The sequence below is a fragment of the Pezoporus occidentalis genome, unplaced genomic scaffold (assembly GCF_034315485.1).
Source record: "Pezoporus occidentalis ecotype Australia unplaced genomic scaffold, CSIRO_AGI_Poc_V1 ctg429, whole genome shotgun sequence".
In the NCBI taxonomy this organism is placed as follows: domain Eukaryota; kingdom Metazoa; phylum Chordata; class Aves; order Psittaciformes; family Psittacidae; genus Pezoporus; species Pezoporus occidentalis.
The window spans coordinates 1-111,125 of NW_026915757.1; the positions used below are offsets into that span (position 1 = coordinate 1).

At 53.0% G+C, this 111,125-nt stretch overlaps 2 protein-coding genes and 1 long non-coding RNA gene across 14 annotated transcripts; 1 reads left to right on the plus strand and 2 right to left on the minus strand.

The window, feature by feature from the left end:
• Positions 1-3,398: 3,398 nt before the first annotated feature.
• On the minus strand, positions 3,399-43,849 carry KIF21B (kinesin family member 21B). Of its 5 annotated transcripts, XR_009967760.1 has the most exons (36): positions 43,752-43,849; positions 29,608-29,830; positions 29,066-29,248; positions 25,772-25,921; positions 25,455-25,589; positions 24,937-25,104; positions 24,333-24,448; positions 23,102-23,297; positions 22,532-22,721; positions 22,358-22,421; positions 21,679-21,903; positions 21,312-21,393; positions 20,684-20,801; positions 20,201-20,392; positions 19,381-19,580; positions 19,130-19,237; positions 18,780-18,848; positions 17,840-18,069; positions 17,288-17,435; positions 16,582-16,767; positions 15,718-15,819; positions 15,433-15,598; positions 14,837-14,897; positions 14,469-14,526; positions 13,838-14,043; positions 13,304-13,378; positions 13,043-13,156; positions 12,320-12,358; positions 10,428-10,564; positions 9,603-9,783; positions 9,181-9,345; positions 8,550-8,667; positions 7,814-7,984; positions 7,132-7,331; positions 6,438-6,708; positions 3,399-5,904 (listed from the first exon to the last, which is right to left on the minus strand). XR_009967760.1 is itself a non-coding variant. In XM_062634494.1 (35 exons), exons 1-35 carry the CDS (start codon positions 43,787-43,789, stop codon positions 5,850-5,852), a joined length of 4,869 nt encoding a protein of 1,622 aa, XP_062490478.1. In that variant the 5' UTR covers positions 43,790-43,849; the 3' UTR covers positions 3,399-5,849. The 5 variants fall into 5 exon arrangements, 2 of the variants coding, with proteins under 2 accessions (XP_062490478.1, XP_062490479.1); XR_009967762.1 differs by lacking the exon at positions 25,455-25,589; XR_009967761.1 differs by lacking the exon at positions 12,320-12,358.
• A 3,121-nt stretch (positions 43,850-46,970) lies between these two features.
• CACNA1S (calcium voltage-gated channel subunit alpha1 S) lies at positions 46,971-88,524 on the minus strand. 8 transcript variants are annotated; one of them, XM_062634498.1, is made up of 44 exons: positions 88,166-88,521; positions 83,856-83,961; positions 78,946-79,085; positions 78,271-78,404; positions 77,571-77,723; positions 77,119-77,324; positions 76,443-76,546; positions 74,751-74,899; positions 73,826-74,003; positions 73,088-73,248; positions 72,258-72,483; positions 71,533-71,740; positions 71,131-71,251; positions 70,540-70,654; positions 70,338-70,431; positions 69,519-69,588; positions 69,156-69,288; positions 68,753-68,882; positions 67,982-68,041; positions 67,328-67,434; positions 66,829-66,916; positions 66,483-66,590; positions 65,659-65,711; positions 65,262-65,408; positions 64,799-65,000; positions 63,355-63,513; positions 62,923-63,033; positions 62,368-62,451; positions 59,688-59,744; positions 57,761-57,889; positions 57,075-57,140; positions 56,492-56,583; positions 55,566-55,725; positions 54,766-54,893; positions 54,250-54,346; positions 52,818-52,920; positions 51,686-51,787; positions 51,446-51,570; positions 50,358-50,486; positions 49,489-49,688; positions 48,745-48,809; positions 48,199-48,311; positions 47,661-47,774; positions 46,971-47,450 (listed from the first exon to the last, which is right to left on the minus strand). In XM_062634498.1, exons 1-44 carry the CDS (start codon positions 88,324-88,326, stop codon positions 47,190-47,192), a joined length of 5,649 nt encoding a protein of 1,882 aa, XP_062490482.1. In that variant the 5' UTR covers positions 88,327-88,521; the 3' UTR covers positions 46,971-47,189. The 8 variants fall into 8 exon arrangements, with proteins under 8 accessions (XP_062490482.1, XP_062490481.1, XP_062490484.1 ...); XM_062634497.1 differs by having other exon boundaries at positions 47,661-47,777; positions 88,166-88,520; XM_062634500.1 differs by lacking the exon at positions 73,826-74,003 and adding an exon at positions 73,716-73,797 and having other exon boundaries at positions 47,661-47,777; positions 88,166-88,517.
• Positions 88,525-108,713: 20,189 nt separating this feature from the next.
• On the plus strand, positions 108,714-110,083 carry LOC134171891 (uncharacterized). Its single transcript, XR_009967759.1, has 2 exons — positions 108,714-108,845; positions 109,388-110,083. It is a non-coding gene; the product is annotated as an uncharacterized LOC134171891 (long non-coding RNA).
• The last annotated feature ends 1,042 nt before the right edge of the window (positions 110,084-111,125 follow it).

The window sequence follows — 111,125 nt, forward strand, 5'->3', positions numbered from 1 at the left end:
TCCCGCACTCACCAGCTCGCCCCACGAGGAGATGCGGTCCCGAGCCACGTGTTTGATCGCCACCTGCAAGCCAAGGGCAGCGTTGGGCTGAGCTGGGGCCTGCCACGCCGCCTCCCCCCGCCCCACCACCGGCCCCGCCACTTACCAGGGCGCTGTCGGACAGGCGGACCCCCGAGTACACGGACCCGAAGCCGCCGCTCCCCAGCAGCGGTCCCACGCGGTAAAGCTGCTCCAGGGGCTCCTTCTCCTTCCCTGCGCGCCAGACGTGGCCTTATGGCCTTCGGCATAGCACCCCCACAGCCGAGCCATGGCGGTGGGATCAACTCCTCCACAGGGAGCTTATTCCTCGCTTTATCCCCTTTTCCTGCAGCCTTGCCACTTCCTGATGGTGCTCAGCGCGCAGAAACCCATGTTGGTGGGGCTGTTCTGGTGTTCACCACATGTAGCTGATGCCCAGCACCAGCTTTCTGTTCTGACACCTTGGTGAAGGAACAGTGGCTGGATGCAGTCACTTTTGGAGCTGGAATATGGAGAGCCTTAGAGAGGTCCCCAGACTGGCATTATGCAGAAGGAGCATTAAGCGGCTGAACAAATGCAGACCCCATGTTGATGTGGCTGTTTGAGCGTTCACCGTGTGTAGGTGACACTAAGCGACAGCTTTCTGTCCTAGCACTTTTGGTATGGGAAGAGGGGCTTAATGTTTTCACTTTTGGAGCTGCACACTGGGGAGCCTGAGAGAGAGCTCCTCAGGCAGTACACACATAGAGCTTTAGGTGGGTTAATCAAACACAAGTCTCCGTGTTGGTAGGGCTGTTCCAAGGGTGCTTGCCAACACAAGGTGATGGCCAGTAAACAGCTTTCTGTGGAGGCTGTTTGGGCTGTGGGTACAGCTCACTGCCCCCCTTCCTGCCCTGCAGTGCCTGGGGCTGGTTGGTTGACCAGTGTCTTGGGTGGGGGTGGGCACATGCTGCCCAGGAGAGCGCCTGACTGGGTCTGTGCTTCCTCCACCTCCGCTCCTTAAGTTCCCCCCAGTGCAATCACATCTACCCTGACTGACTGAGGACTGGGCCTGTAAGGATGCAGATTACCTTCTCCCAACACACAAAGGGCTGTAGCTACATCAGTTCAGCCAGCCTTTCCACCCCTTTGCCAGAACGTTTCTGGCTGTGCTCTTCCCCTCTTCAAAGCCATCTCTTCTCTGGTGCTTCATCTCAGCACATTATATTTGTGAGGACAAAAAGGCAAGGACCAACCACAACCAGTGTAAAAACATGTACATCATGAGACCGAAATAACTTACACTATTTACAGGAACACATCGAGGTATAAAATATATGTACATGCCTTGTCCTCTGACATACCCAGACTGCTGGGCTGGGCTGCATGACCCAGCAGAGACAAAAAACACACCTTCACAAGAGTTGGCCTCTAGAAAACAGCTCTGAGCAAGAGAAGGCACCTGCTATTTGCAATGCTTCTGCAGCAGGAAGGGGTGAATGAGCAGGTGACGTGAAGCTGACGCTGCCTGAGCCCTCCCCAGGACTGGACTGAAGGGTGCTGGGTGATCCCAGGGCACAGGGCATGTGGAAGAGCTGGCAGGTACCAGGCAGAGCTGTTAAGGATGAAGGCAAAAGCCCCCCTGGGCAGGAGGAAGATACAGGGCTGTGCTTTTCTATGGGTGAGCCCCAGGAAGCCAGACCAGGGCCTGGGGGATTGGGGCTGTGCTGGGCTCCCTCCCACTTCCAGCTGGAACACCAGGAGGGCTAGGAGTTCCCTTCCCTCTGCAGGAAGCAGGGGGCTCAGGGAGGGTGTTGCAGCCTCTAGGCTGTGAGCTTGCTGAAAAGCAAATGGGAGTTCTATGCTCTGCAGAGATTGTACCTGCACCCTGTCCCATATGGGACAAGGGAAGAAGGTCAGGGACAGGGGCACTGGGAGAGCACCCTGGGGAGCAGGCACTGGTTCTGCAGCACCAAGGCAGAAGGCAGACTCTGAGACCTTAAAGCAGCTGTGCTTAGAGGGAAGAACAGGGAAGGGGACAGGACCGCAGAGCCCAGCTCCTCACAGCTGGCCAGGCTGGGAGATGCAGCACCCACGTGTCCTTCTGTGCCACAAGGGCTGTGAGTGCCAGGGATGGGGCAGTGCCCAGGCTTCCTGGGCGGCTCAGAGTGGTTTGGGGACCCTTGTGTGCAAAGCTCAGCTCTGGGCCAGCTCTGTGCCCGCAGCAGAGGCAGGAGCTGGCCCCTGTGTGCTGGAGTGGGGAAACCCAGGGGGCAAGAGTCAGGCCCCGGGTACAAAAGCAGCACCCAGTGATTTGAGGAAGGGAAGGACTTCTCTGGACTGCAGGTATCAAACCAATGCACCCAAGGGCAAAGCAAAATGAGGTGCATGGTGCAAAGGCAGCTTGAAACTGTCCCTGCAATGGCAGAGGGATTCAGAAGCCACAAGAAAATACTTAAGCTGTGCAAGTCTGAGCCCCAGAGGAGCTCCCCAGCACAGTGCAAAGGATGACACAGCTCACCTGCTTCCTCCAGCACACAAAGAGCCCTCACCTGAGCCCATCTCCACCTTGGCTGTCTAAGCCCATGGCTCTGAAGGACCAGAGTCCCAGGCGCCACCCTTGCTGGACCACCTTCATGTTGGGACATTGTGCTTTAGTGTTTGGGGGAACCTGCCCCACCTAAACTGGCTCAGAGTGTAGCTCAGAGCTGTGAGCCGCTTTCCAAACCCCATTGTGCCAGGAAAGCAGAACACAACTCTGTGTCAGCTTCCCAACCCCAGGCAGTGGGGAATCTGGGGCTCCAGGTTTACCCTGGTTTACGTTCAGTGTCTGGGACTGGATCTAGATTCAACTATGGTTTGGGAATAAAATAATCAAACATCATACATGAGAATGATGTTCTTTCACAGACCTGGACAGAGGCTTTTACAGGACCAGTTCCCTGCTGCTCCAGGCTGCAGGCTCTGGAAAATGGGGAACAGTTCATTCCAGTGATGTGCCTTGCATGGACATTCTGAACACAAGAAGGGCTTCACTGCACCCTCTTAGAACAGAGGCAGGAATCCAGATTGAGCTGAGCCTTTCATAGGTCCCTTTCCATCCTGCAAGGGGACAAGAGGGACCACTTCCGCACTGCAGATCAACACAGTAATAGCAACAAAGCTGAGGTCAGCCCGATCACCCCACCAGCCACAGGAGCAAAACCTCAGTGCTGTGACTGAGCTGGGGGGAATCCTGCTGCATGAGGGGCAGTTCAGACATACAGTGAGGTGGGGGTGAGGCCATGTGTCCCCAGCATGAATTCAAGTGTGAAAAACCATAACAATAATTGAGAGAAGAGAAAAACCTAACAGCACACACACTCCCCACCCCATTCCCAACACAAACCCAGTGACAACAGCACCCACACTCCCCACCCCATTCCCAACACAAACCCAGTGACAACAGCACCCAGCTTGCACCGTGAGGTAGCTAAACCAGATCAACACCCGAGAAATGCTCTTGTGCATGAGAAATACCAGCCCACACAGATACTAAAACACACACACACACAGCTATAGGATCACAGTTATCCCTCTCCTCAGAGACCCCCTATCCAGTCACTTGCTGCTGTGCTGCAGCACCTGCAGGCTGCAAAAGCCTTGAGGCCCCCTCAACGTGCTCCTGGATGCAGCAGCGAGGTGGATGCTCAGCATCAGGCAGGATTGAGCACTCAGCCTTGGGAAATAAAGCAGGCACTTGCAGCCTACACACAAGAAGACACTGGTTGTGAAAGGAAAGGTCTGACTCCAAGAGTCCCCCAAGAGCAGGTTCCTTCATCGACTTCAGCAGGGAGCAGTGAGAGGTTCCACATCAGGCACTGGCAGATCTTGGTGCAGACATTGATGCAGACATTGATGCATATGGTACACCCAATTACAGACACTCAAACACACATCTCTGCCCAAATACACACATCCACACCACCCATTCCAGCCAAGCAAAACTTCCGCCAGCTCAGGAATGAGCAGGAAAACCCTTTCCAAGGAGGGTGACACCTCCTGAAGCCCCCATGTCTGTGCCTTACACTCACTTCTCCATCAGCCATGGCAGGAGGGCTCCTCACCTCAATGCAGGGCTCAGACATGATCACCAGGGACTGCTCATTGAACTGGGCATGGTCATACACAACACACACACACGCATCACACCCGCCACAAAGGCAAGCCAGTAGGATGGGGTTTTCCCCCAAAACGAGCTGGGGGTGGTCCAAGAGTCACCATGGTTGGAAAAAGCAGAGGGAAAATGGTCTGTGGGGCAGGTCCTGAACCTCCTGTGGCCTCTGAGATCCCAGTTCATTGCTGGTGGGGTCTCATGAAGAAATCCTTAAATTTGAGTTCAAATGCTGCTTCTTCTGTGACAGAGAACACCAGGTTCTCCTTGCCCATGGCAGGAGAAGCCCTGCTTGGCCCAGGGCTGGACAGAGCAGGAGACGATACAACAGGACTGATGGAGAAAAACTCCAGTGTGAGACCAAGGCCTTGCATGCCCTGGAGCCAGAGGAGGAGGGAGCCTGCAGAAGCTACATCCCTGGGGAAAGAGTCCTGAACAGAGTCCCCAGCTTTTCATGGAGATTGGACTGTGCAAGATCATCCACTGCAGGATTGTCCTTCAAGCAAGGGGTGAATCAGGGGACTTGTGTGAGATGAGTGTGTGCTGCCCCTTCCTCACCCTGCTTCTGGCACAGCTGAGGCCAACCTGGCCCATCCTCCGGCTGCTCCATGCCTTGGCTTGGCCTTCTCTGGCTTCCAGATCCATGGGGCCAATGGGCCAAACCTGAGCTAGTCCTTCCCAGGCAGAGGACTAAGAGCAGAGCCTGGAGGAAGGATTTACAGCTTCCAGAATAAGATGAATCACAGGGATGATGGTGATGAATCCAGCCTTGGCTTCTTTGCCCTGTAACCTCTGTTCTTGCTTTGTTTCTCTATCTCAAGGGGGTCAGCATGCTGCAGGAACCTACCACAGAAGCCCTGCTGAGGGCCAGGTTGTCAAGAGCAGGGTTAAGCAGCCTTTCCCCACTGCAGAGCACTAGGGCAAGAGCCCATGAGCCATGGGTCAGCTGAGTTTATGACTGGAATTATGACTGGAGTTTAGAGAACGTCAAAGGGAACTGCAGCAGGTTTGTAAGTTGACTGATGGAGATGTTCCCAGGCTTGCTGTACATCCACAGCTGGGACACGGCAAAGGAATTCAGAGGTGCCCACCTCCAACTGCTGGGAACAGGTAGATGGAGAATGTGGAATGATGGGATTACCTGGAAATCCTTCTCCAGACTGCCCACAGCAGAGAGGCTGTCCCACAAGTAATGGCTCCAAAGACAGCCCCTCTATGCTGTGGTCCTGTCCAGCAGACACCAAATGTCCTTGTGGCTGTGGAGTGCAGAAAGACTCCTGCAGGAACCAGCCCCATGGCCAACAGGGACAGAAGCAGCACATCATGGTGGAAGCCACATAAGCCCATGGAGGCAAGGGGGTGTCTCAGAAGAAGCCAAGGAGCTCTGATGCCTGCAATTTCCATCAGGCATTACAGCAGAGTGGGTGAGAAAAGAGCTGAAATACTTCATGGTCACTGGAAAACCATGAAGAAACCTCAACGGGAGGGAAGGTGGAGCTGATGATGCCCTGCGGAGCTGCCTTCTCACAGGAGCTAGTAGTGGTCAAAGTACCAGACGGGGCATCGTCCGCCCCACCGGATCATGCACAAACAAATCCCTATCCCTGGACTGAGCTCCCAGAGATGACCAGGTCTTGATCGTGAGGGAGAGGTACCTTGACCTTCACCCTCCTGTTATGTCCTCCAGTCTTTGCAGCTTCTAGTTGGACCCTGTGGGTAACCTCCTCCCGCTCCAGAGCTTCACTGTCAAGTCACTGAGAAACAAAGGTGAGAAGGATGGTGTGACCCCAGGAGTCCTGCAGAGAGGAGCAACACTGCCCACCCCAGCCCATGGCAGCATGCACCCCACAAGACCCTTTTCTCATGGCAAGAGTTTGCCCAGTCTGTTCTGGGGAGCAGAGAGGCCCAATAGGGCTCAGCCTCCAGCTCACCCCACTGGCAACAGTTGGGGACAATGAAAAATGTTGACCCCCAGGGCTGACCCTGACCACAGGACTCCTGCCCCCCTCGAGTGACTCTAGGTCAAAGCAGTGACACCACAAGGAGCTGCTGTGCTTCATCTCCCCAGGGCATGGGCTGCTTTGGGGGTGACTGCTGACTCCCACCCCACCATCCATGCAAAGGAGTGGGCAAGGCCACAGTGTCCTCTGAGCTACCACAGTGGATGTAGGCACTCAGCAAGGAGAAAAACCAAAGCAAGGAAACCAAACTAGCGCAGGGGTGTGACTGGGACAAGGGGACAAGTCTCTTCTAGCAAAGTGGGGAAAAACGCAAAATAGTTTCATACCGTGAAGAAGCAGCTCAGATCAGAGAGAAGGGAAGAAAAAGAGAGAGGGGAAGGGAGAGAGGAGTGAAAGCAAGCGACAGAAAGACAGAGGGAGAAAAAGATGGAGAGAAAGAGAAAAGGGAAGAAAAGACAGGAGAAGACTGCATGAGCAAGAGAGAAAGAGCAGAAGGGTCAAGGCAGACTAGTAGCACGGCCCTTTATGGCAAGGACGCGTCGTGGAAGGCAAGGGGTGAGCCCAGGCACGTAATTCCATAACTTTACCCGGCAGTCACTGTGGCACAGATGGGAGGTGGGGAGGAGGAGAGACAGAGAGAGACAGAGAAAAAGGAAGGGAGAAAAGGGACATGGTGGAAAAGAGGATATCAGAGTCTTGCTGCCAAAGAGCTCCCCAAGAGCAGCAGAGGATGTCCAGCCCCGGGGAGAGGGAAAACCCAGGGCATCACCAGAGCATGGGAAGGGGATGGTCAGGGAATAGCTCTTGGCACTTCAGTGGGCAGGCCATGACATGGGGCAGGCTAAAGGTGGGCAAGATGAGATGGAATGGAGGGACTAGAAAGCTGTGAGACTCCCCCTTTCCCTCCCTCCCTGCTTCCTGTCCACCCAGCACAAACCCACCCAGGCCTGGGGGTAATGCTTCAGCCCAGGGCTCTCCCACCTCCCGGGGGCTCTGGGAAACAGAAAGCCTGAGGCTCACCTGGAGGCAGTGAAGATGTGCTTTGAGTTGGTGCAGATGGCGTTGATGGGGCTGTCGTGTCCCTTGATCTCCCCAATGGGGGTGAAGGTGTCCACATTCCACACTTTGATCATGCCTCCTCGGCAAGCGCTCAGCACCATGGGGCGCCCGGGAATGAAAGCCAGGGCACACACCCAGTCTTTGTGGGCATTGGGGATTTGCTGCAGGCAGAGAGCAGAGATCATGAGCAACCTCATCTGCAGCACCACCATCGGCCTCATGCATCCAGCATGGGTCAGATCCTTACTGTTGTACCCTGGGGCTGATCTGGATTGTAGGACTAATGAAGCAAAGTTAGGAGGCCAAGAGGATCGATTCAGAAGTCAGGGTTTGTTTTTTCTCCCCTGCTCCATGGGCAGGAGGTAACATCTGATCTTCAGAGAGGAACACCCCACCCAGCAGTGCAATTCATGCTGCAGCCTGTATGCCAGGGGGAGCTGGCGATCCTGAGTGCCCTACAGCACAGAGCCACCCCACTCATGCACTGCCACATTCCCAGGAATGGGAATATCCTTCCTGGTGAGCTCAGTGCAGAACACTGGCATAAGGTCCCTGGACAAGGGTCCTGCCAGCAGCAATACTCCTCTGCCGCACATTACCCCGAGTCACCCTGAGGACCTGTATGATATGCTCCCCTTCAGACCTGGATAAGTTCCTGCTGCTCCAGATCCCACTTCTTTATGCCATTGTCCCTGGAGCCGCTGAAGAGGATGTCTCCCTGGATGGCCAGGCACTCGATGCCATCGTAGTGAGGGGGCTCAAAGTTGTGAGTGGGGCCAATATTGCCCACCATGCCCTCAGCAATCTCAAATACCTGGGGAGAAGAAGAATGGGGAAAGACCTCAGATGGCACTCGAAACAGAGCTGACCCTCTCTTGAAGAATGTGGCCATCACTCCCTCTGTTTTCCAGGCTTAGGGCACCCAGACTGAGGCTGGAAAGGGAGTGGGAATTGGCATCCGTACTGGGGAGGAGGACTGAGCAGAACAGGGTGAGCTGCAAATCTGGGTTGGCCATAACATGCAAGTACCAGCCACAGGAGGTACTTGCCTGAGGGAGAGGAGAGCCTAAGGGAGGACAGAAATGCAAATCCATCTCCAAAGGTGCATTTCTGTTATGGACCAAGCAAAAAGCAAGACTTGGGGAGATACACAAAAATCTCCCATGCAGAGGTGAAACCAGAATCTGGGCTCCGATTTCAGCAGAGAGAGTTTGGGGGTTGGAACTAGATGAACTATTCGATGATTCTATGATTCTGTGATCATAAGGTTTTTTCCAATCCAAATCATTCCATGATTCTATGAGAAGAGACCTTAGGGGTTACCAACATTTGGGCTTCCCTGTGTGACACAGGGTTCTGCTCTCGGGGGAGGTGAGTACCTTGATATAGTGATCTTTGGAGCCTGTGACCACCAGGTCGTGGTTGCTCGCCGTCTGGTTTACTGTGAGACACATCACAGGCCCGATGTGGCCACTCAGCTTCCCGATGGGCTGCAACCTGAGTTCAACAACATGGGTCAGCTAGCCCCTTCCTGGGTGCTGGAGCTCGTCCAAAGGGCTCTCCCAGGAAAGGATTCCCATAGGGGTTGTTCATTTTGGGAGACAGTGAGCAGGGACATCCCTCTTCCTGCTGATGCCAGGAGGAAGGAGACCTCAGGGCATGCCCAGATCTGGCTCCAGAGCCTAGGCTGCAGCAAGGAGTCAGTGCAAACCTGGCAGGGAAGGGGGCAAGGGCAAAACCAGGATGTACTGCTGCTCATCCCACATTTCCTTTCCTAAGCTCTGCCCAGCTCACGGACAAACCCTCACCCCAAGTAGCTCCACTGATGCTCATCACCCTGTGGGTCTCATAGGAAAGGGTCCTGAAAGTCCTTATTCCAGGCAAGTTCTATTCCTCAAAAGGCTTTCCATTTCCCTGGGGAGTTATTTTAGGTGCCTCTGAGCAGACAGTGTCCACTATGGATAGACAGTGTCCACTCCATAAGCTGTCCTGCCCACCCCAGCACCTCACCTGCTCAGCTCCCAGATGCGGACGGAGTTCCCAGTGGCAGCATAGAGCATGGTGCCACTGGGGTTCAGAGCAATCTGGTTGATCTGGTGCTCCCCCTGCACACTGGTGACCATGCGGGTGCTGGTCCCAGCACAGGCATCCCCAGAGATCACCTGTCCAGAAGATCTAAGGGAGACAGAGGTCAAGCAGGGAGGATGAGTGGAGACCAGAGACACTGAGGCCCCACTGAGGAACCACATGGGTCCCCTCACCACAAGCTTTCTCCCAGCCTCCCGGTTCCTTAAGGATGCAGCACTGGCACTGAAGCAGCTGGTATTTGGCCCTGTCCCCAGCCTCAGTAGCTCCTGGCACTGGCTTCTGCAAAGCCAGAGATGTCCAGAGAAGGCCATGGTCCCCCCCAGCTTCTCCCATCTGCCACGTACGTGAGGGTGCGGATGCAGCGGGCTGAGTCCCGGATGTCCCACACTTTGATGTATGATGTAGACACAGTGAACACCAGCCCCGTGTGGCTGCAGTACTTGATGGAAACCACATTGTTTGGGTGACCCTTGAGGGAAGCAATTTCTTGGCCTGTTACCAGGTTCCACATTTTGCAGCTTCGGTCTGTGGGAGGAAGAACATGCCCAGGAGCATCAAGATGGTGGAAGTCTCCCTCCAAAGCCATGGTGACTTGAGGGCAATAGCTTCTCTGATCATCACCTCTCTACACCCTCAGAATCAGAGGAAAGGAGCCAGCCACAGTGCTGGGGCAGGGTATGGCATGGCTCAATGCTGAGAACAGACAAGAAGCCCAGGAGGAATCATCCCCATGGTGTCCAGCACTTCACATAGAATCCTAGAATCAGCCAAGTTGGAAAAGACCCTGAAGCTCATCAAGTCCAACCGTTCCCCAGTATTGCTAAGGCCACCCCTAACCCATGGCACTGAGGCCTCGTCTCCACGCTGTGTGAACACTTGCAGGGACGGTGATTGCAGCCCTGCCCTGGGCAGCCTGTTCCAATGCCTGAGCACCCTCTGGGGAAGGGATTGCTCCTCAGCTCCATCTAAATCCGCCCTGGTGCAGCTTGAGGCCATTTCCTCTTGTCCTGTCCCTTGCTCCTTGGGAGCACTGGACAAGAGACCATTCCCCTCCTGGCTCCATCCTTCTGTCGGGTAGTTGAAGAGAGTGATCATCCCCCATGCTGACCTGCTGCTCCCACAATATCTGCAGGCCAGCAACCCCCATGTCCTCACTGTCCACCACGCACCTTTGGACCCAGTGAATAGCAGCTCATCAGTGGCATCCAGGCAGAGCACAGGTTTTGTGTGTCCTTCTGCCATGGAGACGCATTGCAGCGGGGCTGTCCGGGCATTCTTGGTGCCACCCACTGGGTTAATGACACCCCTTGCATGGAAAGAAAGAAAGAATAAGCATGATGGGGTGTGTGTGGAAGGCACCACACTACATACACAGTCCTGAGGGCATGGGAGAACAAGAGCTGCCTCATACCAAGCATCTTCCACCACGTGGCAGTGCCACAGGGCCTCTCCATCTGAACCCAGGACATCTGAGCAATGACCTTCATGGATACCCCAGGAATCTCCCCAGGAGCAGACCCCGCCCCATCAATACACACCGGGAAAGCAGGGGGCTGCCCAGTGGCCTCTGCTCTCCTGATGAACCTCTCATGCCGGGCCAGCACAGACCCAAGGAGCCAGGAGACCCAGTCTGTCCTTGGGACAAACTGCACCTTCTTTAGCCTGAAGCTCTGCTGCAATAAATGCTTCAGGGTACCAAACCCCAGCACCCAGGTGCTTGGAGGCTGTCAGCCTGGGGCTGGTGACATTTGGAGACAGGGCCACTGTTCCTTATATAAGGATACAAAGGACAGCTCAGGTATTTACATCCTGCATCCCTGTTGCTGTGAAAACCCTGCAGCCCACTGGCTCTGGGCTGGAGAGGACCTATCCCTGCCAGACCTTCCTCCGAGGGACACTTGCTGCCTATCCCTCTCAACACAGTATCACCTCCACTTTGACAGCCCTCAGGATACTGAGAACCAACAGCCCTACCCTTCAGACTCTTCCAGACCCTAGTGTGCATGGCCACCATCAGCTCTTCCCAGCTGGTGATCCGAAGCAGCCTGCATTGTGCTTGTCTCTTCTTATAGGTGGGGAAACTGAGGCACAGGGGTGGAGAAGGCCAGACCCAAGGCCACAAAAGATTTACATTAGTCATTAGGACAAACAGGCTCATTCATTTGGGTTTAGAAATCAGATGTATGTCACCTCAGCAGCTGCACTTCCAAGCTCAAATGAAACAGCCCTGTCCTGACTTCTAGTGTTTCCTCCAGTCGAGGTGACACTGAATGCAAATGGGAACCTGGCTCCCATGGCGAGACGTTATCGATGGGACCTAGTGATGCTGCCTGACTGCAAACCACCCCAGGTGACATAGCACAGACTCATCTGGTGGCAACTGCCCAGGGCACCCAGGGCATGGGCAATGTGAGAGGACACCTGGGTGCTGGAGGGCTGATGTTCCTAAAAGTTGCAGGAAAGGTGGCTGGGAAACCTCCATAGCCAGGAGGGTGCACTGGGATCAGGAGCATCTGAATGCCCAGGCTGGCCACTGCACTACAATTTGACCTGGTTTCTGTGGGAAGGAGATCTACCTACCCACAACCCAGCATGAGGGAAGCACAACCAGGTTCAGGGAACACCTGGAATTATCTGCCTGGAAGATGACTGAAAAAAAGACACACTAGGAGCTCCCAGCATTGCTTCCCCTTTCCCCAGCATCACACCATCCTGCTGGAGATCTGGGGAACAGGACGGGATGTTGTGGCATCATGCTGACAAGAACCCATCAGAGATAGAGAACAATATGCTGCCACCCCAAACCATCCAGTGCCTGTAGGTGAGACTAACATCACATTTCCAAGGGCTTATCAGAGCAGGAATGATTCAAACTCACCACCGAGGGATGGCATCAAGACACTAGAGGTGGTATGCCAAGAGGGGCCAGCACACACAGGACGGGAGGTGAGGGAGAGCAGCAAGGTGTAGGTGAAGCATGCAGGGATGAGGGAGAGCAGGCTCGTGAGACAGAGAGAAGGAGAAGAGAAGGAAGGGATAATAAATAGAAAGTTGTCTATACCTCAGCACCTCCGAGACAGAGGAATCGCTGTCATCAGACCTAGGGGCAGAAAATTAGCAGGATTATGGGAGAGAAAACCCAGACGAGAAGAGGTAGCAGAGGAGTAAGAGGTGGAGGATTGTTATTGCATCCAAGCCAATGCAGGACAGAAAGGAGGGGGAGGGAAAAGAGGGAAGAGAAGCACATGTGGAGAACCAGGGGAGAGAGCAGAGGAGCTGGGGGGCATATGAGGATCAGACAGCAGGTCTCCATCAAGTATTATCAGCAGTTCTAGAAAAGCCCCAAGTCAAGGGCAGGTCCCCAGTCTGCTGCAGGGGAAAGCTGGAGCAGCATTTTTTGAGTTGGTGGCAGTCCATCAGCTTCCTGCAAGCCTCCATCCCACCTCACACCATCCTGCTCCATAGCCTTTCCCAGTGGTCCAAGTGTGGCACTGCCCTGTCTCCATGTAGGGTACAGGCAGAAGCTGTGGCTGCAAGCTCCTGCAAGCAGACAGCTCGGCAGGGACACATAGCAGGCAGGAGAGGGCAGTGGTCCAGCGTGGCCCTTGCAGAGCATCAGCTCTCTCATGGACAGGAGCAGGGCATGAAAATGGTGCCAGAAGAATGGGGTGGAGCTGACAGAGGTCCTGTGCTCCTATACCCCACTGAAGGACCCAACACATGCTCTTTGCTGTTGTAGAATGGATCCCCCTCACTCAGATGCTCCCACCCCACCAGGACTTACTTGTCCAGGGCAGACCCTTGGCTCTGGTTGCTCGTGAGACGAGAGAAGACATTGCGGTCATTGCGTGGACGGGTAGGTGGGGATGAGGGAGGCGTGAAGCCAACGTCTGGAGGCCTGAGCCAGGAAGGATCAGAGGGACATGTCACTTGGGAGCTGCTTACTGGCACAGCAAGGGCTGGTCCAGCCAGCATCTTTCCTCACTTGTCTGGGCCATCCAGCCTCTCCATGCCCATGCTGCTCTTTCCCAGCTCCCAAGCTCACCTGGCAGGCTGGCCACGGTCGTAGGATTTCCTCCTGGTCAGAGGTGAAGTGTCCGAGCCACGAGACTGCCTGGGACTAAAGTGAGTGAAAGAGAGTAGAGTGGGTGCCTGCTGCTCCTGCTCCGATCCCTCCATGCTGAACACCAGTGGCCTTTCCCAGCAGAGCAGATGGAGAAGTTGGGCTGCTTTACAGTCACAAGATCAGAGATGCCTCAAGTCACCCCATGAGCACAGAGGCTTTTGGTGATCCAAGAAGCCTTTAAGAAGGATGATAACCCAGAACAGTGAGTTGGGGACCTTCCCCCTTCTTTCCCTCCTCCTGGAGTACTCTCCTCTCCATCTGCAGAGGATATCAGCATACTCCTAGATACTTTCCAAGTCCTGCTGGACAAATGCCCGACTGCTTGCTGCACACAAGCCTGGATAGATGCAGGATTGGGCTCACCCTCACCTCTCTGCAACTCCACAGCCAGGACAAAGCTTCCCACCCTGCATGAGCTTCCCACTGCCCAGCGACCCACCACCCCATGCTCACAAGGTGCTTCCTCGTGTGGGCAGGCTGATGGTGCGTGACACTTTCTCCTTGTAATAGGGGTCTCTGACAGAGAAGCTGATCCCATCCTCTTTGATCTCCATGAGGGATGCCAGGGACTTGGTGATGTTCTTGGTGGAGACATCCAGCGTGGGTCCTAGACACTCAGCTGACACTGCCTTCATCTGCCCCGAGAGCTTGGGCTCTCCCTAGAGCAGACAGAGAGCTCAGTCACAGGCAGCATGGGGAGGGACGGCAGGAACAGGAAGAGAGTTGTAGGGTGGAAGAGCTCATTCTCTCTGGCCACAGGAGATGGAGTTCCTCCTGTGTCGTGCTGGCTTTACATACTCTAAGCCTGTGCAGAACAATGGGTGCTCTCTTCCACCTTTGCCTACACGAATGCAGCACTACACAAGGACTTCCTTGGTGGCTGTTGTGGTGGATGCTTCCCAAGCCTCTGGTGCTTCAGAGGACCATGGCACCCTCTTCTCTAGAGCTGCCCCCACCCAGAGACCAGCCAGACTACCTTGTGCCAAGAGTCAGACTACAGAGCAGAGGCCTAGATTATCACTGAACAACATGCCCCTCCATCCCTCCTCCCATTCCCTGTGATGGGGCACACAGAAAGACCAACCTTGAACTTGAAGTCATCCTGGCTTGCTGAACCCTTCATGGTGAAAGACTGGGAGACGCTGTACCAAGAGAAGGGAACAAAGGTGGATCTTCAGTGCCAAACTCCTTCCAGAGAGCTGGTTGCCACTGGCACACCAGACTCCTTGGGTCACCTGCTGCTCCCCAGCACCCTTTCTCCAAGGAATGACCTAGTTTTTGCTCTCTGCAGGTGTCTAAGAGACATCTCTGCTCCCCTTCCCAAGGGCTGGGCACCATAGGTGGGGCTTTGTTCATCCATGTCCCCCTGCGAGGTCCCATGGGTGGCACCACACATCCTACCCCACTCCTGGCCTCCTCCACCTCGGCTGGAGGGCCCGGCTGGGTGCTCACCTCCCATCTGAAGCCAGGCTGAACTCTGAGACCTCCTCATCCGTGCTGGTGTAGCCGTTCTCTGTGCAGGAAGGAGACAGTGCATCAGCAGTGCAGCGGGGACCCCATTGTGTTCAGCACCGTCTGAGATGTGCAGTGAAGGGGGCAGCCCGAGCAGTTGTGGGGGGGGGCATAGGGACCTGGTCATCATCCCTGTTGTGTGGTGACCAGCACACACATCCCTGCCCAGCATCACCCTCAGGGCAGCCCTGGGCATGCTGGTCACAGCCATGGCACCTCCAAGTGCTTCTTGGAGGACCATCATGGTTGGGCAACTCTCCCCACAGGCAGCATGCCTGGCCCCAGGATCCCAGAGTCCTTGGGGTTGGAAGGGCCCTCTGGAGATCATGCGGGGCAAGGCCACCCAGAGCAGGGCACCCAGGAACGTGTCCATGGTGGGTTTGAACGTCTCCAGGGAGGGAGGCTCCACATCCCCCCTGCAGCCTGTCCCAGTGCTCTGCGCCCTCAGTGGGGAGGAGTTCTTCCTCCTGTCGAGGTAAAACCTCTGGTGCTTTAGCTCATGGGCATGAACTGGATGCACCAGCCCCAGGTCCCACCTTGCTGGACGTTGTGGATCAGGGCCTGCAGCTCGGGGTGCGACTCGGCCTTCTCCCGCAGCGCATCCAGGATGGCGTGGTTCTGCGAGGAGCCGGCCATGTCTGTCTGCCGCAGCCGCCCCTCCAGCAGGCGGATCTGGGCCTCCTTCTGTGCTACCTGCAGCCCCTGGGCAACGATGGCAATGGAGGGCCTCAGGTGGGCGCTTGGGTCCCACCAGCAGATCCCCCCCACGGCAACCTGCCCCCGTTCCATGAGCAATCCCATCACACCCCTTGGTACCGCACCTTGTCGATGGAGGCCTTCAGGAAGTTGTCCAGCAGGAGCCGGGCTTCGGCAAGGGAGCAGGAGCTGATCACCACCGAGGTGTCTGTGGAGTCCAGCTCCTCCTGAAACAGGAGGAATGGGCACGGGATGCAGCATGGGAGCTTTGCCGCTGGATGTGGCACAGGCAGAACAGGCTCCATGGCCAGCACAGCACTTCCACAGCACTGCCCAGTCCCAACCTCCTCATTCTGCCCAAGTGGCTACTGGCCTATCTGGCCAATGTAGCCTGAAGGGCTTCTGTGCTACTACAGAAATCCTGGTGCAGACACTTCATTAATCTGCAGACACAAGCAGATAAGGTCACCAACCCAAAGGCCAGTGTGAATTAACAACATGCCCTTCTGCCCTGTCAATCCAGGTGAGTCAGGGACAAGCCAGGGCCAGCACACAGCCTCCTCTCCTGGCTGCAAGCACTAGAGGGGAGCCAGGAGCTGCACAGCATCCCTGAGGCATGCCCAGTGTCTAGACTGGATGTGGTACCTGCAGGGTTTCTACTGGGAAACAAGACAGTCTTCCCTGGGATGTTTCCGAGGAGAACATCCACGGGGACAAGTGACTGCCAGCCCCTCAGAGGCAGGACAGGGGTTGCAGCTTCCCTAGAATCCTTGGGGCACTTGCAGCCTGTCCATGGACATGGAAGGAACTGGCAGTGCTCCCCTCCACAATTAACCACCTAATGAGAAGAGACTGTGAAGATGCAGCCCCACCAAGTGTGTGACATAGCACTGGAGAACACCCAGCCTAGCCCTTCCCAGTGACACCCTTCACTTCCCAATGTTGCTCCTGCTCTCTCTGTTCCTGTCTAGCCCAGTCCAACCACCCACCTTTGTCTCCTCGATCTGCATGATGGTGGCCTGGCAGTCAGAAATGCTGTCGTTTATGTAGTCAATGTTGGCCCCCAGCACCTCGATCTCCTCGTTCAGCTCCTGCAGCCCCTTGGGATTCTCTGCCTGCAGTTTTGACCTCTTGCCTAGCAACGCTTCCTGCAGCAGGGTCAGCTCCTCGCGTTTCTGAGGAAAAAGGGAATAGGATCAGCACTGTAAGCATGGCAGTGCCCCTGCCCTGCACCCACCACCCAGCCTTCTCTGTCCACAGCACCATGGTGCAGGGCCTGGAGCACATGTCTGATGAGGAATGTCTGAGGGACCTGGGGGCTTTAATCTGGAGAAGAGAAGGCTCAGGGGGGATCTGATTGCTCCCTACAACTGCCTGACAGGAGGATGGAGCCAGGAGGGGCTGGGCTCTGCTCCCAAGGAACAAGGGATGGGACAAGAGGGAATGGCCTCAAGCTGCCCCAGGGCAGGTTTAGATGGAGCTGAGGAACAATTCCTGCCCCAGAGGGTGCTCAGGCATTGGAACAGGCTGCCCAGGGCAGGGCTGCAGTCACTGTCCCTGCGAGTGTTCACACAGCGTGGAGACGAGGCCTCAGTGCCATGGGTTAGGGGTGGCCTTGACAGTGCTGGGAATGGTTGGACTGGATGAGATGAAAGGGCTTTCCCAGCCTGGTTGATTCTATGGTTCTATGGTCACCTTGATGAGCCGCTCCATGTCAGCCTCCAGGTTAACGATGGTCATTCTCTGCATGACGATGTCAAAGATTCGCCGCTCCAGCGACTGCCACTTGAGGCGGGCGGCTTTGCTGAAGGTCTGACTCGTCCCCTTCTTGGGGAACTTCTTCCTACAGCCAAAGGGGAGAAGAGACACATGGGCCACTGGCTGCACCATTCCTGGAAAGCCATGCTTGCCCCAAAAGAATGCCCCAGTTGGACTCTGGCTGGCCAGGAGCAGAGGAAGCATCTGCATTGTTTCTAGACTGCCCAACTTTTCAATTGCCCCTTAGCAAAGAAAGGGACAAGAGCTGAGCCCAGCTGGGCTTGTGTCATGGCATTTAACACTTATGGAAGGACAGCTCTGGGCTTAAGCCCATGGGACAGTCAGTCACATGCTGCCAGTACAGCCTGTCACTGGGTCAATGGTTTAACACCAGTAAGAAGCTGGCCTTCAACCTCCAGCACCAGCCAAAAGCCAGGCATGGGAGTCCTGGGATGCACCATCACCTACTCCCACAGCCCCTGCCCTGACCTGGGGGGCCGAGCCCCGTTCACAGGGGATGAGGGGTCTCCCAGGAAGTTGTTGATCTTCCTGTTCCACTGGCGCACAATGCTGGAGACGGAGCGAGCGCCAGACTCAGGCTCAGAGGATGTGGTGCTAGCCGAGACCTCAGCGCCTGAGTCCAGCATGGCTGGCTTCTGGCTCGTCCTGCCTGCCACCCGATCAGACATGGGCTTGGCGAGGCGGCGCAGCGCGGAGACCTGCCCAGGGTGGAGGAGAAGTTGTCAGATGGGCATCCCCACCCCAAGGCTCTTCTATCACCCCCAGGTTCCCATAGACAAAGAGCAGCAGCTCTCCAGACCTAAAGCACTGGGGGTGTTTGTGCCTCATGGATGTCTCCCTTCTGCCTCATACACCATCCCCTGCTGCCTGCAACCATCTCCCACCTGGTTACATTGAATCCCGGAATCCTTAGGGTTGGAAGGGCCCTCTGGAGATCATCCAGCGCAACCCCTGCCAAGACAGGGCCACCCAGAGCAGGGCACACAGGAACGTGTCCAGGCGGGTTTGGAATGTCTCCAGAGAGGAAGACTCCAAAACCCCCCTGGGCAGCCTGTCCAGTGCTCTGCTTCCCTCAACAGGAAGTTCTTCCTCATGTTCAGGTGAAACCTCTTGTGGTTTAGTTTATGGCCATTGCTCCTCATCCTGTCACTGGGCACCACTGAAAACAGTTTGGCACCATCCTCCCAGCACCCACCTTTGAGATATTGATCGGCATTGATGGGATCCCCTCTCAGTCTGCTCTAGAAGGCCTCACTTCTCCCCCAGGAGCCATAAAAATCCTCCTACCCTTTTGGGAGTCCTGCTCCCAGAGCTGGCACTCACGGAAGGACAGGGTGTCTCTAAGCCAAGCACTGGGGTCAGGACCCTCATGGGGGCTATATGGAGGCAGACCCATCCTTCTCCTCACCTCCTGAGTTTTCCTCCGCAGCACTATTTCCTGCTGCCGCTTCTGAGACTCCAGAGCCCGGATCTGAAACTGCATGAGAGAGACACACACCCCTGGGGTCCTGCCCAGACACCCCAGTGATGGCCATAGCCCTGGGACTACTAACACCAAAATTTGGGGCAGTTATTTTGGCACAAACAGCCTCACTCTTGATTTTAAAGTGAGCAGGTTTCCAGCCTCAAGGCTGGCACTAATGGCACATCACCCCACAGCGTCTCCCACAAGCACACAGAGAGCGTGCGAAGCTCTCGGGAGCCGTTCAGCCAGGTTCCACCACACTGGGCAACCACCTGCGGGCGATGGGCTCTCACCTCCTGCCGCCGCTGCTCCTTCTTGAGCTGTGCTATCTCCCGATTCCTCTTTGTCTCTGCCAGACGTCTGCGCTGCTGCTCCTCCCGCATCTGCTTCATCAGTGCCACCTGCGATGGGATTGTGGTACCATGTGTTGGATCAGGCACCCGATTGTCCCAAGGCATCCATCCAACCAGACAGATGTCCTGCACTTGCCACCAGGACAGGAGTGGAAAACATCGCTTGTGAGCAGGGAGACTTGACCAGGTACCTTTGCCTTCTTCATCTCGGTCACCTCTGCCTGCAGCTTCCTCAGCTCCCGCTCGTAGCGGGACTGGTTCTTGAGCAGGCGAGCATGCTCCTTCTGGGCTGCCTGGAGCTTCTGCAGGTCCCGGTTCATCTCCTTCAGCCGCTTCTCATAGTCTGCTTTGATCTTGTTGGCTTTCTCCTCTGTGTAGCACTCCATAGTACCTAGAGGAACAAGGAGAGAGCTTGTGATAGCCATCCACCCCGGGCTCCTCCTGCACTGGAGGCACAGGGCACTGCTCCCTCCACATCCCTCTGCTCTGGCCCCATCACAGGCTGGGCTCTATCTGGGGGCATCCACTGGAAGAGCTGGGTTGGGTTCAGCACAGGTTGGAGACAGTGGGTTTCAGCACAACCACTGGGCTGAGAGGAGCTGCAGACCTCAACATGGGTGATCCTGCCCTGCTGAGCCTAGAGATTAGCTACACCACCTGGTCTTTGGGGTCTTCATGTGTCCCTCAGCAGACCCTCAAGCTTTCCCAAGTGTTCCCACGTGTCATGAAGTGGTGTTCAAGGCTAGAAGCGGCTTTGCTTTGCCATCCTTTCCAGCCACCTCTCCACCACCAGTGGGGTCAGGAGTTCTCCAGCTCACCAGTCCCCCTCCCCTGGCAAGACCAGCAGGGTCTTGGAGATCCCACGGGCTCAAGCAGAGGCAAAGAGATAGCAAAGCTGTACCAAAGCCAGCACTGCATGCAGGGGGTGGACGCTTTGGCTCTGAGTCAGCTGGGAAGGAGCAAGGACTGGGCCCAACACTACAGGGAGGGGATTTCACAGGCATTTCTCACTGAGGTTCTGCAGGACCCGGTCCCGCTCCAGCTGCGTGTCCCGAATCTTGTTCTGCAGCAGGATCAGCTTCTCCTCGTACTGGTGCTTGAGGGTCTGCAGGCGCCGCTGGCTGTTCTCTAGCTCATCGATCAGCTTCTGCTTGATCTCTATCTCACAAGTCAGATCTGCCAGGTCAGCCTGGAAGTTCACGGCTGCAGGCCGGAGGGGAACAGTCAGGCTGGGAGGGATGGGGCAGCATCACTCCCATAGCCCCAGTGAGCCACAGCACATGGAGAGGGCAGAGGGAGCTCATGGGAACCCACACTGCTAGGGAGCAGCAGTACCGCAAAGAGTATTGGAGACTCCTTGCAACAACCCTGGTGCTTTCTAAGCCCCTTAGAGAGGTGGCTGACTCTCCCTTCCCAGGACCAGAGCTCAGTGCTAGGAGACACAAGCAAATGCACCCCCATACCCTGGGCTGCATGCGTGGCTCTGCACTTTACCCTTCTCCTCTGCATCTGAGTCCGAGTCCACCAGGCTCTCTTCACTGCCCGAATCCTCGTCTTCATCCTCACGTCCATCCTCCTCCTCACAGCCACTCTCATCCTGCTCCTCTTCCTCCTGAAGGATGAGTGCTTAACCTCAGCTTGCAGAACAGCTTTGCCCTTCTCTCTGCAGCTCTTCCCTCCTCCAAACCTGAGCTCACCCCTCACTGATGTGCTGCAGCCCACACAGCAGGACTCAGCCTCCCACATGGGATGACCAAAGGCTGCAGCACCATTTCTGGACATCCAGCATCCACACTTGAAGGAAGCAGCCCTGTGCCCCATTCATTCCTGCATCCATCTCCTCCTAGCAGAGTAACTGCATCACCCAGCCCCAATTTGCCTAAGCATACTGAAACCAAGCCCCAGAAGATCATAGAATCATAGAAGAAGAGAACTTCTTGCTCCACAGCAGGGCTGGCTGGGGAGCAAACAGTTCCCCCCTGCTCCAGCACTAAGTCCTCATCTCCACAACCCCTCTAGCCTGCTTGCAGGATGAGGCTGAGCTTGGTCTCTCTTCCACATGGGGCAATGACAATGCTCCTCAACCAAATGTCCCCTCACTATGAGCATGAAGCACACTCACCTCTTCCACCTCGTTCTCATCAGTCTCCTCCTCATTGTCCTGCTGCAGTTTCTGCCTCTTCTTAAATGCTTCCTTCTCTGGGCTGGAGGAAAGCAGAGGGGTGCTGGTGAAGGCCAGTGTCAGGGAGCCTGGTGACAGGTCCTGCTGGGGCCCCCCTTGTCTCCTGGTTTTGGACCTTTTGGGCAAAACAGCCTCCAGGATAGCATGGAGGGTGACAAGGAGATCAAGGCAGTGCTGAAAGGGGAACCTGGGCTCTGTCTCAGTGCTCTGGCTTCCACACAGATGAGGGCAGCAGTATCCCTGACTCGATACTGCTGGACTGACATGGACATCCCCCTTCCCAACACCCCACAGCAGATGCCTTCACCTCTTCCTCCGCTGCCTCCTTTCTTTCTTCTTGAGGCGCTCCAGGTCCTGCTTGGCCCGCCGAAGGACATCGGAGGCCTCCGTGTCCACCGGTGCAGCAGGGCTACACAGCCCAGTCAGGCTGGAGCCTGGGGACGCGCCCATGGAATAAGGAGCCCGAGCAGAGACGCGTGAGAGGCTGCGACGCAGGGACTCATTCATGGACTCACTCTCCAGGAGCTTTGTCCTAGGGAATGAAGACAGCATGTAGTCAAAGAAGAGACATCCCGCTGTCTCCAGAGGATTGGATCTTGCCTGGTTGTAGGATAGTGTGAGCCAGGGACAGTCATTCCCATTTATATTGGGTCAGAATGCTGCAAGACCCAGGATCAAACAAGAGACTGGGATGGACTCAGCTTTAGGGGGCCAGTGGTTCCTGGGAAACACCAGGCATTTCTATAGCAGGATCTCCCCCTCTATCAATGGCCAAACAAAGGATGACAACAGCCAAAGCAGTGCCTGGGACTCCTACAGCCCCAGTGTAGCAGCAGTGCAGTCAGTTGCTAGTCCAGCAAGGCTTTTCACTCACCCTAGTGATGCTGCAGGCATGCAGCTCTGAGCCACATCAGGGCTCAGACCCCACCACAGCTCCTGCAGAGCCCAGGGACCCTGGGGACCCACGGCACCCATGCCCAGCTCACCTCAGCTCTTCAATCTCCCGGATGTAGTTCTGGATGAGGGTGCCAATAGCTTCATTACCATCTCCTGGAGGAGCAGAGATGCAGGTGGATCAAGGCAAGACACAGGCTGTACCTGTGCACCCATCCCAGCTACAGTGCCTGACCCACCACACCTCACACTTAGCCCAGCCTCACCTGCCCTAGCCAGCATGAGATTGGCCTCCTGGCTCATGAGGTGGGTGACCCTGCTGTTGATGGCATCAATGGCCTCTTGCATGGCCTTCACCCGCATGCGCAGGGTGCTGTTCTCCTTCTGCAGCATGGCGTTCTCACGGAACAGGTCGCTGTAGCCTTCTGAGCCATCCTCCCCAATGACCCGCTTACCCTGTGGGGACAGGAGGAGACAGTCCTGAGTGCAGGGTGAGCTGGGGTGTGGGGCCCACCACTGCATCCCTGAGGGCCGCCCCAGCCACCAAAGCAGGGGCAGGCACAAATCCAAGGGCCAGGAAGAGGCAGAAGGTGAGAAATGCTTCAAGGCTTCTCCCTGCCTTTGCATCCCCAAGTGACTTGCCCAAGGTTCTGCTGTGGCCAGGCAGGAGCTGAGCCCCCACTTCTTAAACCTTCTGACCTCTCGCAGCAGTTACTCTTATCACTAGGGGCAGAGCATGGTTGGCAGGAGGGTCTCTCCTGCTAAACCTGCCACAATGAAACATGAAGAATAGCTTCCTTCTCCTGCCTCCATCCCATCTCTGCAGGCTCACTCACTGCCTTGTACTCCATCAGCTCCATCTGCAGGCGGGCGATCTCGGCCCTCAGGGCACTGATCTGCTGACTTGTCTTGTCCTGGTTCACCACCACCTTGTTCTTGATGTTGCGGGCCCGGTTGGCATACTTGAGCGTGTTCAGGGTCTCCATGAAGTCCCGGTCAGAGGGGCTCACACACGCGATCATGATGGTTTGGCTTGGGGAGGTAAAGATCAGGGTGAAAGGACAGCTGCACCTACCCTGCACCAACTTGTACCTCGAAACCTGGAACTCAGCACAGCCCACACGCCCCTGGACACCCATCCTAGGCCCTTCTGTGTTTTATACCCAAGGTATAACCTGGATTCAGTGCCTCCCAGACCCAGAACCCCACAAACAACACATCACACAGCACTGAACAAAGCCAACCTCCACTAGCCAGCTAAGACACACTAGGATTGCTGGGGAATAATGGGCTCTTCGGAGAAGTAGAGCCATAGTAGTATACCCAAAGCAGACAGGGAATTCAGTCCACCCCATGCTGGGCAACACCACATGCCAAGTCCTGGATCACAAGGGATATGAAGTGCTTTGCACCAGCTAATTCTGCCAAAGCTGGCTAATTGCACCAGGGACTCATGAGGAACCAAGGTCTTTATATCTGCAAAGTCATACACTGCCTGCCAGGAGGCATCTCCTCCCTACCAGGCAACACATGAGGCCCAGAGGAGGTCCCAAGGATGATCAGGGGCTGGAGAACCTCCACAGAGACAGGCTGAGAAAGCTGGGGCTGTTCAGCCTGGAGAAGCTGTGTGGAGACCTCAGAGCAGCTTCCAGTGTCTGAAGGAGGCTACAAGGATGCTGGACAGGGTCTCTTCATCAGGGACTGCAGTGATAGGACAAGGGGTGATGGGTTCAGACTGAAACAGGGGAAGTTCAGGTTGGATCTGAAGCACAGAGAGAAGTTCTCTCCTGTGAGGGTGCTGAGGCACTGGCACAGGTTGCTGAGAAAAGTTGTGAATGCTCTGTCCCTGGCAGTGTTCAAGGCCAGGCTGGACAGAACCTTGGGCAGCACGGTCTAGTGTGAGGCATCCCTGCCCATGGCAGGGGGTTGGAAGCGAATGATCTTAAGGTCCTTTCCAACCCAAACCATTCTATGATTCCATGATCTGAATCCTGAAATAGATCCTACATGGCTCCATAGACCCTCAGCCCTCTCCCAGGGCTCAGCCCCAGCCTGGGACCCCCTTACCTGTTGCCCCCAAGGGAATCCTGCAGCAGGCGGGTGAGCTTGGAGTCACGGTAGGGCACGTGCACAACCTTCTTGCTCTGGTCTCCGAGGGCACTAATGACATTCCCCAGGGCCAGCTACCAAAACAAAGGAAAGACCCTCCCAAATTCCACCCCTGCTAAGAACACTGCTGCTTCTGATGTGTGTAGCCAGGACATCAGGGCTGGGACATGTGCTGTGGCAGAGGTTTGGCATGCGAGAGGTGGAGGAATGGGGCTTCCCTTGCCAGTATCAGCATTCACCCCCTTTCCCATGGCTGTGCCTCTCTCCTGCATTCCCTGAGGAGCAGCATTGACCCCTGGAGGGTTTTTCTAGCATAAATTAGGAGACCTCAACCTTTTGGGGACTTAAACCCTTGTACCCAGCTGTACCCCTCCCCATAGTCCTGCCCTAGCTGCGCCTTCACCACTGGCATTTTGGATTGTGCATCTTCATGCCTACACAATCAGGTAGCATAAACCCCGGCAGAGACAACAGCAACCCCAAAAGCCCAGAGCAGCCCCAAGCAGGACCCAAAGGTGTCACAGGCTTCCCCTCCCCTTGCGTGCTGTGCCCAGGGTCGTACCAGTCCACAGTTGATGGAGATGCCTTCCTTGGCCCTCTCACCGGTAGCACCTGTTCGCTTCAGCCTCTCTGAGCCAGCCAGGTCCACAAAGTGAAACTTGGCAGTGAGGGTCTCATACTCTGTGGTGGGCTGGGATCCATCCAGGAGGCTGGTCACCTCCCTATTCACCTGCAGCCACATGGAGAGGGTCATCACTCTGGATTCTTGGCTGCATTCAGGTGTCAGCAAAAGCCACAGCATTCGCCCTCCACACCTAGTCCCTCAAGGATGGGGGAGAGGATGCCAACAGCAGCTTGCTCTGGGCCACCCCTTGGGCCAGACCGTGCCTGCTCTGGATGGGACTGCAGGCCTCAGCTCCCATTAAATGGTAACACAGGCTATGACTGGAAAGAAAAAGACAAACCCCTGCCTCTCTTTGCAAGACTTCAAACCCTCTCCCCTTTCCAAAGGACCTCACAAATATTGCCCTGGTATTAGATGCAGGAAGAGCCCAGCCGTGAGGCAGGAGCCCATCTCACCAGCTCCGGGCGGGCGCACACTCTCATCTGGCAGAGGTGAATGGTGAAGATGGCGTGGGACCGGGAGCTCTGCACATTCATCTGGGTGCTGGCCGTGGTGCGGGAAAGAGCTCCCTGCTTTAGGCACTGGATCAACTACAACAACATGGAGCAGGGAAGAAGGAAACCTTAAAAGTATCCTTTAGGGAGTCAGGACAGCCCAGTGAGCACACCGACCTGCCTCTGCCTCACTCCAGGGCTGCTCTGTTCCCTCCTGGGTGAGATCACCCCACATCCCTGGTCAGTGAGCACCCATATCTGCCCTATCCCACACCCACCTCATCCTGTGAGTTGATGAGGCGTGATGTAACCCCTGTAGTGTAAATGCTTCCACTGGCATCCTCATGGATTTTGATGTTTGATTTGCGATGGCGTACATCAGGGTCACGGGCGCTGTCAAACAGGTCCAGGATCTCTTCATTGTAGAGCTGAGTGGGGTAGAAGTGGGTGCAGAGTGAATAGTAGTAAGCAGGAGGCTGCTAAAGCACAGCACAGCAGGACTGACAGGAGCTGAGAGCCAGGAGGACAGGCTGCACACTAAGGGTGCGCATGTGTTCACACACAGAATCACAGAATGGTTTGGAAGGGACCTTAAAGCTCCTCCAGCTCCAACCCCTGCCACAGGCAGGGACCCCTTCCATAGAGCAGCTTGCTCCAAGCCCCTGTGTCCAACCTGGCCTTGAACACTGCCAGGGATGGGGCAGCCACAGCTTCTCTGGGCACCCTGTGCCAGCGCCTCAGCACCCTCACAGGGAAGAGCTTCTGCCTAAGATCCAACCTGAACTTGCCCTGTTTCAGTTTGAACCCATCACCCCTTGTCCTGTCACTACAGTCCCTAACGAAGAGTCCCTCTCTTGCATTCAAATACATACACGTGTATATGCTTAGGCGAGGCTGACCAGGAGAGCTGATGTGTGTGCAGATGTAGGAAAGGACACACGGGATGTGTCTGCAGACAGGAGAAGATGCTCAGGCAAGCTCTAACCTTCCTGTATACGTATTCAGCCAGGTTAGGATGCCCAGATGAAATGGCATGTGTGCACACGCAGGTGTACATACATGTGCCATGTTTGCCTCCAAAGCTCTGAGCTGCAGTCTGGGTTGGTTTGAGCTCCCCAACCCTGTCACGTCCCTGTCCCACACCAGAAACCATGTCCCCACACATGTGGACACCCAGGAGCTCTGCGTCCTCCCAGCCTTCCCTGCTCACTTGAGGAGCTCCCGGCCACACAAGCCAGCAGAGCCCCTCTCCCGCCATGCTTCCCTAAGGTAACCTTGGGTGGAAAGGAAACCAAGAGCTACAGGAAGGGCTGGACGAGCAGAGAAACCCTGAGGACCCAGAGCTGACAGATGTCCCCATTTGTATCTTGACCCTGCAGCATCCTGTCTCATGCTGGGGCAGAGGGACACCCCTGCTTTTCTGTCCTCCTGCCACCACCACTCAATGCCACACGTCACCCTCTCACACTTATGCCCCTGTGTGGAGAACAGGGTCGCACAAGGACCGCAAAGGTCCTGGCCACCTCAGCGGATCAGGCTAATTTGTCCCTGGCTGCCCCAGGGGCAAACAGGCTCTCTGAGGGTTCAAACCCTGCTCTCACAGCCTGCTCCTGGGAGGAGAGTCACAGGACAGGGATCAGCGGGGCCAAATCCTGTTCCACTGCCAGCACAACATAGCTGGTAACCAGCACCTGATGCAGCCACGTGCCCACGCAGGCACAGGAGAGCCATTATCACTTCAAAACCCTCCCTGAGTTGCCTGGTTTGATGTCCATGCTGCAGAGCGGACCAGAAGGCAAGGCTTTCAGCAGGCTTCAATGGTCTTTGCCACTGGGCCATCAGGTTTCTACTGTCCCCACATGTAACAGGGGCGGACAACGTCCCCCTGGGCACTGCCGGCCTGGGGAGTGTAACCATGAGCAGCTTTGAAGCACAGCAGAGGAAGCCGTTCCCATCCTCCACTGCAGTCACAGAACAAATATCTCTGAGGCTATTTTGAGAACCCAAAGCACCAGAGGTCAGAGGTGGTGAAGAGTGAGAAAGGCTACAGGAAATACCCACGGCAGCTGCTGTGACCCCAAGCAGGGCCACTGCTTTTTCACTCCCAGGGGTCACTGGGGTTGTGCTGGACCTCTTGGTTTGAAGAAATGCTTCCGAGGATGGCCTGGAACAGAGGCAGCACAGACATCCCATTTCCAGTATTCATCTTTCACGTGTCCAAACCCCAGCTAACAGATCACCCAGCATCCTGGGGCACTGTTGGGGCATCCCAAACTAGAGGGAGAAATTGAGGCAAGGGAAACTATAGCTGGACAGCAAAGAATCTTCTAGACAGCAGATACAGGACACTGAGAGGTAAAGGAAAGTGTGTTACATAGGGTAAGGGGACACACATTGGGCTTAAGGCCAGTATTTGGTTCTACAGCTCAGGAAGGCAGGACCATGCCATGACTCCAACAGGGTTAGGGCACTCTGCAGCAGGGATAAAGCCCAACCAAGGTTCACCTCCCAGAAGGACTTCAGTACAGGCAGGAAATTGTACCTATTTCCATCCCAGCCCTCAGGTTCCCCAGAGTGGAGGCCCATGAGAATACGTGGGAAGGCAGCCAGGAACTTGGACAGGCTGAGTGGTGGGGAGGGAAGGATGTGGCAAGACACACAGCACCATGGGAGTGAGCAAGGGTTCTGCAGATGGAAAGCTGGTTGGAAAGGATTTCTTCAGTGAGGAGATAAGCCCCTGAGACTAGGAGGTGCCTTTGGGCACCACTTACGCTCTCCAGGCCATGGACATCTGGAGGAACCCAGATGTGATGGACGCCAAAGCCACATGGAGGCAAAATCCCAGCACAGGGCCTCTTCTCTGCCTGCCTGTTTCCTCTGGGCTCTACCCCACATCAGGAGAACAACCAGGTGAAGTTTGTTTAGGAGCCCAGCTTTGCTCAATACCACCCAATGTTTCCTCACCAGGGCCTTAAACCAGTTCCCGTCTTGAGCTTCTTTCCACTTTTACACCACAACCAGTCCACAGGGAGACTGCTGCAGCCACACAAGGTCCAGAGGCTTTCGGGGACAAACTTCTCCAGGAAAATAAGTAGTTAATAGAAGAGGCTTTTGAAATCAAGAGGCCAAGGCAGAGGCAGGAAAGGATGCAATGAAGCATTCTCAAGGTCAAAGATGCAGCAAAGGACATGGGAAATAATGCATCCCTTCCTCCAGTCCCCACAAGAATGGCACTTCTTCCACTTGTTTCACTGGGAATGCTGGTACAGACCCAGGGAAACAGATATGCCACTATCCTCAGTCTCAAACAGGAGTAAGCAAGCCTAGAGCCCCCTGAATGTCCAAGGGACCAAGGGACCATGGGAAGGGTATCCCTTCAGCCAAGAAAATGCCACCCCAGTTTGTGGCCATCAAGAGGTCACCAACATTCAGCTCCTTTGAGTCTCCTCTGCTCCGGCTACACCCCTGGCAGCACACCTGCTGTAGGATGCAGCTCAGCCATGGAGCAGCCAGGACATGAATGCTGAGCAAAGGAGAGGGTGACAGTGTCACCCAGACGTGCTATCACCCACCTCCAGGAACTGGGCACTGACTTTGAACTCCGGAGCCGCCCTGCCCTGACTCTGCGCTGCGCGCTTGCGCTCCTCAATGCCGCTGAAGAGGTGGCTGATGGCCCGTGGGATGATGCCCTGCTCTTCCTCAGAGATGTTCACGTCAAAGCCAGTGCCCATGGTGTATGTCTTCCCAGCACCAGTCTGCAAAAAGGCAATGAGGGGGCAGCTGGCTGGGCTCTCCCAGTCTAAGCTCTGCCCAAGGCACCTTTCACCTCCCCATCACCACCCCAAGCACCCCAAACGTCTCTGCTAAACTCCTCTGATCCCCACTCTCACACCAGCTCCCACACCCCCACCCCAGCCCCCCAGCCCTGCCTTCCTTTCCTCCGATCCAAGGCCACCCCCAGCCCCCTCTCTTGCCCAGCCCAGGGACAACTCTGTCCCCTCCACTCCCCACCATCTGTAACCTCTGCAGATGCCATCTCAGCAGCCCCAGCACCCAGTGCTGCAGAGGAGCCCAATGCCCATGCCAGAACCCAAGGAGCAGGCAGAGCACGTACCTGTCCATACGCCAGCACGGTGGCATTGTAGCCCTCAAAGCAGCCTTCAATGAGCTTGCCAACACACGTTGTATAGATCTGCTCCTGCCACGTGTCCAGGTCAAAGACAAAGTCATAGGTGAAGGCCTTGTCCTTCCCCAGTAGCACTTGGGGCTCTCCGGGTGTCACTGAGGTGCAGATGTGACATCCCTCTATTTTCTCTTTGGACAGTTGGGGACGGATCCTGCAAGAAGGGAAGGGGGCTGAGGGAAGCCTCAGGGCTCACTCACATGAGCCTGGTCCTGAGGATGTGAGCAATGTCCCACACTGGAACTGTGGCTGCTGCAGGTGGGGGACCGAGAGCACCTTTGCCTGCAGTGTGGAGCAGAGAGCACTGAATGCTTCCGCTCCTGCACCCAGCGAGAACCTTGATCTGTTTGTGGCCAAGAAAAGCGGCTGGTGCATTCCAGTGATGCCACCATCCACCTCTGCAGCCGAGGAGGTGACAGGCAGGACTGGGGACCACAGCACAGGCAGGTAATCACCTGCAGCCCACACTTAAACTACCCTTGCCTCAATAGCTGAGCATGGCCCATACAGGGGCATACAGGGCCATGGCCATGCTGGCTCATGCACTGCAATGCCCCTGTCAAGGCAGCAAGTGCTGGCTGTTCGCAGACACCCATCGAAACACAGAAGCAGCACCCATTTCAGAGGCAACATGATCAAACTGCACTTCCAAAGGCTTGAAATGCAAAGTGCAAAACCATGCCAAGACAGTCCCAGAGCCAAAACAACCGCCCCAACCCAACCACCGCCCAGCCCAGCAGCTGTCCCCAGCCATGGGCTTGGTGGATGGGAAGGGGACAGGTGAGGCTGTGCTCAGCTCCTGCTGCTGGTGGCATGCACAACTGACCTACTGCATTCCCACCCATCACACTGAACCCCTTCCCAACAGTACAGAGCAGCCAGACACACACTCGCACTCCAGCACAGGCACAGCCTGCAGCAGCTCCGGGTTTGGGTGCATGTGTCAGCTGTGGGAAGCTGGCTGATCCCAGGGGACTCATGGAGAATGAGGGAGCACAGAGACAAGCACCACAGCAAACAGCTCTCATTAGAGCTAATGACTGCACATCTCCCCTCCCTGGGTGCTTCAGAGACACAGCTATTAATTCCTTGGAAGCCACATCCCTGGCAGCACCGCATCCCTGCCAGCGACCGCAGCAGACGCTTTGTGGATTGGGGCTCCTCAAGAGCCTCCTTGTCAGCCTGGCCAGTGGCAAGCAGAGCTCAGAAGAGACAAATGAGTCTATGAACCCCCACCGAGTTTGGAGGCCAGGGTGTCCCTGTGGGGCAGGAGGCAGCACGAGCACCCGGCTCTCCAGCGTGTGGGAACAGCTCTGGGTGTCTGTGGGTAAATTTAGCTCAGCAGCCACAATAGAAAGCAGCTTCTGATGTGCACAGCCCCAGACTCGCTCCTGTCGCCTTCCCAGGGTCCCACCCTCCTCTAGGAACATTAAACCCCAGCTTTAATTAATTTTTGAACAACTTTAGGAGCTTCCCCTTCTCCCTCACCCCAGCCATGCTCAGCAACAGTGTCCTCGGGGAATGGGCAGAAGAACAAACTGGAACCACGGTAATTTGGGAAAGTTCTTCTGAAGAAAAAAGGAGAACAGGGTTTTCAGCAAAACGTTTTCATCCCCTCCCCGGTGGTTAAATGTGGGTTTGGAAGAGAGGGTGAGCAGCAGCGCTGCAGGGGCGTACACACATGGATTTCCATAGAGCATGGGCTAGAGACTGGCCATGCTGGGCTGTCCTTGAGGCCAGGAGCCAATGCTGTCCACATGCCAACATCTATGGCTCTCCCATTCCTTAAACATCACTGCCCAGCCAGCTCCAAGCACTTGAGGGACCCCATCACCTGCCAGGGGACCTGCAGGGAGCCATGTACCAGCCAGCCCTCAACATGCATCCCATCTCCCCAAGGGGACCAGAGACATGGGAACCTCCCCAGAGAGTCCTGCTCTCCAGGGAATTAGCTGAGCATCACTGATGGATGTCCTTGGAAGCTGCTGTCAGCCAGTGTGGGAATACTATGGATCCCCACTACAAGAGCAGGACAAGCAGAGCAGGAGGGCAGAGATGAGTGCCAGTGGCCCCAGCCTCATGTGAAATGGTGCAGAGATCCCCTGCAGCATCACAGGAGATGTATGTGACCACCAAGACATGTTGCTGAGGGTTTCTCTAGGCCAGTGCAGCTCCTCCTGCTCCCTGGCACCCAGCTGTCCCAGCTCTCTCAAACCCTGCCCTCCCAGGAGAAACGTCACCATGCTGGGCACATGAGACCCTCGTTGGGCCAGGTAGGTGTTCACATACAGATCAAGCCATGCTCAGGCACTAGGATACCTCCTACAAACATAGAATTATAGAATTGTTTAGGTTGGAAAATACTTTTAAGATCATCAAGTCCAACTTTTAACCCAGCACTGCCAAAGCCACCACTAACCCACGTCACTGAGCACCACATCTACATGTCTTTTAAATACGTTAAGGAACGGTGACTCCACCACTGCTCTGGGCAGCCTGTTAAAGTGCTTGACAGCTCTCTGAGAGAATTAAGCTCTCCTAATCTTCAACCTAAACCAGCCCTGGTGCAGCTTGAGGCCGTTTCCTCTTGTCCCATCCCTTGTTCCTTGGGAGCAGAGCCCAGCCCCTCCTGGCTCCATCCTCCTCTCAGGCACTTGTAGGCAGCCATCAGGTCCCCCCTGAGCCTTCTCTTCTCCACACTGAACCCCCCAGGTCCCTCAGCCCTTCCCCATCACACTTGTGCTCCAGGCCCTGCACCAGCTCCGCTGCCCTTCTCTGGCCCCGCTCCAGCACCTCAATGTCTCTCCTGCAGTGAGGGGCCCAGAGCTGAACACAGGATTCGAGGTGCGGCCTCACCAGTGCCCAGCACAGGGGCACAATCCCTGCCCTGGCCCTGCTGCCGCACTGGTGCTGGTACAGGCCAGGATGCTGGGGGCTTCCTGGCTGCCTGGGCACAAGCTGCTCCTATTCAAGCAGTTATCAACCAATACCCTCAAGTTCTTTTCCACTGGGCAGCTTTCCAGCCAAACGTGATATAAACATCTGCAGAGCCAGCAAGGGCTGTCTTGGTGTCCCTGTCCTCAATCCCACCAGGTGACACTGGGGGACCTGGCAGTGCCTGCCATTCTCTGCCTCAGTTTCTCTCCTCTGCTACAAAGATCAGCAACTTTAGAAGTCATAAAGTCACCATCTGAGTCCTAAAGGGCTGAGACACCCATAGAGAGTCTGGCTGATCCCCTGGAACCCATGACACAGGCAGCCTGTGCCTGGCCATCCCCAGGGTGGCACAATGGGAAGGACACAGGTTGTCCTTGGGCCAGCAAGATGAGCAGTGCCAGTCCCATCTCCCTCCTGCCTGTGCTGATAAACCAACATCAGAACAGACAACACACCCAGGGAGGAGAGAGCTGGCAAGACCACAGTGGCACCATGAGCCTGGCCACCACCTCCACCCCCTGCATGCTCAGCTCACAGTCACCGTGAAGGGACAGTGACAAGGGACCGATACCCAGGACAGAGCAGCATAGTCCTGGTCGGAGTGCTCCAGGCAAGCAAATGTGGCTGCTTCCCACACAGATACACAGGACTGGGTGGCAGAAGGACACACAGAGAGAGACAGAGGTACAGGTAGCGGTGGACACTGCTCCTTCCCGAACTGACAGCTCTCACTGAGTGATGCCGGGTGGCACAGCAGGAGCCTGCTCCTGCATCAGCATCCAAACCCAGCAGCATGAGCAGCAATGTGTGTGCCAGGGAGAGCCCACAACTGCATGGGGACACAAAGGGAGCCTCAACTGGAGCCCCTCCATTGCTCCTTCCCGTCCCTGGCAGGCTGTGAAAGCAGCGTCTCCATGGTGGGGCTGCCAGGGCGCCAGAGCATCTGGGAGGAAGGGGAGAGCGGATCCTGCACCCTAAGGGGCAGGGAGCTGCTGCGGGCACACGGGTGAGCACAAAGGCTGAGTTGTTCAGTGCTGCTGCCTTATGCCAGCGTTTGGCCAGGGAAGAGGGAGAAGCCAAGCAAGGCCGGGAGCCAAGCGCTGGATGGGCACTGCGGGGCAGCCAGCTCCCACAGGCAGCCCTCACAGCGTCAGCTCAGGGAGAGACCTGCGCATTCCAGCATCTTAAGCCCCGCAGGCAATGGAGGGGGTGAGGTTCAGCATGCTGGGCACAGCCAGTATCCCCTTGTGAAGGCTGCATCCACCAAGACACCACCCAGCCCTCCCTGTGCAGTTATGGGAGACTTTCCTTGCGCAGGATGGCACAATTCAGCTGATGTGGGCTGCTGGGTTCATGTCCTGTCCCCTTGACTGATTCAGTTTCCCCACTCCCAGCCCACTGCTATGGCAACCCTAGGGGGCTCCAGGGCATCCTTTGCCCTCCAGCACGTTGCCAGTGCTGTGGCAGCACACTCCCATAGCCCTTCTGCCATGGTGCCAGTCACACTATCACCACCACCCCAGCAACCTGCCTGCATCCACAGCCAGCCTCTCCTGAGGCTGTATCAGCCTGCTGAGACACAGCCACAGCTGGGACAGGGCAGGATCCCATCCCTCCAAGACCACTGTGGGAGGGAAGGTGGCTGCCTGTGTTCCGCAAGGAGCCATTCATCTCCCCTCCCGAGACCAGAGCCATGGAAAACTAGCCAGACAGGGCTAGATTCCCATGGAGCCAAGCCAGAGAGCCAGGGATAGGCAAGCAGGAGAGCTCTATGGTGTTTTTCCTTTCTGTGCCAGATCCCAGAGGGTGGAAGCCACTTGCTCTCATCTACCCTGTCTCCCGAGAGGCAAGGTGAGGGGCTTGGTGAGGGGCTGGGACACTGCCCAGCTGCAGGGACCTCTCCTGGGGCAGGCTGTCAGAGGTCGGAGCTGGCAGAGCCCATCAGCCATGCCTGGCTGCTGGGGATGTGGCTGCCAGGACAGTAGCGCTGGGCAAGCCTAGGCAGTACCTTGCCATGCTCCCCACATTGCCCGCATTCATTCCGCTGCCATTCCCAGTCCCTGCAGTCACCCTGCTCCTGTTCCTGCATTACCCACGTTCACCCCATTTCTCTTCCCCACATGACTTTGCATTCATAGAATCATGGAATGGTTTGGGTGGGAAAAGACCTTAAGATCAACCACAGGCAGGGACAGCTTCCACTAGAGCCAGTTGCTCCAAGCCCCTGTGTCCAACCTGGCCTTGAACACTGCCAGGGATGGGGCAGCCACAGCTTCTCTGGGCACCCTGTGCCAGCACCTCAGCACCCTCACAGGGAAGAGCTTCTGCTTTAGATCCCACCTGAACTTCCCCTGTTTCAGTCTGAACCGATGAAGAGTCGCTCTCCAGCATCCTTGTAGCCCCCTTCAGGTACTGGAAGCTTCTCTGAGGTCTCTGCTCCCATCCCTATATCACCCGTGTTTGAGCCACATTACCTGCATTCACCCTGCTCCCATCCCTGCTCCCCCTATTGCCCCATCCCCACTCCCTGTGTCACCCAACCTGCCCAGCATAAGAGCTGCAGGAGCATCCACAAGGCACCCCAGGCTCACATGGAGCCCCTCTGCCAGCCTCACTGCGCTCTCTGCTCCCCCCATGCTTTGCTCTCCTATGCCCAAACTGGCACTCCAGGCTTTGCTGCTGCCCAATAGCGCAGGGCAGCCAGGAGGAGAGCAGCTCTAACATCATCATGTGCTCCACTAGGACATCCTATTGCTCAAGGACAACCCAGGCACTGCAGACCCAACAGGCAAGCCAGTGTGTGACACATGCAGTGCAGTACGGTGGTGTGTGGGGCACTCAACCTGGCCAAGCAGCTCTGTGTGTGCTGCCAGCATCATCGGGAAGATCAGAGCCAAGTGCTCCAGGTTTTCCCCATGTATCCAGGCCAGCATAGCAAGCCTGGGGTAGTCTGTCCTCACCAGCAGACAAGCTCAGTGTGGCTTGATTGTGGGTGGGATCAGCCCCCTTGCTCAAGAGGGGATGCCCGCAGCCCCATTCCCTGCCCAAGCATGGGGTCCCAGGAGAGGGAGCTGGTGCCTGTTTGCATGCAGGTTGCTTTGTCCCGGAGTCAAGCCAAAGTTAAGCATTTAATTACCACAGCAGGGAAGCGGCTCAGCAATCAGGGAAAATTGAATAAGGCTCCCTGGGGACTGCCAGGTCTGGTCAGTAAATGCTCCGATTAAGATATAGCAAACCACATCCAAGCAGGAATGAGCACAACACCGGAAGGCACCAGGCTCAGCCTGCCTGTGGACCCACACATGCCATGGGATCACTGCCTGTGCTTCAGCCAAAACCCACCGGAGCAGAGGGTGCTATGGCCAGCACTGCCTGACCAGCACCAGGGGCAAGATGGAGCTCCTTGGCAGTCCAGAGATAGGCAGGTACTCACAGAGCTGGGATGTACACCCCATCCCAGGCTGGTTTGTGTTGGAAGGGACCTTAAAGCTCCTCCAGCTCCAACCCCTGCCACGGGCAGGGACCCCTTCCACTAGAGCAGCTTGCTCCAAGCCCCTGTGTCCAACCTGGCCTTGAACACTGCCAGGGATGGGGCAGCCACAGCTTCTCTGGGCACCCTGTGCCAGCGCCTCAGCACCCTCACAGGGAAGAGCTTCTGCCTTAGATCCAACCTGTATGACCCCAATATGGATCCTCTGCATAGATGTGCTGAATGTGTCCAGCTCCTGGCTGCCCAATCTGCTTCCTTGCAGGCAAATCCCCTCCCCCCACCCCTAATTCTCCAGCTCCAGCTTTCCTAGGCTTAGGGAAACCTTTAAGTCAGGGCATGGCAGCCACCATGTGCTGCTCATTAGTTCTGGCAGGAGCACACTGGCATCGAGGAGCACCATCTGGTCTGCACCGAGAATGACCACAGGTCAGGGACAGGGGACATGCCACCAGCACCGGGATGAGCACCTGGGGACACCCAGCCCAAAGCAGCAGATAGATACCGGCAGGGCCTGGGGGAAGCATGGAATCATGCTTTACCCTGTCTAGAGGGGCACATGAGTGGATGGACTTAGTTTGGGATCTTCCTGGACAGCTCCTTCCCCCCCATAAATGACTGGTGATGCCACCAGCTCCATGCTGGACCTGCCCAAGAGAAGAGGCTGGGAAATGCCATGAAGATGCTTGAAAATCACAGAGTAAGGACAGTCACCAACAAGGGGGTACAGAGCCCCAAACCACAGGCAAGGTGGGTGGTGGAAGGAAACACATGTATGGCAGCATCTGCAACTCAATGCACACCCCAGCAGATGAAAACAGACACAAAACCACCAGCTCAGCAGCAGTACCAGCAGCTACAGGAAACCATCATTCAGCAGGAGATACTGGCCATCAGTACCTTGCAGGGGCACAAAGAAGCCATGAGTCCAACAGAGATAGTCATACTCCCCCTCCCAGTTCTGCACCCCAGTACTGAAGCTCCCACTGCCTCCCAAGCCAGTGAATCACACCCACAGGGTCTCTCCCCTTCCTAAATACCCCTGTGAGGTCCGTATGTCCCAGTTCCACCCCAGTACTGGTGCACCCATGCTGGAGATAAGGCTTTCCCAGCTTCCAAAACCAGGCACCCCAGTGCACTCCAATTGCCGCTGGGAGGACAACGTGATCTTGGCAGAAGATGCTGCAACCATAGAGCCCATGGGGGACATCTGGAGAAACCTGCCTGCAAGACAGGATTGAGGGTGGCACAGATATTCAGGTATTTCTCCACCCCATACCCCCCCCCCCCCCCAGTAAATAAATAAAACCCCAAGTCTTTGGCCGGCAGGATGGGCATGGAGCACCCAGAAGCTAACCTGGTCCCACAGCTGGGAAGGGAACAAATGTGTTTTCTGTTAACATCCTCCTTAGGCAGGCTCAGTATGAGATAACAGATGAGCAGAGCAACATGGCCCGAGAGCTGCCCCCTCCTAACACAGGAAAGGGCAAAGTTGTGCCTCCCAACCCTGCAACACTGGACTGAGAAAGTGCCCATGCCCAATACTTGGAGAGAAGAGGGGAATCCGAGGACCAGTAGCCCAGCAATAGCAGTGCTCATCTCCTCCCACAGCCGTGCAGGAATGGAGGCATCCCACTCCTGCCACCAAGCAGCACACTCACAGGGCTCTGCCAACAGGTTATTTGGGAAGCTCAGAAACAACTAATGCAGCTCACAGAACCCGTGGAACTTGTGATGAACAGACCTGGCACACCCCACCCTGCCCCACCAAGGCTTCTGCCCCAGCACCCCCATCCCTCTCCCCCAAGCCCATTTCTTGGCTCCAGCACTCAGGTGGGCTCCAGGCTGTGGCAGAGGAGGAAGGAAGAGCCTGAGGAAGAGGTCAGGAGCAGTTCTGTGCCTCGTGCTAAAGCTCAGGCTGTGCTGCTCTCCAGGGAGGAGGCTGCAAGCCTGCAGGGATCCGGCTGCAGCAGGGGCAGGGGAACAGAAGGATCCTGGGGCAGGAATGCCCCTTGCGCTGCCCCAGGTCTCCAGAGCTTTTCCCTTGATGCTACCCCAGGTGTGGGGCTGGTGACAGTGGGAGAACAGACCCAGAGCCTGGAGGGGGGCTGCTGAGCCACCCCCAGGACACCACAGAGGCAAACACCAGCAACCGGGCACAGGCGATGGGGGGGGGGGGGGGGGTGATCACAGCCCCATGGGGGCACCGCGGGACAGGGGAGCTTGAGGCCAGGCTCAGCTACAGCAAACTGTGACAAGAAACTTCCCCGCTATGTCCTGGCCCCGGGGAGCTGCAGAGAAGAGAAGGGATTTCACTGGGATCCCTGGGGCTCAGCCCCAAACCCTCACTGAGAAATGGGGCTGGCAACTGTTCACATCTGCATGGAGGGGGAGGTGCCACGTGAGATGAAGCTGCCAGACGTCCCTGGCCTCATAGCAGGGACACTGGGGCACACCAGGGCACCACTGAACCAGTTCCTGGTCCGCCCAGAGGGAAGGGGTGGCAGAAGGCCGGTGACCTTCCCTTCCATCAGCGTCCTACCAAGGCAAGGAATCACCCAACAGCATCTGCTGCAGCAGAGACCCGTGGCAGCTGCCCTCACAATCCACCACATCCCAACCCTGCTGCGTGTTTAACAAACACTGGGACTGTTTTGACAGCCTCTGGCAGGAAACAGACCCCTGGGACCCCTAGGGCCAGCCCCCCTTTCCCAGCAGGAACAGCACAACAAGACTCAGCAGAGGATCACCTTCCCTCTCGGGGGACCAGGAGACATGTTCCCAACAGCTTTGTTTGGGGCTTCATCTCCTGCAGTTTTCCTCCTGCCCCAATTTCACTGCTGGTGCAGGAAAGCTTCAGCTGGCTCCTTCCTCGGGCTTAGAGACAGCCCCAGCATCCCAAGTTCCTGAGACTTCATGGCATCACATATTTAAATCCCTTGATGATGGGTGATGTCTAAAGCTGCCTTGCTCCGAGTGGTGTCTCAGGCAACAGCAGATCTGCCTGGGACTGCAGGGTGCAGCCCTACTCCTCCCTTGGAGGATGGAGACCAGGATGAAGGTGGTCTCCAACCCCTTTCTAACATTCCCACTGTAAAAGCCAGTGAGCTCACGACTGATTGAAGCCAGGCACAGAAAAACCCTTTGTGCCCACAAACCTGGGCTCAGCACTTCCCTCAGAGACCCTGAGGCGTCCTACCCACCACAGCCCTCCACATCTCCCTCCAGATCAGGGAGCCCAGTTTAACCATTCCCACTGGGAGCCAAGACTAACTCTTGGTTCCCAATCTCTCGGGCTGAGAAGCCCCAAAGTAAACCAAAGAGCAGCCACAGGACATGGGAGACCCCCACTGCTAGGGCTGAGCTGCCCTGGGGGGAGGCAGAGGACTCTGCTCTTGTGAGACCCCACTTGCAGCACCCCAGAACACATGGAGCTGTTGGAGCAAGTCCAGAGGAGGCCACGAGGATGCTCAGGGGCTGGAGCACCTCCTGTATGGAGCCAGGCTGAGAACACTGGGGCTGTTCAGCCTGGAGAAGAGAAGCTGCATGGAGACCTCAGAGCAGCTTCCGGTGTCTGAAGGGGGCTACAAGGATGCTGGAGAGGGACTCTTCATCAGGGACTGCAGTGATAGGACAAGGGGTGATGGGTTCAAACTGAAACAGGGGAAGTTCAGGTTAGATATAAGGATATAGGCCCCGGCTATGTGACAGCAAAGATGCCAGAATGCTGTTTCCAGCACATGGCCTTTGCCAGCATGTTCCCACTGAGCCAAGACCCACTAGGGCACGTGGCAATGGGCATGCGAGTATGTCCCATCCTAAAGTGGCACATCGCATCCTTCTTTCCAAGAAGGAGGTGGGAGAAACTCCACAGGACAGCAGCGGGGCTGCCCATGTGGAAGAGCATCGTGGCAGGAGTGTTTATGAGAGCAGCAGAGCACTGGGGGATGCAGGGTTTAAATAAACTTGAAATCCGACTCAACTTCCTTCCCCAATTTCACAAGCTCTGTTTCCTGAGTCTCCGCAGCCAGGCAGACGTGCTGGGTGCTGCAGACAGCTTCGGGGGTGCCTCTTTCTCTATGGTTTGAAAGTGTCCTCAGGTATCAGCTCTGCAGCCAGTCCGGCTCCTCAGACCTCCCCTGGTGATGGAGTTTAATGGCCTCTGGGTCAATACCATCAGCCTTCCTGACACAGCAAAACCACCCACTCACAATGGGGCTGAGCTCCACCTCCTGCAATGAGCACAGGGAGCACGGCTCCCCCCAGCTCGCTGCGGCTGTGAGCAGACAGCACCCAACTGCTAGCCTGGGTGCTGCAGGGAGGGGTGCTCTGAGCTAGGTGCTGCAGGGAGGGGTGCTTTGAGCCTGGGTGCTGCAGGGAGGGGTGCTGCTGAGGCCCAACGGGAAGCACAAGCCTCCAATAGATGCCGTGCTCCTGGAAGCAGGGCATGAGAGCAGAACTGCCAAACTCCTTCACCCATTTGAAGGTCACCTACAGAAGGACACAGCACTCATTGCCTTCCCCAGTCCATGAAGGAACCTTCCCCCCCAAAGCTGCAAGGAGTGAGGGTTCCTGGGCCACCCCACTCAGCTCCCAGCCTGGGACCATTACAGGGTGCAGGGCGCTCAACCCAAGCGCTGCTGACAGCTTGGCCCCATCGCTTCCGCTCCCTGGCTGCATCAGCCAGAGATGGCAGGCTCAGGCACTCTCCTGTTAGTGCTGATGGGCAAGTGAAGGCAGGACTTGCCTGCAGGGAGGGTGGGAGCTGGGGCAGGAGCCAGCCCTGCCCCTGCAGAAGGTGCAGGCTGAGCTGAAGGTACAAGGTGCAGATACCAGCCCCTGGGCCTGCATTTCCCTCTGCAGGGCTGGTACTGGCCGTTTCACTCCTGGCATGCAGGAAGCCTAAATAACATCCCCATGCCCCAGTCACTGGCTCAGCACTCAGAGCCACAGGGGGGCAGCTGGGGGTCTTCCCAAGGAGAAGATGGGAACCTGGAAGCTGACAGTGAAATGCCACAGCATCTCTCCTGTCAGGTGAAGAGAACCAGCAAGAACAACAAGAACCCAGAAGGACAACACAGTCCCACCACTCTGCTCCTCTGTCCCGGCTCCTCCCATCCTGTCAGCGCTTGTGAGGACCCGAGACAGGTCCCAGTGTCTTGACATCAGCTGGGCCGTCCCTATCACCCAGCTGCTTAACTCCAGCAGCACACCTCCCTCGAAAGCCCCCAGTGCTTCCAAGTGTCCCCAGCCCTTTCCCAGGTTCCACCAGCAGCATGGACACAGAGACCATGAAAAATGGCACAAGCTGGCACGTTCATGTTATTATAAAGAAACAAAAGGGGAGCTTCGATCCGTGTCGTGCCTCACCTTGGAGGCATTCAACCTCCTTCATGCTCTGATGGCGGAAGGAGGTGGAATCTGTGGACAGGTTTGCTGGGAGGGGGGGGGTGTGTGTCTTGGAGACTTCCACAACACCACCAGTGGTATGTCACAAGCTCTCACAAAGGAAAACCTCTCTCTGCTCCTAGTCCAGGGCAGGAGGGGACCCATCACCAGCCCTTTGGGTGGGGTGACCCGCAGGGAGAGCAGCTTGGTCCTTGCACACTCAGCCCAGCATCCGATGCCACCTTCCCACGTGATGCTGCGACCTGCCTGCTTTGTCTGCAGCCTCCCTGTTCCCAGCCCTCCTCCTTTGTCCTGCTGGTTCACCTTTGCCAATGCATCGCCCCAGTACTCGGCACACACCGGCTGCAGGATACCAGCTCATTCATTCAAGGAATGGGTGGGAGAGAGTGGGGTGTGCCCCCCGTTACATATCCTCGCTATGGGCACCCCAGCCCCACTGCAATGCTGCATACTGAAGTCACCTCCTGGTCATGATCCGCTCCCGGTGTACTGGGCAGTCCTTGACCTCATTGCTGGCAGAGGCCAAAGGGATCAGGAGGCAAGAGTCTCCACGGCCACCATGCCCAGCAGCACCCACCCCATCTCCCAGGCAAAAGGAACCCCGGCCTTGAGCCAGGCCTTTGTTAAAAGGCTTCATCCTGACAGAAATGCAGGATGGAAGATAGGAAGAGTCTGGCCAGCAGGAAATCTCCACCTCCTGCCATTGGCATCACTCAGTTCCTAGGTCAGTGTCCTGGCATGGACACCCTTGCCTTGGCACAGCCCAGCCCTCCCCTTGCAAAGGCACCCCAGCAGCAGCCACACAATGGGGACACTGCCACCTCCCCTGCAGCTCTCCCATCCTTCAAACCCACAGCCTGGCCCTGATTCTCAGCCTCTTGAATGGAGCAAGGAAGAAAATAACCACCACCTGCTTCCAAGACAAGGAAGACTGGACAGGCAGGCAGCCCTGGGATGCATCCTGGTGCACACACACGTGTGCACAGGCAAACAGACATGCAAACATGCATGCACACACAGAGACATGCACACGCACACACCCATCTCTCCCTGCCTCCATCACTGATGCTGCACCCAGCATCTTTTGTGCTCTCGCTCTACCCATGTAGGCAGGTCCAAGAATCTGCAAATCCTCCTCTGAGGACTAAGGCAGCCCCCTGCAGCCTGCCAGCAGCACCCCAATCTGCCTCATGCCATCAGGGGTGTGGGTGAGGGGACAGGGTCCTGCCCAGGTCACCCCCAGCCCCAAGGTGCGGGACAAGGCAGGCACAGCCCGGCGGGAGGGGGGGGGAGGTCGGTGTAACGGTGTGGAGCTGGTCCTACCGAGCCGAGACCCCGCTCTGACGCGGTCCTGCCCCCGGCCAGCCCCACGCCGACACCGTGCTCTGGGTCCTGGGTGCCGAGGCCGGGCTGGGCTCGGCTCACGCTTGTCCGGAAGAAGCGGCTGAACCAGGACCAGGCGCGGTGAGAGCAGGGGAAGCTGCACGGTCCCTTCCTCAAGAAGGCCGTGACGGGGCCCCCTCTCCCATGGGTTCGCCCACCCCTCCTTCTCCCCGGGGGCTCCTACCCCTTGGGGCAGAGAGGAGCAAAACGCCGCCGGTCTGCGGGACCCCAGCGGCTGTGCGCACAATACACCGAGCCTGGCACGGCGCTAACAAAGAGTCCCCCCGGTCTCCCGCACAGCCCGTGGGGCTCTGCAGGCGATGCGTGAGCTGCCTCCCCCGCCCCCCAAGCTGCCCTCCGAGCCCACGCGTGAAGGAGGTGCTGCCGGCATGTCCTTCATCGAGGTGCACGATACGGAAGGCGCATTGTTCCCAGCCCAAAGTCAGCACAAAGGACACAGAGATGCCGCATCGTTCCCTAACACCTCGGGGAGGGGAGGAAGGAACCCCCCCACATCTCCCTTATCTCTCCTGACACCAGAGGGGACCAAATTCACCCACTACAGAGCCCAGGGCTGCCGAGCTGCAAACGCTGACAGCAGCTCTGCAGGTGAAGGGGTCGGGGACTCCTGGGTCGCCCCCCCTCCCCCGGCCTCAGGAAAGGGGCTGAGAGGGCACGGCCAGCGGGGTGGCAAGCAGCAGCCCCAAAGCGATGTGGAGCGGGGAGGATAACGGTGGGACCGGGGAGGCAAAACCCGACTCCGATGGGGGACACTCAGTGCCCGGGGGCTGGGCAGCACCGAGTCGGGCATCCGCAACCCCCCCGCGCCGAGCACACGCAGCTGCAGCCCCGCACTCACCTCACGGCCACCTTCACGCAGCTGTCCGGAGCCGCCATGGCCCCGCGAGCCGGGCACCGCGGCCGCCGCTGCCCGACAGCATCCGCGGCGCTGGGGACTGGGGGGCGGGGGGGGAGCGGCCCCAGGTGCGGGGCGGGGCGGGGCGGGGGGACACGCCCCCCCCCCCCCCCCCCGTCCTTCCCCCGCCGGAACGCGGACGCGCGGGGAAACGGTGCGAGCGCGCGCACACACGCGCACGCTCTCACGCTCTCGCTCCCGTTGTGCCTCATTCACCGCTCTCACCCGCCGGGCCCTGCTCCCCCTGCCGGCTCCGGCCTGCTCGGGTGGACCGCGGCTGTGCAGGGCTGGACCGGCGCCGTGCAGGGCTCTTCGGGCTGTACAGCGCTGCGGCGGGCTGTGCCGGGCCGTACCGGGGCTGTGCCAACGTGTTCCGGGCAGTACCGGGGCTGTGCCAGGGCATTCCAGGCTGTGCAGAGCTGTACTGGGCTGTTTCAGGGATGTCCTGGGCACTACAGGACTGTTCAGGGCTGTACCGAGCAGTACTGGGGGTGTGCTGGGCTATGGGGCTGTGTCAGGGCTGTACCAGACTGTACAGGGGTGTGCCGGGGTGTTCTGGGCTGTACAAGGCAGTACTGTGCCATACTGTGTGTGTGCCAGGATGTTTCAGACCATCCTGGGGTTGTTCCAGGGTGTTCCAGCCTGTACTGAGCTGTATAGGGCTGTACCAGACTGTTCTGGCCCATACTGGGGCTGTACCAGGGCTGTGCCAGGGCTCTATAAGGCTGTACCGAAGAGCAGCTCAGGATCCTTCCCCATCAAGGCTCCAGGCAGAGAGAGCCGCTTATCATGGCATGGTGTTTCTGGCCTTATCTTCCTACTCCCACCCTTGTGCCAGCTGTGTCACAAAACATATCTGTCCCACACTTCAGCTAGGAATTAATTCAAGAAACACCCTCCAGATCCCAGTCTGGGGCAAATCAGCCGCAGTGCAGCTCCAAGCCCCAGTAGAGGGTGCAGAGAAACTGCCCCGTCACTGCTGTGTGTCCCCACCATAGTGTCACACCCTGTGTTTGGAATCCTTGGAGAGCAACCGCCTGCCTTGGAAAGACAATCTCACCCCTTCCATCATTTCAGCTGTGGAAAAACTGTCCCAGGAGTTCAAACAATTGAGAGATGATCTGTCCGATCTATCCAGCTCCCCACATGTACCAACCCCCATCTCAGCTATTAGCAGAAAGCACCCTATTGCCCAAAAGAAAAGATACAGGAGGTACATGCCACAGGCCACCCTATGGCTTTTCCCTGCAGGATCGTGGAGAAGGCATGAGAAAGTCGGATGGAAAACCTACCTCAGCTTTGGAGGAATGGGTGTGTGAATTGAAGAGGAGAACAAAGGTCGAGGATGATCATCCTATGAAAGCTGCTGCTCCATTCTTCAGTGAGCAGCTTCCCAGACGGAGTGGAAGAGCTGCTTTTACTCCAGCTCCTGTGATAAGGAATTCTAATCCCTTTCTACAAGACATAAGTGGAGAATCTTATGATGACTATTAGAGGGGCCCTGCCTCCAGCCAGGTGGAGGAGAGGGACAATCGGATTTACTGGACTGTGTGGATCAGATGGCCTGGCACATCAGTACCACAGAAGTACAAGGTTCTGGTAGATACCAGTACACAGTGTAACCTGATGCCATCAAGCTGTCAAGGGGTGGAACCCATTTGTATGTCTGGAGTGACAGGAGGATCCCAACAGTTAACTGTACCGGAGGCTGAAATCAGCCTGACTGGGAGGAAATGGCAAAAGCACCCCACTGTGGCTGGTCCAGATGCTCCATGCATCCTTGGCATAGACTACCTCAGGAGAGGGTACTTCAAAGACCCAAAAGGGTACCGATAGGCCTTTGGTATTGCTGCTTTGGAGACTGAGGAAATTGAGCAGCTGTCCACCTTGCCTGGTCTCTCAGAGGATCCTTCTGTTGTGGGGCTGCTGAAGGTCAAAGAACAACAAGTACCAATCGCGACCACAACAGTGCACCGGCGGCAATATCGCACCAACCGGGACTCCCTGATTCCCATCCATCAGCTGATCTGCAGACTGGAGAGTCAGGAGTGATCAGCAGGACCCTCTCACCCTTTAATAGCCCCATATGGGCTACTTCTACCCTATCCCTGCTGATTGCCTGGATCCCCTCAGGGGAAAGCTCTCAGCCTTGCCATGTTCCCTGCACAAGATGGGCTCTCCGGCGCTCAGGCTGCAGCTGGAGCTCAGCAACAGCCATTTCCCTTTTATTAAGTTAACAAATAAATGCCCTGCTGGAAAGCAGGCAGGCTCCATTTATTCACACCTCCCCCAGGACTCATCGCTTTGCTGCATTTTAATATATATTAGGCAAGAAAGAGACATGCATTTCCCAGTTTGGCTGGGATGGGGAACCTCTAGAGCAAGATCCCAGCAAAGAGATGGCCTGGGGAGATGGGGCTGCCCCAGTGCTCAGTGCCTGGGCCACTGAGGTCTGTAAAGCAAAACCCCATGGCAGACTTATTCCCGGAGAGAAATAACCTCAGTTGCTACTTGCTAACAGACATAATGGACAGTGTGTAGGCAGTGCTGGACAAGTGCTGTGCTCCTCTTGGCACCTCTGGCCTGTCCCTTGCAAAGCAGTGGAGTTGTCCGGAAGATGAGTGAGACCCTCCTGTGGGCTGGGCTCATCAGTGGGTGCCCAAGCCCAAGAGTGGTGTTCAGAGATCTCTGGTGACACAAATCACACTGCAGTGGCCAACTCTCCCCTTGGTTAGACCCAGGGCTGCTGCACTGACCTGGACATGCTCTTATGCCTCTGCCCAGCTGGGGGACTGTCAAGAAGCCCCCTGGGCTTCCTGCCTGGAAGATGCTTCCAGCATCTGCCCAAGTCCTCCTTGGCTGCAAGGAGGAGAAACAGGCTCCAGCAGGGACATAAGGATGCTGGGTCCCGCTGCTGAGATACCATGAGACTCTTCCAGAGCTTGCTACTGCTCTCAAAATGCCTTGTTGACAGTCATGACATGAGCACTTTGGAGTAGGGACAGACCTCCCTGCACATGGGGACTGGAGGCTGCCCCATGAATTGCTGCCAGCTCTGGTTCTCACATTTGGAGCTCCCCTTCCCAGTCAGGGCTAGGCACAGGCTAGGCACAGGCTGTACAGGCAAGGTGGCTGAAGAAGGAGGGGACAAGGGGGATCCACGGAGTCACGCAGCAGGAACACTTTAATGACCTGTCCAGCTCTTGCAAGACCCTGCTGGTACAGTATTGTCCTGTCCTGCACCAGCAACCTGGACACCCGGCCCCAAAATCCTCCTGCAGCTGGACAGAGCCCACCGGGACCCCAGGCAGAGGGGGAGCAGTGTGGCATTGCTCCAATAACCCCCTGCAAGCTTCCAAAGGGACCATGTGTGCTTGTGGATCACAGGTGAGTGGCAGCAATGGTCTTTTGGGAAGGGGCTGCTTTGAGCCCTGGGGAGCTGGCTGCTGATGTGACTGAGGTGCCCTGAGGGGCAGAGCTAGCTTTTGTACCCTGAAGTGTTTCTCTTCCCTTTAGGAGTTCCACAGCTGCTTTCTCCACTTCATCCACCTCCAGTTGGCTGCTGGCTGCCATCTCGGCCCTCGTCACTGCTACAAAGGTTGGGTCATGGGCCAGAGCTGTGAGGCCCCCGGAGATCAGAGCCTGCAGCAGAGGATAGGATCAGAGCCTGATGTGTTCTCAGTCTGTAGAGGTGCCCTGGCTGCACACAACCCACCCTCACCTCATGTGCTTGCTGCCCTCTGTGCTCACCCTCATAGCTAAGCTTTGCTCCTGCAACCTCCCAGCTTGGTATGAGCATGGCACCCCTGCCAGTCCCTTTCATCCCTGCCTTTCCCACTGCCCCTGCCTTACCTCCTGGATGAGGAAGGTGATGGCGGGGGTGGAGGATGCACTCAGGTCACTGCTTTCACCCCACTGGTGCTCTGAGCTGGATGCCGCTCCCGTCACTGTGCCATCCTCTCCGGGCTGCTGGGTGAGAAGAGCAAACAGCTGCAGCCTGGGCTTGGACAATGCCCATGGAAGATCTCTCTCATGTTCATGGGGGGGGCTGTAGATATTGTTCCCAGCCCGAACACACACTCCCACACCAGCCAAGGGCAGTTAGGGCAGCGTGGGAGCAAACCTGATGCACCCCCTTTTTCTCCCTGGCTCTGGAGCAGCCAAGAGATGCTGCTTTAAGCTGTCTCTGCTTGGATGAGCACCCTGTGGTGGGGGCCCAGCTCCTTCCCAATGCTAGTGAGAAAGGAAAGCTCCAGCAAAGCTGGTTCCATGGTGGGGAGCCCTAGAGAGCAGCTCCTCCCCAGCACATCTGTGACAACCTTTCACGGGAGAGGAGGGATGTTCATCCATGTCCCCATTGCTGTCTGTGGATATACATTGTCCCCTTTACCTCCTGCGGGAGAAAGTGCAGGCCTGATGATGGGTGGCTCCCAGAGGTGGCCTCTCCTCGCCTCCTGCTTGGTCTCCGCTGCAGCTTTTCCATGGGTGAGGGGTGGTTGCACTCTGGGAGAGGGAAAGGAGGGGATATCAGATGGGCACAAGAACAAGACCACCACTGCCACCCAGAGCTGGGAATGTAGTAACTAAGGGCTTTTGGAGTTTAGGATGAATTGAAGTCCAGCGCCTGCCCACTGCCCTTTGCTGGCTCCTTATGGTTGGGAAGGAGAAGTCCCTGTTTGTGAAAACGAAGACAATCTTGTGGCCCTGCTGCCCAGGGGTGGCCAGTCCTCCCCCAGCCCAAGCACTGGCTCCATATTCTGTCACCCTGGAGGGTGGAAAGGTGGAAGGAGGGTCTGATGCAGCTCCCCAGGGAGGTCTTGCTGTGCTTGGGCCTCTCAGCTAACCTCCAAGTTGTTGGGGTCTGCTGCCATCATCCCCTACCCTGGCCCTTGGGCTAATCCAGATTCCCCAGAAGAGGAACGATGCTGAAACTCACCCTGCACTGGATGCTTGGGTGCTGCTGGCACTGTCCTCCTCAGCACCTCATCCTCGTACTCCATCCTGGCAAGGGCAGCAAGTGGGTCAGCCTGAGCAGGAACCATGTACCGACCCCAGCTCCACCCTAGGGTGCAGCTCTCCCCACCTTCTCCACCCTGGGAAATGCAACTGTGGGGGCATCTGGGACAGAAGAACCATGTAGAGATTCCAAGAAGTAGGATAAGCCCTGTCCCTTGTACCTGTGGCCAGGCTGGTGCTGGTGGCCCCTACCTGAGCTTTGGCACTCAGAGATTGGTGGGAAGGGTCATTTCTGTGATCCCTGGAGCCTTGCTGTCCACCTGGACCCTCCTGGCACCAACACGGGGTGATGGGAAGGGCAAGGGTACATAGGAAGTCACACATGCTGACATGCTACACCAGCCCTGGAGCTACTCTGTATGTTCTGGGGACACCTCTAGGTGTGCCAGGCTGGGGTACAGGAACCAGCAAAGGGTGCCTGCTCTTCCTGTCCCCTTGCCTGGACCCTGGTTCACACCCCAAGGGCTGTGAGCACAAAGCTGCTGTGTCCATGGAGCCACTTCTATGCCAGCAGTTAATTCCTCCCCCAACCTGCAACTCAGAAACTTCTTCAGACCTTCACCATCTGTGGAGAACCCTGGGTAAGACCAACACTGAGCACAGCCCCTCGGGGAACTGCCAGGCACAGCCCAGCTCTGCCCACACAAGGCTCCCCAGCCCTTACCCCTGCAGCCAGCTGTTTCTGTTGGCGTTGTTGACATTGGTGTTGCCTTCCTGAGGGAAGTCATCGAGGAACACAGGGGAATCAAGGTCCTCGCTGCCCACCTCTGTGAACTGAAGGGGCCTCTGGCTGGCCACGTGTGGCTGCAGGGGGCTGCTGGGCTCCAGGAAGCTGTCAACTTGGCCAAACAAGCCGCCAGTCCTCTGCAAGCAACAGGGAGGGCATCAGGGGAGGCCTGGAGCTCTGGGGCTATTCCCATGGGAGGAGACATTTGGGAATGCCTGTGGGAACAGCAGCCTCTTTGCCCATCTTTCTGCTCGGGCCTTGCAGAGTGCACAGTTTCCAAAGCCTCACTGCCCAGGTGGGGAAACTGAGGCACTGAGGGGTGATGGTCACCAGCAGCACTGGGATGAGAGCCAACCCCGTGCATGGCAAATCCTGCCATCTCCGGGGGACAGCCACAGCCAGTGGCACCTCTGGACAGAAGAAGGTGCAACAGCACAGCTGCCCATCCTGTCCCAAAGGCTTCCAGGGAGTGGGAAGTGAAACTGCTCCTGCTCTGGTGCTGATGACATTGGCCTGTGAGAAGGTGTGAATGGGGCCTTCCACACCATGGGTAAACATTCAGCACAGCCCTGCAGGGTCCTTTTAGAGAGGGGAAACTGAGGCAGGGAGCAGGTTGCTCAGGATGAATCAACCAGGGTATCCTGATGTTCAGGGGGACAGAAGTGCAGATCCATCCTTGTAGTCCACACTGACTTTCATGGTGAGGTTCACCTCTGTGGTCTGTCCTCCAGCTGCTGGTAGCTGTACTGACCCACCACTGCCACATCCAAAAAGCGGGTTGGATCAGACCTGAGGGCTGTACTCACCCTGTATATCCCTTCCTCCATGGCAGCTTCCACCATTGCTCTTTCCAGCTCCTCTTCAGCAGTCAGGTCCCCAGAAATGGCCCGACGGATTTCAGGAGCAGCTTCTTCTTCAATGCTCCTCAGTCCAGCCTGGTGGGGACAAAACAAGGCATGGCTGGATGTGGCCTGGCCCCACCAGCCCTCTCACTTTGGGCTTTGGAGAGGGAAACATGATGGAGCATGCTCACCTGGTAAGCCATGGTCTCCTACCAGAACAGGCCATCAGTTGCCCTGCAACTGCCTGGCTCTGTGCTTGGTGAAAGAACTTCCAGGCTAATACTGTCCCACAAAGGCGTGTGCTATGAGCAGCCTGATGAAAAGTTGCACTGGTGATGCCCAAGGGGTAGCTTTGACCCTGATCTGGAGATACCTGATCTGGGGCCTGGCTCTTTTCCTTGCCTTGCACTTTTGGTCTTTTATCTCTACAAGTGCTTTCCTCCCTGTAGGGTTAGGAGAAACTAGGGACATCCCATCCCACCCTGACAGCATCCTTCAGGGCTACTGTGCAGGCTTCTTTGACTGCAATGGTCCTGGTCAACCCCTCTCCACCTGATGTAGCACCAGGCAATGAGACATGGTATAGAAAGCACCAGGCACACAGAACTATCCATGACACTGCTAAGATGGGGAAAGGGAGAAGATCCTGGGAATGGAGAAGAGTAGGTAGAGAAGGGCCTGGATGAGCAGTATTCAGCTCAGACACTGGTCTGTGGTGGGGGCTTCCAGGTCTTGGTAAGGCATCTGCTGAGCCCTTTCTCCAGCCGAAGACAGCAGGGCAGGGAGTCAAAATCTCCTTTGTTTCTGGAGTCAACTGTACCCTGGAGACTCAGGTAACCCTCAGCGCTCATGGCCAGTTCAGCACTGGTTCACATGGGGCCACCTCATTTCCAGAAGTCATTATGTTTATTGCAGCTCTTATAAGTCACCCTGGACTTTGTGAGCTGGGGGAAGCCTCTTCCCTGGGGGAAGCTTTCCCACAGCTCCCTTTCACAAGCTGCCAGCCCTCAAGAAGGGTGTCACCCCTCCACCACCACCTTAATGCTACCAACCTGGATCTCCACAGGGTTCTTCTTGGGCCGGTAACCATAATACTCCTCCTGGCGCTTCATGAACTTCCTGAAATGCTCTTGGATGAGGAAAGTAGCGTAGAATTTGCCCACTGTCACCTCATCATCTGGAGGGGAGGAAACCAACATATTGCCTATCACAAGGCCCTGACTTGTCAGAGCAGCTGAGACCTCAACCAAGTGCTGTTCTGCCCCTCTGGGAAGTACCATCAGGTAACACACCTCCAATAGGTGGGATAACCTGGTCCAAGAGCTTCATACTGGTTCGCTTCCAGATCTTTTTGATAATGGCTCTGAGCTCCTCATTGGCCTGCTCAAAGTTACCTGCGACAAAAGAGCAGAGCATTCAGAGGGGAACATGAGCACGAGTGAAGCCAAAAGATGGGAAAACCTGGCCAGACTGCTCCAGAGTGTGACAGCTCCTCTTCAGCCTCCCCACCCAACAAGAATTAGCTTTGTAAGAATAAGGCTTTGGTTTTAGCAGAAAGATAACTATAGAGTCACACCTAACAAATGGGTAGAACATCAGCGTCACTGTCTCTGTTCTGGGGATCAGCTACAGATTTCAACCTCCCCTTTGGTGTTTACATGGGGTTTACTGTTCCTGTTCACCTGCAATCCCAGTCTGTCCCCATGCGTGCTCTGGGATCTCATGTGCTCCTTCCAGAGCTGCCATCACTGTGCTAGAGGCCACATTCCCCACTCCAGCTATGGGGAAATGTTGCCACCTCATGCCATGCTGCTGGAGGACTCCAACCCCACCGCTGCCCAACCTCACCTCCTGCCAGAGCTGCTGGCCCAGCCATAGAGCTGCTTGTGTGGTACTGCCTAACCCACAGGCATGGAAACAAGCTGTTGTAGCATCTTCCCAAAGCAGGGCTTTGGAAACTGTGTTGCTGGCAAGGAAGGGGGTGAAAACAACTCATCCCCAGCAGAGCCAAACTCAGGAATTTATAAATTCCAATTTGAGATTCTAAATACATGGAGAAATGCACAACTGGATGGGTGGTGCTATGCCAGGGGCAGGGGAAGGTCAGACTACATACAGTAGCTGTGGCAGGGACAGGAACAGGGTTAGAACTACTTCTGAGCTGTGGAACTGGTTCACTCTTCAGGGCTGCAACTAGTAATATCCTCCAAGCCTTGTCTGAGCAGCCCCATGCATGTGCCCATGGTCTCTAGCCCAGTGAGATAATGAACATGAAGCCAAGGGTTTCACCAGAGGTCTAAGCCCCATGGGTAAGTACTCCAAGATCCCCAGATGGAGTGGGGGATGATGTGTAACCAGCACCTTGCAGCGCAAGCAGAGGGTCCCCCCAGTCAGGCTGCAGAGGCAGAGAGGAGCATCACTTACCTTCTGTCTTGATCTTGAGGGCTGTCCTCACCAGTGCAAAGAGAGTTGCATTGAAGGTGACAGTGCCATCGCTGTTGAGGGGCATGTTCATGCACACCAGACGCTGCACAGCAAACCAACAACCGTGAGCCCAAGCAGCAGAGCACGAGGCTGGCAGGTCCCTGCAGACACACAGCCTGGCCTGGCCACAGGGCAGCCACGTTACCCGGTAAAGGCTCTTCGCGGGGTACCCAGCTGCTGGCCAAGGAGCCCTCTCAGCTCTACCCTCCCTGCCTAGTGGGGCTCTGCAAGACTGACACCACTCATCCAAAGCAGGCAGCTAAACCAGATCAAGGTGAGGGGAGAGCCAGGGCACAGCTGTGGAAATAACCCACCGCTGCCATGGGAGGAAATCACAAAATCGTTGTGTTGTCTAGGTTGGAAAAGACCTTTCAGTTCATTGAGTCGAACCATTTACCCAGCACTCCCAAGGCCACCACTAAACCATGTCACTAAGGTCCTCATCTACATGTCTTTTAAACACCTTCAGGGATGGTGACTCCACCACTGCCCTGAGTACCCTGTTTCAATGCTAGACAACACTGAGTGAAGAAATGTTTCCTACTACCCAGTCTAAAGCTCCCCTGGTGCAATCTGAGGCTGTTTCCTCACATCCTGTCACTTGCTACTGAAAAGAGACTGACCCCCACCTCGCTACAACCTCCTTTCAGGTAGTTTTAGAGAGTAATAAGGTCTCCCCTGAGCCTCCTTTTCTAAACCACCAGCCAGCAAGAGACCCAGCATTGCTCCCAGGGAGATGGGAGTCATTCTGCATTGCACTCCACCTAAACAGCATCCCAGTCTGTTGTGAGGGAGCTGAGGATCCCTCCTGGTTTACAGCAGTGCCTGAGGCACTGCCCATGTGGGTTACACTTGAAACTCCTACAGGCTCTGGATTTGTGCAGAATGAGCTGGGAAAAGTGAACTCATGGCTCCTACAGAAGCCAGTGTTTCCAGCTCCCCCAGTGCTATCAGCCCTTGGAAACAAACTTCCAGAGCCCAGTTGACAGGGCTGGGTACTCAGGCCCAGCACTGTCCTCCTGTACCAGATGGAGATGTGGGACACCCCAGCATGGCTTGGGAGTCCCCCTGCACTGAGGGCTCTGGGTTGGGCAGAGACCAGCCCATTGCCATGCCCCTCAGTGTGGGGGTGAAGACAGGCAAGTCCTTATCTTCAGGAACCTGAAACACATCAGCTCTATGCATGTTGACAGCACCTCTCCTTGCCTCCAGAATACACTCCTCCGTTCAACACGAGAGGTCAGAACATGGGTATAAACCATGGCATTGGGAAGCTGGCTGGACTGGCACCCTCAGCTCCCTGGGGAGTCTGCAGAAAGGTTGGAGAAGGTGCCCCTGTGCACTCACACCTCACCACCCCCTTGGCTCTTACCTTACACGCTACACGGTGTGGACAGAACTTCCCAAAGCCCAGAGGAGGCTGGATACGTCTCAGCAGAGTCACCACATCCAAGTGTTTGATTCTGCCCCTGCAGAGGCAACAAACTGCATCAGCGGTGTAGTGGCAGACACAGGGACAGTGGTTCAGGCAGGGGCTCATGGGTTCAACCCTTGCAGCCTGGTCCATGCTCTTGCAGTGGGCAAATCTCTACACTTCCCTTAGCTCCTATTGTAGTAATCCTTACACTTCCCCACTGCACTGGGCAGCAGACAAAGGTGTCCAGTGGCATGATAAAAGTTTGCAGCATCACCAGGGCTGGATGAAGAGGGGACTGGAAGTCGTGTGTCTCCAAACATTCTGATGGTTTGTATCAGCCCTGGAATATGCTGGCAAGTCTACATCCACCTCTGAGATGGTGGGATATGCCACAACTCACACTGCCATGTGTGTCCTGAGGCCTCGCACCCTGGGAGATCCCCTCCATGCCACTCATCCGCTGTCACTTACTTGGCCTCAGGGTCGTACTCAGCCCAGATCCGTTTGAACTCATCCAGGTGATGGGGCCCAAGAATGGACCAGTCACGTGTGAGGTAGTCAAAGTTGTCCATGATGACGGCCACAAAGAGGTTAATGATCTGAGGAACGTAAAAGATGCAGGTTAGGACAGGGCCAAGCACTCTGGGCAGAGCCATGGGAAAACACAGGCAGAAATGTTTGGGAGAAGGGGTTTGGGATCCTCTGAAGCCAGGTGGTGCTGTGGGTCATGCCATGCAGGGATGGGCCTCCCACCAAGGAGACAAAGGCTGCAGCAGGCACAGGGCACATCTTCCCTCTCTGCCGTTGCAAGAGCCAACACAGACACATGTGGATGGCAGCACAAGGGGGTTGTGGGAAGAAAGTAATGGCAGATCTTGGGTCCCACAGAAGTGTGGTGCCGGCTTTACAGCATGGCTGGGAGATGGGCTGGGAATGATCTGTTCAGGCTAGATATCACGAAGAAGTTCTTCCCTGTGAGGGTGCCCAGAGAAGCTGTGGCTGCCCCATCCCTGGCAGTGTTCAAGGCCAGGTTGGACACAGGGGCTCGGAGCAAGCTGCTCTAGTGGAAGGGGTCCCTGCCCATGGCAGGGGCTGGAGCTGGAGGAGCTTTAGGGTCCCTTCCAACCCAAACCATTCCATGATTCTATGATGCTCCTAGGAAGAGGGTGCTGTGTGCTCAGCCCAGTGAGATGCAAGGTTAACTCAACACCAGGGGCTGCTCAGGGCCAGGATTGGAGGTGCAGAAGGGAGCCCCATGGGAGGTCACATACCAGGAAGGCACAGAGCATGTAGAAGCTGATGAAGTAGAAGTAGGCAAAGCCGGTGCCACAGGTATACTCCTCGCCCTCGTTGAAGTCTGACTCAGGGTCACAGAGCTTGCCATAGCTGCAGTCCAGCAGGATCTCCTGCCAGGCCTCACCAGTGGCACACCTGAGCAGAGGGGATGCGTGCTGGTCTCTGACTGCCCTGGGCAGGAGCTGAGCACAGAGGGTGGGCTGTGGCCATCTCAGCACAGAGGAGAACAGAGAACCACTGGGAAAGGAGCAGTGGGGATTCTGGGCTTGCTGTGCTGCTGTGGGGAGTCTGCTTTTAGAAGCTTCAGAGAGGGCTCCAGAGTGCTTGGAGTCAAGGAAAGCCTTGGGCTGAGCCCTTGCTTCCTCTTGAGTTTCCTCACAATTCACAAATTAATAGCACAAGGGGTGATGGGTTTAAACTTGAGCAGGGGAAGTTCAGGTTAGATCTAAGGAAGAAGTTCTTTACTATGAGGGTGCTGAGGCACTGGCACAGGGTGCACAGAGAAGTGGTGGCTGCCCCATCCCTGACAGTGCTCAAGGTCAGGCTGGACAGAGCTTTGGGTGACATAGTCTGTGTGGGATGCCCCTGCCATGGCAGGGGGTTTGAACTGGATGATCGTAAGGTCCTTTCCAACCCAAGCCATTCTATGATACTATGAATTAAAATCCAGTCTGAGAAGGAAGCATTCAGAACAGAAACCCTAAAGTGCCTTTCTCCTGCAGTTCAACTACACCAAGCAAACCAAGAGCCACTCCTGAAATGCTGGCACCGCTGCAAGAGATTTTTCTGTAGGGCAGGAAAGAAATCAGCTATGGCCGTGCTGGTCTCCCTCACTCTGAGCTGGTGGGCTCCCATGCTGACTGTGCCTGTGGAGCTGCTTGCTCACCAAGCCAAGACTGACCTGAAGAGCAGCAGAACAGCCTGTGGGAAGGTTTGGAAGTTGTTGTTTCGGTTGATCTGGGTCCCATCCACCATGGCAATCTTCCCAAACATCTGTAAATCACACTGTCAGGTCCCCAGTACCCATTCTCAGGCATTGACCACCCTCCAGAGTAGCCCTGAGCTCCTCTTCCTCCTGTTTACTAGGCTTTGGGTATGCCCAAAAGAGACTGAGACCAGGGTGTGGGTGCTCTGCAGCTCCTTGGACGTTCCTGCCTATGCTGAAAATTCCCCTGTCTGTGCTGCACATCATCTGGGCCAAGGAGACAAGGTCTTATGAACCAGGTACAAGCACTGGTGACTGTGTCTAGGTTGTGCCCTGCCTCCAGAAGTGCCATGGCTCAGTTGCCCTATTTGCAGCCTGGGGATGGGAGGAGGTTGCTGGGACTGTCAGCATCCTTACAGACCAGGGTAAAATGGTCCCATCATGTACAAAGTCCCAGGGGTGCCTGGCAGAGGACCTAATTCCTCTCCATCCCGCCTCCCCAGATGCCATCAGGTTCAGGGCATCTATTCAACAGCAAATCCTACCCCTGTGCTCTCACCTGCATCCCAATCACAGCATAGATGAAAAAAAGCATCACAATCAGCAGGGCTACGTAGGGCAGAGCCTGTGACAAAAGGACCATAGCTCTCATGAGACATCAGCCCAGCATCAAGACAACCCAGGGACTGGAGGTAGGGTCTAGAGCTAGTGCATGAGGCCAGAATCCAGGCCTCACTATGTGGGAACAGCTTACTTGTTTGTTCCTCTAACCGCCCTCCCACTAGCCGCATTCTCCAGTTCTCATGCGTTGCTTATGCCAAAACCCAAAGGAGAACCATGCCTCTGCAGCTGGGATGAAAACTAAGCACAGCCCAGGGATGCCCAGGGCTGAGGGAGCTGCCCAGGCTCAGGGGCTGTGTGCTGAGATGCTGCAGCATACCCTTGGGCTACCCACTGGGTGCAGAGCCCATCCTTGATGGTGGGCCCAGGCAGGCCCTGCCTGCTTGCTCTGACACATGGTGTTGTCAGGGAGATCCCCTGCATCTTCCCACCCATATAGGCCATGTTCTCCTACAGAGCACAAAGCCCCTGGTCCAGTCTGAGGCTCAGTGCTCTTGCCAGCTCTGGAGCTTTCCTCCTCTGCCTCGTGAGGACAGACTGCTCACCCAGTTAGCGTGTGAATCACAGAGCTTGCTGCCAGCCCTGGGCATGTGCTTGTCTGGGAGGGGGGCACTGCTCACATACCTGAAAGGACTTGATGAAGGTCCAGAGGAGGGTCCTGACACCTTCTCCCCGGCTCAGCAGCTTCACCAGCCGCATCACCCGAAACAGACGGAAGAAAGTGATGGAGACGCGGGAGTCATCATCGGGGTCCTGCATGCAGAGCACAACACCAGGAGGGCAGCGGGTGCTGGGGCCTCCAGGCAGACAAGGAGGGGTCCAGGTCCTGGAGGAAGGGTTACAAGGTTCCCCCAGGCACCAGCCCTTGTCTGCATGGAGGACCAGACTTGAAAGGGAATGTGCCGGTACTTTCCCACCAGCCTTCCCAAGGAGTTCATCTCCCCAGCCCCGTGGTCTTAGATCTCCACCCCTTGGGCTGCTCCAGATGCCTGGCTATGGGTATGAGAACAACCCCCTTAGTTAGAGGGACGGGACACTGCAGGGAGAAAGGCATGCTGGAACGCATGCTGGGAGAGCTATGCTGTTCACCACGCACCAGACAGGACCCGTTTCCTTCAGGCTCTCACCCAGCATGTGCCATATGGGATGCTCCCACCTCAGGTTCTATTTGTAAGGTGAGCTGTAGGTGAGGCACCAGGCACACGAAGGGCTAATGATGGGTATTTACACACAGAAAGCTTGGTCTGAGAATGTCGCAGCTGGGCTTTTATGGACTAAAGGAGCAATTGAAGGCAAGGTGGCTTTGAAGGGGTGCTGCCAAGTCTCACCTCTACCTGCAGTGATGCCTGTCTTGGAAGGGTGAAAAGACAAGTCCCAGGGTTGGGGACAACTGAGCTCCTGGGCTCAAAGGGCCAGGACTGGTCTTGGACCACCTGGGACTCCGGGGGATTGGTTACCTGCTCCCTTGGTTGCTCCAGCATGGCACAGCCTCAGCTCCAGCCTCTGCCACCAGGAACAATAAGCAGCCCTTCCTAGCCTCTGCCAGGCCTCTGTCCATCCTGACTCCATCACTGCTTGGGATGCCTCTCCCACTGCTCCCTCAGCTGCTACTTGATTTCCCTTCACTCCCATCATCCAGCCTACCTATTCCCAGCTATTTCAGGGCAACAAAATCCAGCTGTGAACATCCCTCCCAGCAGCTCCATGTTCCCCAGTCTGGCATTTCTGAGTTCTCAGGACTGCACTGCAAAACACCATCTCCTCTCCCCACTCCTCTTTCTTTTGCCTTTCGCTCTCCTAGTGCCCAGCGCAGAGGTCAGAAACATCTCATAAGCCCCAGTGCACCATGTCCTCAGTGCCCAGTGCAGGCCAGCTTTCCCTCTGCAGTCACCAGCACCATGGTCCTCCACCTTGGGAAGAGGCTCCAGCACATGGGACCTTGCTGCCAGCTCCTCCCCATTTTCCAACCTTCTATGGTACCCAAGGTACCCCCAAGGTACCCCCAAGGTACCCCCATCCCACTAGTGGTCTCAGCCACCAGCACATAAGGCCAACAGCTGCGGGACACAGGCAGCTCCTGGGGAAGGCACGGTGCAATAGACACCCCTCTAACCATTTATCCAGCTAACAGTGTCAGAGGGTGCATTCATGCAGGTAAATCTGTTTGGGCCTTACACAGACAGGGCAATGGTCAAAGAAGCCAAGGCCAACTGTCCTCTCATCAACAGCCATAGACATCTTTGTTAGATGCTCCGTTCAGGTCAGGTACCAGAGTGCTGGGAGGTGAGTTGCTGCAGGGCCAGCAGATAGAGCCAGGAGGGCTGGGGAAGAGCCTGGCACACCTCAAGATGGGAAGGAGCGTCTGTGTGGGGTGTCTCGTCCCAGGTCCCTCTCAGAAAGGGGACAGCTACACCCTAGAGAGAGCAGCTGGGTCTGGTGTGCTTTAAGGACGTGCAGGACACATGCAAACACCAGTCACAGGCACACTGGCAGGACCATGGGCAGCGAGGTGGAGAGGGGCACACCACAAGCACATGCAGCTGATATTTACAATGCCATCGCAGCCTCCGCCGAGGCAGTACAATCCACCACTGGATGCAAGAACAGTCTGTCAAGAGAACAAGAGAGTCAGCAGGAGAAATGGTGCAGAAATGAGAGGGAGGAAGGGATGGCTGCTTGAAGAAGAAGACACAGAAAGAGAAGAGTGGGATGGAAACTGGGGACAACGGGAAGAACACAGGGGAAGGCCAGAGACACAGCATCACTCAGGCTCACAGACAAGGTGACTTTTGAAGGAGAGAGGCAGTGGATGAATGCCAGAGAAACACAGCGATCATGACTGACTCATACACACTTCTGTACCTCACTGCATCTCCCCTGCTGTGACATACACATCACAGGGGCAGGGGTGTATGGGCCAGGAAATCTGGGCCAAGCCTCAGGACTGTGTAATTTTGCTTCCTCTGGTCAGGTCCATGGACACTGCAGGTGGGATATGAAGGCAAGCTAACCAGAGCAAGCGATTGCAGGAGGCTTTGGGTAGATTGGGAGGGTTGGCACTTGTGGAAGGGCTGAGCTTCCAGGGCAGGCATGGCAGGAGTGACCCAGGAGCATGGACACTACACTTTAGAGCCTGGGGTAGCACTGCCAGAGGGGCCCCCATCCCTACCTACCTCCTGCCTCAGACACCTCAGTACCCCTGGGCTTTGGGGGAGCTCAATGATCATGGTGGACTTGGCAGTCCTAGGCTGAAGGTTGGACTTGATGATCTTAAAGGTCTTTTCCAATCTGGTTGATTCTATGATTCTGCAATTGAAGAGCTGTGAGGATCTGGCTGTGGTGGCCAGCAGAGAACCCCTGACAGCACAACACTCCCCACCACTTCACCCTGGCAGCCACACACAGAGAGACATGAGGGAGAAGAGAGGTAGAATGGAAAGCCATGAGAGGACAGACTTTGCAAACCAGAGGTGCGTGCCCAGGTGCCATCAGGAATGGATTGGCTGCTGCAAGGTGCCACCCACCACCCCTGCAGCCTGCAGCAGCTGGGTGAGCTATGATAGGTGCAAGGGTTGCAAACAGCCCCTGGGGACCAGAGGTAATAGACCCAGCTTGCACTCACTTCTCAGCAGGGAGGAGGACTTACCAGTAAGGGAGGTTGCCCCCCTGCCCCCTAATCCCCCTCCACATCACCAGATGGCTGGGAAACCTGGTGATGCTGGGAGAGCTGTGGGCTGGATGGAGAAAAAAGCACACAGAGGAAAGGTGAGGCAGCCACAAGTGGCTCTGCTCTCAGGAGGGCACATAGATGTTTACTGGAGCATGAGACTTGCCAGAGCAGATCTGCTTGTGACAGAGGCCCCTGAAGAGCTTGGGAGACTAGGAGGGAGACCAGTGTTCTCAGTGACCCCAGCACCCAGACCTGGGGGAGACCAGGGAAGCTCAGGCCATATAGGACCATTCTTGAGATCCTGCCTGGCCTTCCTGCACAGTCCTGCCACTGCCAGAGGAGTGCAAGTATCTGATCAGTCCCTGTCAGCCCCGTCAGGGAACTGAACTCCTCTGGGTGCCTGTGACCTATGTCCTTGGCATTCCCACGGGTCCATGCCCAAGCACAACAGCACTTTGGCATCTGCCAGCTGACCTGGCCCCTTGTTCCACAGGGACTGAAAATCTTTGCCCAGTGACACCTAAGGGTGCCTAAAGCACCCTTTGAACTTAATTGCTGAGTGACAACAGGATGGTGAAGTTGGTAGCACAGTAGGAAATGATACCCGACAGACAATGGGAAACCAGGTCACAGGTGCCGGGGGACCAAGGATGGTGTCTTGGAGAACCTGGTGACAGATAAAAGCTGCTGGCACTGGCATGAGATCTGGGAGCTCATCCAGGCTGAGAAACCCAGAGGCTGGAGGATAGGAGCAGCAGCGTGCAAGACTGTGCAGAGAGGAATGTGTTGCTGTCACAGGAGAGGAAAATGAATAGTTTTGCTCACCCCAGCTCTGTGAGACCTAGACCACCCTCCAGAGAAGCAGATGACTCCCACCTCTAAACACCCTTTCCTCCCCAGCATAGAGAATGGCTGCAGGTCACTGTGCACATGGATGGCAGTGGCAGCAGCTCTGCCAGACACAACCCTGTTCCTGCAAGGAGACAGCATGCAAAGTCACTAGAGAGGGTTAATCTAGAACATACCCCATCCTACAGCTGCTTCTAGAGTTACCATCAAATCTGCTAAATACAGCCCATGACTTCCTGGTGCAGAGGGACATTTTCAGTGCCAGACACGGGGGGTGGATGTCCCAGTGCTATGAAAGGCAGTGGCTCACTGACTGCACAGCACTGCTCCGAAAATGGTCCCAGCAGAGTCTTTCCCATATAGCCACTGCCTGCAGCCACCCAGCCACACAGGTTATATGATGTAGAGCTCTGGAAGAGTGTCTAAACACATACACACATACACAATCAGGATGTGTATATGGATGGATCCCTGTATAAAGGGACACACACAAAAGCCTTGCAATTTGATGTGCCTGACCCTCTCCTGGCATGGGACAGCAGTGTCCTGTGGGTGCAAGGAGCTGGGGAAACCCTTTTTCCTGCTGTGTGTGGTCCAGTCCTGAGTGAGTAGACTGTTTTCCACAGGATCTCAGGGGACAGGAGCACTCGCCACAGGGCACAGCTTCAGGTGGGTGCTGGCAGTGGTGTTGCAGGAGCAGCCCAACACTTACATCAATTTCATTGAGGATGACATCAATGATGCTGCCAATCACTATGAGGAAGTCAAAGACATTCCAGGGGTCCCCAAAGTAGCCCTGTCAGGGAAGAGCCAGAGAAGAAGAGTGAACATCCAAGGGTTAAATCAAGGAGGAGAGAGATGCTGGTTCCCAGAAGGAGGAGTACCAAAAGGATTACCAGTGACCTCTGGCACCTCAGTGAGAGCCAGGAAAAGGGATGGTGGTCAGACATTGTACTCTCTAATCAATTGTTTGGGCCTTACAATAGTAGGAAATGAGGAGGGTAGATCAAGGTGGCCACACCAACGACAGGTGACCCTGAAGATGGGAACAGTGGCTGGCTGGCTTGGGTTGCACGTGGCTAGCAAGGGTAGCCCTGACAAACAGAAGTCTTTCCAGTGCAGGTCCTGTGCATGGGGTCCCCAAGAGTCTCACAAGGAGTTCTATGGATTTGGAGGCCTGGGGATGCTTGTACTTAAGTGATGTTAAATACAGGGTAAATGGCCTGGCCTGGGGCCCTCTGCTCTCTGGACCATGCTCTCCCCTTACCTTGGCTTTAAAGGCCATGAGCTTGAGGATCATCTCCAGGGTGAAGAGAATGGTGAAGGCCACATTGAGGATGTCTGAGATATGGTTCATTTCTGGAGACTGGTTGTAATGCTGAGAAGGCAGAAGGAGCCACGTTGGCCTGTGGCAGGTGCAGCCTCTGTTGTGAGCTCAGAGGTGTGTGCTGGATGTAGAACCCCCTCCCAGGCCATAGGCTTATCAATGCTCAGCAAAAAGGAAATTTCCCCCAGGCAGCCCCTTCTCTGGGCTCCCCACATCCAACCAGCCACACTTTGCCCCAGGGGTGCTGAACACACACCAAGAGCTTTGCTGTGTAGGAAAGATCTCCCCTGCAGAAGCTCTCTTGGAGGTAGCTGACCTGTCTTTTGTTCTGGACATCCCTCCACTACCCATGATGAGCACTGTGCCCCTTACCTGCATGCCTAGGCAGATGGTGTTGAGCAGAATCAGGAAGAACATGAGGTACTCAAAGTAGGAGGAGGTGACCACATACCAGATCTGGTACTGGTAGGGGTTCTTGGGGATGTAGCATCGCAGTGGGCGAGCCTTCAGTGCATACTGCACACACTGGCGCTGGGTAAAAGAGGGCAGATGTGACCCCAGGACAGTGCCAGGGGCACAGGTGCAGGCTCAGCACCACCAGCACCTCTGCATGTCCCCACAGGCACAAGCTGGATCCCCCACTTTTTTCTCAGCCCTATGACTGGGCCAGGGGGGTCACTTGAGTGATGATGTCTCAGGTACTTGCTGTGCTTTCTGCAAATGCACCTCCAGAGCACCCACATGGGACCAGGTTTCCAAAGCCAATGCTTGCCTCCAAAGGTTGCCATGCTGCACCCCTCCAGTCCTGAGCCTGGCCTCTCAGGACTGGCCAAGAACAGCCTGAAGACATTACATGAACCAGAGGTGAAGGGGGCACTGAGTTTTCTCTCTGCACCTGAGAGGTGCCAAGCAGGCTCTTCCCTCCCCATCAGGCCAGGGTCATCTCTGCTGGGTTCATGTGCAGCTCACAACACCCCCAGCAGCCTCAGGTCAAGGTGCCCATGGTGTCTCCTACAGGCTTACTTTCTCCTCCCCAGCATGTGCCACATCCTCTCCCAGTGCTGGTCTCACTTCTGCTTCATTCAACCTTGGTAACCCCAGCCAGAATCACAGCATGACAGCACCACAGAAGGGCTGACAGACAGAGGTGCCTCTGGAGATAGTCTAGTTGAAGTTCCCTGCCCAAAGCAGGGCCAGCTATACCATGCTGCCAGGACTGTGTCCAGTTTGGTTTGAATATCTCCAAAGATGGAGACTTCACAGCCTCTCTGGGCAGCTTGTTCCAGTGCTTAACCACCCTCACCATAAAAAAGTGGGGTTTATGTTTAAATGGAGTTTCTTGGTTTCTTCTTTGTGCCTCTTGCTTTTTGTTGTGTCAATGGACACAACTGAAAAGAACATGGTTTTATCTTCTTTACACCCTCTCCATAGGTATACACATAGGCAAGATCCCTATGAGCCTTCCCAACACCAGACTCAGCTCTTGGCCTCGTCTTGGACAGATGCTTCAGACCTTCAGACATCTCAGAGGTCCTTTGCTGGACTCACTCCAGTACATCCATGTAATTTTTGTTCTAAGGAGGCCAGAACTGGGTGCAACCATCTGCTCCAGCCCAGTCTGGGCACCCTACCTGCACCAGAAGGCCCACTCCCTGGTTCCGGTCCAATCTGCCCTTCCCTTAGAAGGTTTGTGTTGTGCCAGGCATGGGTCCAGCTGACCCTGTCCCAGCAGTGACCAGACCTGGGCCAGGTTAAGCTCCTCTTTCCCAGCCTGATTCAGATGGCCCAACTTTCCCTGTCCCAGCAGTCCCATTACCTGATTCTTGTCCAGCTCACAGTTCTTGTATTCATTCTCCCCTTGCTCCTGGAAGGTGACAATGACAAAGCCCACAAAAATATTCATCATGAAGAAGGCAATGAGGATGATATAGATGATGAAGAACATTGCGATCTCCACCCGGTAGTTGTAGATAGGGCCTGTATCCTCAGCATTAGTGTCAATGGCCATGTATAGCAGCCTACAGGAGGCAAAGCGAGGAAACAGAGACCCTAATTAGGTTGGAAAGACCATTTCTCCTCTCGAAGGTTATGAAGAGTTCTAGGGACATCTCAGATCAGCGGCACAGTGCTGCTGGGATGACCTCGTGAGCTCCACAGCCACTGCCAACATGGCTAGCCCTGCTTCTCAGCCTGGGCAGCTCTTTCTTTATCATGGCAAATGCCTGCAGCAGTGATGTGCTCCCACCACAGACCAACCCCTTAGGAGGCCTCAGACTCACTCTGGCCAGCCCTCGAAGGTGGAGACAGTGAAAAGGGACATCATGGCTGAGAATACGTTGTTGAAGTGGAAGTTGTTGTGCAACCAGACACGCTGCTGCAGCTCGATCTGCGTGGGGTCCCCATCCACGTAGTTGATGAAGTAACCCCTGCAGCAGAAGGGATGTGGTGGTCACCAGGCAGGGCTCCCTTTCAGCCCACCCACTGCAGTGCTGGACCAGGGTTCTCTGATCCCTGGGAGGGGAGGACAGCCCTGTGCTTGTTTCAGATCTACCCCAAGGGGTAGGAGAACAGCATGAGACTTTGGCTCCACTCTTTGGATGCAACATCCCTATGAAGAATGGCCCCCACCAGCTCTCTGCTCCCCATCCTGAAGCTGAGCTGCAAGAGAGCTCTTACCTGCACTCCTTCTCTGTCAGCTTGGATGGATCTGTGCATCTATAGAACTTGCCCTGCATTTAACAGAGGTCAGAAGAGGAAGTGATTTTGTTGTGATTCAGAAGCCCACCCTGTCAGTTCCCACCCTGGCTTCATGCTGGCTCTGGCCTCGGCCTTGCACTACCACTGGCTTCCCTGCTCTGCACACCAACAAACGCCATTCACAGGGTGTTTCAGGAGCCTGGAGTCAATCCCAGGCTAAGATTAAACATTGCTTAATGATGGGAACAAATCTTCTAGGGCCTTGAGCTGAGACCCATCTAGCTCATCCTATCTGGGAGCAAACTATTTGGAAAATAGGGAAGAAAGCAGTAACCACAGAATTGACTGAAAGTTAAGGTATGCTGACAGCCCTGCTCAGTCTGCAGGGTGTCCTGAAAGCTCTCCCCAAGGTGGCTGGGAGTTTCAGCCCAATTATGAGAACAAAGCTGAGTTCAGCCAAGGCCAGTTTTCTGTCCTGGAGCAGCCAAGGCCCAGAGCAAAGGAGCGGTACTGTGTAAAGGGAAACACTTTGTATCCAAAGCACAGAGGAAGTCAGAAGCACTTGCCACCTTAGAAAGGGAAAACAGGCATTACCTAGCCCCTCTATATGTACTGTCAGGACCTGACAGTATCCTGGGAGTTTCCTGCCCTCCACTGCAGGCTCTTCTGCAGGACAGTCTCGTGCAGAGCAGAGTATGGCCTGTGCTGATCTCAACACTGGGAGACACCACCCCAAGAACTATAACTAGAAGAGGATGTGTCCGAGCAGAACACCTCTCCTGCCCATCTGAGACACCTCTCACCTTGAAGAGCTGGACCCCAATGCACGCAAACATGAACTGCAGCAGTGTCGTGACGACCACAATGTTCCCAATAGTCTTGATGGCCACAAACACACACTGGACCACGTGCTGCAGAGGTCAAGGACAATGCACATGTGAGGCAAGCCCTTGCTGCATGTCCCACTCCCTCTCACTGCAGGGATGGGTCTCAGGAGGAGTGGAAGCCTGCCAAAACAGGGATGGGGCACACCTCGTCCCACAGGCAAGGGAGTGGGAATTGGGTTTTTGGCCTCACAGGGCATGATGCCTGCCACATAACCTCCCAGGAGGACCCCCATGGGCTGAGGACCCCCAGTCTCCCTCTTACCTTCAGCCCCTTTGCCCTGTTAATGGCTCGCAGAGGCCTCAGAACCCTCAGCACCCGGAGGATCTTCACCACTGAGATGGTACTGGACCTAAGGAAGAAAGCAGAGGTGAGATGGGGCAATTCCCCTGCCCAGGCCAGGCTGGCACAGTCCCACAAAGCAGCCACAGAGGCCAGGCTGGGAGCAAGGGTGAGGGACAAGGGATGGCAAAGGATATGTCACTATGTCATCACCCCACATAAGGCCAAGGGATACTGGCAGCTGGAGAAATCAGCTCCAAACTGAATTCCTACCCTTTGACACTCCAGGAGTTGGCCTTCCTGCCTCCCTTTTGTTCATGCCCTGTCCCCCTGGCTTTATGGACGTTAACACATGAGCTAACGCTCAGCCCTTGGGCTGGCCGCTCCTTCTCCATCCAGCACAGAGGACAGAGCAGCACCCCATCTGCCCTGCCAGGCTGAACACATCAGTACCCACCCTGCCAAGCGTGGAAGTGCTTACTCAATTCCCATGGAGATGAGGGATACAGCAACCACGAGCAAGTCCAGGATATTGAAGGAATTTCTGCAGAAGGAGCCTTTGTGCAGGAAAGCACCATAAGCTGTCATCTGGGGAGCAGAAGGAGTTAGGAGAGAAGCCAGGCAGGGGTCAAGGGCATGGTCCCTCCACAGTCCTGGGGCAGACAAGGTACAAGGGGCTTCTCCCAGAGCCTGGGGACCTTATCCTGCTCAGACCTCTGCAGGCAGGCAGGAAGCTGACTTCAGCTGAAATCCTCTGTACTGGAGACAAAACACTTCCCAGTCATTCAGCAGATTAAAGAGAAAAGAGACTTGGAGTGGGAGTAACATGCAGCAGTTGCTTGAATAACTCTTTTACTCCATGTATTTCCATTTCTTTCTCAATGGAGCATGTCAGAACAAACCTGATGGTACCATGGCCCTGCTGTCCCTATTGCACAGGTGACCTCCCTGGAGGGGACTACAGTTGCCGGGGCAGGTCATACACCACCTAGACTGCATAAACTCTGGGTTGTGAGCATCAGCTGGCAGCTTCTCCTCGCTGGGACCTTGAGCTTGCACCCAAAGAGCACAAGTGCCCATGGCCAGAACAGTCTAGACCCATGCACTGAATCATGCACAGGGCAGAGGGACTCACCTTCAAGACAATTTCAACTGTGAAGACAGAGGTGAAACCGATGTCAAAGTATCCAAGGATCTGTAGACAGAAGCACCAAAACTGAATGAGATGTGCATGACATGGGAAGTGCCCCAGTGTGTTCAAACATCCTGGCACTGGGGGTTTGGCCCTTACTCTGTGGACTGGGGAGCCCATCTAGGTGACAGTCTGCAAACCCAGTGCCAAGAGGACTCCTTAACTTCCCTCAGCTTCGCTGATACTCTCAACTGCATGATCCATCTTGCAGCTCTCAGTTTCCAATAAGTGAGGCTTGACCTGATTCACCTGAAAGCATCTGATCCCTAGAAGTTCTCAATTGAGACATCCCATCCCTTGTCATACACTGCATGGGTGCGGACCCATTTGTGCTTCATGTGGATAGACTTGTGGTTACCACTGCTCCATGCCAGCAGCATTTCAGGGTGCTGCACACACCAGTTTGCCATCTTACAGGATGTCCCTATCCTAAATAAGCTACCACAGCCTTCAAACAAGGTAATCTCCCACACCCTGTCAGGTGGATCTCTTCACCTAGAAGTAAACTGAGATACAGAGCAGTAAAAACTCTCCAAGAATGGAGAACACAGCTAACATCTCCCATAGTGTATTGCTCTCCCAGAGGCAGGGATGAAATCACAGCTACCTGCCTAGACATGACATCTGGCAAGCAGGTCTCTGCTTAATGGGGAGCCAGGGTCTCCGTGAGGTCTTTTTCCTACCCATCCCAACCCTCCACAGCTACATGGGCACCTGATTACGGAAGGACTCAGCCCGGATGGGATCCTCAGCTGCCAGGGAGATGCTGCTGAGGAGAATGAAGAGCAGGATGAAGTTGGTGAACCAGGTAGCATTGACAGTCCTGTGGCACAGCATCCGAAACCTGCCAGGGACAGGAATGGCATGAGATGCTGCAATGGGTCAGACAGATAGCAGATAGGGCCATGGAAGCCTGGGAAGAGGGTTATGGCTAAGCCCTTAGGAAGGACCTAAGCATGAAGGGATATCCTTCCCAGCCCTTCCAGAGAGAACTTCCCAGTGAGCTGGCTCACTTCAGGCCTCGCTGTTATGCATAAGTAGGATGCCATTGGGAAGGGTCAGTGCCAGAGGTACCCAGGTTTGGTTCCATAGTTCAGGGAGAAGACTTAGTGCTTACTTGTTGGTTGGGCTGAAGATGAAGAAGGAGCTGGCTTCAGGCATGGGCACAGCCTTCTCTTTCAGCTGTAGCTCTGCAAGGGGACGTGGCCGAGGGCTCAGGGGAATTTCAGGCTCATCTTCCTCATCATCACCTGCATGGTGGCCACAAGGAGGGAAAAGGAAAGAACCACTCACAAAGGGAATGTGACCTTATGGACAATCCTCTGATCCTAATCTGGCATCTGTGCCAGAAGGACCTCAGTACCCCAAGGCTGGCAAAAGGTCACCACATCCTTTGCTCCTCACACAGCCAGTGTACTGGCAGCATCCCTCTGCAGTGCCACGCCAGCTTTCCTGCTGCCCTTCCAGGGACAAGTCTCACCTGGGAAGTCAGCAGAAGGGTAGGGGTCTTTGATCTCATTGACACTGGATGCAAATTCGTCCACTTTTAACTGAAATAAAAGAGAGAGGAGGACACACAGCTGTGTGTGCCAGTACTGTTGCCAAATGTGGCCTGCTGCCCAGACTCTGTCAACTTGGAAGTGATGTGGGCAAGCAATGTCTCTTGGTGCCCATACAGCACCAAGCACATGGAGTCCTGGCCCAGGATGGAGCAGGGTGAGGGAAGACACCTCAGGGATGCTGCAATCTGAGCAAAAAGCAATACTAAGAGGATGGGACAGGGAAATATGTGCTGGGCAAGAGCCTGGGGCCATGCACCTATACTATGGGTGGAATAAGACATGGGGCTAACTCCTGAGTGAGTTCTCATGGGGAGTCTCTGGAAAGTGAATAGGGAAGTAGCTGCTGCCCAGATGCTTATCAAGAGGCATCTCATCACAGCTGAACAGAGGAGTTTGCAGACAGGGAATGCTGGTGTGTACATAAAGGAGGCCTGGGAGGCTGCTGGCATGCTCTGCTCCCCTCCACACTGATCTGTACCAGCCCATCCACTGGATGTGGCCAAGGAAATGAATCAGAGGAAAAGGACACCCGGCAATGGGCCTATTTCACCAGGCAACATGTCCTGCCTGGGCCTAGAGCAACCCCATCACCAGAGGATGCTAAGGTGAGGAGAAGTTCTGGCCCAGAGGAGTCCAGATCCAGGCTGGCTCCAAGCCTTTGTCACTCCTGGCTGGTGAGAGGAGCCTGGTCCCCAAGGACCAGGAGTTCCCCAAGCCTCAGACCCACCAGCACTGACCTTGGCTGTTGTGGGAATCTCTTCTCCCTTTGCTTTCTGCTCAAGCTTCTTTGCCAGTATCTGCTTCTCATCTTCAGACTTCTCTGGGTAATGTCTGAGTGGAGAGGAGGGGAGAGTAGGAACTGAACGCTGGGCAAGGGCATGGGCAGTGCTATTCTGTCTCCTCACACCAAAGCACCTGGACAGGGATTGCAGCACTCACCTGGACATCTTCCGCCGCTTGCGTTCCTCTGCTTTAGCCTTCTGGGCTAAGGTCAGGCTCTCAGCCTCAGCCAGGTTATCAACTGCGATGGCCAAGAAGACATTGAGGAGGATATCTGGGGGACAGCACTAAGGACATGAACTTGGCTCCTGTTTGGAGGGTGAGGCCAGAGGTGTGCTCTGAGGAGCCTTCCTGGCACTGAGCACTTAAGAAAACCCTGGCTGGTGATCCCTAGCCCTGCACCTATCCTTGTGAGTGCTGAGCTCTGGGCTGGCTGCCCTCTCTCTGTGTTAGCAAAGTCTTGTTACTGCATTGGCTGATGGCTGAATCTATGCCTGATGCTCATCCAAACCTGCCCCATGGGATCCTTTTCTCCAGACTCCAGAGAACCAATGCAACTCCAGAGAACTCCAGCCACCACCAATGCAAGCCCTGAAGCCTGTGGTTTGTCCCTGTGCTGTTCAGAACTGAAAAACTTAAGGCAAGCACTGAAAACCTTAAGGAAGTCCCCTCTTCCCCCCTTTACAGTCCTGTGTAGCTGATCTGTGGGGCTGGGAGCAGGGAGCCTGGGCCCTGGCAGGCAGAGGATACAGTTCCCGCAGACAAAGAGGATGATGAAGTAGATGCAGACCAGCATGCCAGGAAAGGATGGGCCGCCATAGGCCATGATTCCATCGTACATGATTGAATTCCAGTCCTCCCCAGTCAGGATCTGGGAGCAGAGCAGAAAAAGGGACTCAAGAGCCCCCACAGCTTGATGCTGCCCTTATGGCTCCAGCACCAAACCCTCACAGCCACTACAGATCCACAGCCAAACCAAATCCCACCTCTCTGCTCAGCCCTATACCTGCTCATGACCCCACATTTCCCCACTCCAAAGCCACATAACCTTCCAGAAGACCATATCTCTCTGAGCCCCAGCTCTTGCCAGGAGACCCATGGCCCAGGAGAGATGTCCTCCAGTCTCCCTCTACACTTCCCACAGCCCCCTACCTGGAAGACACTGATGAGGGCCTGGGGGAAGTTGTCGAATGTGCTGCGCCGCACTTGCATGTCCTCAAAGTCAAACTTGCCCCCGAAGAGCTGCATACCCAGCAGTGCGAAGACGATGATGAAGAGGAAGAGGAGGAGAAGCAAAGAGGCAATAGAGCGGACCGAGTTGAGCAGGGAGGCAACCAGATTGCTCAGGGATGTCCAGTACCTGGGGAGAGGAGAGGCAGGAGGTGAAGGAGCTGGTAAGACTGTGGGCAGGACCAGGTAGGTGCAGGGACTGTTTGTCCCAGGGGCATAGGCTGGCAGCCCAGCAAGGGTGGCTCTGAACCAGCACCACTCAAAAGCTGGGCACTAAGACTGCTTCAGCCAGGTCCCAAGAGGTGGAAATGAAGCTCCAGATGTGGTGTGACAGGCAGGATGCCTGCACAGGGCACAACAAGCAATGGGGGAAGAGGGACGAACACACAGCAGGTTGGTGCCAGAAAGAGAAGCCTGGAGTTCTGACCTACAGCATTCCCATTTACAACAGCCCAGAACCCAGAGCAAGAGAGGGATCCCAGGGGACTTCCAGCAAGTCCTGTCCTGGAGACAGAAATCCCCAGCTTGGACTTGTTCCTCCATCCAGAAACCACCAGCACTGCTCATGCTGCAGCCCTCCCCAGCGTCAAGATCAGTGATGCCTGGGAACCATGAACCACCAGCACCCACAGAGCTCTCTGCCCAACCTGGTGATCTTGAAGATACGGAGGAGCCGGATGCAGCGCAGCACAGAGATGCCCAGGGGTGACAAGGCACCGAGCTCCACCAGGATGGTCTCCAGGATCCCTGCACACACCACGAAGCAGTCAAAGCGGTTGAAGAGCGACATGAAGTACTGGCGCAGGCCCAGCGCATACATCTTCAGCAACATCTCGGCCACAAAGAGGGCTAGCAGCACCCGGTTGGCATTGTCTGGGGCAGGAGAGACAGGCCATCAGAGCATGGCCCTCCTCACCCCAGAAAGGCACAGCAGGGAGGGAAGGAAGGCAGTGCTGCTCAACTCCATAGGGGACGTTTCTCGGGGAGCACACAGGAAAGAGAGATGAGGAGGAGGGTAATGAGCCACTGTGTGCTTGTACGTGTCAGAGTGCAGTGCATGTGAGTCCATGCAGTGTATGCATGTGTATTGGGCAGTGCACATGTGTGTATGTGCATGGCTGAGCTGTGTACATGTGTGCACAGCTGGACTCATGTGTCTATGTGTATTTTCATGTGTTTGGGTGCAGGTAGTGTGACTGTATGCATAATCATGTGTGGTGTGAGTGCATGCAATGTGTGTTTGCATGTAATATGCATGTAAATCCTATGTGTGTTCACCATGCAAATCCATGTCCCTAGGAATATGCTGTGCATGTGTAACAAGAAGTGTGACAGTGCAGTGGGGATGGTGTACACACGCTTGTGTACACGCTGTGTCTGTGTACATCTAACAGGCCCTGTGCATACACAGTAAGAGTTCACATGTGTCTCAGGAGGGTGTCCCAGGCCCTCCTCCTTCCTCAGGCTTTTTGCTCACCTTGCACTTGCGTCAGCCATTCTGGCTGTAAGTGGTGCTCGGAGGCAATGGAGAAGGTGTTCAGGGCCACCAGCAAGATGACAAGCCAGTAGAAGAACTTGGACTTCACCACCTCTCTGCACTTCCTACGAAACATTCGGTTCCAACGCCTCCACTGACGGCTGCAGGGAAAGCCAAAGGGTCAGCAGGGCCTGCACCAAGTCCTGCTCGCTCCTCCAGGGCTTCCCTAAAGGGGCTGAAGAACATAACCCTGCCCCTGGCACTTGGTTCCTTCACCCAGGCACTGTAGTTCATTCACACAAACACCTCCTGACTCCTTTTTGGCCTACAGTCACCTCACGTTGTCTGCTTCAGGCCCAGCTACTCAAACACAAGACATGCTGCATGGGCCACAAGAAGATGCTTGGAGCCTGGTACCAAAGTGAAGAGACTGTTCACCTTGAAAAGTGGCTTTTTGCCAGTACCTGAGCAAAATTCCATGTTTTGCATTTCCTCCTGAGCACACAGCCCCTGGTCTCCTCCAGAAGCCAGTGGCTGACAAGAAAGCCTGGCCCAGCCAGGACAGCAAGTGGGAAACTGTGCAAGCCCACACGCAGAGCAGCAGATGGTTCAGCAAGTTCATACTTACAAGTAGAGAATCCACTTGTTCATGCCCTCAATTTCATACAAGCTCTCTGTCTCTGACCCTCCTTCATCCAATGGCATCATACCTAAGGAAGAAATGACATCCAGGCTTACCTTGGAGCCGCTGGGAAGAACATGTGGGAGGGAACCTCTCCCAGGAGCACACCAGGATGAGCTTCCCCATCAGAAGTGAAATGAAGAAATGCTGTCCCAGGGAGACAGCAGCAAGAGCTTGGGCAGAAAGTTCTGAGTATCAGGTGCAACCAAGTAGGAGGCACCAGGAACATCTGCCCTGCAACAAGAGAAGCAGCAGCAACCCAGAGAAGCATCCTAACAAGACAGCTGTGTGTGTAAAGGCTCCTTTAGTGTGAGATACTCCCAGCACAGAGAAAACTGGGATCAGCTGTGATCTGAGCAAATGCTGAACAACAGGAAGTTTGTAACAGCATTTTATCTTTCCCCACTGTTTCCAGAGTCTCTTTGCACACATGTATTGCTCAGCTTGAGGCATCAAATGTTATTTCACCAGGCAGAGTGGCAGAGCACTCCAGACCTTGTGGAGCCTTTGACTTGATGCCTGTGTATTCACCTTCTTTCCTAAGCCACTTCTAATCCATTAAAAGCGTTAAACAACACCAAGAAATTCCTGTATCTGTTAGTGTTGGAAGTAGTAACCCAGCTCTCTGCCCTGCACTCAAAAGTGCACATGCTGCTCATGGCTTCTCATGGCTCTTCCAAGTGCATTTTGTCAAAGGATACCTAGGTCTTGCTAGAAGTCTGCAAATATTAAATACAGTGGGTAGGGTGGAGATGAGGGCCAAGCTGTTGTTAGTTAGGGTCAATAAAATGATGCAGGAAAGAAAAAGAAAAAAAGAGAGGAAGGAAACTGTTCTGCAGAAGTCAAAGTATTTTTGTCACAGGGTTTCAAGCAAAATGAGTCTTTGTAAGCTCTCCAGACATCTCTACCCTGCCTCGCTAGGATGGCCAGTGTTAGGAACCCAACCTGCACTTGGTCTCAATGACCAAGAAGAGCTGGTACCTTCTCCCCTGGCCCGGTCACTGTCCATGACCTCAGCGTGGGTGATCCAGTCCATGTAGCCCTTCAGATCCTCCTCCAACTGCTGCTTCTCCCGCAGTTTCTGAAACGTGCCGCGTGACTTGGCCTTCTCCCGCTCTTTGGTGAACTCGCTGGGACAAGGCAAGCAGCAGAGTGAGACCAGGAGAGGGGTGGTGTGGAGGTTCCATACCACAGCCCTGTGCCAGGCCTTGGAGAAAGAGAAAAGCCTGGAGTATCTCACAGCCCAGTGCTACCAGTAGATTGCTCCAGTGACTTTCACCTTCCTCGACCCTGTTCCATGATTCAGGATCACGGGGGATCACCACCTGATGCCTGATGGCAGGCAGGGTTTCTTCCCCACCACTGGCTGATCTTTGGGAGCTCCTTGCTGCAGGATGCTGTGGTTGGACAGGCCAACTAATGCTAGACATTGGAGGCTGGGGGAGTTCTCCAGCCCTGCTAAGAATTACAGCAAGTGGGGTCTCACCCACTGGGGGACAGAAAGCTGGTCCAAGCTCTCCAGGTGGGGAAGGTGAGCTCATCACATGGCAAGTAAACAGGACACTTTTTTCATTGTAACATGGAAAAGACAAGTCTGCCAATGCTGGGGTGGGGCGGGGTGGTGGTGGTGGTGTGTGTGCTACTCTTCTCATTCTTCCTTAAATCAATTTATTTTCAATGCTGGTATCTGGCAGGACTACAGAGCTGCTACCCAGCCAGTTTGGTGTTGCCATGTATTAGCAATAGGCTTCAGACCCAGTAACAATAATCAGACATACAAAGCTTCAGGACTTTCTGTGGATTTTCTTGATCGCAAGCATAATTTAGCTATATTTAAAAAAAAAATAAAAAATCAGGTACTTTGCTGTGCCTACAACTTACTCCAGGATCAGATGACTGTGATCCATCTCATCCTGCTGAAACAGCCAACCTCATGCAAGGGGCAGGTGCTTGTGGTCTGTCTTGTGGTTTTGAGCTTTGCTTTAGTCATATTAATACCCAATTTGATTTAATCTTGTGCAGTTGCACGGTTCTTGCCATAGAAAAGGACTAACAAATCCATGTAATTAGGGTATTAGAGACGATGAGTGTGATCCACTTGCACAAACAGGATTGAAAAATATAAAAATGACCCTGAGCTTACACAGAACTGAGAAGAAAAGCTCCTCTCACTCCCCAGGATAACACCACTTCCCAGTAACACAATCAGTATGCTGGCACCTCACCACGTCAGTGCTTAGTAGGTTGAGTAGTGCACCAGCGATACTTTGTGCAGAGCAGCTTTAACTGTACTGTGGGAATTAGCCCTAATTGAGTCATTTGGCATAGAAGTCTTAGGATCATTGTAACCAGACACATGGTAGATCATTATTGTATTTGGATGAGACTGTGGAAGCATTAATTACACTAACAATAATCCCCTGCATTCATATCAAAGGTGTTTCCTGCACAACAGGATGGCAGCGCTGTAGGTACCAGTGATACTGAGGGTCTCAACCCACAGCTCAGGCTTTCTAAGCATGCAAAAAAAAAAAGAAAAAAGAAGGAGAAGGAGGGGAATGTAAGTGGAAAAGGAACAGAAATTTTTCTGGACTTCCTTCTTGCATAGTTAAAACTAGCCAGTGGCCACACTCTGATCATACTGGCACAGAGAATGGACAGGGTGGCACTTACCCACTGAGCACCCCCAGCACTAGGTTGAGAACAAAGAAGGAGCCAAGCAAGATAAGGCTGACAAAGTAGATCCAGGGCCATTCATTCCCAATAGCATCATTTACCTGGCAAGGAGAGAGGCAGGTGAAGCATTCTGAGCACACTGGTTGCTGTCTGTCTCACTATAGAGCCTCCCTCAATAGCCTCTATGAGCTTTGTCCCCTTTGAAGGGAGTGCTGGGGATGACAGCAGATAAACCTGAGCATTGGCTTCTTAGGACTCTGCATTTGGTTTTAGCAGAGGTAAAGCCAGACCCAAGCATTTTGGGAGCAGATTTAAACATCAGCCCTATGCCTAAGCCTCAGCAAGACAATTTCCCAAGGACTGTAAAGCATGGGGTTTTGCTGGAAGAGCATCCACCAGCCAGCTACTGCTGTGCCTGGCCTGTACCTCTTCACAGAGGTGAGAGCTGAAGCATTGCTGCCGTCCATCTGGAGAGCAAAGACAGCTTGGGCAGTGCCTGCAGAGATGAGGAGACATTGCTTGGCACATTATGGAATGATGCTTGGTGGGGACAGGATCTTTCACTGGCAGAGACCTAGCCCTGCTCTGGGGTCCTGTATCCTGGAGGGAATTCCCCATTCTGAGGCAAAACCTCTGCTGAGCTGAGCATGAACTCCAAGCTGCTGGAGCTTACCCAGTAGAGGACTTCTGTCCAGCCCTCCATGGTGATGCACTGATAGACAGTCAGCATGGCAAAGCCAAAGTTGTCGAAGTGTGTGATGCCATTGTTGGGCCCTGGCCACCCGCTTCGGCACTCAGTGCCATTGATGGTGCAGTGGCGCCCATGGCCAGAGCTGGTGCATGGGGCTGGCTTCTCTGATCCCACTGTGGCAATCACATCTGAGGGGAAAAGTCATGGTGTAAGCTGCAGGTCAGGTCAAGTAGAGCAGGTCCCAGCACCTCCTGGGTCCCCTTTCACCACCTCCTCACACCACATACCATCACCAAGCTGTGTGCTATACCAAACATCAGTACTGCCACACTCCCAGGCCAGACCAGACTTTCCGCTACCCACAGAACCCTTGTGGTCCCCACAGCAGCCACACAAAGACATCTCTGCCATACTGAATCCTGCCACAGACCTACCTGTCCTTAGGTAGTAGCAGGTCTTGTGCATCCTTCCCTTGAAGAGCTCTTGCCCAACAATGGCATAAATGATGATCATGAAGAGGACCAGCAGGGCAATGTGGAGCAGGGGCACCATAGCCTTGATGATGGAGTTCAGGACGACCTGAAGACCTGCACCAAGGAGAAGAGAGAGGAGCTCGACTGCTTCCTAAACAGCTTTGGGTGTTTATATCCCCACCAGCCCCTCTGCCAAGCAGCTTCTGAAATGCCCCGCACCAAGGGAAGAGGGGCACACGTGGGTTGGGACTGAAATCTCTAAAGCAAGAAATCCTTTCTCTGCCCACAATGCAGACCCCAGCAGAGCCAGAGTCCAGGCAGGGCTGGAGGCTGCTTCATGCCCCTCCCTCTGCCCCCCCCCCCCCCCATCAGTCTCATCCTGGCTGTGTCCACGTGAGTTATGAGAGAAGGAGATTCCTGCCCTGAGAAACTGGAGTGATGTCCTGGCCCCTTTCATACTGGCCACCCAAAGGTGATGACACTGAGCCATGGAGGGAGCTATATGTGTGCCGACCTGCAGATCCCCAGTCTTGAAAACCTGAGGATAAGCATGAACCTGTGGCTTCATCCAGCAGCAACAAGAGATGTGCCCCTCAGCCCCCAACCCTGGCCAGGCACAGGGGTTCAATCCATTCATGCTGGTAGGGCACCCAGCACCCACTTGGCACTCCAGACACCAGGCGCAGGGGTCTCAGCACACGAAATGCTCGCAGGGCCTTCACATCAAAGCCGCCTTTTCCCCCTGAAGACCCTCCCTCCTTTGCGTTGAGCTTCTCCAGGGTCATGGTGATAAGCCTGAAAGAGCCAGGGCACAAAGCAGGGAAGGAAGGGGGAGAAGCAGAAGGAAACAGAACAAGAAAGAGAAGAGCATGAGGATGGAAACCAGGACATCTGTGCTGAGGGTTCAGAGCTCTGAAGGCAAGAAAGTGAGGGACATGATTCTGTCAGCTGTGCTTAGGTGGGAACTCTTGGCTAAGTTCAACTACTGTGGCTGGGCACCCCTTCATTGGGTTCCACCCTCACTGCTGAGCACATGGGGACCCTCCCATCCCCTCATGCCCTCTCCCTGTGTGCTACAGCCTGGAGGACCCCATGCTCCTCTCATTCTCCAGGGCAAGAAGACCCAAGAGGTGTGAAGGAGTCATAGAGGAAGTTAGACAAGGATCCCAGGGGATGTCAGGCCATGAAAAGGGGGCCCATGGGAGAAGACCATGAACTGAGCCTACAAGTTGCTCCCAAACCCACTTGCAGTCACTAGAAAAATCAATGTAGCTGACCGGCTATGGACCAGGCCAGACACAAGCTGAGTACCAGTAGCTTCCTCTCCTTGCATTACCCTAGAGACACGATGGAAAAGTCGAGCACATTCCAGCCATTCCGGAGGTACGCATCCGTATGGAAAAGAAACCCATAGGCAATTATCTTGAGCATGGCCTCAATGGCAAAGAAGATCAGGAAGGCATATTCGATCTTCTCCTAGGGATTGGAAAGGGAAGAGGGAGAGGATGCTCCATTAGAGCAGACTGTCACCTCCCTTGGTATCACCACCAAGCATGTCTGCCTCCCACCTTGCCTCTGGAACAGCCCCTGCTGCCACCAATCTGTGATCCCACCCCAGCATGGCAGCAATACCCTGGCCACCTGTCATGGTCTGAGCCCAGCCAGAAACTCAGAACCACGCAGCCGCTTGCTCACTCCCCTCCTTTCCCACCCTGCTCCTGGAGGGATGGGGAGGAGAATTGAAAGAATGTAACTGCAATGGGCTGAGATAAGAGTGACCACTAACTAAGGTATAACACAAACCACTGCTGCTGCCACCAATAATAACAAGGGAAACAACAAGGGGAGAGAACATGAAACTAAAACGGGAAAAGAAAACAATAAACACAAGGGATGCCCAATACAATCGCTCACCACCCACCGAACGATACCCAGCCCGCCCCGAGCAGTGATCTGGGCCTTCCAGGTAACTCCAAGTTTCTATAGTGGGCATGACGTGCTGTGGGAAATACCCCTTTGGCTAGTTTGGTTCAGGTGTCCTGTCTCTGCTTCCTCCCGGCTTCTTGTGCCCCTCCTCCCAGGCAGAGCATGAGAATGAAAGTCCTTGATTGGAGTAAACATTACTGAGCAACAACTAAAACCATTGGTGTTAGCAGTGTCATTTTCATGCTAAAGTCAAAACCACAGCACTGCACCAGCTACCAAGAAGGAAAAAACTGACTGCTACAGCTGAAGCCAGGACATCACCAGATGCCACTCTGGCCTGCAGCATGATCTGATTCCATTCAGTGCCAGGACCATGCTCCTGGGCTGTGGGTACCAGTTCTTACAAACTACACCCGTAAAGCCACCAATTCCCAACCCAGCACCCAAAGGTGCTGGCCCAGGGCACTGCACATCTCTAGTTCTCCTCTCTGCTACCTCATCCTCTCATTCTCCCACAGCCTTCCTTGTTCAGGCAGCACTGATGCCTTGTCCTCATCCTCCCCAGATGAGGGCTTGCTGGGTCTGTCCTGGAGACACCACACAGTCACCAGGGAACAATCTAGCTGCACTGTGTCTTCCTTTGTGCCCTGGGCTCTCAGGGAAGGGCTCAAGAGGCCCTGCCTAGTGCCAGGCAGGCACAGTGAACTGCTAATGCTGGCCTGGGAGTTTGGAATAGCTCACTCTTCCCTGGAGCCCATCCAAGAGCTGCCTGTGCCCACCTGGTTCTGTCTGTCACTGCAATCACTGCCCTTGCTGCTAACGGCCCTTTCCAGACTGGAATTAAATCCCTCTGAAGCAGCCAGGTGGACTGGGTTATTTATATTGCTGGTTTTACATGGCCCCTCTCCTCCATCCGCACCCCACAGAGGACAAGGAGCAGCCCAGCTTGGGATCTCCAGGGAACTGAACCCAGAAACGCAGAAACATCTGAGACCAAACTGAAAGCAGGCCTCCAATGGGGAAGGCTGGAGTGCTCCAAGCAAGCCTTCCTCCCAGGGTCCCTCTGGCTTGCCAAATGGAAAATGCTGTCCATTTATGAAACCATGGCTCAGATAGGAGCATTGCTGGCTCTATTACCACATTGGAAAACAGTGGCCATGCCAAGTGTCCCTGTATTACTGTCACCCATAACAGTGCCAGTTCCTTGCTGGATCTGAGAGCAGCAATGGTAAAAGCTGAGACCTAAGTATTGTGATTATCGATGTTATCAGGGCTTTGTTTTCAAGGTTTTAGCAAAGGCAACTCAACACTACTTCTCTCCCCCACTTATCAGTGACAGATCCCCCCTAGTCTGTTCCCAAAAGCCTGTCCTTGCAATCCCAGACACGAAAACACAACTATTGTGAGGATCATTTCATGTACAGAGGCACTGCAGAGCCACACCAGCAGCCAGTGTTGTGGTGGGGTATCTCCCATGCTGTAAATGCAGAAGACATGGGGGAGCCCCCTGAAAACTTGCTGCCACCTCCAGCTACCAGCAGAAAGAAATTAAGGGGTATTTTGTCCTGGCAGACTTTATACCAGGTCAAGGACTGCATGTCCTGCACATCGTGCAGACCCACTTCATATGCCCAGCTTGATTTGAGCATCATGGAATCACAGAGTGGTTTGCTTTGAAAGGACCTTAAAGCTCATCCTGTTCCAACCTCTGCCACAGGCAGGGACACCTACAGCAGGTTGCTCCAAGCCCCTGTGTCCAACCTGGCCTTGAACACTGCCAGGGAAGCCACATCACCCCCATCTTTCTTCCCTGGTGGGAGGCTGATCAGTGAAGGGAGGCAGGGCTGCCTGGTACATCTGGGATTGGGTGTGTGAACAGCCCAGTCTTCAAAAAGCCACTATAAAAAGATGGAGGTCTTTGTAACACAACAGGCTGCTACACACACATATACTTCAACGATGTTAGGGGACACAGAGTAACTTGACCTGCGGGTGCTGAGTGAGCCGCGGAGCAGCAGGAATAACAGCGTGCACCATGTCAGAGCAATGTGACAGGATACAGCTCCAGCCTGCTCAGCAGTGTCAGCTTCCAGGGCCCACAGTCATGCAGGGCTGTGCAGAATGAGCCCCATATCCAGGTTAGATGGGGCTTGGAGCAAGCTGCTCTAGTGGAAGGCCTCCCTGCCTGTGGCAGGGGGTTGGAGCTGGAGGAGCTTTAAGGTTCCTTCCAACACAAACCAATCTGGGATGTCTCTAGTGTATCCTCACAGGTAACAGAGGGAGTGGGACTTGAATAAAGCCTCCCAGCCTGGCCAAAGTGCTCTGACTCAGTTTCCCCTCTTCAACAATTTCAAGGTCCTTAGTAGATAAACTCAATTCTCTCCAGAGAGAACTGGGCAATGAAAAGAGGCAACTACAAAAGTGACAGGGAGAGACAAAATGCATTGCAGCATCTCCAACAAGCCTTTGTTGCACTATTTGCAGGCTCCATGCAGAGCCCAAAGCACAAGATGATGGGGCTCTGGTTCAGTTCTAAGCTGGGATTGCTCCTGCAAAGCCACCAGAACTTGATGGCAGTGACATGCAGAGCAGGGATGAAAGAACAGAAGCCTCAGGCTGCCAGGCTCCTGATCCAAAGGGCTGCTGGCATGGCAACAGGATGAAAAATCCCCCAATTGGACACAGCCGAAATAATCTAATGAATATAAATAAGATGCAATTCCAGTTATATATGACATTATGCAGCTCACACCCGCCTGTCTCCCATCAATGGGTCCTTTCTGGACAGCATCATTCCCCGTCTGGTAACACCACAAGGCGAATTGCTGCCAGGTTGCCTCCCTGTCACGCCACACTGCCACATGCTGCAGCTCTGCCCTTGCATCCCGGTCTCAGCCAAATCCCAAACTCCTTCCCAGTGAGAAGCCTCCATCCCTGCTGTCCTCACCTCCTGCTTTCCATGCTCAACCTGCTCCAGTTGTTTTTTCTTTGCTTCTTTAGGGATAACTGCACCCTTCAAACCCTGCTGTGCCCCCTTGCCAGGGAAGAAACCAAACCCAGCACACCAGAGGCTGAGTGAACACCCCAGGAATTAACTCTCTGTGGGTATGTTTAATTCCCCTCCTCTGTGGGAGGGAATTATAGGTCCTCTGTGGACCTATTTTGCTTTTAGTTCTAAAAGCCCTAACAACACATTGCCAACAGTGACACCCCTTCTTTTTCCAAGGAAATGAGAAGTAAAAACTATCTTCACTGCCACTAAAAGACTGTTGAGGGAAAGAGATAAAAGTGGCTCAAGGAGCTGAAAATCACAAGTAAAACCTTTGTATTTTGCATCTCAGATTCTTTGCTTTAACATCTTTCCCTGCAGTCTCTAAAGAACAGGCAAAAACCAGGTACTTCTTTAAGTCACAAGTCACCAGCAACACTGGCACACACCTCTCACCCCACCACTGAGGATTCACTTGGATTCAGACACTAATCTCAAACTCTCAATGAAAATCAGTGTGGATTGAACCACAATGGGGATCTGAAGAGGGAAAAGGAGTGGCAAAATAAAAACAGTGCAACAGATTGATTTGGATCACATCAAAACATCTTGTTCCAAGGAAAACAAAGTGACTGGCAAAAAACGGAATAACTGATTGGAAAGGAGCAACCTTTGTGCTTAAAAAGGATGAAGTTTCCCCCTCTTAAATAAGAATTACCAAAATTAAAATACAGTTTGAAAATGAAAGGTCAGAAAATTTTGTTCCAGACCTGCTGAAACAAACCATTTGAGCCTCTCTGAAACAGGATTTTTCCTTTTGGAAGTGTCACCATAAAAAAAAAAAAAATGAGGGAATTTGTTCTTTTTTGGCATCAGTTCTTCCTTCCTGTGTACTTCACATCCCAACCTGCTGCCTTTGAGCTCAACCTAGGGGTGGTTTCAGCATGCTGAAAATGCATTTTGCAGAGGTTTCTCCAGCAATCTGCCTCCCTCTGATTTCGCAGCATCTCTCACTAGACCAACAATGCCTTAATACACCCCAAGGGGCAGCAGCAAATGCCCCTACAACAGGTAGTACTATCTTGCACCCATGATACCTCATCCCTGGCAGTGTTCAAGGCCAGGTTGGACAGGTCTTGGAGCAAGCTGCTCTAGTGGAAGGTGTCCCTGCTTGTGACAGCGGGTTGGAACTGGATGAGCTTTGAGGTCCCTTCCAACACAAACCAGTCTGGGATTCTATGATGCTAGGCCGTACAGTGACCAGCTCTGCAGAGCCCTCAGAGCTGAGCACTTGGCTGTCCAGCAGGACAGTGGGAAGGGCTGTGTCTTACCAGGCTGGAGTTGGCAATGTTGGTGTCATCCTCAGGCATCGGCAGGTAGATGGCCAGTGCAACACAGTTGGCAAATATGGTCAGGAGGATGATGATCTCGAAGGGTCTAAGAGGAAGCATTAAGGAGTGAAGACAGGGAGAAAAAGCCCTGTTCTGTCTGGGTATGTATGGGGAAACCTCACTGGCTATGGGGAAACAACCTCCCCCTGGGTTCCAGAGGGAGCAGTCAAACTTCACCCTCTGCACGTCCTCAGTTGCTGCCCATGTCTTGGGCCCCAAGGGAAGGAGGCAATGAGCTTGATGAGATGCAGAGCCTGGACACTGAGCACATGGCTTCCGGAGAGGGGCAGCTTTGGCACAGGATATATGGGAAGGGGGCATCAATCAAAAGACTACAGCAGAGAAACAACAAGGGGATGGGAGAACTGGTAGTGCCCCCCTCTTCATCCTTCAGCAAATCATCCTAAAGGGTGAGGACCTTCTTGCATAATGTAGACACTTCAGCAAAGCATCACCCTTTGCAGAGTGCTGGCCCTGGCTCCCTCTGTTCTCTGTGAGGGTGACTGTTGAGTGACTCTCCTCAGGAGTGCCATGGGCTGCAAGTTACCATAGTGCTCAGCCTGAGCTCCATCCCTCTCCCTAGAAGGTGGAATTGTGCTATTTGGGCCTTATGACACCTCTGAATAAATGGGGTGAGTTTCTATTTCCCCCTGAAGGCCCTAGAATGGGCATCTGGTCAGTCCCAGGCTCCTGCTGCTGTCACTGCTCTGCTGGGCCACCAAACCCTCATGGTCAAGCTTCAGCTATCACGTTCCTGAAGCCCCAGAGAGCTCCAGCACCTCACCCATGGCCAGGCTCTCAGCCTAGGGGCTCCACTCTGTTTCTCTCAGCATGGTCCAAACCTGTGGTGCCCTGGGAGTGCAGCAGAGTGGTCAGAAGAGGACAACCATCATTTCTTGCTATTTGACCTTATGCTGGTCACATCCAGGCCCTGTTGCAGCTCTGAAGTGCTTGTGTGTAGCCACCACACCATGCAGCTATGCACACACCTATGAGCAAAGGGGTATCTTTCACTCATTTAGTGGCCTCATACTGCCACAGTGACAGCATGAGTCCAAAACCTCTATGAAACATTTTGGTCACAATCTTAAAGTTTCCTGGCCAGTAATGTTTCCTGACCAGTACATCCCAGTTATCCTGATCTTCTTGCCTTGCCAGTACCCCTGGAAGCCACTGACACTAAAAGCAGATGGAGGAAATGAAAATGTTGGTGCAGCTGCGCATTGGGCCAGACCAACCTGAAGAGTAAATGAATAAACAGTGACATAAATCAGCACATTCTCCTCCAGCCTCTTCTGCTCTCCAGTTCTACCTGAAAACACCCACACACTGTGACCACAGCCAGCAAATACCCTCATCAGTTGTTCGGAGATCTCTCCTCCCTGTAAAGACCAACCTGCCACCAAAGGCAAAGTGATAAATCTCACCCAGCAGGTAAGGAGGTTCCAGGACAAGGATTTTCCAACACCCCCATCTCACTTTGGGCAGACCTTCCAAAGGAGAACAGCTCCCATGGACATGCTCTGTGGGGACATTCAGGGCACAACCATGTAGATTAATGCCACCAGCACAACCCTCCAAATTCTCCCCAGCAGAGGGTCTCTGCAGCCATGCTGACACTTCCTTACACCATGGTTAACCAACTCCTTAGCTCAGCTTTCCAGATAAGTATGCTGAGCCCTGCCTTGAGCTGTGGTGGCCATTCCACTATCCAAACCAGTATCACAGGACACCTAGGGCATCCTGTCTCCACACCGGCTGAGTGCAGTCAGTTACAGGTTATTTTGCCTTTTCTGGACACTTCTATCCATCAACTTGATGACACTTCAACACTAAAGTCAGCTGGAAAAGCTGTTGCAGGTAACAGAGCAGAGCTCAGGGGTTAGAGTCTTCCCTGCCTGCTCCAACAGGATGAGATGAACCCTCCTTGAAGGGCAACCTGTCTTGTAAACTGGAGCTGAAATAAGCTTGTTATTTGTGAGTCTGGCACTGTTAGTAGGTGGAAATGCAGTGGGACAGATAAAGAGGCACATAGTGTCACTGTGGATGGTACTTCTGCCTCTGAGCCAGAGCCTCAGCATCCTCCACATCTCCTTACCCTGCAATCTCACTACTTCCTCTCCAGCATCCAAGGGTGCCAATGTCTGCCCTGCAGCACAAATGAGCTCCTCAGCACCTTGCATCTCTGTGGTCCTCCAGGGACCTCAAACTCCCCATTCATTTGCCTTGAAGTCCTCCAAGCTGCAAAGCACCCTGACATACTGGGAGGGAGACCTCAAAGCTAGACATATCCCATCAACTTGCTGGGCTAGCTACTGAGGACACAACACCCACCAACATGCAGAGCACCCAATTTCCTTGTGCTAACAAATGTGGGGCTTGAGATGTGAGCAAATTTCAGCATAAACCCCCCTCTGCTTCAAGCCAGCCTGACTTTCACCCACCCCAGGCTGAGTGCAGTGATATTCTCCACTCTCCAACTGCTTGGACAAGATCCTGTCCCACTCATGTGGCTCAGCTTTGTGCTCCAACAGCAGTTACACAGCAAAGATGAACCCAAGGAGCAGGAATATCTCCTGCCATACTGACCCCAGATGCCAGGTATCCCACAGAAATGCTCACAGCTAATCTCTCCTTGGCAGCTTGCCTGAAGACCACAGGAACTGGAACAACCCCGTCATGCCTTGCAGACCCTAATCCCTGAATGAGATGAGGCCAGCTTGGTGCATGTGGGTATAAATACAGCAGGCACTGGAGAAACCCAACGCCCTGGATTATTTGTCTGCCAGCGTCAGGATCCCCTGCACCTGCACCCTTCCTGGTGGGACGCTCAACCTCTCCCTTCCATATTCTCCTTCCAGGCCACCAGTGTGGGAAACAAAGACCCCCACAGTGCTGCGCACTCTCTCTGGCATGTGTTGACTCAGGATGAGGAATGTGTTTGAGCATGTTGGGAGATGCAAGCCCTATTTCCAGCTCTTTCCCTGACACTAGGGTGTATGCACAAATTTCTTCCCTACTCAGTGCCTATTTAAGGCACAGACACAGATTATTAAGGTACAGAGCCTTCCATGTGCCTGTAGAACAACGCAGTCCTCAAGCCACAGAAGCAGAGACAGAGAATTCACCCATCTTAGCTCTGCTCCCTCTTCTCTAAGGACAGAGAGACCCTTTGAAGTGAAGAAACAAGGGCTCAAACTCCATGACCAGCACAGCACCACCACAAGTGTGAGCATGTCCTGAGACCCTGCAAATGGGCACCCCAGGCTTTCAACAGGATGTCATCTCTGGCAGCGTAGGGACATGAGTTTGGTGCTTCCATGGCTGCACTACATGGCCAGCAACACAGCCAGCCTGAAAAGAGCAAAGCCTGGCCAGGGCTGGGATGATCTGGCCATGAACATGCAGATAGGTTCAGCAACTGAAACGAGAGAAGTTGGGGTGGAAGAACAGGATTTGCTGAAAACATCTCTAAATTCCATTTTTCTTCCTTGAGCCCAAATGTTTTCCTGAAGCCAAAGTGAAAGGCTTCGTCTCCCATCCTCTTCCTTTCCATAAAATACAGGTTAACAAAGCAGTATCAAATGGCCTAAAATAGTGCCTGGCTGGGTGGCAGAAGGGTGACATTTTGGTATTCCTATAATACCCCAGTGAAAAGATGCCAATGAAAGAGCAACCACCCAAACTCCATCCCTAAATTGAACCAGAGGCAAGAGAGATACTGTCCCTCCAAAGAGTATCACTCACCTGTGACCGCAGTGCCAAGGAGGGCTGGGAAATGGGAGGCTGAGAAGACAGTGGTGTCACTAGGATTCAGGGAATGCTGTCCAGCCTCCCCAGGACAGGGAGCAGCTCTGGGATCAGTAGTGACACACACAAAGAGCCCTTCCACAGCTTACCATGATCTCAGTACCCATCCAAAACCTCTCCCCTGGGGCAGCTGGTTGTCCCCAGCTCTGTCCCCAGCTCCCACTGCCCCAGCCAGGCCCCCCTTCCTCTGCATGGCCCTATCCCCATGCTGGGATGGACACCGTACCTCCTCCTCACACCTAAACCCTCTCCCCTCCCTCAGGCTCTCCCCAGCACAGCTCCAGCCAGCACAAAACACATTCACTCACTCCCTCAAGCCCCTTTTGCACTCAGCCTTTCCCCACAGCACCCCACTGAAGGTCCCCATGGCCTCACCTGCTACTCAGCCCCAGCTTCCCCCCGACACGAGTACTTCCAAGCCCTCACAAGCAGAAGGATACTTCCACTCCACGATGCTGATGCACGCCTTCCGCAGCGGGTTTTGCAGGGTTAAGCAGAACAGAGCGCGGGCTGGCCGTGGGGCCACTGGTGGCACCGGTTTCTTGGACTTCTCCTTCTGTTGCCTCTTCTTCACATCATCCTGGGGAGAAGCAGGCTCCATGGTGTTCCTTTCCTAGCTGTTTCTGCCCCTCCTGCCCCACGGCTGAGCCCCCCTTCCCTGGGTCCCAGGAGCTGGAGCTCCTCTGGATCCCCCTTCCTGCAGCACCGGTACAGAGCTCTCTGCACCAGGGACACAGGGGGGGCTGTACAAACACACAACCCATGGGTTTAAATTTAGCTCCTGGTTGGCTGCTGGTGCGGTCCCAGCTCCCCAGGCAGCAGAAGGGCCCCTGCAGCTGTTGCTTCTTTACCAAGATCATCGGGTGAGTGCTTCGCATGCCACTGCCCTGGCTGGGTGGGAACAGGCTACCCCGCGCTGTCCCGAAAAGCAAAGTGTGTTAGTCCCAGGCCAGCTCTTGCCCCAGCTCTCCATGCCCAAACTGGGGAGCTGGGATGCATGAGGAAATGCTTGCTGAAGCACATTATTGAAGGTGAGATAAGAGAATCCCAGACTGGTTTGTGTTGGAAGGGACCTTAAAGCTCCTCCAGCTCCAACCCCTGCTACGGGCAGCGACACCTTCCACTAGAGCAGCTTGCTCCAAGTCCCTGTGTCCAACCTGGCCTTGAACGCTGCCAGGGATGGGGGCAGTGTACCTGAAAGGAGCTACAGGGATGCTGGGGAGGGACTCTTCATCAGGGACTGTAGCGATAGGACACGGGGTGGTGGGTTCAGACCGAAACAGGGGAAGTTCAGGTTGGCTCTAAGGAGTAAACTCTTTCCTGTGAGGGTGCTGAGGTGCTGGCACAGCAGCGGCTGCCCCGTCCCTGCCTACGGAAACCTGCAGCTCCGCCAGTGGCCGGGGCGGGGGGGGGCGGGGCAGCCGGTGGCTCCCGGGCGGGGCTGAACCTGGCCTGGACTCTCTCCTCAGCTGCCGAGCGGAACATAGCCGAACCCAGCTGAGTCGAGCCGAGCCGAACCGAACTGAACCGAACGGAACCCAGCCGAGCACAGCCGAACCGAGCCGAACGGAACCCAGCCGAGCCGAGCACAGCCGAGCCGAGCTGAGCAGAGCCGAACTCAGCCGAGCACAGCCGAGGCAAGCGGGAAGGGGCGGTCATCCTGAATTCGCTCCGTTCCCATTCCGGTTCCCGTCCCCGCCTTGCCGCCTCATGGCCCCGCCGGGCCCTGCTGCGGCGCCGGGCGGATTCGGCCCTGGAGAGCGCCCGGTCCGCCCTGGGGTGCCTCTTGAGGTGGCGGCGGTGTGTGTGGGGGTGTCCACGTGTTCGAAAAGCGGATCCGTGTCCGGCGTGCAGGAAAACCGCAGCACGAGACATCCCGGGGTTATTCAGGCTGGGCGCTCGGGGCCTGTTCCACACATCAGGCACACCAACGCCGGCTTCCTCGTTACATTGAGACGCAAAAGGTACAAGGATTGGTTGTAACCTACATATAATATTTACTGTATCATTCCTTCTAATCACTCTACATGCTCAGAGGAGGGGTCTTCACCTAAGCCGGGTCTTTTTGACCTGTGGCTGTGATGCGCGGATTGACTCCACAGCTCGTTAAAGTAGGTATGCTTTTTATTCAGCGCTGAGACGCACGGGGATAATTCCTCAAAGTCATGCGTACCTCAGTGTTGTTTCCCTGTACATTTATTCTCTAAAGTTATATATATTCATAAGGTTGCACGATACACCTATACATATTCATGTCCTATCCCCGCTTCGTATGATAATGAGCCAGAAGGTCCTCTGCGCCTGCGCAGTGCCCCCTCTGGTCATGGGCAGGGGTCTCAAGATGAAGTAAATGAGTCTTCCTCCTCTGGGTAGGGGTCTTCAAGATGAAGTAAATGAGTCTTCCTCTTCTTGCACTTTTCACCTTTTTAGTCTTTATGTGTGGCCTTAGAGTTTGGTCCGTGTCCCAGCGGTAAATCCTCTACTTCTCCCCTTTATCGGTAGAGTTTGATCAGTGTCCCAGCCGTAAATCCTCTGCTTCTCCCCTTTATCGGTAGATTCAGGCGTCTGCTTATTAACAGGACCGGAGGTCTCTGTTCTGCTTAGCAGGCATTTACAACAGATAGTCCTTTTGTTTAAACAAATTCCTCTAACCCCCTTGTACAACCCCCCTGTACAACCCCCTTGTACAACCCTCTGTATCAGCTGTGATTTTTAATATTACAATGAAAGCAGTTCACTTTGGAACACCTTAATAGTTCTTGCGAAGTGATGCCGAGAAAAGCATCATAAAGAATGCTCGATAGTGATTCGGAGAAAACTCCAGGAACAAACTTGCCAACAGAGTTTCAAGTTGACAAGCAGGTATTCTTTATTGCGGCGCCGGGAGACACGGGGGATAGCTCCTCCTAACGTGTGTCCCCGAATTGCTATACAGGTCATCCTTATATGGTCACTGAGCATATTACATCATTTTTCCAAAAAGTTTCCGGCATGCATACAAAATGTGGTGGTCTTTAAGGGTCGTTTACTTTTCCCAACAAGCTTAATTAACATTACAGACATAGCAATCATCCTGGCCTTCTACTTATCAGCTAAATGCTCTCATCCTGGACATCTGCTAGTCCGGGATACTCCCCATCCCAGGTCCTGTCTTTCTAGTCTGCTTTTCTCACACCTTTTGTACTGAGGCCCTGAGGGCCTGAAACTATGTCAACTACCTCCAAGCACCGCAGTTATTTTCTATTACAAAGCCATCAAACTTAATTGTTACTTAGAACTGATTACATTTTGTACTTCTGTGCCTCCTTGTCTCAATAGTCTGTGTAACTATTAAGTAGGTATTCGTTTATTCAGGCTGGGTGCCTGGGGGATTGCTGCTCCTAACATGCATGCTCGCTGTCCAGCTTGTCACAAATTCATGTTAGTAGATAGACATGTTCATAAGATTCCTGAGAAGAGGAGGGGACCTTCTTGGAGCTCGGCTACTCCTCCTTGAGCATGCGCACTGTCCCCTGGTGGTGGTGGATGGTGGTCATGAGGATGAAGGCTCAAAGTCTTCCTCTAGGTTGAACTTTTTTATCCTTTCTTTCTCTTGGAGTATGAGCAGTACTTCCATGGCAATCTTTATCTTTAGCCCATAATCAGTCCCTATTGGCTTTGGCCTAGATAAGCAGTGAGGAAGTTGCTTAATTAACTAACTGACCTTACAATTTTTATACTAACTTTTTCTTTTTCTTCAAGCTTCTTTGTCTTAATATATAGCTTCTTTACCTTAGTGAATTTCTATTATCAGTTTCAAAATGTTAGAAAACTTGGTTCCATCTTCTGCATTTAGAAGTCAGAGAATATGAACAATTATATTTTCAGCCCAAACATATATATTTAATATATGACTCCATGTGTGTACATACACATATATAGACACACGAACTTTGTGGCTAACACCGTTCTGTTAAACACAGTGCATCTTGTTTTGTTTCACGTGATGAATCTCTTCAGCAGGGCAGCAGGGAACATTTTGTCATATCTACTGTAGTCTTCCAAAATATCAAGTATCAGACATTGCTGTTTGTGCACATCAGCAGCATCTTTCATGGCAGAGATGAGACGTGCCTGCATGGCAGTGTACAAACATCTTTTATTATCTGTCCACTGGACATCAGTAAGACCCTTCCGGATCGTTAGGTCCTAAGGCAACTGGACTTCAGCTATTAAACAGGGCTACTGGATACATGTACCTTTATTTTCAGGTTAAGAAAGCAAAATATCTAAGGACTAGGTCCTGCAATCTTACTGCAGCCTACCAATTTACAGCCCACTGCTGCTTTACAGGATTACACTGTTACATGAACAGTTGAGTATTCTTTCCCATACTTCTACTTTTGAAGTCCTGAGGAGCTCTGTAAGGAAAAGTTTGCTGTATCATCTCCAAGTCTAGACTGGATTGTTCAAAATGAGTGCCCGAGAGGCAGCCTGGGGGACTGCCACCCTACACTTACTGCAAATACCTTCAAATCCCCCATTTAGCAGTAAGAATGTATTTTGTTATAAATGCTTTCAGCACAGAGTGAAATAACATGGTAAATGCCATTTATTACAATCAGTATATTGTCAAAATAAAAACCCTTGAATTTTAAACCCAAGCACTTACTACTGTTTGACAGATAATTCCATCTACCCAATAGGTTCTCTGATTCACTACACGTTATCCACATGCAAGCCACATGCAAAGGTTTTAAGGATTACAGTATCACAGTATCACAGTATGCTAGAGATTGGAAGGGACCTCAAAAGATCATCTAGTTCAATCCCCCTGCTGGAGCAGGAACACCTAGGTAATGTTACACAGGAACGTGTCCCGGCAGGTTTTGAATGTCTCCAGGGAAGGAGACTCCACAACCTCCCTGGGCAGCCTGTTCCAGTGTTCCGCCACCCTCACTGAGAATAAGTTTCTTCTCAAGTTTAAGTGGAACCTCTTGTGTTCCAGTTTGTACCCATTACCCCTTGTCCTATCATTGTTTGCCACTGAGTAGAGCCTGGCTCCATCCTTGTGACACTCCCCCTTTATATATTTATATACACTAATAAGGTCACCCCTCAGTCTCCTCTTCTCTAAACTATAGAGACCCAGCTCCCTCAGTCTTTCCTCATAAGGGAGATGCTCCACTCCCTTAATCATCTTAGTTGCCCTGCGCTGGACTCTCTCCAGCAGCTCCCTGTCCTTCTTGAACTGAGGGGCCCAGAACTGGACACAATATTCCAGATGCGGTCTCACCAGGGCAGAGTAGAGGGGAAGGAGGACCTCTCTCGATCTACTAACCACCCCCCTTCTAATACACCCCAGGATGCCATTGGCCTTCTTGAACACAAGGGCACAGTGTTGGCTGATGGTCATCCTGTCGTCCACTAGGACCCCCAGGTCCCTCTCCCCTACACTGCTCTCTAACAGGTCGTTCCCCAACCTATACTGGAACCTGGGGTTGTTCCTGCCCAGATGCAGGACTCTACACTTCCCCTTGTTATATTTCATCAAGTCATTCCCTGCCCAACTCTCCAGCCTATCCAGGTCTCGCTGGATGGCAGCACAGCCTTCTGGCGTGTCAGCCACTCCTCCCAGCTTAGTGTCATCAGCAAACTTGCTGATAGTACACTCAATTCCCTCATCTAAATAATTGATGAATATATTAAATAATACTGGTCCCGGTACTGACCCTTGAGGCACTCCACTAGTTACAGGCCTCCAACTAGACTCCGCCCCATAGACTACAACTCTCTGGCTTCTCTCCTTCAGCCAGTTCGCAGTCCACCTCACTACCTGATCATCCAGTCCACACTTCCTCAATTTAGCCGTGAGAATGCTGTGGGAGACTGTGTCAAATGCTTTGCTGAAGTCAAGGTAGACCACATCCACCACTCTGCCATCATCCATCCACCGTGTTATTTCCTCATAAAAGGCTAAGAGATTGGTCAAGCATGATTTCCCCTTGGTGAAGCCATGTTGACTGCCCCTCATAACCCTCTTATCCTTGATATGCCTTAAGATGGCACCAAGGATAAGGTGTTCCATCACTTTCCCAGGGATGGAGGTGAGGCTGACCGGTCTATAGTTACCCGGGTCCTCCTTCTTGCCCTTTCTGAAGACTGGAGTGACATTTGCTTTCCTCCAGTCCTCAGGCACCTCTCTCGTTTCCCAAGACTTGGTAAAGATAATGGAGAGTGGTCTAGCAATGACTTCCGCCAGTTCCCTCAGCACCCGCGGGTGCATCCCATCTGGACCCATGGATTTATGGATGTCCAGATTGCTCAAGTGGTCTCTAACCCATTCCTCATCGACTAAGGCAAACCGCTCTGTTGACCTGACTTCATCTAAGGTCTCAGGGGTACAGGGCTCTTCAGGACTGCCTGCAGCAGAGTAGACAGAGACAAAGAAGGCATTCAGTAACTCTGCCATCTCTGCATCTTCTGTCACCAGGGCACCCATCCCGTTCATCAGTGGGCCTACATTGCCTCTGATGTTAGTTTTATCTGCCATGTATTTGAAAAAGCTCTTTTTGCTGTCCTTGACCCTTCTCGCCAGGTTTAATTCTAAGGATGCCTTAGTCATCCTAGCTGCCTTCCTACATCCTCTAGCAGCAGCCTTATATTCCTCCCAAGTGGCCAGCCCCTCCTTCCATGACCTGTAAACTCTTTTCTTCCACTTGAGCATACCCAGCAATTCCCTATTTAGCCACGCAGGTCTCCTGGCCCTCTTCCTTGACTTCCTACATGTTGGGATGCTCCGATCTTGGGCTCGGAAAAAGCAATCCTTGAATGCCAACCAACTATCTTGGGCCCCTTTACTTTCAAACAGCCTTGCCCATGGGATTTCCCCTAGCAATTGCTTGAAAAGGCCAAAGTTTGCCCTGCTAAAGTCCAGGGTTGCAATTCTACTTGGTATTCTACTAGTCCTACCACACAAGATCCTGAATTCCACCATCTCGTGGTCGCTGCAACCAAGGCAGCCCTCAACCCTTACTGCTTCGACCAGACCCTCCTTGTTAGTGAGGATGAGATCCAGCAGCGCTCCTCTCCTGGTTGGCTCATCCACCATTTGCAGGAGGAAGTTATCAGCCATACACTGGAGGAACCTCCTGGACTGTGGCTGGGTTGCTGAGTGGTCCTTCCAGGAAACATCAGGGAAGTTAAAATCCCCCACGACGACCACAGCCTGTGACTGTGAGGCTGCTCTCAGCTGCCTGTAGAAGGCCTCGTCAACTTCCTCACCCTGATCTGGTGGTCTGTAACAGACACCCACAACAGTATCGCCCCTGCCAGCCTGCCCCTTAATTCTCACCCACAGACTCTCAACTCGCTCGTCATCTGTCCCAGGACAGAATTCGGTGCATTGTAGTTGCTCCCGTACATAAAGAGCAACCCCACCACCCCTCCTGGCTGGCCTGTCTTTCCTGAAAAGGACATAGCCCTCCATGACTATATTCCAGTCGTGTGAGCTGTCCCACCACGTCTCTGTAATTGCCACCAGATCATAGTCTCCTGACTTAACACGGGTTTCTAACTCCTCCTGCTTATTTCCCATGCTACGCGCATTGGTGTACAGACGTTCCAGGGAGCGAGCTGAGCACACCGATTTCACCCTAGGATTATAGGAGGCCTCCCAGTCTTCATCAATTCTGGAGTGCTGCCCCACTGGGGCAAGCCCAGCTATAACCCCATCCCCCTTCGAATCTAGTTTAAAGCTCTCCAAATGAGCCCTGCTAATTCGTGCCCCAGCATCCTTTTGCCTCTGTGAGATAAACCTTTCCCACTTGTCATTGTCCAGACTGGTGCCCTATAAAACCAGCTGTTATCAAAGAATCCAAAGCCCTGCCTGTAGCACCAGTCTCGAAGCCAATCGTTTATGAACTGAATCTTCCCATTCCTTCCCGCATCATCAGTGGAAGATGGAAGGAGTGAGGAGAAGATCACTTGAGCCCCAGACTCTTTCACCATCCGCCCCAAGGCCCTGTAGTCTTTCTTCATCCCCCTCAGACTGCGGGAAGCAGCTTCCCCCTCACCTGTCTGGAAGATCAGCAGCGGGTAGTAGTCTGTCGGGTGCACCAGGTTGGGGAGCGCCCTGGTGATATCCCTGATCCGGGCTCCAAGCAGACTACACACTTCCCTATGATGAGGGTCAACTCTGCATGTCAGGCCCTCTGTTCCTCTCAGAAGGGAATCGCCTACTACAAAGACCCTTCTTTCTTTCTTACCAGAGGCAGTCTTGAGGTACAAAGTCGACCACCTTTTCCTATGTGGCCTTGTGGGCTGGCCTTGCACCACATTCCCACCTACCTCTCCTTCAAGATCCAGGGCCTTGAACCTATTACAGAGGGACACCTGGGGAAGCAGGGCAGGAAGGGGGGAGGGTTTCCCATGACGCTGAACTGGAACTCGCTTCCAACCCTCATCGTCTTTTTGGTCCCCTACCTCTGCGCAACAGCTACAGGGCAGGGGCTGTCTCGGGCCATCCCCCTCTGTGTGAGAAGGCAGGGGGTCCTTCCCCTTTTGGGGGTATCTCCCTGGAACCGTTCCGACTGGCATGCCAGGGAGTTACTCCACCAGTCGATCTCCCTTTCACACTCCCTGATGGTCCTCAGCGTCTCAACCTCCTCCTTAAGTTTTGCCACCAGGCTAAGCAGATCTTCTACCTGCTCACACCTCACGCAGGTGGAATGCTGTCCTCCCTCCCCCGGCAGCAGCAGGCTCTGGCACTCCCTGCATCCAGAGACCTGAACAGCCACGGTTTGGGACGGGGTCTCTGCCTGAGTTGCTGCAGTTTTCTTACTGCAAGCTCTCTTTCTGGAGGCAACCATATTGGTCCGCAGTCTGGGACACCAGCAACAGGGTCAGCAACACGACCTGCTTGTTCCTCCCTGCGCCTGGTGGGCAGCGATATCTCGCTGCCCTCTCAGAGGCTCTTTCGAGGCAAGGGGCAGGGGGGTGGTCACCGTCACCGTGGGAACGCCCCCCGCCACGTCAGCCGCTCTCGCAAGGGCTGCTGGGGCTTCGGGGATCGGGAGATGTTGGGCATCGCGATGTCTCTGTGCTATCCCCTCTGATTTTCCTGATCTCCGTTGACCCTCGTGGTCGCTGAAGCGTGCCGGCTGCGGCTCTAGCTAGGCTAGCTCCGATCAGCTGACTGAATCAAATTTCCATTTGATTATATTAAGAAAACATGGGATTTTTTTTTTTTTAGTGTCCAAAGAACCTAAATTCTGAAACTATGTCAACTACCTCCAAGCACCGCAGTTATTTTCCATTACAAAGCCATCAAACTTAACATTACTTAGAACTGATTACATTTTGTACTTTTGTGCCTCCTTGTCTCAAATCTCCCCTTTTTTCTGTCCTTTTGCAAATTCTTTTGCAACATTTTATATACTACCATTGCCAGCTAGAGTCTTTTTGAAATAGTTTCCTGTGTCTACTTGATGCTTGATTTCATTTCTTTTCCAATCTTCGTAACTTATCATAGATCGTTTACAATACCAGAAAGAAAATTGTATCATAGCACAAGTAATCAATATTAAAACAATTAATATTCCTGCAACCAGTTGCCTTAACCAGGAGATATTAGGTAACCATGAGGTTAACTTTTTCCATATCTCTTCAAACCCCCAGGAGGTATCATCTCTGGCCGTTTCATGAAATATCTTAGTTTGTTTCCAAATTTCCTCCAGATCTGTTTCAATCCTGCCACTTTGATCTATATAGGAACAGCAACTTTCATTGATTATGGAACAGACCCCTCCTTGTGAAGCCAGTAACATGTCTAGGGCCATTTGGTTCTGTAATACCATTTTAGATAGGCTAGTTATCTCTTCTTGTTCAGCTTGGGTTATATCAATGGTTCTCCTTTCTATTTCCTCTATGGTTGCTGAGATATTTACGATTGCCTTCTCTAATTCACTTACTCCCAAAGATGGAATTAGCCATCTCACAAAACTATGAAATGCAGTGTTTCGTTCAGCAATAGGGTTAAACCCTCGCTTAATCCGTTTAGCAAAACTTCTAACCCAGGTTCCAGGAGGATGCGTGTCAATAATAGTAAGATTTGGTATCACAGTACCTAAGGTGCATGCCCCCTTCCAGCTGGGGGGTAGGGTCTTATAAGCATTTTTCCCACATAACCAGTACCATCCTTTCCCTTCAGGAAGGGGCCACCACTGAACCACGATACCATCTATATTAATAGTATGATTACAATGGGAGTAGTGACCTACACCTGTGGCATTTAAACAAACATAGTCTCCTACTCTGGTTCCTAGTGTGATACATCTTTGTATACAGGTATAATATTCTTTACTTGGACTAAGATCAGCTATCCCAAATTTTAACCTTTCCCCTGGATATAGGTTCCTGGTGTTTGCCCACAAATTAGTCCATGAGACAGTATTGGGAATTGGAACACCAATTAAAGGTAAGTCCGGATTTTCTCCTGATTTAGGCAGCTGTGCACACACCCAGCAGTCACCACTACCATTAAAAACATTAGTAACATTCTGCATTAACTTCAGGTGTAAGTTTTGGTCCCAAGCTGGTACACCAGTTATCATGTAAGTCCAAATTATGACCGATACATTTTCATACGTAAGGGTCCTGAAGGTTCGATCCGCCATGTCTTCTCAGGTTCTGGTGCTTGCTTTATTCTTGAATAATGTATCCAAGCAGGTTGTTCCTTTATCTTCACTGCTGTAAAGGTGGTCAGTAATATCTGGTACGGTCTGCTCCACTTCTCCTGTAGGGGATCTCCTGAAAAATTCTTAACGTAAACCCAGTCTCCGGATCTAAAAGGGTGAATTGGGTAATCCAAACCTCTTGCTCTTGTCCCTAATATTCTCTTATTTATTTCTTCTAATTCTTTTCCCAGATTGACCAGAAACTGTTGGAGATAGCCTTCTCCCACTTCCTGAAGGCTCTCTCCTTTAAACTGGGACTGATATGGTCTTCCATATAAAATTTCAAATGGGCTAACCCCTTCTTTCGACCAAGGTTTAGTTCGAATTCTTAATAGGGCCAGTGGTAAAGCTTGGTACCAATATAAGTTTATTTCTTGACATATTTTACTAATCTGTTGTTTAATCAGATGGTTCATCTTTTCTACTTGCCCACTGGCCTGAAGCCTGTATGGAACATGTAGTTGCCAATCAATTTCTAAATTTTTGCTAATTTTTTGTAACGATTTTGCACTAAGGTGCGAGCCTCAGTCGGAAGAAATTGCCGCTGGTACTCCAAAACGAGGTATTCTCTCATTTAATAATGTTTTAATTACTTGTCTTGCATTATTTATTCTACAAGGGAATGCTTCTGGCCAGCCTGAAAAAGTATCCGTTAATATGCCAACAAATATTGGTAGCCTCCTTTTCTCAGTAATTCAGAAAAATCTATTTGCCACTGCTGTCCTGGATAACTTCCTCTCCCAGTTGCCCCAATTTGATTTCTGTTTTCAGTTTTAGGATTATTCTTAAGGCAGAGCTGACATTGCTTTGTCACTAGTTGAACTGTGGTGTATAGATTTCCTTCCTACAATTTGTTTGTCTAAATATTTATACAAAGAGTTGCTGCCCCAATGAGTTTTATTATGTTCCTCTTGAACTAGCCTCCAGAGTTGGTTATAGGGAATTACAATTTGCCCATCAGGAATCTGAACCCAACCGTCTTTGTATTCCTGTCCTTCGAGATCCTCAATCAATTTTCTATCCTCCTTTGAATATCTAGGTTTAGATTTCTCAATTGTTAGTTTGCCGTCAGGGATTACGGACATAATTTTAGATTGTTCAGCCGCTCGTTTGGCTTCAAAGTCGGCCAAATTATTTCCAATTTCCTGATGAGAGTCACCTTGTTGATGCCCTCGACAATACATAATAGCTACTTCCTCAGGTAGCTGAACAGCTTCCAGTAGCTGTAGAATTTCTGTGGCATGTTTAATCTGTTTCCCTTGTGTGTTCAAAAGTCCTCGTTCTTTCCAAATGGCACCATGTGCGTGGACCACACCAAATGCATATTTAGAATCAGTCCAAATATTTATCCTTTTGTCTTTAGCCAATTCCAGGGCTCTTGTTAGTGCTATTATTTCTGCCTTCTGGGCAGAAGTGTTTGCAGGTAAAGGTTTAGCTTCTATTACCTGTGTAGTGGTCGTAACAGCATAGCCTGCCTTTCGCTCACCATTTTTCATGAAGCTGCTACTATCAGTAAACCAAGAGTCAGCGTCTTCCAGTGTTCTTTCAAATCTGGTCGGCTAGAATATACAGTCTCTATGGTGGCCAAGCAGTTGTGTATCAGTGGTTCTGCCAACTGTTCCTGCAAAAAGGATGCTGGATTCACAACATTAGTGACCATGATTTCTATATCATCGTGCTCCACAAGGGTGGCCTGGTATTTTAGGAAACGTGAAGGAGATAACCAGTGGGCTCCTTTCTGTTCCAGGACTGCTGATACAACATGGGGCACTAGCACAATAATCGTTTGTCCCAAGGTAAATTTGCGAGCCTCTTCAATATTCATGACAACTGCTGCCACAGCCCTTAGGCATCCAGGCCATCCTCTGCTCGCTTCATCCAGCTGTTTTGAAAAGTATGCCACTGCCATTCTGTAGGGTCCCAGTTTCTGAGCAAGGACCCCCAGAGCTATTCCCTGTTTTTCATAGGAGTATAGCCAAAAGGGTTTAGTCACATCTGGAAGTCCCAGAGCTGGAGCTCTCATCAGCTCTGTTTAAATTTCTAAAAGCCTCCTCTGCTGAATCAGTCCATTCTAAAGAGTGAGGATTTCCCTTCAACAGTTCATATAGTGGTCTTACCAAAACACCATAATCATGGATCCAAAGTCTGCACCATCCAGTCATTCCCAGGAACGTCCGGAGCTCTTTGATAGTCGACGGCTGTGGAGTTTGGCAAATAGCTTCTTTTCTAGAGGTTCCAAGTTCTCTCCGTCCTCCTGTTATTTCATATCCTAGGTAGGAGACTCGGACTTGAATTAGTTGGGCCTTTTGCCTGGATACCCGATAACCATTCAGTCCCAGAAAATTCAATAATCCCACCGTCCACTGGATACATTCTTCCTTTGTTTCAGTAGCAATTAATAAGTCATCCACATATTGTAACAGAGTCCCCATCTGAGTGGGTGGTTTCCATGACTCTAATTCCCGTGCTAACTGGTTTCCAAAAAATTGTTGGACTGTTTTTAAACCCTTGAGGTAATACTGTCCAAGTTAATTGAGTTTTTCTTCCCGTGTCAGGATTTTCCCATTCGAAAGCGAATAGATTCTGGCTTTCTTTGGCCAGTGGTAAGCAAAAGAAAGCATCCTTTAAATCCAGGACAGCAAACCATTTCTGATTTAATTTTAGTTTGGTCAATAAAGTATATGGATTAGCCACTACAGGGTAGATGTCCTCTACTGTTTTATTTATTGCCCTTAAATCTTGAACTAGCCTATAGCTTTTCCCATCTGCTTTCTTTACTGGTAGGATGGGGGTGTTATATTCTGATTCACATTCCACTAATAGACCATATTTTAGAAATCTATCAGTTATTTCCTTAATTCCCCTTCTATCTTCTATCCTTAAAGGATACTGTTTTATTCGGACTGGGCAGGCCTCCCTTTTTATTTCAATTTTAATAGGCAAAGCATTCTTCGCCTTACCTGGGATTTCAGATGCCCAGACTCCTGGGTATACCTGATTGAAGATTTCTTCTACTTCGGGTGAATTGGACTTCCTGATTTCCTGTTGAATTAATGGTACACTCAAAGCTTCAATTAATTGATCCTCCTTTACTTTTAGTTCTATTTCACCTTCTTTGAAAGTTATGGTTGCTTTTAAGTGTTCTAATAAATCTCTTCCTAGTAATGATTTGGGTGAATTTGGCATATATAGAAATTTATGTACCCCAATTTGTTTTCCTATCTTATATTTTAAAGGTTTTAGAAAGAGTGCTTTTTGTTGGCGGCCAGTAGCTCCCACAACCGTTACAGACTCTTTTTCTTTTAATGTTAGATCTTGATTCAGGACCGAATAAGTTACCCCAGTGTCTGTGAGAAATTCTACTTCTTTTTCTGTGGTCCCTAGCTTGATTTTAACCAGTGGATCTGCTAGGGTAGATTCCCCAGGTCCCCGTCAATCTAATTCTAGTTCAGCAGTCAGTTGAGTTTGTTGTTTTCTTTGTGGACATTCCCGTTTCCAGTGTCCAAACCCTTGCAGTTTGCACATTGATCCGGACTAAGAGAAGTCCTTCTATAATCCCCCCCTCTACCTTTTGTCACCATTCCCTGGCCACGCCCTCTACCTCTACTTCCATTATATCCCTCATTTGCTTGTTCCTATGCTGTGACTGTGGCTGTTGCCAAAACCTTTCCTAATTTCTTTTCTTTTTACTTGTTCTCTATTCCTGTATACTTTCCAGGCCACTTCCAATAATTCTTCTGTATTTCTTATTTCAGTCGCAGATAATTTTTGGAGCTTTCGTCTGATATCCTCCGATGACTGCCTCACAAAGGAATTTGCAAGCTGTAATTTCCCTTCCTCTGAGGAAGGATCCATTGTGGTGTATTTTCGCATAGTTTCTCTGAGTTTGTCCAGAAACTCTGTCGGTGACTCCTTTGGCCCCTGTCTTATTTCGAATAGCACCGACCAATTTACTGCTTTAGGTATAGCATTCTCAGGCCCATATTTAATCCAATTTTGATATCTCTTTAAAGATGCATAATCTCCAGCATCATTATAATCCCAGTCTGGAGCTGTAAGAGGGATATGATCTTCAACCCTCCCAGCTATCGCCCCTGCAGTAATTTGAGCATCTATCTGGGTACAAGCAGTTTTTATAACCAATTGTTTTTCTGTCTCTGTTAATGCATGCAGTAATTTGAGCATCTATCTGGGTACAAGCAGTTTTTATAACCAATTGTTTTTCTGTCTCTGTTAATGCATCCAATATTACATCTATATCCTTCCAATCAGGATCCTGACTTTTTACCAGCATTTCAAATTTCTTAGCTACCCCTATGGGGTCATTTCTATAGTTTTTTGCAATCTGTTTCCAGTTATCCAAATCTCCCAGAGAGAAGTTTACTTTTATCCTGATACGCCCCTCCGGTCCCATTGCTTCCCTAAGAGGGGCTTGCAGGACAGTCTTGGTTTTACTATGGACATGGGCGGCAACAGGAGTGGAAGAATTCTTTTCTACCCTTTTTTTTTTGTCTCTTCATCTGAATCAGAGGAGTCCTCCTGAATTGGAGGTGATCTCTGATCCGGTATCTTTGTAGAAACATAATCCTCCATTCTGTCCCCAGCCATAGTATCCTCAGCTCTTTTCTTAAGTTTCAAACACAGTCCCCCAATATCACAACCAGAACAACATCTTTCCAATCTATTCCCACCCTGCTTCCTTTCTTTTTATAAGGCTAAAATTAAAGGATCAAAAGGTGCTATATTAATTCCACATCCTTTCTGCCATTCCGGGTGGTTTCACAATGTAAAAAACCATATCTGCATACATTACTTCATCCCATTTTCCCTGCTGCCTCAAAAACAACATTAATGGTAACAATGTATTATAATTCAGAGTTCCATTTTTAGGCCATTTCTCCTGATCCTCTAGAGTATACAATGGCCACCATTGGTTACAATATTTCACCAACGGTTTCTTATTTACTGAGCCCCCAGTAGACCCTCCCAGCTCTTTCCAATGTGCCAAAATGCACCCTAAAGGACTCTTTCTCAAGATTTCTCCACCCTGCTGATTTCCCATCATCAATCTCGCATTCACACACAACGGGATCCCACAGACACACTCCACAGTTACAACACAGACAGAGACCAAAATTCTATCAAACTAACAATTAACAGTTATAAAAGTCTGTCATCAATACCAAAATCACAAGACCACAATCATAACTATAACAAGCCACAATGTAAGTCAAATGCCAGTAAAATCCAAAACCTTTCCTACAAGACGCCCACTGCGTCTTGTCGGACCCAATCCACAAGATGCCCCCTGCTTCTTGTGTGTAAAACCTTTAGTGCAAGATGCCCACTGAGTCTTGTCGGATCCAAACCACAAGATGCCCACTGTTTCCTGTGCGTAAAACCTTTAGTGCAAGACGCCCACTGCGTCTTGTCGGACCCAAACCACAAGATGCCCACTGCTTCTTGTGTGTAAAACCTTTAGTGCAAGACGCCCGCTGCGTCTTGGACCCAAACCACAAGATGCCCACTGCTTCTTGTGCATATAATAGTGCAAGACGCCCACTGCATCTTGTCGGACCCAAACCACAAGATGCCCACTGCTTCTTGTGGGTGTATACCAAACGGACGCTAGCAGCCAGGTATACGCCTTTACCCACGAGATTTCCTATCTCGATTTATGGAAGGCTTCCTCACTGTGCATACGCTTACCAAACCAATTTACCAAACCGAGATGCCCCCTGCATCTTAAAGACTATAAAAGAAAAGAATACCTTTTATGAGATGGTCCTTGTCTGCTCTCGCAGTGATCCGAATGAGTCGAGGGGTCCTTCTGGGAAAAACTCCCGCAGGCCCTAGGGAGCCCTGTCGTCAGCGGGTCCTGCAGCCAAGCAGAGAGGGTCCCACCTGGGTCGCCAAATTGATTCGGAGAAAACTCCAGGAACAAACTTGCCAACAGAGTTTCAAGTTGACAAGCAGGTATTCTTTATTGCGGCGCCGGGAGACACAGGGGATAGCTCCTCCTAACATGTGTCCCCCCGAATTGCTATACGGGCCAAGGAATATTACGCTGCTCTCCTAGTGTAATTATGATCCACGGTTACACATCCTTCATCTACACAAAAAGAAATGTCTAGTCTTAATGCAAATGATGTTCATTTTAACAAGATGCTAAGTTAGTACTACAGTCATCACTACAAACTTCACATGAAATACCCTGCATCCTGGCACATCCCAGTTCAGTACTGCTGCAAGAGGGGCATGAGGAAAAGCCAGGCAGGTTGCAGATGTTTTCACCCAGAAAGGCAGTATGAGCTGATACTTTTCTATGATTTGCTTTGGAGTATTGTCAAACATAGAGCAAATTAGTGATCTATTCAAAAAGTCTCCGTTGGGTGCCATTATGATTTTTGTCCAGTCTGAAATGACCACGACACTGGTAGTGGAAAACTACCACTGATAATTTGGAAAACTTTTACCGAAGGTGCGCTATTAGCTTTATTCTTAGGCACAAAATCAACACAACTTGTCCTGGGTTCAGCAGTAGCAGTCATTTTTCTCCTCCTTGGTAGCTGGTGCAGTGCAGTGTTTTGACTTTCGGCTTGGGAACAGAGCTGATAACAATGATGTTTTGGTTTGGCCAAGGACTTTGTGAGCTGCCAGGGAGGAGGGGAAGCTGGGAGGAAGCAGAGACAGGACACCTGACCCAAACTGACCAAAGAGGTATTCCATATCACAGCACGTCATGCCCAGGATGTAACTGGGAGTTAGCCAGAAGGGCTGGGTCTGCGGGGTTGGAGGAGGCATCGGTCAGAGCTTGGTCAGGCGGGGGGGGTGAGTTATTGGTCAGCTGGTGGTGAGATGTTGTATTCTCTTCCCTTGTTATTTCCTTTATCATTGTTATTATTGGTGGTAGCAGTAGTGATTTGTGTTATACCTTAGTTACTAAACTGTTCTTATCTCAACCCGTGGGAGTTACGTTCGTTTCGATTCTCCTCTCCGTCCCTCTGGGAGTAGGGATAGAACAAGAAGGAGGGGGGGAGTGAGTGAACGAGCCCTCTGCCTGGTTTTAAACCACGACAATCTTCACACTGAAGTGCTTATTCTAGAACTAGCATTACAAATCCCACTCTCTAATTCACTTAGCAACACAAGCAATTTCATCTATACCTGTGCATTAAGCCACTGTGCTTACATACTTGCTGTCATTTGATTGCCTGTTTTTAACTGACTAACATCTGCCTTAACTGTACTAAAAACTACAGATCAGCAGCAGTGCAAGTCAGACATGTTTTGCTATGAAGAGCCCCAGAACACTCTCCCAGAAATGTCTGATTCTTCACTCTTGCAGCCCCCTTCTGACCATTCCCTCCCTTTAGGCTTCAGAGCCTAAGCCAAGCACTGGCGAATCTGAGATCCACAGCGTATTTGAAGGGGAAGTCCACTTCACACCTATAACCTACTGTCTCCACAGCTCTTGAGGAGCTTTCTTCTAACATCTTCCTCATAGTCCTTCTACTCTTGATTTTCCTGTCATGAGCTCCTTTCTTGCACTACAGCCTCACCATCTGAATGGGAGATGATATTAACAGATGATGATTATATAGACTTGATTAAGATTCAACTCGTAATCTTACTACAGAATGTGATCCACTCGCATTCAGCTCTCAAAACGCAAGGTTACACCACCAAAAGTCGAACTGGGAGTATAGAATAGAGCATGCAAAAGCAGTATTCATGGCTGCCAGAAAAAGTGGTATTTGCATAACCAGTCATTGGGAAAGCATTTGTCAAAAAGAGATATCCTTTTCCAGCTACCAATCTGAAAATGCTAATTATAATCTGCTAAGCAGTGTGAGCAGCAGTGACTTGGATGAATGTATTGGAAAGGGTAAAGAAATGTGAATCATTTGTTAAGCAGGTATCCAACATCGGTACAAAAAAATTCTGAAACACAAGTTTCTTGCTGAGGGTCTCTTCATTATTTTCAAGACAGAAGCTGCTTGATGATCATGTGGAGAAAGCAAAGAACTTCCCTGGGTTTATGACAGACATTCAAACAAAACTTTGAAGCAGGCAGTTGAAAGGACACAGGTGAAGTTCCCCTGTGATTCATTATTTCCCTGACATGGATAGTTGATGAAACAGTTACAAAAAGCATTACAGCTTTTAGTGTGGGATTGGAGAAGGTGTTATAGTTACATTCTGTTACTCCCTTCAAAGGAGGAGTCAAACATAGACCTATTTGCGCTTAGGAAATGATGCCCTAAGAAACTGGCAAAGCCGCTCATGTATCAATTGATGAAAAAGAACTTATATGTTTTTTCAAGAAAGGAAAAGACAGGAAAGGAGAAGGCACTTTTAGGTAAAAGTAAGATGATTTTCAATCTGCAAAGTTATCTTTCCTCAAATGCCACAGACACACACTGTCAGTTTAGAGTTATTTAAAGCTTTTTGTAAAACTGGAATGATGTCCACAACATCTGATAGGAATTACTACTATCCTTTATCATTGCTATTAACTAGTGTTTTAAAACATTGTCTGCCACAAATAGGAGAAATTGATTCAAAAAGTACTACAGCAATATATATACTAAAAAAAACCCCCAAACCCAAACCAAACCAAACCAAAAAAAACCCCAGTGCAAATACATGTACAAAATGGAATGCAGAGTCTTTGCAGAAGCACACATTGCAATTGTCAATACCTGAACCCCATGAAACCATGAACAGTAAGTTGCTCTTGCACTATGCATGCCAAATTCAACACTGAGGATCCAGACAACTCCTCAAGAAATGGAAGTAATTACAATTTAATACAATTTGTAAATACCACCTGGAAGTCACAGAAAAGTAACAAAAATAATGTATGTCTTGATGCTGACACACAGCATACCTTTTTAGGACAATGAAGACTTTGGGTTACGTGGGATGAAGTGCAATTACAACCAAGTTATAAACAAAAATGAGAGTGACTATATCTAATGCCTATTTGCTTAACATTTATAACAAGTGGGACAGCATATACTTGTAACTACCCTCACTTCTTTAATGCCCTTTGGTGACAGCTCTGAAGCTGTGGACTACCTGAGAAGAAAACACTGATTCTGTGCAACCAAGCTTTCTCCTAAGAATATGCTGACTTCCCTAACCTTCAGGACCACAGTAAGTTCTCTGGGGAGGCAGGGGGAAACCAAAAGTCCTGTACATTCTAGACTGCCAACAACCTCACAATTAGTGTGCCGGTCCAAGTTAGCAATGTATAGAAGACTGATTTAACAACTGAGCTGGAGTCAGTCCTCCTGCAGTCTTACAACACCACACTTAGTTTACAAACAGTGAAACAGAAGCATGAGGAAAGATCTAAGAGGGAGAAACAAAGTCATACCTTATAGCCCAGTGACTGATAACAAGGGACTGGATGGAGCAAACAGCTGTTCCTTTTCTTTCTACAAAGCATAAAAACTTTAATACTACACAGTAAGTGGCCTTCCACAGAACTGAACAGCTCAATCCATAATTAGGATCAAGAATCTCAGCACAGGAATACCTGCTTCAGCTCTTTATTGAATCAGCTTCAATGAACTTCATTTCCCATGCCCCTAACAGTCCAACAACTGGAAAAAAGTAGCCAAAGCCTCAAAAACATAATGGGAGAAAAAAAAATCCTGCTTCACAGCAGTGAATATTTTGAAAATCCCTTCACTGGCATGTGTCAAGTAACTTTTTCCAGATATTGAATTATTTATTGTAAGGCTCAAAGCCAAACGCGATGAGGTAAGGAGATGAGGTGCTGTAAAATGTTCAGTCTCAATTTACACAGATGTCAGATAACTTGCATTTGTCTTTCCACCAGTGCTGAGAAGTTACAGCATTTTCCCATCCATATTTAAGGAAGCAAGAATTAAGATGAGTCTTACTGAAGATTCCCACTATAGATTCCCACTTCAGATTCCTATGCATTTTATCACACAGTATCACAGTATCACAGTATGCTAGAGATTGGAAGGGACCTCAAAAGATCATCTAGTCCAATCCCCCTGCCGGAGCAGGAACACCTAGATAATGTTACGCAGGAATGTGTCCAGGCGGGTTTTGAATGTCTCCAGGGAAGGAGACTCCACAACCTCCCTGGGCAGCCTGTTCCAGTGTTCCGTCACCCTCACTGAGAAGAAGTTTCTTCTCAAGTTTAAGTGGAACCTCTTGTGTTCCAGTTTGTACCCATTACCCCTTGTCCTATCATTGTTTGCCACTGAGTAGAGCAGGGGCTGGGCGTGGCGGCAGGACCATTGTGTCCCAGCAGGGCTGGGCTCTCAGGAGTCTGAACCGAAGTCCTGTGCTTTTGGTGCAGGGGTGCCAGGAGCAGGCGGCTCCTTGAGGAAAGCTGCTCGCAGCCCCTTCGCATCAGGTAAAGATCTGAGCCAACACCCTTGTGTGTCCCGTGCACACCGTGTGTGTGCAGCCCAAGAGAGTTTGGCTGAGAACTGCCCCAGTCCTGAACCACTGTTCTGGGGCAACCCATCCAAGGAGATGGGCGCCTGCGGACAGCACTGTGGCTTCTCTTCAGCATAGCCTCAGACAGAGCACAGACTGAGGAACCCCTGCCGTGCTGAATCAGTGCTGTCTGCATTGCTGACCAGTGTAAGAGATGTGTCTGAAGGAACAAAGGGTTGGTTACCGAAGGAAACACTTGCAGTGCAGGCATGTTTCCTGGCGCTGCGGATCAGTTCCCAAGATCTGGAGTACATAGTTTTGTATTGCAAAATGTTATTGTATGCAAATGCAGTTTGTCAGTCTTGAATTGTGTGACATGATAATGACTCTGTAATTAAGATAAATCATGTCTGGCACCTGTTTATAGGTATATTCGTAGTGCCTATAGAAGCTGAGAGAAGCTTAAGCAAGGGCTGTCTTGCTTTAGCCCTTTGTATACATCTTGTATCTATTCAGGTGGCTGCAATGAAACAAGAGGCTGGCTCCAATGTGCCATTAGGGTGGAGAGACTTCCCTGTTACTCACTCCTATCAGGTATCACTGATGTATGATGCTAAAGCTGTTTCTCTGGAACACATGGGAACCAGACTTGAGCAAGGAAGGTCAAAGTGAAATGGAAGCAGCAGTGCTCATCAAGCTTTGTTCGCAGTTCTGCAAGAGGAGAATAAGTTGGAATTTGGATGGTTGTTGGTTCCTTGCTCCTTTCCAATGTGAAAATCATGCCATGAGGAATAACACTTTAAAAAATCTGATGTTCTCTCTTTTAAGAGAAACAAATGAAGGCAGGAATCCCATTCAAAGACTGTATCTCTCAATGCATTCTTCTGTTCAGAAACATTATTGTCTGCCTTTTTGTTTTTCTTCTTTCAAGAGCACTGTGGAGAAAGTGATGGCTGGCTCTGTGCCAGTTCCTCAGCTGGTCCCACTTGGAATCCCTCTTCCAGGGAAGGCTAACCATGAAGTAGATACAAATGCTCTTCTAGAACTGAAATCAGGTCTGAGAAAGAGCTTTGAATACAGGTAAAAACGTCTCTTACGTGTCCATGTGAAATTTTGAGCCTCGAGACTTTTGTTTGCGTTTCGTGATGATTTTGATGCGAACGCATTTTGTTAAGGAATGTAGAAAATTAACCAAGGTGTTTTGATGCACCAGCTCTACTTGTCCTTAATTTGATGCATTGAAGCAGTATTACTGGCATATGAGTTATTTCCTACATGGTAGCAGTCTTGATTGCTTCCCAGATCAAGCTCTTCAACTGTTGCATTTTGGCTTGACTGCAGAAAACTAGTGTGAGAAAGTATAGTATATTTTATTAATTTCTCATCCACGTCCTCTGTGGATCATTGGCCTTCACCCAGAGCCCAGGAGATAAACATCAGAGGCTGAGAGAGCTGTTCAGCTTGCAGAAGAGAAGGTTCCTTAAGGGGGGACCTTAGAGCAGCTCTGGGCCTTAAAGGGGCTAGAATAAACCTGGAGGGGGGCTTTGGAGAAGGGGTGTAGGGACAGGACAAGGGGGAATGGCTTCAAGCAGCCAGAGGGGAGACTGAGATTACTCTGCTTCCCTCATTATTCTACTTCCCTCAGTTGATTGTAAGTGCTTAGCACAGATGGGCAGGCAGGACTCGGGCAGTGGGGAGATGCCTAAAATGCTCAAGCGCAGATTAGTCAGAGCTCTGGAGTATCTGTCACTGGCCTAGAAGCTCCTGCAAATAAGGAACTGCTGTTTACTTTCACATGCTTTAAAACTGAGATCGTGTAAACCAGGCACAGGCTGCCAAAAAGAGAAAATAATGGATGAAATGATAAAAAATTAAAAATCTGTATGAAAAATTATGTACTCACCCAAAAGACAGAAAATCCTCTGCAAAAAAAAGCTAGTATCTTCTTTTAGAGTACATCCCGAGGTGAAGGTTACAGTGGGAGGAAAAGAGACACATTCCTTAATTATTTCCTGAGAATACTGGGGGGTCTGGGGGAGGGTGTTAGATATTCCAGACTGAATATTGAGCCCTGGCATCAGTGTTTATTGGAAGCTGATACAGAAAGTGCAGAAGTGTTAGGTAAAGGTGAAGTACAGCTGTGTGGGAGGACTGACCCGCTCTTCCCTTTGGAATGAAAACAAGGACTTGGTGCAGCAAAGAGCAGGGCAGCATAAATGAGTATGTGAACATCTGTCCTTGTCTCTCTCTTTTA

Coding starts and splice junctions, on each gene's coding strand:
- KIF21B (XM_062634494.1), bottom strand. CDS start 43,789: ATGGCGGCTCCGGACAGCTGCGTGAAGGTGGCCGTGAG. Junction 29,831..43,751: donor TGCGTGAAGGTGGCCGTGAG/GTGAGTGCGGGG, acceptor CCCTTCTTGCAG/GATCCGTCCCCAACTGTCCA. Junction 23,298..24,332: donor GATTCCCTTGGGGGCAACAG/GTAAGGGGGTCC, acceptor TACCTCCCCAAG/CCAAACCATCATGATCGCGT.
- CACNA1S (XM_062634497.1), bottom strand. CDS start 88,326: ATGGAGCCTGCTTCTCCCCAGGATGATGTGAAGAAGAGGCAACAGAAG. Junction 78,405..78,945: donor TTTTCCATCGTGTCTCTAGG/GTAATGCAAGGA, acceptor TGGCTCTTTCAG/GCTTATCACCATGACCCTGG. Junction 48,810..49,488: donor AGAAACAGCTGGCTGCAGGG/GTAAGGGCTGGG, acceptor TGCCCTTGCCAG/GATGGAGTACGAGGATGAGG.